This window comes from Falco punctatus (genome assembly GCF_963210335.1).
Source record: "Falco punctatus genome assembly, chromosome: 2".
In the NCBI taxonomy this organism is placed as follows: Eukaryota; Metazoa; Chordata; class Aves; order Falconiformes; family Falconidae; genus Falco; species Falco punctatus.
In genome coordinates this window covers 117,127,082-117,271,260 of record NC_137581.1, presented here as the reverse complement: position 1 = coordinate 117,271,260, position 144,179 = coordinate 117,127,082, and the positions used below count along the sequence as shown (strand labels likewise).

At 40.6% G+C, this 144,179-nt stretch overlaps 1 long non-coding RNA gene across 1 annotated transcript; it reads left to right on the top strand.

Moving 5' to 3' along the window:
• The first annotated feature begins 77,364 nt into the window (after positions 1-77,364).
• LOC308059216 lies at positions 77,365-128,353 on the top strand. The gene is made up of 3 exons (XR_013926175.1): positions 77,365-104,797; positions 105,163-105,282; positions 106,380-128,353. It is a non-coding gene; the product is annotated as an uncharacterized lncRNA (long non-coding RNA).
• Positions 128,354-144,179: the final 15,826 nt, after the last annotated feature.

Below are 144,179 nucleotides of genomic sequence, written 5' to 3'. Positions count from 1 at the left end.
TGGGAAAGTGAATCCTTTCTCTGCTCTTAAGTGTTTTAACTGAGCGCTCCAGATTGTTTGTAGCTTGCAAAATGGGAAAGAATGTTGTGTTGAATGATTATGTGTTGTTAATCACACTTTTACACATGCATGATTGCCTTGTACTTTATTCATATAATTTACTCCAAATACCAGGACTTTTATATCTTTTGAATTAGTTTAAAAAAAGAAAAAAAAAGCAAAGAGAAAGTTTTTTAGATCTCAAAGCCTGCGTATCACCTGAATTCTCTGTGGCATAATTAATACTTGTTCAATGACTGTTTGCTTTATTGTACTTTCTGGGAATAATTTCAGTTCCATAACAAATATTTTCAGAAATAGTGGTAGTACTTTTTATTTTCTGGTTATGAATAACTTTATATAGCAGATGTATGTGTGCTTTCATTGTAGCTAGCAGGACTCCATACCTTACGCATTGCTCATATTAACAGAAGACCTGTAAGAGGAACATACCTGACATGGTTCCAACTTGGCCAATTTTTAATTTGGAGTAATGTCTGGAACAGCAGAAAAAAAAAAAAAAAAAAAAGGCAAAAACCCCCATAGCAGGCATCTGCCTGAGGACTTCTGTTTGCATTATTAACCTTTTTGGAGCTGTTATTTGCATTACTCTTAAGGAAACTGGGAGCCCGTTGTGACACAATGTGACAGAGTGCCACTGAATTCAAAAGCATGTGACAAGGTAAACAAGTGGAGGACTGTTCTGTTGTTTTTCGGTCCTGCTACAGCTAACGAGCAATCCTAGAGCTTTCCCTAGGGAAGCCTGTCCTTTATGTGAGAAGCAATTGTTTTACACCTTGAATGCACCTCTATCTTCTAACGAGCACCATAGGTTGCATATGTTTCCAGTGTAAATATACAGCTTTCTGGGCATTGCTTGTTTTTGGAAAAAGGATGGTGGCAAAGAACATTATAGTTCTGCTCTGATGCTCATCTCACGTTGAGAGATATGAAATGATTTAGCTCTGGAGGTTGAAAAATTCTAGACATGTATTGCATTTCAGTCCCAATTCTTAGAGTTGTTCCCCACCTCCCTTAAAATTAATACTTTGCATGAAAAGCTTCGTTCTCATTTAAAAAAAAAAAAAGTCTCAAACTCTCTTGTTCTAGGCAGCAGTCTCAAAAACCTGAATGAATGTGCACACTTGTACATAGGCACACATCAGATTTTGAAAATTAGAAAGGAAATCTGGATGTTTTTTAAGGCAATCTCATGGTCCCAAATTGCTCTTTCTAAATTTATTGTGTTAGGTAAGCAGCCTTCCTCTTCTGTATGGTTTGTAACTGAAGCAGTATTTGGTTGTACCAATTGTTGGGCAGAATGCTTTTGAGCTGCCCTTAATATGAATAATTTGTTAGTAGGTCAGTCACTTTGCTTTTGAAGCTCAGTTATGAAAAATATGTGTAAATATTGTTTTTCTGCTCTGCCTTTTCATTGTTCTGCTGCAAAAAACAAGGGTAGCATAGGAAAACTTCTTGTGTGTGACTGAATCAAGCTGATGCAGGGTGAGTCCATCCTAACACCCTGATGAGATCAGACTGATGTAACAGGGAAAGGAACAAAGAGTGTTCAGTTCTATTTAAAGGGAAAAAAAATCAAAGAGTAAATAAACTATCACAATAAATATGTTTTACAATATTCTGTAAAATAGTCTTTAATGTTCCTGAAGTTAAGGTTCTTCCATTTCACCAGTTCTTTCGCATTTTGCATGGTACTGGAGCTGAAAAACATTCTTTTGTTAATGTAACCTCAATGCTGAAGTAAACCATGCCACAAAGCCCCCAGTTTTACTGTAGCTCAGGCAACAAACCCAGAACACACTAGCGCACTGATTTACCATGGTTCTAATCAGCATTTCGCACATGGAAAACTCACCATGTGTTTCAGAACCCTTTGACACTCATCTCTTTCTAATACAAGTGCCTGTTTCTCCCTCTGCTGGTTTCAGAATAAACGCCTTGTCAAAAAAAGAATTAGATTTTGACAGCTTTTTTCCTATGGTTAATTGAGGTGATAGATACACTTGACATTTATCTCAGTGCAGAAAAGAAGATTAAGACATATTTTTCTACATGCATTCTCTGTATTAGAGGAGGTCACTTTCCAGGGTCTTTTTAATATGCCTGTGCAATTAATAGTGGTGATAATTCCGCTCCATATCACAGCGTCTTTAAAGTTCTCTTTCAAATTGACAGATAAAACTCTCTCTTCTGTACATAGGACTTGAATTAGACTAATCTTTTTCAAGTTTGCCCTCCAGGCCTTCCCCCTCACGGTCCTGAAAATTAATACTGTCTGAAAAATACAAAGGATATCGTGCTAACTCACTTAGTTCAAAGAAAATGGGGGGGAGGGGGGAGGAAAGTGTCATATTTCAGATTCCTTTAATTATTCCCACTACATTTTTGAGGGCGTCCCCTTAAATTGTTACTTTTACAGTAATGCGATTTGAACGTTCCACTTGTTAAGTGTCCGATCGTATTGTGCAGCGGTTTCTGTTCCTTGTAATGCAGAGCGGCTCCCTGGGTTTGCACAGAAGTTGCCCGATGAATGTGAAGTTTGGATGCCCTAGCTTATGTAATAGGGTTATATAATAATAAGTTCCCAAGTAGAATTAATTAATGCATTTCAGAAGGCCGCTGATTAATTCATACTGTTAAACCGTCTTAAGCAGAGTTATTAAAAGATCAAAGACCACATATCACCGTTTCGCATCCGCAGAAAGAGTGGAAGTATTCAAAGTCTGCAATTCATGTGTGCCTGGTTTCGGGTTGAGGGCTGCTAGACATGCTACTTGGGTGCCAGTATTATGATGATTATTTGAAAGCTCAGTATCTAGCAGAAACGTGCTGTAAGGTAATAGAATAATATTTTTCAAATATGTCTTTTTTTCTAGGTCTGTTGACATTTTATGTCTGCATTAATGATTTGGGTTGACATAAATAATTCTTTCACATATCAGTTTTCCTCTTTTAAAAATGATTTTCTGTATGCTAGTAAGTTCAGTGAACATGCTAGGTGGGCTCTTTTCTCCAAACATGTTTCCTTTGGCCAATGTTTGAAGCTACAGCTAAATCAAGCAAACTAAAATTTTGAATATTGGATTAGAAAGCGTATAAATATGGCAATACTTTTGTAGACAGAAATGCATAGACCTCGGGAGAGAGTTTCATAAATCACAGGTATTCCTACTATTTTACTCAGAAAACTCATGCTAGGTCTTCAGATTGTTGGTGGTACTAATGAAAATGTAAGAGAAGCGTTTGAAGGATGAAACATTAAGTATGGATGCTGTTGTTCAGTTTTATTTATTTTTTTAAGTTCAATTTTTGGAAAATATCTTCATTTCTCTTCACTGAATATTTATAATTGTTGGCTCAGACCGGGAATTTGACAAAGTGTTTAAGTGTGTGTTTGGTTGGTCCCTGCCGAGAGGGAACAGATGTGTGAAGGTCCTTATGATGTGGGAGGTATTTAATTATTTATCAAAGGATTTTTGTTTTACACTTTTGGTTGAGATCTGTTTTACTCAAAGTTCTGATTCTGCCAGTAGTTCTACAGGTATACTAAAGGCAACCTGCACAACAGTCCATGCTTGGAAGCTGGATTCCTTAGATTCTTCTTACCAAACATAGCTGTTCTCCTTTATAGGTCTGCACAAGAAACTTTTTCATAAGCAGTTCTTGACTGATTTGTTGCCTTCAGACCCTTGTTCCTCAGTAAGTATGCTTGCATGAATTTTAGTTTAACCCAGCAATTCAGTTGGATTTTTCTAGAGAGGTTTATTGAAAAAAGTAATATTAAAGCCTGGAGTTAAGGAAAACTATTTGCATCCTAGTTGTCACTCTTTTTTAATCTGTGTTCCCAGCAGATGCTCATCCATTTCGTACTTATGAAGAAATTATCAGGACTTTGACATATAGCTGCTTACTGCTGTTTCCATGGAAACAGAACTTTGAATTAAGGGTTAATAGATGAACATCATGTTTTTGTATAATATATACACACACAGGTATGTTGTGAGAAAAGTTGGGTATCTTCTGTGGAGTAAAATGGGTAAAACTACCATAGCTCTTTAGGCCCTTGATCAATGAGGGACAGTCAGCAGCAGCCTCCAGATCTCTCCATTCAAGGTTTGGTTTGCTACCTGCCTTCTGCAACCTGAAAATGAAAGCTTAATTATAAAACTTAAGGATTTACTGGTGTTTGCTAAATAGATTTGGCATTTCGTAGTCAAGGCAGAATGCATTTCTTTATCTGCAGAAAAATATATTTGTTTATAGAAATCTACCTTGTGTATTAGAGTTATGTTGTATATCTGAGCTTCTGCAGTGCTGAAAATATCTGAGAGTTTCTTTCCTAGTTTGTCAAATAAAGTGGCTTAACTGATTGAGACACATTGTTTGGGGATGTATAACATTAGTTGTACCAGGTCTGAGGTACAGCAGAACTTTCTCTAACGTGTTGACTTGCCAATGCACTAAAACCTAGGAATATCAGGGGTTTGGAGGGGATCAGCAGGAGTACAAAGGTATCGTGATGCCTTCACCATCTATTGATAACCCAGCAGAACTCTTTGCTGTGGTTTCTGAGTATCTGTGTGGCTTCCTTTTTCACCCTAGAAATTGTAGACAAAGTTCCACTCTTACTGACAACAAAAAGCTTTTCCTACTTGCTCTTCTTGCCCACGTAATATGTCAATTTATTTCTGAACAGTGTGTGTGTGTTTTGTTTTGTTTTTTTCCTTTGGTGTGGTGCAGGGCTTTATCTTTTTTTTTTTCCTCTTTTTTTCTTTTTATTTTTCCTGTGGTTGTGGCGGGGTTTTTTGTGTGTGTGTGTGGGTGTCGGGTGTTGATTTGCTTTCATTTTCTGTGTGGGTTCTTTTTTTTTTGTTTGTTTATTTGTTGGGGTTTTTTTGTGGGTTGTGGTTGGTTCTGTTTGTTTGGTTTTTTTAATTCAAGTCATCTCTCCTTAATATTTTAGCAAGCTAAACCACTTGGGAATGACACAATCGCATGTGCTATCTTTAGAACAAAAGCTAAGGAGCTAAGGACAAGAGCCCTGAGATACTTTGGGGTCAAGCTCAATTCCAAGTTGATACAACTAAGAAAGAGGTACATATATTAGGAAGCTCACCTTTACTCTATTTGACCACTATGACTTAGTAGCCTACCCCTCGCTTAGGCCTTTGATTATATTACAGACAACTTTCTCATTTGCAAATACCTTGGTGTCACAAGATTGGCAAATATTTTCCAGGAATTTTGTTTTTTGTTATCATGCCCTCCCACTAATAGTTAATTGTGTTCCAAAATAGCCATTTATTTTCTGCCCTAGTGCTCTCCAGATTTTACAAATGCTGCATTCTCTGTTGGGTTTTGAATGCAGGCACCTAATCACACAGTGCCCTGTGTGTATCTTTATTGCAGTTCTCCCATCTCAAGTGTAAGAAAATTAAAAATAGATGGTTTGTTTCTCAACGGTGTGTTTTAAGTGCAATATGTATCTGGAATTGGTACGTGCTCAGGTCTTTTGAACTCTCCTTTACCTCCTTGGTAGATCTTCCCTTCACTTCTGCTTTCCAGCTGTTAGGCAAACAGCTGTCCTCCTGCTTTGCCCTGCTCTGGCTCTGTAAGCGGCGCTGGAAGGGGCAGTCTTTGCTGCTGGTTTGCTGGGGGACCGGTATGTGGCATCAACATAAGGCTGGCACCCTGCGCTCAATGATTTAGTGTTACCTTTAAAGCTTTTGGTGATGGTTCGTGTCTTGCCTCCAACAAAGGCTGCTTCTGATGGATTTGAAGGCTACAAAGGGATGGGCCTTGTTTTACAAAGGGAAGGAAAATTTTGGACAACTCTGGAGAGATCAATACTGTCTCTTAAAACTCTGGAGAAGCTGAAATGCTGAATGTTTGTCACCAAGTGCCAGCTCCTTTTGTCACAGTTGTGAGGTAACAGTTTTTAATTAGGGAAGTCTTACGCCATAGAAGAGGAAAGTGTGCAAAACAGTAATGAAAAGATCTCTGTGTCCTTTCTCTTCCCTTTAAATAAATAAAAGGCGTGCATAAATTAACATGAAGAGTTATAATCGTGACTAGGAAATCTCCATCTCGGAGGCCTTTTTAGGCATCTGTAACTTCAAAATTATCTGGTAACCATGTGGTTGGTATCAAGGACCAAGTACTGTGGTGGGTTGGCCCTGGCCGGACCCCATGTGCCCACCCAGCTGCTCCATCACTGCCCTCCTCAGCTGGGCGGGCGGGGGAAGGGGTACGGAACAGCTCGTGGGTCGGGATGGGGGCAGGGAGGTCACTCGGTGGTTACTGGCACGGGCAAACAGACTCAACCTGGGGAGTTTAATTAATTACCAGTAAAACCCCTTCCCCCCACCCCTCCCGTCTCCCCAGGCCCACCCTCACCCCCGGTGTCTCTCCCCCTCCCCCCAGCAGCGCAGGGCCAGGGTCAGTCCCTCACAGCTGTCCCTGCCACCCCTACCCCCATGGGGGGCTCCTCGCCCCCTGCCCCAGCCCGCCTGGCCGGGGGCTCCCCAGGGCTGCCGGGGGGGCTCTGCTCCGCGCCTGGAGCCCCCCGGCCTCCCCCTGCCCCGCCTGGTGCCCGGGGGCTGGGGCTCTCGCACGGTCTCCCCCCGCGCTCCGGCCGGGGCAGGGGGATTTTATTTCCCCCCTCACACCCGCCACCCCCGAGGCGCTGCCACCGCGGCTGCTGGGCTCGGCCCTGGCCAGCGCTGGGCCCGGCTGGGCTGGCACCGGTGACATCGGGCACGGGGGAAGCTTCCGGCACCTTCTGGCAGAGCCGCCCCGTAGCCCCCTGCTGCCAACGCCTTGTTGCACAGACCCAATACAAGTACAAAACATTTTAGGTGTCGCTACTGCCAAAGAATAAGCTAAGTTTTTAAAGGCAGTCACTCTTTTTCTCTTTGTGGTCAAATCATGGAGCTTTTCAATAATGATTTTGTGCTTTTCATTACTTTACGTGCCTCAATAAATAAGAAATACAGTGTTACAGTGCAACTGATGCTGTGTTTAAGCAGCATGTACAAAATTTATTGGCCTCTGTTCCTCAATGAAAATGTGATACTGCTATCTGTTTTTCCTAAATAAAAAAATAAATTGGGTTTGTTAGAGGACTGTCATGGGACACCTGGTAACCATGCCTCCAAACCCTTCTACTGAATTACTATGCATGCCTTTGTCCAAGTAATTTTGGTGCTTTATTCTTCAATTTACATTTGCTGCTGAGGTAACATTGCTTGGCAGAGGTGTAACAAATTAAAGCGTTTTTACACCTTAAGATAGAAGGTACTGTGTAAGAATAAGGTATTGCATATTCTCTCTCAAAAACAGGTGCCTGTACCATCTCTGTGGCACATTGAGACATTAATCAATTCCTTGCAATACATGTAAAAGAAGCATCTTTAACTTGATAAACAGATGACAAATTAAATTAATTTTATTTCAACTCCTTTTGGAATTAAATGGCCCTGAGATTCAAGGTATCATATGTCCTTTTACTTAGGATTTAAAAAGTCTCTAACAGATGTCAAGAGATGCTGTTACTGTTTATTTTCTGTGTTATATTTAAAATCTGGTTGCATCTATTTTTGGCGAAACGAGTCCATCCACACAAATTAGTCCATATTCCACAGTGTCCCCAGGCATCCAACCATCTCTGCAGGGTGGCAAGGAGGGACCAGCTGCCTCAGTTGTACTTCATCAGAGGGATTTAAGATTTGGGGTAGAAGAGGGCAGTAAATTTTCCTGTACTGCAGAAGAGGGCAAGATTACATAGTGTTTTGTCCTTTTCCTTATGATGACCAGTTGCGTGGCTCAGGGTGCCCAGCCCAAAGCAGCGTTTCAGGGCAGGCAGAAGTGATGCTGTGGCTGCCTGGCCCCAGCCCTTGTGGTGCCCCCATGCCCAAAGCAGTACCACTGGCATGGAGCAGGGGCTCTTCTTACTTAAAACTTATGTGTAAAAACTTACGTGTACAAATGATCACATGGGGCTTAATTCTACTAAGCTGAAATAGTTAGGATGGGTTTTCTTATCTGCTGCTTTTCTGGAATGGGGCATCAAAGAAAGGGTGTGTGTGTGTGTGTGTGTGTAAGAAAGATGAAATGAGAAAACAAGAAAAAAGATGAAAGAAGCAGCTCCTCTAAGTGCCTCTCTCTCCAGTTTCTGCAGAAATCTGATGGGTGTATGTTTGTTTAAGATGAAAAATCCTGGTTTTTTGGCAAAATGTTGGCTGAGGTCTCCCTAGTAGTCTGCCTTCATGAAAAAACAGATGTTAAGATCTCAAACTGGCAGATGTTCATCTATCCATTAAAATTCCTTCTGCTGGAATAATAACAAGGAAAGAACACATAAGGTGAAGTTTTAACCATCCAGTGCTGGTTGAAGTGGTAAGCTGTAGATGAGCATAACATGTTTCAGCTTTAATGCAGACACAGATATTCCCAGTGATCTTGTCTGTTTACTTTTTACCATGTGGTTTATTTGCTGAAGGGAAAAATAGACCAAAAGTTTTATTTACTACCTAATTCAGGAAATAGTTTTAAAATGGAGCAGTTATTTCTGCAAACAAAGATTTACAGTGTTTTTTTGTTTTAGAATGTTTGCTTTTCAAGATGGGCTGAAGTTGAAGGCTCAAACTTTTTTTTTTTTTTAAAAAGTTGTTTCAGATCAAGTAAAATATTTAATTTTGAGTGGATTTATTGCTGTTCGGTTTGGCTTGTTTCTGGAAAAATCAATTATTTACATTGGTCTACTTGGGAATGTTTCAGGACGGCATAAATGCACAATGATCTTTACATAAGAAGTTTAGATCCCTTAAATGAAAGATGCCAAAGCTGTAGCCACACCTCCTTAAGGACTTTTTTTCTTTTTTATTTTAGTCAAGAATCTGTTCATCATAGTTAAAGCTGTTATAATTCTGGATACCCTGTTCACACCATCAAAATCTGCTTGAAAAGTTTGATGCTAGAATTTGTGCTTCCAAAATCAACTACTTAAATTCCTTTCTGGCATCTTGAGGAATTTTGTCGGTGTGCTCTGAGATGAAATCCTACGCTCATTTTGCCAATAGGGGCAATACTGACAATTCTCACATTTAGGCTCGATGTCAAACAGTCTTTGCAGCCAAAAATCTAGTTTATTCAGCTCCTTGCCTGTAAATGATCTCACATCTCAGCTTTTGTCCTTTGACTGATTTTAGTTTGCTTCTTTCATTTGTAAGAGCCACATATAATTTTTAGAGAGCTTCAAGTGTGCCAGGCTAACAATAGAAACGATATCATTTCTAGTATATCAATATCAGAGGTTGTGGAAACATTCTGCAGTCATTGCTTATCTTACAAGCAGATCATTACCATTGCTCCTGGTTTACCCATGTTTAAATGGATGCAGTAGTTTGGTTAAAAGTGTCAGACATATTTATATCTTATTTTAAGATTAGGTTTCATCTGGAGCCAAGTGTAGGAATCTTCATTTAGCTCCAGGCTTTTGATGAATTCATGGGTGGTGGTGAAGGTGTATCGCATACTGGGCATTGGGATGTCTGTTCCTGTGCTGGCCATGTCTGTCATCAAAGATGTGGCCAAGGATTTGGCCCAGGCCACTGAGAGAGGCTACTGTTGTGTGTAGCAAGGTGTTATGTTGGTTAATTGGCGTTCTTAGCCTCAGGATATTAACCTTGGGAGGACACTACATTTTAGGAACAGCCTTGTGCCATTTTGTACCTTCAGGGACGTGAGATGGAGAGTCCCAAATGCCTCCCTGATACCTAAAGTCAACGTTTTAATTATCTACTTACAGGCCAGTAACCTCAATTTATTTCTGTATTTAGAAAAGCATAAACACTGGTAGTGCACTTTTCATTCAGAAGTGGTAGCTGATAAATTTTGTACGTGGCACTCTAACACTTGGCACTGCAGTACCATTTTTCTTGTTGATAAAGGTACAGTGGCATTTAATGTAATGGAAGTCATAAAATCATTATTGAAAAGCTCCATAACTCGATCAGAGAGAGAATCAGTTCTGAATACTCACTGCTGAACCTGGGCTCATACCACACAATTATTTTAGGGCACTTAGTTTACTAGATGACAATATATTTTCTTCAGTCACAGACAGGCCTACCTTGCGTTTTATTTGAAGGTTCGTGTACTGTATCACATGATTATTGGTCTCAAAGTATGTCACACCTTTTAGCAAAGACAAGCAAGTCTTAAAGTCACTGCTAAGAATTAATGCTACTGATCAATAATAACTAAACATAGCTGGAGTTTTGTAGGGCATAAAGGCAATATTGTGGCTCAATCTGATTTCCTGATGTAACTTAAGTGATAAAACTTCACATAGGAATTCCTGCATTGATGATCTTCATTTGTGGCTAAACAAGATCATATGTTTCAGAAATTTCTACAGCTGTCTCACTGGTGGCTGTGGTCAGGCTTAGCAACTGACATGAGCTCATGGTTTGTAGAATAAATCCTGCCTTGCATAGCTTTCATTTTTCTTACTACTGAAAGCATGTACAGGTTGTCACCAGACAGAATTATACAGACTTTTACAGACTCTTCACCAGTTTCCTGATGAAAGCCTAGTTCATTTTGCAGCAGATGTCTGCCCCCCAAGTCTTTAATCCTGTAGGATCTTCATGGATGTTTCTGAAATTAAGGTGTGTCCAGGGTCCCAAGGGACTATAGACTGCATATGCTTCAAATCATTGGTACTGAGAGGAGAGAGTCATTTACTTTGTTCAAGCTTTGTTGACCAGCTTGATCAATTTTTTTGGTGGTCTCTGTACTGTCTAGAGCTTATCTGCTCTTCTATGGCTTTGACCACCTCTGAAGCCTCTCTGTGTTTTTTTTTGTATGCTCTGTGCTACTTTAGCAGACCTGACTGCAAGAGGAAGACGTGGCAGGTTTCTCTGAAAAAAACCCATTAGAACAGAGTCAGTGAATTATCCAGCCACAGGGGAAACTGATATTGCAACCTAGTGAAGGGCCTAGAGAACAAGTCCTGTGAGGAGAGCGGCTGAGGGAGCTGGGGGTGTTCAGTCTGGAGAGGAGAAGGCTGAGGGGAGACCTGGTCGCTCTCTACAGCTGCCTGAAAGGAGGCTGTAGTGAGGTGGGGTCGGCCTCTTCTCCTAAGTGACAAGCAATAAGACAAGAGGAAATGGCCTCAGGTTATACCAAGGGAGGTTTAGATTGGATATTAGGAAAAATGTCTTCATTGAAAAGGTTGTCAAGCACTGGAACAGGCTGCCCAGGGATGCGGTTGAGTCACCATCCTTGCAGGTCTTGAAAAGATGTGTAGACATGGCGCTTGGGGACAGTTCAGTGGGCTTAGCTCTGCTGGATTAACAGTTGGACTTGATGATCTTAAAGGTCTTTTCCAACCTAAAAGATTCTGTGATTCTAAGTGTGGCCAAATTATTGTGACTAACCAGTTTCTATACCAGCAACAGTTTGAAACGAAAACAAGAGGCTAGAAGGGAAAAATCAGGATTACCTCTATCAACTGTGAATTGTAACCTGTAACAGTGATACTGGAAAAGCAGCTGGGAGCCCTGAGGGCACTAAGGGCCCAACTGCCCCTGCCTGGCCAGGCCAAAGCTTCCTCTGACCCTACCCATGGCCCAGGAGCCGCGGGGCTGGGCCCGCTGGCAGGTTGACCTCTGAGCCTGTCCCCATCCCCAGGGAGGTGCCAAGTGCCCGGGGCTGGGGCAGCCCCTTCCATCCTCCCCTGTCACCCACCTGGTGGGGTGGTGGCACAGGCCCTGGTTGAACCACCATCGCACCTGGGCCCTGGGGAGGCCTCAGCCCCTGCAGCGCCCTGGCAGAAATCAACAGCCCAATCTCTTGCTGTCTAAGTGTGTTATAATGGAAACAATAAACCCAATAATTCACCTGTCTGGAGGAAAATATCGTTTGAGAGGTTTGTGCTAGTGTCAGCTAGAGATGAAGGAAGCAAATTAAAAGCTGCCAGTTTGGTGCTGAAACAGACTGCTCAGAAAGTTGTAATGTGGCCTAAAAAGGGACTTTTGCCGCTTTTACCCTGATTTTCTAGTCGGTAATACTGTCTTCTAGCATTAATCATTCATTCTCCCTAGCCTGTGTAGCTATAATCTTTGTAAATATTTCAGAATTATGGTTTATGCATGCTGCCTGCATACCCTGGGAGCATGACAATGGCAACACAGGAAAGGAAGCAGACTTCTTCAGAGCAGATGTATTCCTGGTCTTCTACCAGCCAAACAGCTGACTTCCAAAATTGTTCTAAAGCCTTTTTTTTAAAGCATTGAATGTTGTTATTTGATGGGTTGTCCTTGCATGTATTATGACTGATATTAATCCTTATTTAGAAAGTAGGAATTCATCTAAATTCTGTGCAGTTAAGGATGTGTAAAATACAGCTACGATTGTGTGGAGCCGAGCTCTTCACAGCGGTATATGGTGGGAGAGTGAGAGAAGTAGTTGAGATGAAGCAGACGATGAAATAAAGCAGTTCAAACTAAAGATAAGGAGAAACTTTTTCTCCTTGGGGACAGTGAGGCAGTGGGAGCAGTTGCTCTGAGCAGTCTCCAACCTTGGAGGGTTTCAAGACTGACTGAATCAAGCCCTGAGCAACCTGGTCTGACCCTGGTCTGAGTAGGAGGTTGGACTTCAAGACTTCTGCACTCCCTTCCAACACCAGTTATGCTATGATTCTAACCAAGATAGCTACCACAACACGGATTCCCCCCTACCCCCTCAACTGTATGTAACAAGCTAAGATGGAAATTCATTGTTAGAAAATTAATAAATTGCTACTCTACAGAAGATTGGTTTCCTACCTCAAATATACCATTGTATTGCTTGTCTTCTGGTAATTATGCAAGAGCCTGCTATGGACGAATTACTATAAGATACCCTGTTAGCTAACTTCCGACTTCTTCATATGCTGTCTTGCATAGAAAAAATACTCAACTGATTTCCTTAGAATTGGGGCAGGGGTGAGAAATTCAGAGAAACCTTTTGGGAATGATACACCTCCCCCCTGCCCCCCCCCCCCCCTTTTTTTTTTTTTTTTCTTATAAACTTAAAGCAAGTTAAAAGAAATTGTACACTATGCCTTTAAAAAAAATAAAAATCTGGGTTGCAAGGGATGACACCTCCAGAAGTGCTTTCTTCCTCTTTAGCTTACTCTCTTCACAGCAATTTCCAAAATGGAAAGGAACTGTGCATAAGTTTGGCTTCGTACTTGCAGTGAGTTTCTTGTGTTAGGATAACTGTCATATCCCTTGATACATGTCAAAGGCATGACACAGCCAAGCACAGGTCTGTTTCCTAGGAATGCTTAGAATCACAGAATCATAGAATCGTTTAGTTTGGAAAACACCCTTAAGATCATCAAGTCCAATCATTAAACTAACACTGCCAAGCCCAGCGTTAAACCATGTCCCTAAGTGCCATGTCTACATGGCTTTTCAAGACCTGCAGGGATGGTGACTTAACCACATCCCTGGACACCCTATTCCAGTGCTTGACAACCCTTTTGGTGAAGAGATTTTTCCTAACATCCAATCTAAACCTCCCCTGGCACAACTTGAGGCTGTTTCCTCTTGTCCTATTGCTTGTTGGAAGAAGAGACTGACCCCCACCTTGCTACCACCTGTTTTCAGGCTGCTGTAGAGAGCGATCAGGTCTCTCCCATCAGCTGCCTCCTCTCCAGACTGATCAAGCCCAGTTCCACCAGCCACTCCTCATGAGATTTGTTCTCTGAGCCCTTCCCCAGCTCCGTTGCCCTTCTGTGGATGAGCTCCAGCACTTCAATGTCTGTCTTGCAGTAAGGGACCCAAAACTAAACATAGCACCAGCACCAAGTGCAGGGAGACCATCCCTTCCCTAGTCCTGCTGGCCACATGATTTCTGATACGCTTACTGGAGTTTGTGTTATTTCCATAGCCTGGGGAAGGAGTGACAGTCCTGGCTCCTTCGGTAGCTTTGTCAGCTTTGCTAGGAAAAGACACTAAAAATTCTTATTCTGAGAAAACACTTTTGAACAGACTGTTTCTATTGCTCCTTAGGATGCTGGTATCTCTTTCCAAGAAGACCAAGGATCAAAATAAAGAATGATATTTTTAACTGAAAGCTTGGAAGATGCATCAAAATTATGTTAGAACTTAACATTTGTGACTCTTTACTCGGGACTTGTAGAGGAAACACAGTAGTGTCAATCTCTGTAGTAAAGATGGACTGACAACTGGAAAGGCTCTCTGAGAACTTAACCTGAGTTTTAATGAATATTGAGTTTGTATTTGGAATACCTTGGATAACTTACACTTCTCTGAAAATTCATGTTAATCTTTTCTTCTTGGAAAGTATTTCATAAAGCAAAACATAGATTTAAGTACTTCTGGACCTTATGCTTTCTGCTCTTTTGAAATCATTGTGCAAAATCCATGAAGCAGTTTGAGCCGATTAACAAGCAGGAAATGTCTTTCCAGGGTGTGCTGCTTGGGCTTAGCAAACCCTGTGACTTAAAACCTCTTCCAGAAGAACACTTCAGCATTTCATGTTGAGCTGATATCCTACGGGCGTATCTACTCCATTTTATTGAAACTATCTTCCTGGGTTGGTAATCTGTCCTTTTATGAAGTATCTCTCCTCCCAAGGTTATGTCCCCAAAAGACCTAGCATGATAGTCACAGGTAATGATGTTGAAACTCAAAGCTTGGTTATGTTACCAGAAAGCAAGACAATCCTGGCAAAATATTTTCATTTATATAGGGTCTGGAAGGCTATTGACTTGAGCGATGCCTTCCCTGTGACATTTTTCTTTTTAGAAATGAATCCATGTTTACTTATACTTTCTCTTAATTGGATGGTTGTATTTAACTTCTGTGGTGCATTAAGTTATGTAATTAAGGGTTGATTAAAGCTTTGGTTTCACTGTAGAACTCAGCCTGAAGAAAACTAGTCTTTTCATAAAACTCATTGCATTGTTCTATTTGTTTCCACACTTGAATTTTCCTAAGGCTGCCTTGACTTATTTCACTTTTGTATTTTCCTAAGACTGTATTGAATTAAGAATCCTGGGTGTAACGTTGTACATGTTTGGGACTGAGATGTTTGAGACTTCCTGTTAAAGCGTATTATATCCCTGACCCCTATTTCTGCAGTTGTAGAAACAGATGAGCAAATGGGTCATATGGAAAATGGATCAAGTGTCTAGTTCATTAATGACTATGCAAAGAGAAAAAAAAAAACCTGCCATAAAGGGACCAGAATATTTTATTACAAAGCCTGAGTAAGAAATTAGTGCAGCATAAATTTTTCAGACATGGAGGTAGGTCAGTTTCTGGCAGACTCTGAAGTCATTTGACAGAGAAACTTTACCCGATCATACTAGTAATTTTCACCAAAGGCCAACAGCCTTTAAAAGCAGAAAATCCCAACCTCTGTGGTCTTATGCTGTTCCCTGTTGTTGCTAAGTCCTGAGCTGAGGGAAGAGACCATTCAAAGAACGGTAAACTTGGAGAAAAAAATGTAGGAACGTTTCTTGGAATTTTTGTAAGTGGACCAAGATGAAGTCTTAAATAATAACAAAAAGCAAATGAAAACCTGACAGAGATGGAGACTCTCTTAGATCTTTTACTAAAACTACTCAAGGTTGAAGAATCAGGCCAGAATAAAGCAAAAACCAGGAAAAATGGGAAAAATATTGAGTACTCTCTTTCTCAGGGGATTTCTGAGTGATGGGTCTGGACTTTTCTCTGCTAAAGGCTGTTTTACTTCCTTGAGCAATAACAGTAGTTTCCATAGACACAGTGCTTCTAAAACCCAAAGATTCCTGAATTTCTTCACAAGCAACTTCCATGGCCAGCGAAACATGAAATAACATGAAGATGTATGCACACAATAGTTTAGTGTATCTAAAAGAATTGCTTAAAAAAAATAATAAATCACCCTCTGCCCTGAAGTTTTGCTGTTTAAAGGTGATGTTTTCTGTGTATACTTCTGGGTTAAATATGATTTTCATGTGTTTATGTTCTGCTGACTCAACAGAGGGGACGTGCAGACTACACATACCCTAAGGTTTTTCTAGTTATTGCTGATGAATTTTAAGTGGGTTGAACTGTATCCTAACGTTAACTATGGCAGTGACTGTTATGGAAATCTTCCATCAGAGTACGGAGTCTGACAAAAGGGCCACTGTAGAAGTAACAGAATGCACCATATTTACAGCCATTCATAAATATTGCTTGGCTTTGACAAGAAATTATATAATTTTTACCCATGTTCCACCCATAACACCTCGTCCTACTGAAATTTCTCACTGTAGCTATCTGAATCCTAGAACTTAAGTTTTTCTTTGAAAGGGCTTTTTTTTATATATATTCTGCAACCACTGATACCTTGCACTGTCAAAAATACTCTCTTTGTTGGGTAATAATACCTGAAAATGTATCTTGTATTTATATGCTTTGAAGTTTAGCTGTTTACTACTTAAAGATGTTGATGTCAATAATATTTTTTTTCTTGTCTGCAGAAACAATTTCCATATAAATTGTTTCTGCAGAAAACATTCTGCAGAATGCAGAATGACAGAAAACATTCATTTTGTCAACTTTCAATATGTGAAAATGCTGAGGTATGTCCACACAAGGTAGTTAGTTATTCGTGTACCTGCATTCCAGAAGATCTTGAAATGTTTTCCAGGTCTTAGGAACTACCCAGTTTGACTTCTAAATTCTTTAGGATGTCAGCGATTAAAATGTTGGAGAGATGTTTTCATTGATAAAATACTACTTTTTTATTTCTTTGACAACATCTAAAATTTTTTTGTGACATTCTTCAGATTTGGGTAGTATGACGTAATTCTTCCTGGATGCCTGTATCTTTATTGAGATAAGTTAAAAGAAAGAATTTATTAGAAATACCCTTTGGTCATAAGTTGAATTTGCGGTTAAAGGCAGAACAAAAAATCATAAAGAAATTACACTGTAATTATTACTAATAAAGGGAAACTTTGAAGTTTGGGTATGGACTGCTAGAATTAGGAACATCTTGTGCTGATATGGACCGTGCAACTCCTTCAAAGCCTTAGGAAAGGAAATACTCTAATGTTCTGGCCTCAAGTATTGTCCTTCCAGTTTCTTAAAACTCTTGGGAAATATTCTTTGCTGGAGGAAAATCTATTTGTAAGTTGTATTTAAATGAACCACAAAATGAAATACCGTGCTTCACCTTTGTGAAGGTCCATATTCCTTTTTCATGAAGCTAATGGGTTTAGAATTTGGCCAAACTGGAAGTGAACTGATCCCTAGTTATTGTATCTAAAATTACATCAGTCTGTTTGTCTTCCCATTGTCAAACTTTGCTTGAATAAAATGGTAAATGCTTTTAGAGTTATCACTTTCTCCTTAGTCCTAGTCATTGGGTGCTGAAACTTCTAGAAACTTTAGGTCAGGTTTTGGCACAGATACATTTCAGTTGAAGTTGAAGGACAATTAAAAAAAAATCAAATAAACCTGATAAAATTAAAGGATTATTTTATTAAAAACCAAAGACATGCAGGCCCTTTGTTTTATGTATTAATTTTTGCTATTAAAAATATTTTGTTGTTATGGGTATAATTTTTTTCTCCACAATTTTAGTCTCTTAATTCTGTTGTTACTACAAATAGAAGTAGAAAGAGATAAGAATTGCTTTTCTGTAAGAACAAAAATGACTGATTGCTGAAATTTTTTTTGTAGCATGACACTGATTTTCTTTCTAATTTAGAAATAAACCTCTCTATTTCATACTGTTCCTATACATACATATGTATCTCAACAAAGTCTTAATCATAAAAATACAAAGAAATAAAGATGCTTCATTCCTTCAGTGAAAAATCTCTTCAGAATAGTTGCACTCCTGAAAACTGTTTCATCTGTATGAAAACCTTGTGTTTTTAAAACGGAAAACTGTTTTGTCAAAAGGTATTCAACTAGCTCCACTGATAAACAGAAATTCAGTGTTTTGAGAAAATGGATATTCTTCTTGAAGATGGGTTGCAACTGTGAGCTGTTGAAGTAATTTGAGGCATGTGGGTATTTTTGAAATAGGCACCCAATACATAAAAACCAAACCACGCTTTTACATGTACTGCTTGGGGATACGCCAAAGATCCTACATAGCTGTAACTTCATTGTATTACTATGAAAATTATCATACAGTGGTTTAATTTATGACAATGTTTATAGTGCATGCACTTGCATATCCTGCAGAAAATCAATATAATCATGTAATGAGACTGCATCATAATAGATTTCCTAGCTTACTAGCTTTTAATATCACAGCATTTGGTTGTTGGTTTTTTTTAAGTGCTGTAGGATTTTTTCCCCCCTATGCTACAGAAAGGGAGAACTAAGGAAGGAAAGAGTTACTAACCAGAAGACTTATGAATTCAAGTCAACTGCAGGAAAGAAGCAAAGTATTTTGATTTATAAAAGATAGGTAAATTTCAATCATTTGAATTTAGCTGACAGGTTGTTGAAATTAATGCTTATATAAAACATTTCAGGCTGTTGAAATTAATGCTTATATTAAAGTGTGAATGTGATTTTTTTATAGAAAAGGTGTTATTTAAAAAGACAAGAAGTCAAATTCAGTCTCTGATTTCAGAAGGAAATTCACTTACATCTGAATTTGAACTTGTATTTGAATCTGTGGGTAGACTGAAATCCAGGTTTTCTTCTGTTACTGGCATAAATGGGAATAGTTTGCTGTATAGCCACTTCATGCTTTTTGGATGTACTTCTCAATGTAATCACTTTAGCTATAGCCCATATAAACTCCACTGCGGACAGCTGCTTTTTATGTGCCATTACGGTACGGACAGAGACAAAAAGGCAACGAACCAGATAAATACTCTGCGTCCAAAGAACTGCTCTTTGCTGGAGCACTGGAGTACACCCTTCTTTTTCTAGTGCCGCCTAGAGGAGGCACTTCCTCCCCCCCCCCCCCCCGCCCCCCCCCCCCCCCCCAGTCTCTTAGAAGCCAGGGAAGTCCCAGGAGAAGATGGAGTGGTGTTCTCCCAACCCCCTGGCAGGCTCACTGCCCTGCTGCCAGCCCAGCGGGGCCGCTCCCTTCTGTTTTGATGTTTTGGTGGTTTCGTGATTGCTACCAATTTCCTGCAGCCAAAACATAAATTTGTCATAACTCTAAGCCTATGAAAACTAATTGAAAGAAATCAGCCGTGACCACTTAGGGACAATTGTGACTGTTAGAAAAGAGGTAATGGAACATCATAATTAGTTGCTGTTTCACGGTGCTCACCTGAAATTTTCGCACAGATTGGGGCACGCTGGATTGCTTAAGTAAGTATTTGCACGCTAACTAGCGATATTTGATCCACCTCAGTGTCAAGTGCTTCCATAACTTTAAAAATTAAAGAAGCGGAGAGTCTCAATTGGATTCCAGTCGGCAGTTTGATTCAGATTTTATTATCAGCAATGGGTCTATAATAAGCATGAACTGTCCTCTCAGATTAGCCATGCCTCAGCAACTGCCCGAGCTGTATCTCCCTCCTCCCCTGCCTTTTGCTGAAAATGGAAGAGGCCATCTGCAGGCTTTAACTTGCTATTCAAGCTGGCTGCTAGGATTCTGGAGGAAACAAGGCAATATATGTGCTTGTCTTCTCACAAAATGATCTTTCTTTCAGGCCTGAAAAAATCCTTCGCTGCCCTCCTGCCCTTCACTCTCTCCTTTGCGCACACTCCGTGCTCTCAAACATACAGATTGCAGAATGGCAAATGTGGCACTAGGTAGACAAACATGAAATGTAGCCGAATGGTCGGCCTTTCGGTTGAAAACCGGTGGGATTTCTCTCCTCTGCAAATAGCAGAATGAATTGTAACGATAAAGCTTTTTTAGATACAAACAAAACCCTTAAGCAGCTGCACGTTCTTGTTTATTTTACAGAAATTGAACTTGGTACACTATTTCAGCTGCCTTACAATTTAGCAGCTTATAACTACGTGGATGAATGTGAACCGTATAAAATTATTAAGCACAATGACTGGAAAAGCATTTCTTTTGTTTTGATGCTTTTTACAATACTGATAAATTAATTACCACAATGATTAATTGCTGGTGATCTCCCTTCGGTAAAGTCTGGAGCTTATTATTAATGGCCTCTTCTTCTGGGCATTATGAACTTGTTACATTGCTCAGTGAGTGCGCAAAAATTCTCGAAGAGCTTAAGTGGAGGCTGACAAAAGCACCAACAATAGCTGCCTCCTAACAGAAGTGAGATTTTTAAGTTCCCTGAAGCCAACATCCTTGAGTCATTGTGTGTCAAAAGAGGACACTTAAGTTACTGAAGCAATGAAGTCCTTCCAAATTGATTAAAACAATAAATATGTCAGGGAAAAGAAAATTTTGAAACGACTTAATCCATTACACAGCAAATGGGAAAATCTGGTTTGGAGCGATATCTAGGCACACAATGCATGTTATCATTTGCAATTAAACATAACTTGCATTAGGAGTTCTTATGGCAAACAAGTGTGTTGCCAAGTAAAGGGGCATGATTTAGCTCAGGTGAGGCATCATAAAGATTTAATTTAATTTTCTTTTTTTCCCCACAGGGGTGCCGTACAAGTGAAAACTTTCTCCTTTGGATCCTGATGTTGGTGGTGAAAGCAAGTTGTAAACTTTTTTTTTTTTTTTTGTAGCTCTAGATTCAGTGTTTATAAAAACAAAGATGGAGTATAAACTTGTATATTCTTTGATGATGATTTTCTGTAGGAAATATGTATAATTTTGTCTTTTATACAGTACAAAAAATAACACAATTTAAACATTCTATAGTCCATTTTTTCTATGAATGGTTTATTTGTAGTAAAAAAGTTGTTAAGGAAAAAGGGCAAACTATTTATAATGAATTTATAAAACCTACAAGATCATGTTTAGTTTCTGTAAATCACATTTTATTCTTGAACAATGAAGTGCACAGTCCCAAAAGACAACCTCTAACCATGCGCTGTGTAGAGTTAATTCCATAGACTAAGCATTGAGTTCTAATTTGGAGCAGACAAAACCGCTCAAAATGTAGACTTACACATTTTGCTCTTTCACATCCAGAGATCTTAAACCCTATGTAGCTCTCTACTGTCTGCAAGTCAGGCCTTGGTATATGGCTCACTAGAAATATTTAATGAATGTAAAAATAGGAGAAAAAAAAGGTGATCTTCTTTATAATGTTATGCAGTATTCTAAACATTTGTCTATAAATATGGATTCTTCCAGCTTTTCTCACTCAGAAAAATAACATCTCTTGAAAGCGGGGTTCATGTCTGTTTTTCTTGGAGGTGCCAAAGCAGAAAAAAACTTGGAATTAAGGACCGAGTAAAAGGTATATTAAATGCTTTTAAAAAAGCCAGAAAACAAAGTAAAATGCCCTGGAAGTTGATGTATTTCTTATGTATATTATGGCTGTTTAAAGAATGAAAAGTCAGGAGACCCGCAATATGTTGTGAAAGCTTTGTACTTGGCTTGATGCAATTATTGGTATTCTAAAATGTATTTGCTTTCAGGATACCCTGTGCAGCATGCTGAAGAGCCATTAGTCATTTATCACACTAATACTTGACTGCGACTTAGTTCATATGGCTTCTGGACTCAGTTGGAATGGACTGGATGCTGATATAAATTCTGTTCCATTCATTTTGATTTTGTTCTTGAAGCCCTTATTTTATTTTTATTAAAAATACGTGACTAGGAAAGTTGATGTTTTTATCCTATGAACTAGAACCAGATGCTTTGTTTAATTTCCAGATTAGACAGTTTTGTTTTGTTTTGGGTTTGTTTTTTTTTTTTTTTTGTTTGTTTGGTTTTTTTTGTTGTTATATTGAGTGTGCTAATGGTCTTAAACTGTGGGGGTTTATTTGGAAAAGCGAGGCGGGCAAGGCAAATAATGTAGAGTGCCATGCCTGTCTTGCTGAACTCTCCCTGGTTTACTGCATTATTAAATATTGCATAAATTATTCAATGTCCTTTATATCAAACAAACATTTTTTTGCAAGTGGTACTGTGTGAACAAATGGGTATTAAGTAAAACCCCCAGACAGAAATGGAATGGTGTTTCTTTTCCATTCCTTGTAAAGAGCCACCGCCTTTTTTTTCTTTTTTTTTTTTTTTTTAATATCACTCAGACAGTTGAAGGAAAAAATAGTGACAATTATGAGAACTGCTCACTTTTTGTGTGATATTAAAATACTCCTTTCTGAGGCAGCCAGCATCTGATACAGCACGTTACGCTCAGGGGAAAGGCAAACGCAGAGCGTTAGGTGTGGGCTGGCCTTGGTCGCTGGCTGTGGCAGGTGAGCTGCTCTTGCACACGGTGGGTTTTGGTGTATTGGCAGCAGCAACCCCCTTAGTATGAACGTAGCTTGAGTAGCTGCCCAAAGCATGGCCATAAAATCTGCTGCAGAGGAGAGAAGGCTTGCTTGGAGGAGGAGATAGTGCCACGCAGAGCACACCCCTACCTACGCGTTCAACCCAAAGTATCTAAGGGCCCGTGACTACATCTTTTTATTTTGCTTTCTAAGCTCTTTGTGTAGGGCTCTATCATCCTGAGGCATCTCAGGAGCTTTCCTCGTGTGAGCAGTCCCATTATATATATGTATGGGAATGACACTCCTGAGTGGTTATTTATATTTGCAAAAATACTGGCTGCTTCAGGACCCCAGCAAGAGACTGTTACTGTTGGAGGGTCTTGAAATGGGGAAGGCATATGGGGGGGTGGGGGGGTGTTGGAAAAAGGCACCATATGGAATAAAAATGCTTTTAATGTGCAGGCAAAGTGGCTGGGGGGAAGGCTTTTTTGGTTTTGTTTTGAACAAAGGGGAAGGTTCCCTGTATGAGCACTTGTTCTGAATATTGCGTGGTCAGATTAGCCATGCTGCTTTGAGCAGTTTAAGGAGGTCTGGGAACTTAGTAATACCTTCCTCTGCCTCCCCCCCCCCCCCTTCCCCCCCTCCCCAGCCATAGCAACAGCAAGGCGATGAACTAAATAGCAGAGAAATAAGGACCCAGAGATGAATAATGACCCCTAATTCTAGAATGAGGAGTTGTGAATACATTGCTGAGGTTTGTGCATCTTTCCATTTCAAATAACTGGAAACGCAGGGGGAATGGGGTTGGGGAGCGAGAGGTCAGGCAGTAGGGGGACTTCAGGCTTCTTTGCTGGATTTTGTTCTTCAGCTTTTCACAAATGAAGGGGTCAGTAGAGGGAATTCCCGTGCCTGATGTGTGGAGAGCTGGAAAGGAAGCAAAGGTTTATTAAGCTGCTCTTATTGTCACTTACACTTTCTTTGCAAAGATGTTGGGTTTACAAAGGGCAAACCTATGACTTTTGTGTAAAGCAGTTTATAGATTTACAGCTTAATACGGAGACAATCTGACTTTTATTCTGCTGTATTTTGGCAGGTGGGGGGGAGGGGCTATTGGCTTAAGCACATCCATGTTTCTCTATGCATGTGTTCATTTTGCTGTGGTTTTCCTTGGAAAAGATGACTGTCTTCAGTTTGTTCTTAGACGCTGAAAACACGTGGGGTAGATTTTGTCGCTTGGCCTCAGCCTGCCCTACATTGCACGCGATATTATGAAAATCTTTTCTAGCAGCATCTATGTTAGTTGTACTCAAAGGTGAAAATGAAGTGGTATTGACACATGAGAGGCTGCGCCAACATCCACAGTTTTTCCAATTGCATCTTATTAAAATAAATACTCAATTGCTACATACTATTTGATTTCTGAGCAAGAGCCTCGCTGTAGTTGCCGTTATCAACAAAGCCATACTGTACAAAGGGAAGTGTTTATAATTATTTACTGTGCTGCAGCAACATCCACAGGGTGTGAGCAGGAAGGGGCACCATCTCCGGTTCATGTTGTGTAAACAGAGGAAATCATAGTCCTGGCTCCTGGAAAGTTTATAACCTTAAATCTTGGGTTTTCTTTCATTTCACGCTTTCTCTTTAATCTGAAATCATAATTAATAATCAGCCATTTCTCTTGAGGAGGATTTTTCTTTTCATGAAAACATTAATATTTGTATTGCATCAGCCAGGAAAGTTTAAAATAACTTCCTGAATTCATCTGTTGTGTGAGATGAGATATTGCATGGGACAATATGAAAGGGAGCATAACGGAGGCAGGACTTTAAAATAACAAATGAAATTCTGCAACTTAGTAACTCAATGAAATTTAATTTTCATGGACATTGTTCAACACAGGAAAATCAAATCGGTTGGGTAAGACTGCTAACTAGACACTGTTGGACCTCCACTGTGTGAAACGTACTCGGAGAACTATTTTGTTTGTGGTTTTCACTGGTCTGAAATCACTCTTGGTCCGGTTCTAAACTTCCAGCTGTTCCTCATGATCCAGTAGACCTTATTTGGTTTCTAAGAGGAACAGTATCATATTAAAGGCTACGTATAGGAGCAGGATATTTAGTATTTTTTTTAAATTTAAATTCAGAAATCTAAATTTTCTGGACAACTGGTATTGCAAGTCATTGTAATTAAATTCCTTTTCAAGTTATAGGAAATCTGAATTCAATGAGTTCTTTCCTTTGGAGATTAACTACCACAGTCACTTTTATCATTTTCTCATAGATAAATTTTATTCCAAAGAATAGGCTGGTTTAGAGCATATATTTTAGAATATATAGTTAGGACATGTTATAAAACTCTTGGTGTCTAATATTTATTGTTACTGAGACATGCTGCAGAATCGGTTTTTTTATCTCAAATGTCACTGGGTGCACTTTTCATATGGAAAGTCCTACTTACAGGTTTCCTTTTTAAATGCATTATATTAAACTTCCATAACAACAACTAACATCTTGAAATCCTTTTTGGATTTTTTTTTCTTTCATTTGTATTTTAAACCTCTGCACTCGCTAGGGTTTTTTTGTTATTTGAGGGTGTGAAAGCTCTGTGTCTGATTTTTGCCTGTGTTTTAAAAGGGATATAGACTAAATGAGATTATATTGTAAATCTGTTTTTTTGTGTGTTACACTAAAAAAGGAAAAGGCAGACTCTTCAAATTATAATCTACTAATAAAGAATCTCGTCCTCTAAGTATTGTGTAGTTTGACCTTATCGATGTTTTGTAGCTTGTGCATATGCAGAATCTTATTCAGCAATTTTATATGTGAAGGCCAGTAATTGCACTCCTGGCAGATGAATTCAATTGATATTCAACTTTTTACAGGTTACAAACAACCAAACAAAAACAAAACCCCCAAACCCAGCACCTAACGGCATTTTTAAAAGCACATGTAGCAAATTAAAAAAAATCCTCTGTCAACATTTTATTAGGATGTAAATATTGTTGGATTCCAGGTTGCAAGTTGTGTTTTGGAAATACTTTCATGTGCACGTACAGAATATCTGGCAGATTTATATGCTTTTTAAAAGAAATTTAAATAGGGGGATAAACTGCAGTTGTAGTCTGAGAGAGTACTCTGAAGGCTTTTATTGCTTTGGGCAATGGGACCAAACCACGGAAAAATACATTAGAAATGAATTGGTTTTGATTATATATCACTTCTAGTTTAATAATTTTTGCTCTTTGTTATGAGTATTTATTATTTACTTTATAAGTTTTATTTTACCAAGAGAAGTTTTACATCATGTTTTCATTTATAGAAATCAAGTGCATTTTAGATTTGCCCGAGACCAATGGGAATAAGAAATGATCTTCAGGAATTTGTTATAATTACATTATATCCACATGAGCACCAAAAGAATTTAGCATGATTAATGCTATTATAAGGCATATGAGGGTCAGGAACAATAGTTTGCTCCTGTTCTAAAGAGAATTAAGTATTTGCACAAGAAGAAACTCAAGAATTTAAACTAACTTTTTTAAAAAGTATATATCTAGTTGAGAAAAGAGAGATGGTTGTTTTATTAAGTACTTAGGCAGTTGCACAAGGAGAAGCTTAATAGTAAATACTGACAACTTTGATTTAGTTCTGTTGTGGATGAAAGCTGACAAGTGGAATAAACTTGCAGAGAATTATAGAGTGCATTTTCTTCTCTGTTTTTACTAGTGCATGTTAATTGAAGTGACTCAAAATTTATTCCACTTTATATCAGAACTTATCTGTCACCCCTGCAATAAAATAATGCTCCTTATGTTTCAAATAGTATCTTTTTGGTAATGTATATGTATGTTAAAGCAGGGTCTGTGAATCTCCTGTTTTCCTGAGCTCTAAAAAAAAGAGAAAAATAGATTGCAGCACTGCCTCCACCATAAACCACCATCGGTCAGCCCTGCAGACTGCTTCATCCTCCGCCCTTGGATATAGCGATGCATCCTCTGACTTTATCCCATTGCCGTCAAAGGTAGCATGGAGCCCACTACAACCTCTTCTCGAGGCTTTTGTGTTCAAAATGAGGGATGATGAGTATGAAAACAAAATCTGAATATTTTGTTCATTTTCATGAAATATGAAAAAATCCCAAGCACCTAGAAATCTCATGGAAATGGTGTAGAGCACAGCCAACCTTTAAGGTAGTGTGAACAAAGGGGCAGTTTTGCTTGTAAACTTTAAGCATCTTGATGTGTTACTGCTGATCACTTGCTAACTTTTATGCAAAGTGTATTGTTTTAGTACAGGTTGGAGTTTGTCCCCCAGTGCATTTCATCTGCAGCTTTGAAGCAGAACATAGTTTATTCCGTGCCAGTATTAGTTAACTATCTTGTACAGTGTTATTTGGTGTGACGTTGCTTTCTTTGTTTATAATCCATGGACTCTTTGTAATTATCATTAGTTCTTTTCAGTCCGTGTTTTTTTGTTGTTGTTTTTTTGGTTCATTTGGTTTTTGTTGTTTTGGGTTTTTTTAATAGATAAGATGTTTAAATAGGATTTTCTTTTTCTGGAGTTAGCACATAGAGTTTTGTTTTTCTGAGGGGGACACACATAGAAAAGGAATGGATTTAGTTATATTTAACTATTCGTTTAAGAGTGATTTCATCTATTTGCTGGGGTGATTGGCATACCTGTCTTTTATAATACCATAAAATGAGATATTGTGACTGAGACTATTTATTTGCTTCACTAAAGCTAGAAGTTGAGTTCTTCCTTGTACCTCTTGTAGCTCTGCTGCTAGCTAAGGAGGTGAAGGGAATTTGCTTTGCAGTAACTATGAAACACGGCTTAGATAATTTCCTTAGATAACGGGCAATCTCTTTACAACACTATTTTTTACTTAATGGCAGCCAAACAACAGTGATAAGCATGAATGGAATTTCACTGTCAATGTGATTAACCATAAACTTTTCTATACTTTATGCTGGTGTTTCTTTCTTTTTTTTTTTTTTTTTTTTACTTTGTATACTCTTGATGCTGTTTACTGATTATTCCCTTCCCCACTGTTGTCTAATAGCTGTTCAGACTCTTGTATTTACACTTTCAGTTTTCTCTGTCACAATATAGCATTAAACCCACCCACCTGCACACATTCCCCTTTCTTAAAAAGTTTAAGTGACGTTTAAGTGCCTGGCATAACGCCCTGGTTCAAAGACTAAACCCAGCAAATATTTGAAAGGGACATGGGAGGAGCGTTTGACCTGGGGGACTGGCAGGGGATGGAGAGAATAGATGGGCATCTGGGGCGCTGCGCTTTGGAGCTCAGCGAGCATGCAGCCATGTTTTTGACTTGCTCCCTTGAGAGATCCATGGGGAGGACGATGGCTTTAGAGTATCATCGCTTAGCACACCACCTGCACGCACAAGTACGCTGCTGCTGCTGGTGGAAGTCGGGCTGAATATGTTGTATTTGTTAGTAGATGCCCCAAGAAAGTATGTAGTCAGAGTGCTCTGGAAATTGTGTGGAAAAGTGCTGGTTTCTGTACATTTAAAGCTGCTTTTTTAGACCAGTGTACTGAACAGAGTGATCACATGAGTTTGGTAATAATGTTTTCCAGTCCATGTGTGTTGTATGATACATTGCCTTGTAACAACATGCTTGGGGCAGTGCTGAGTTTTATATTTAAGTGTAGAATTTATTTCTTTAGAAGATTTATTACCTGGACATAACAATAATTTAGTAGCTACGATATGTGCATTAAATTAGTTTTGCCTGACAGTTTGAAAAAACATTGGGTTAATATAGAAGAGCAAAACAGTGATTATTTTCTCTTTTCTGGCTCTAAAAAGCTGTCATAAAGATCGTAGGTGCAAATAGATGAGATGTGCATGTACCTTTATGGCCTTTGCAAGTCAACTGCTCGTTAGACAAATATGAAAAGCGACAGCTTCCTTACATCACCTCTTTCGAATGACCACAATTTATACGTTGTTTGCTGGGTTATTTCCTACCCAATAGCTGGGAAAAGTCTCCCTTTAAATTGTTACATTTCTGCTTATAGGAAAGGAGCTTGAAGCTGGTTGAGTTTGGGGGTAAGTTTGCTGTCTGTTGCTTCCACACCTCCAATTTGGGTAACGCATGCATTTACCTAACTTGCTTCTGCGTGCGTAAGGCTCCTGCATATTTAAAGGCTGGGTATTCAGGGATTATCTGTCGTGCTTTTTCTTTTTGTTTTGATCACGCAAGGAGAGGATCCTAGCCCACATAACCAGAACAGAAGGGTGGGGGTTTCTTCCTGTTATGTTTGTTCTTTTTTTTTTCTTTTTCCCGAAAGCTTTACTATTGCCATGTTTTCCGCCAGACACTGTGTTTGAGTGGAGGAAAAGTTACGGGTCTGAGTGTGCAAATTTATAAATCATGTGTCTGTAGAATACTTGGCTGTTAACACACACAAGGCATTTAGCTTACAGGCACAATATTCATTTTCAATCGGTCCTCAGCAGTGGGGCAGGAAATCTAGACGGCAGCCATGTGAAAGTCAGAACAGTGCTATGACAGTAGCAGGGAAAGAAAAAATGAAAACTATTAACAATTAATATTCAAGGCATCAGTTAAATAAAATTTCATGTTTATACATGACAAAATTGAAAATTACAGTTATTTTTCTAGGAAAGCTAGGAAAAAATGACAGTAACATGGAGGGGTACATAGCATCACTTCATTAGCTTTTCATTTTACGTTTGCTCTGCTCCTTAAATTATATTCCAAATGAGATTCAAACTGTTATATAGTTAATTAAAAATGTACAGTACATATTTTGCTTCATAATCACGGAAGCTCCTCTCCTCCCCCTCAGAGAATAGTAGCAGGTATACTGGTAGAATAAGTGAATAAGAGATCAGCCTGATGCATCAAAGGAATATTTTGCTACATAGCTTAATTAAACCCCGGGTTGGATAAAAAGAGGTTCCATGTCCTGATGACTCTGACCTTTGTTTTTAATCTAGATAACTTTAATTTTCTTTTTCAATTGAATGTAACTGAATTAGAAAAAGAAAGCGTCTTTGGTTTTTTTTTTTTTTTTTCTCTCTAGTGTTAAATCCTTAATCCCATTTTAAGTACCAGCAACATTAATGACAGTTAATAGCAATTACTGCATGTGTACTTTGATTCAGAAAATAACAGAGGTTTAGGGATTGGTATCATGCTACTAGTATTCTGTGTTGCAAATTATTTGTGGATGAGGTTAATTGAGCCATCTCACTCCATGGCTTTTATTCTGGCATGTAAGTCACAAATTGAATCATAAACCCGTACAGTAATAATCAGCACATACCCTTTTAAAGACCATCCCTGATGAAACTCAGTATGAAATTACCAGTTACATTTCTCAAAGCCTGCACTGAATTAGCATCTACAGCACAGTGTAGTTTATAGTATTTCTTTTTAAAAATTGCTGCTTTAGTAAAATATGCACATATTTTCATATATTAATGGATATGCTAATTTACAGTAATTGTGCAAAGATGATTAACTGTTTTTATTCAGTGTTTCTTTTTAGCAAATTTCTTGACTAGATTATTATAGAATTTTCTTAGATGTAATTGCTAATTTAAAAACCATAGAGAACTTAAGTGTAGAGACTTAAAAGTGGATGTTGTGCTTTGCAGTGACGCATAATTAGTTTCCCTTGATTCTCTAAAAAAATGTGTGCATCCAAAAGTCATGATAATTGCAACAAGCAATGGAAAACAATGTAAAGGAAGACAATTTTGATAGTTTCCCATATGAAACCAGTTTTAAAGCGGCTCTTCCAGCATTGTACCCACTATGACAATTTGAATGATATACTTGTGGCTTTGAAAGCATGAGAAATGTATGTCTTACAATTTAAAATAGGAAACAAAAGAAGAAAAGAGAAATGGAAGCAATTCATTCCTTTTTCCAAATATGTTTCACTTTAAGAATACTCTGGGAGCGCTCACAATATTCCAGCTATGTGGCAGGATCTAATTTGAGCTATAAAATATTTAGAATTTCTGGGATTTGTGGAGGAAAAATATATTGCCTAACTCAAATTATCTCATTTTGTTGAAATGTTTTGAATACAAAATATAAAGTAGTGGTTGAATCTCATTTCACCCGAACGCAGAGAGGACCCGATGCAGAATACAGAGTCTGTGGTCGTCTTGTAATATCTGTATTACTTAAAAACATGAGTGCTGTGCAATCCATACATGCAGCACATGTTAATAAGCCTCATAATTTAAAGAAATAAGGTTTATAGACATTTCTGAACATCTGCAGACAGGTCTTCTCCTGTGCAGACAGATTTTCATCACAAGGCATTTAGAAACTTTGTCAGTTGTTATACTTGCACACTTAGGCATCATGTCAGTTCAAATAATATGGTTTACTATATAGTCCAACAAACATCTTTGGAGAAAAGTACCTTTTTTTAATTCTGCTTTACTTTGGGGGGGGGGGGGGGGGGGAAGTCCTTGATTTTGCAGTAAAAAGGCACAGTGTATTATCACATTGTGCTTTTTTTCAGTGCAAGGTCAGAGAAATAAAAAACAATGGATGACACTTTTCAGGATAAAAGCATGAAACATGTGTGGTTGTGTAGCACAAAGGATGTTGGCTAATCAGTTATTCTGCATTTAAATATGGGTTTAAACAAGACTAGGAATCCAGACTGTGCAAGAGATTTTCAAGTCCAGAGGTCAGAAAACATGCTAATGAGATAATAGGAAGTATTCACAAAAGCTTATCTGCGTTAGAAATTAATTTCTCCTTAAAGAAATCCTTCCACCAGAATACTTTTAGACATGTGGTTTTGACCTGTTAATGCCTAAATTCTATCAGACTGCCTGTTAGTTTAGAAATAATCTAAGACTTCTGAGGAAAAACCTGAACAAATTATAAATCTTTCTGTGGAGGGCTTTAAATACAAAAGTATTTGAGATTTTTGGTGGGACTTTAGTATGTTGGAATTCTTAAGTCTCATTGCATTCTCTAGTACACTAGGATAAAGCAGAATAAGTCTTATCCCTGTAGGGATACAGAAATACTTGGAGGCAGCCTTATTCTCAGCTTGTTTGGTTGGGTCATGTGCAGGATTTTTTATTAAAAAAAAATAATAAAAAAATATCTTATTATCCAGATTATCAATACGGGCTATAAGGAAAAGATGATTTGAGATTGATCTTGTGATCTTTACTCAGAGTTGCTTTGGATATTTCTGTCCTCAGGAAGAATTGCAGGGCTGACCTGTAGAGCAGATAATTGCGGGTAGCTCTGCGGAGGCTGAGGGATGCGCAGCCATTCCTACAGGGGAAAACTGACTTCTCGTTTTATCAAACCAAAAGCTAGTTAACTTCATCATTCTTACAGATGAAACTTTTTTTAACATTTCTGATGAAAATTGGGATGAAAAATGTGGGTTTATGGAAGCATGAATAGTTTGTAAACAAATAGGAATGTTTTTGGCCTACTCAATGACATACTGAAAATTATTTTTCTATTTTAACTTTATGCCATTTCATTTGAAATCTGAAAATCATGTTTTTAAATTGAGAATTATTTCATTTTGAGGTGGGAACATAGAAACTTCAGGTAGCCGTTTAAAAAAAGATAATTGTACTTGCATTTTAAATGAGCCTAACTGTAGGGGGTTTTGTTTGCTTGATTTATTTTTTTGTTTGCTTGGGTTTTTTTGGTTTTTTTTTTTTTTTTTTTTTTGTCAAAAGCTTGTTAACAAGCCCTGTTAATTGTGAATATTTTTATAAGATGTCCTACAACGTGTCACAAAAGCAGATCTGTTAACCATAGTGAAATGAATTGCGGAGTGCTGCAAACGTGTGGCGATAGCTATAGTACAGATAGCTGGGCACTGTCGGCTTGCTCAAGAGGGAGGGAGTCGTCCCTGTCATGGATATCATAGAAGAGAAAAATGTCAGCCTTTTACTTCCTCTTTCATTTTTTTCTGAATATGAACTGTTTATTTTATAAATACATTGCCAGACACCATTTAAAAAGAAATAATTTTCCCAAGAATTTCTTCTGTGAAAAATTCTGTTTCAGTTAAGGACAAAAATACTTGTGAAAAAGAGTTTCCACCAACATGGAATATTATTCTTGATCAATAAAGAGGTGCTGTGGTTAAGAATGAGAACAAACAAAAGGTCTCACGGAACAGTATATCTCATTCTGGATAAACACATTCCGAATGGTAAATCTGTGGGGAAAAGTAATTACCCTAGGAAATGTGTGATTGTTGCTGATCAGACATTATTACACATAACATAAAAGCATGTTGTTGATGGTTTGGGGTTTTCCCATGACAAGGAGGAAGAAAAAAAAATAAATTCGCAGAGGAAAGAACATTTTGGTGCTTTTCCTTTGGACTTTTCCCCCCAGGAAAGGCTGTGTGAGCCGTGTTGGTGGCACGGGACACAGCACACAGCCAGCGGGGCGGGTGTGCTCGGCTTGCATGCGGGTGTGTGCCAGGGACTGCCATGCCTTGGGCCCTTCCCCTGGCGAGCTGGGGGAATCCATGGGCTCTCCCTGGGAAAAGGGTCTCCCCGCTGGGAGGCTGGGACAGCCACCTGCAGCAGGCTGGTGCCAGGGCTACAGGGGCAATACAAACCGTATTTTCCAAAGCAAACCTCCCTCCCCCTGGCTTTGTCTCGGGAATGAGATGTCATTCATAGCTGAGTCTGCACCAATTGTGCTTTTCTAAGCAATTAAATAATTAACAATGTTGACATCTAAATTATATTTGCTTGGTGTCTGAGTTAACCCCTTACTGAGACCTCCAGGAAAATGACACTTGTTGGGGCCAGTGCTTTAGGCTTGGGCAGACATTCCTGCCTCAGTTCTGTGGTTTCACAGTCATGTTTTCTTTCCTACCACTACACCTGGAGATTTAGGAGTTGATTCTGCAACACATTTACCACTTTGATGCAATCCAGGGAGCTACTTTGATATTAAAGTCAATGAGACCATTTGTGCACTTGAAGGGAAACGTATCCTTAAGGAAAATACTGATTGGATCGGCTTTCTTATGGGCTTTTTGTTTGTTTGTTCCTAAGTGAAATCAAGTTAGATTTTTCAGAAGTGTCAGTGCCTATTAAAGAAATAGACTTACGCTATTTGTTTGACTGGTATTTATACCAGAAAGTTTAGGTTTTGGGGGGTTTATGGTTTTGGTTGTGGTTTTTTTTTGTTGTTTGTTTGTTTTTATTTTGTTTTGTTTTGGTTTTTTTTCCCACTGAAAAAAATGGAAGTGCAGTTCTGTTCAGCTCCAGCGAGGACACCATCTCTTTCTGTGTATTTCAATGCGTCCTGTCTCATTCTGCCCTTGGATTACCCCAAACCTTAGGGCTTGGGAATCAAATGATGGGCATGTATCCGCTCACTTGTTTCTTGCATCTTCTTAACTGATGGAAATAATGTAGTCTCTATTGTTCCAGTACATCTTAAACATTAAAAATAGTGTTGGGATCAAGTCACAGCTTGTCCCTCAATAGGAGCTTAAAGAAGAGAAATCCTTCCCTCGGCTTTTCCTAGCCATTTATCTCAGCAGTGCAAGCTATTATCAGGAAATAAACTCAGATCCAATTAGCTTTATCACTTAATTAGAGACATATTCTTGAATTTATGCTTTACTGACCTCACTGCCATTGAAATGAAATTATTTAACTTTTGAAAACCCCCCTCTGCAAGTTCACACCTCTCCATTCATTAAATTGTGCTGTTTAATGCCAGTCAACTAGCTGTTCATTTGGCTGCAGAAATGATAATATGGTAAACATGTTTGGGTAGATGCTACTTTACTCAGCTCTAGGGATTCATTCGTTCTCTGCCTGTCCTTCTGTCTCACAAACACATGCATACAGAGATTTCTTCACCCTCTGCTCCCTTTTAAAAAAATAAAAAACCATTCAGAAAGATCAAAGTAGGTTATTTGGAGAAGGAACAGGTGAAACCATCAGGACCTTTGGAAAGTCTTGCTTCTATTTAGAGACAGTGAATAACTGCTACAGTGTTTTGGTTTTGTTGGGTTTTTTTGTTGTTTTTTTCCCCCTTGTAAATTTTTTTTTTTAGCAACTGAATTTTTAGTTGTGAGGTTTAGAAGGGATTGTGAGCTTTTTGGTTTATTTCTTAAGCTACTGCTGGCTGCTACAGAGCCCAAACTCTACCCTTGTGTTCTGCAGCCAGCTTCCCAGGCAGTGCTTTTTCAGGCTTGTGTCCTAAGGAAATAAAACTTGTGTAGTTGCTTTCTCAGCCCCATCCTGTTTCTTCTCCCCTCCCAAAGTATTTTGAAATTCATTCCCCAGCTTTAACTCAACTTGAAAATGAAGCTGAACTCTTAAAGATTATTAAAAACACAGTAAATTTCTTAACAGATATCCAGGAGAAAATGCCTCAAATAATGCTTCAGTTGAAGTGCAACAGACTTAAACTCAGCAATCCTGCCTAACAGCTGCTTAACATGTGCAGAATTGCTCTGGTTGTTACATTTTTGGGAGGATTTATAATTGTTATGGTCGGTGAGGGGAAGTTGCCATCAAGAAAGTTCAAAAAAAACCTTAGAAAAGCAACTTTGTGACTTCTGTTCAGGGAATTAACCAGCCATGCTACAGCCTTGACTGCTTTGTTCTCAGAACCACTGCAATCAGTGCAGAAAAGCCTAGCATGCTGTGATGTGCTCGCTCCAGGAGGTTTCAGTTTTTTGGAGTTTGTTCATTTACTTTCATGTGTTAGGCTTTATGTGAAACCCCTACTGTCTACTGGTGGGTGGGGAAAAGCGACTTGAACGCAGTGTGAGGGTTTTCCCCCCAGAACAGGCAACAAAGCGTTTGCATTTTAGGAAACAAAACTGATGGGTCTTTCCACTTAGAAAGGTGTTTCACTCCCATTAGTCCACCAGCAGGAGATAAGAGCTGATGACCCTATGCCCCCCTTCTCATTCAATTCCATAATTTAATTACTGCCTTTCTCTTCCAGAACTTCTCACTCTTGCTGAGTTCTCTACCCATTTCTTCTTTCATGGATCTTTTAGACTGGAGCTATGTGTTTATGAGCACCAGGGTTTTGACTGTTTGCTCACTTTGAAGTAAGTATTTCGTTCTCCAGAAACTGGTAGATGCCTGGTAGGGACTGTGTTATTTTCATGTTGTTTGGGTTTACGGTATGTGGAGTTTGTTCTGTTTTGTTTTTTCCCTCTGACAGGCAAAGAGTTAGTTCAAAATGGGTAGAGCTCAAAGTAGCTATGGAGTAGCTGGATACTGGAAAGTACAGTGGAATTTTCTAGGAAAACACCTTGCAATGGACACTTGTTAAAAGTGTAGGTCAGAAGGGACTGAGAATAAGCAGACTTTAGCTGGTGGGACCCTGATTCCCCTTCAGGTATTTTCTGCTGGGGTACAGGGTGAAAGGAACTAGAATAATCAGGCTTTTGTAGGGAAGTGAGGTTGTGAAAAGGGGAGTGCTTTGGGAGTTGTGGCTTATTTCATGGGAGCCCTCTGCTCCCTCACACTGTGGACTCACTTAGTCTCATTAAGTTATTACAGTTTGGCTGGGTTATTTAAATCCATCTGTATATTCACCACCTTTCCTTGATGTGATGTGGTTAAATGTTTTAGTTTTTAGTGAGAGTGTTTGCTAAAGGTTTTATGTGTGTGTGTCGCAGTTTATTGGGAGACAGAGAAAAGGAATAATAATAAAAAAAGCTATGCACAATTCTTCACTTAGAAACTGCTTTTTGAGATTTGCATTCATAATTATCCTCGAATCATGGATGTACTCCAGGGCAGATAAGCATCTGCTAGTGAGAGTTTAGAAGAATTAACCCTGTCATGATTGATTATAGAACGGTCTTTCAAATTCAATCAAATTTGACCGGCAATGTTTTTGTTTGTTGTTGGAGCAGTGATTTTTAAGCATGGATTGAGAGCCAGCAATGCCTGGCTTCTAATCCAGGCTGTCATGTTGTCCAGGCTTGACCTATTGCTCCTTCCTGTTGTACTCCTGTTCTCCTCCTTGGCGTAGGAATGACGCTACTTACCTTTCCTGACATGTGGTGCTATGGTCAATTAAGATTTGTAACCTCTCTGAAGTATTTTGCTGAAAGGATTTGGGGAATCAAAACCGCTGTTTTTTTCAGCTCTGCATACACAAACTCTGTTTTTGTCCTGTTTAAAACCCAGTACTTTATCATCAGCATTTCATTGAGTATTTCTTTCATCTTTTAGACTGATTCAAAAAGCACAGATCCTTAGTTTCAATGTTCTGACTGGATATTAGGTTAGGCTTTGAGGTCTACTAAGAAGGTAACTTCAAATGTAATGTGTTTTGCTGAACGCAATGGGAGAAAAGCTATGGTACTGTGTGCTCTGCATATTTTAAAAGAATACATTGCACAGCAAAAAAAAAGGAGTATTTTTTCCAGTAAAGTTAAATTAGGAGTTAATGAGAGCAGTGCTGCATCAGTTACCTTGCAATATACTACTGCTACATCCCCCTCTTGTATTTTGTCACAAACACTTTAATACTTGAACAGTTTCAGCTTTTCTCCAGCTTTAAAATGTGTCCATTCTTCCACTGGGGGATATTTCATTATTTGCAGTTGTACCCTGATTATTGCAGGGTGATCCTTCATGAGTCAGGACTCCAAAATGTTTCCCTGTTCTGCCATCCATGCGCTGTAGCCCACGCCCAGAAGGATCAGTCCTGGACTGAATTTGTTGTTGCTGGTACTTGAGGGGAAGGGTGACACATAGGTGTTGTATGCAAATGCACGAGCAAAGTAGGCGTTAGAGGATTCGAGGGAGGGAATGGCAAGCTGGGGTGAGTAATTCCCTGAGCAATTAGGAGAATCCATGAGGGCTGAAAGGAAAGATGAGACAACACTGTGCGCTGTTTTGCCCAGCCTTTGAAAGGAGCACCTGTGAGTCCTGGCGCCATTCCTGACCAGGTCATGTTTGTCCGGCTGCTGCACCATCCATCTTGCAGTTATTTAATCCAGTTTAGAAAAAGGAAGTGAAATGTTTTAGCTGGTTTCCTAAGGAAATGAGGCTTAAGCTGTCATTCCACATGCCAAACTTGACAGAATTTTGTGGAAGTCAGCATCTGGGATCAGAAGAGAGACTAAAATAATGTCGATGCTAGGAAAATGCGAGGCAGCAGTCATTGGGATGGTTAGTATGTGGAAGGCTGGAGTGGTCACAACACGTTCTGTTCCTTGCCAAGCAAGCTAGTCAACAAGCGCAAAATTTTATGCAGAAGTCATGGAAGGAAAGATGAATATTGAAGGGAAAAACAGGAGGGAGGGAGCTGGAATTATGACAGTCACAGGAAGGCTAGGATGAGGCAGAGAAACATGAGGTTAAGCTAGGAGATATAGAAAAAGTCTAAAGGTATTGTGGTGGGGATGACATAGAAGACTGAGATAGAAATCCATATAAACCACATTTTCCACGGGTCAATAATTCTGAAACAACACAGTTTTCTGTCCTGAGACCACATGAAAGAACAGGTGAATCAATAGTAGGCAATAATGTTCCTGCATTTATGGTGGAACTGAAAGGAAGAATTTCTTCTTGGTGATGCTAAGGCCAGTGGCTAGTAGGAGCCTGGGGTCAAGGTGCTTGAGGTCAGTTTCCAGGTTAGTGACATCTGATGCAAACATCCTCTCCATGCCTGGAAAACCTGATCTCAATCTGCAGTTTCAGCTCTGTTCATCTTAATTGTGGACTTGATCCCTTTCCTCCAAAGCACCATCTGCGGCAGTACCAACATGATGTTCAACATCACAGTATTTCAGGAAGAAGAGGAATTTGGCATGAGGCAGCGAGAGATCAGAAAAGAATGCAGGAATGCATAGGGGACCGCGTGCAAGTGCTGCACGATGAAATAGACTGCCCTGGTAATAGAAGTGGTTTAAAGGAGAAGTGAGAAGTCAGGGCTTCAAGTAGCAGAAATAGTCAGTGTGAGATAGGTGAAGGAAAGATGAGTGTTTCTTGGATGGAGAGGGAGCAGGAGAGAGAATGGTGGCATCCAGGAAGGGGCTGAATGGGTAACTGAGGAGGGCTGCTGAGCACAGAGCACCAGCCAGGAGCTAGCCTTGTTCTGTTTTCTTGTGGGGTGACAGAAACAAATCTATTGAAGTCAGAGAACACGTTTAAGTGCCGTTTGAATATTTTCTGTTAATGACTTTCCTGGCAGTCCTTCAAAATCCATAAGCTTGTTGGTTTAAAGAGCTTTTTTTTTTTTTTATTAACACAATCTCCTTAATCACTTTCTGTTGTTCTCCTTCATCAAGGGGCAGGGGGCGGGCAGTGCTTAAGGAAAAAAAGGCATGAATAAAAAAACCTTGGGTCTTTCTAAGGGGAAGAGGATTTGCCATCTATGCAGGTGATACATTAATCTGAAATATAAACTCTCAGCTATATGGCAGTCCTGAACACCTTGATTGGACCAGACCACTATGCACATTCCTACTGTTACAGAAAAATGAACATTCTTTCTTTCAGCTTTCTGTTTGCAACAGCCCTTTGAGCATTTCACCATGAAAGCAAGACAGCCTTTTAAAAAGGGATATATTGTTGAATAAAAAAGAATTAATAAACTGGAGGTGAAGTCCATGTGCAACCTATTAAATTATCCACGATTTAGACTGTGTTCTCAAGTTTTACACACCAAAATGTCTAACCTTAGACACGCAATGTAATCAGCAGGTCCCCAAACGAGTAATAACGTTCTTCATAGGGCTCTTCTTCTTGTTTGCACAGCTGCCAGATGGTGTATGCCATATCCCATTTCACTATATTATTATTATTTCTGTCTAAAGGTTGCTGAGTGCTACAAGCCGGATGGGATATTTCACACTCGAAGCTCGTCTGTGAGTTTGATCCGTATATTAACAAAGGCTGAATCTTTGCAAAGTCCCAGGCTTTGCAAGAAGTTCATTTATGAAAAGTGTAAGTTCTTTGGGGCAGATAGTCTTAATGCCCGTCTGTGAAACTCCTAATAAGCTTAGCCTAGTGCCTACCTTTCTAATCCTACCAAACTCCTTCAAATCAAGTTTCTTCTTTTCCCAGTAAAAATACACTGTGGTCATAGAATAATTTGGGTTGGAAGAGACCTTTAAAGGTCATCTAGTCCAAACCCCCTGCAATGAGGAGGGACATCTTTGAGTAGATCAGGTTGCTCAGAGCCCCATCCAACCATAGGCATTTTAAACTTGATTTTGACCTTTCCATATCTTAATACTATCCGCTTTCTCCCTCACCTCTGAATTCCTTAGATGACCTCTCCATGATTGCTGTCTGCAGCTCTTGCCCTTCAGGTTCACCTCATATTCTCTCCAAACTGAATTCTTTCCTCTGTACTTCACTGAAACTGCCCTGACTGCTGCTCCTGCACATTTCTTCAGTGCATATTTTAGGATGATCCCTTCATCTTGTCTCCTATTCCCCCGGCTCCTGCTAGAGATCACCTTTCAGTAACTAAGACCCGTTGCTTGCGTGCCATCTTTGACATAACCCTAATTCTTGACAACACAAGGCTAAACCTTCATTCTAGGAACCCATGGCCCAGAAGCCATATCTTGCCATCTTTGCTTTGGTCTTGATTGCTGCTGCTGTGCTTGGCTCATTTGAAATGCTGTTGCTAAAGTAATCCTGCTAGTGCGTCAGACTGCTTACATTAACTCCCTTTCTTCTTCATATCAGCGGTTCTCCTTTCATCTCAAATGATTTCAGCCTCTGGCATGAGCATGTTTTCTAAAATAAGTCCTTTTTCATGGCCTCTGTGTGTGTGGAGACATATGCAGCAGTAAGCGTGCACTGGATCAGAAGCTTAATCCATGAGTAGCTAAAAGTACAGCCCAGTTTTCCCAGGAAGAGATTGAGAAGGAACGAGTTCTGCTGTGGAAATCAGCATATGGGTGTTTCTACCTTCTATTCCTGCCTACACTGTAGTTGCTTTTTATGATCTTAGGGAATTAATTTTGCATCTCTGTGCTTGGCTGTTCCCTTGCATAACTGAGAGAATTGTAAGTGGCAATGCGGTTGAGCTAAGCTCAGCTGTGCCCTATGAGTTTCTTCCACAGTACAGTCATAAGCATGACAGAAGATCCTAAAAGAAGGAATGAGCAATGTTTACAGCTTTTCATAGATGATTTTCACAGTCTTTTCCTGGTGTGTGTGTCTGTGGGTGTGTTTGCTTTCACAGTCAAAAGCATTCTTGGCAAAGGTAATCTCTGAGAGAAGAGAATGCCCCAGCTGTTTGTCTATTATGGCTTTGGTCACCAGGGAGTCAAAAGTTGGACTTCACAATAAAGCAATCGGTTGTACAGAATTTGGCCAGCTCTAATGGGAAAAGAAGACAGCAGTTATTTAAAGTATCTATTCAGTAGATTTAAAAACAAAAAGGTTTTATAAAGTACATATCTTAGTTTTTGCATGATTGATGTTATTGTTTGTCTAACAGCTGAAGAATGAAACTCTGACGAGTTAGAAAATAGAAAAGAGCAAGATATCTTAGTCTAAGCAACCATTTTCCCAGTAAGCAATGAAAAAAGAGGCAAAAAGTGGGTTTGGTATTGGAATGGGCTGAGGCTCATCTGTCAACATGTAAGGCTGATATCACCCATCTTCAATTTCTTGTACAGATGCATGTCACAGCCACTATTAATCTAGGAGCATCTTACTTCATCTGCTTGTTGTCATCAGATTTCAATAATTCTCCAAAGATGGGTATCTCCTCTGCATCCTGTAGGATGAAAGAGCACATGATGCCTTGTAATGTAAGTGGTAATTCTTTTTAGCGGCTTGTATACTAACAATGAAATGGGACCGGTGTTCAGCATACCTTATATGTAGTTTTAAAGTTTAGGGTCGTTTTTCATCTGGTGTCAATTCTGTGCACTTCAAAGTCATTCCAGTAATTCTCATGGGATTAGTCTTTAACTTCACATGTTGCATCCTCTTTTGTGTTTATACAAGTGACAGGATTGTACAGTCTGAGCCTCATGATATGAGGTAGAATTTAATAATCTGAACTGTTGACTTTCCCACCTTCCCAGTACTTTCAATAATTTTTTATCCTCAAATTTCTTGATAATTGGGCCAAATTATTGAAACATAGTGCCTTAATCTGATCTATAATTCAACCCCCAAAAATCTTAATTCAGATTTTCAGGACAGTAAGTGGCTCTGCATCAATGCAGACCCTTCTGTTGGCAGTGTGGTTGTTTTATGAACTATTTATCTGCAGTTTTATGAACTATTTATCTGCAGGTGTGTGTGTTCAGTTTTGGGCACTTTGATAGCTGTAGCCATCCTGGGCAAGGCTGGGGGACAATTTAATGTGTACAGCAGAAGACGGCATTACATATTGCAGAAAATCCTGAAAGAAGCAGGGATGAAAAAACTTCTCAATTTAATTTTATTTATTTCTCAGTCATGGGTTAATGCCAATTCTTCTCATGAAATTACCACTGCAGTGGTTCAAATCACCAAGTGTTAATGAGAGTTCAAGACCAGGTGGGACTCGAGGAGACAGTTCTGCACTTAGGGTTAAGGTGGAGGTGTAGCTGCACGATAAGTTGAACGACTGTTTTCTTCCCACTGTTTCCCTCCTGGTTTTCTTAATTTTAAATAATACAGTCATAGAACCAAAGAGACGTTTAGGCTGGTACACTGGGTGTAGGTGCCAAGGTGCTGGCAGCTGGGGTGCCCACAGTGGTGGCCTCTGTGAAGGGAGGCCAGCAGCTGCCCTGTACCAGGCACAGCTGGCTTTGATGGACCCGCTACAGGAGATGGCTGAGCCCATCAACCACGTGTGTACCACCTCTGTGAAAACGTCTGTAAGAAAGTAAAAATGCTGCCAAGGGCTGTGGGGAACAGGAGGGAGTATAAGAAACAGTCTTGTAAACATCAAAGTTGAAGAAGGAGGTGAGGAGGTGCTCCAAGTGCTAGAGCAGAGATTCTCCTGCAGCCCGTGGAGAGGACCACACGGGAGCAGGAGGCTGCAGCCCGTGGAGGACTCCATGCTGGAGGAGATCACTATGTCCTGAGGGAACTGTGGCTCGTGGAGACCCCACATCAGAAGAAATTTTATTCCTGAAGGACTGCAGCTCATGGAGAGGAACCACATCGTGCTGTTGAGGAGGGCGAGTGAGAAAGCGACGGGGTGAGACCATGGTCAGCCCACCACAGCTGGAAAAGACAGGTTGGTTCTGCTTTGCCCCTTGTCCGTCAGTATTGTCAAATTGTTGTGTTGTGTAAGTAGGTGAAACCAAATAGGTGAACATGAATAATGATCAAGCTACTCGGATCTGCTGTGCTGTGAATTTAAACTAAAACAAATCTTGACCCCTGGATTATGCCAAAAAAAAGCTCACAAATTAAAAGCACAAATTATCCCCAAGTACCATTTAAGCTTATCTTGTAAAGCATTGGCACTGAAACACGCAGTCAGAACAGGCACAAATTGATTCATATTGTGTTTTATTTTCCCCCAGTCAGTATGACTTATATTCATTAAAGAAATATTACGTTAGCTTTCAGCTATTTTACAGCAAGCCTATTTCTTCTGGGTCAGGATCCAAGCTTTAATTCAAGATCAGGGGAAGTAAAGAAGTTATATGTTGATGGATCTTTAAAAGGAATATCCACCTGAGCCCCATTCAGGACAGAATGCATAAACGTAAAAGTGTTATCCATCATCTTTACATCATGGAAAGACCCTTGAGCCAGATCTGGATGGACCCTTGTAAGGACAGTATGCAGGGCATGGGCATGAGGTGGCATGCCATCTCTTCGGCTGTTTTTCCTTACTTGCAGTTGAATTCTAACTCCTAGTTTGAATGTTTGTAGTTATAGCTCTCTACAAATAATAACCAAATTTGCAATTACTTCTTTGTGCTTGTATATTTTCCAGTTGATGTTTGTTTCTGTTAGAAAAATGCATGAAAAATGTCAATGAATCCAGGTGCTCTGTTGGAATGTGGAGCTCCCGCGAATGTGTGCCAATAGCTGCTCTGGAGGAGGGAACCTCAAAGCAAAATTTCATGGATGTTTTAGGAGGAGCATCAGAAATAGTATCCCCAGGCAGTGTGAAACAGCAAGGGATTATGGACCCATCTTGTCTCATAATTTTCGCGACAATATGAAATGCTGCAGGAATAGGGTGTAGACCCACAGAACAGTAATTCGGAGAGAGACAGGCTTCTGCTTTCACTCTGTAGTGCCTTACTTTTTAATTAATTGCCTTTTTTTCTTAGCAGATTTGGCAATACAACAACACTTAGCAGTATTGTAATAGTTTCTTTTTTAACATTGTGAAAGATTTAAATGACTTCTCATCATTAAAATGAAAAGAACTATTCTTTACCGTTGAAGTTTTCCTGGAAGTTATGGGAAAGATGGCAGATGACCTTAATGTGTACGTGTTTGTGTTGCTATCACATCCTGTAAGGATGGAGCACTGAAGATTTTTTTTTTTTTTGTAACTGAAACCATTATTTATCTCAATTTTGCCTGCATAAAATTTGATAACATAACATTGGCTATTCACTTACACACTAAGGTTGGGTGAAAGCATTCATCTGCTTTTTTTCTTCTGTAAAGAGGAGACATTTCTTCAGAAATGCAGGTTTCTGAAAGAGTTGTGGTCTGTGATTGTCACAGTTCTCTGCTTGGACTTCATGAATTTGTAGTCAGAAGGAAGTGTGCCAGAATCACTTTTCCAGCTATTACCATCAGACAGCACTACAGCTTGATGGAGAGATGCAGAACGTAGCACTGACATGAGAATATTTTTCGTACAAGACAAGACAACTCTGGTTCATTGTAATATGAACATTTCCTCAAATTATTGCAATATACCATATAGTATACTGAAGGGTTCAGAAAGTTCCCCCTGAGGCTTGCTGTGAAGGCAGCATATGCCTTCAAGGTACTAAATGAAGGTGACTTAATGGAGAGAAGAAGAAAAAAACCCAACAACAAACCCACGATAAAGACTGTTTCATCAAGTGCTTCACCAATGAAGATTATACATTCTTCATTGTAATGATACAGGATATTCGCCTGGAGGCTTCCTACCATATATTCACACAATCAACGCCTTTACATTTGAGAAACAAGAAAAGAACTGCTTTAGAGGTTTTTCTAATAACTTATTTTTATTGTAAAATGTGCTGTTCCTGATCAGTCTCTTTCACGTGCAGGGTCAAGTGTAACGTGCATGAATTGGGTTCACAGGCACATCAACCCAAAAGCTCTCTCTGTCGTTAATGGGTTGGCTTTGTGATTCTGAACTAGGCTGCCCTGCTTGAAACGGAGCTTGGAACTGTTCTTTCACTTTCTGAGAGCACTCAAAATGTCAATAAATCTCAACAGTGTGAACTGAAGTAAAAAATTAATGCATTTTAATGATGAAGTGACATAAATACAATTTATAACTCTTTCAATGGAATCTAACATTTTTGACTGCAAATGAACCTCAGACAGAGAACTTGCTTTACTTAAAACCAACGCCATTCACATAACCAGTGAGTATCTTTTCAAGAGGAAAAAAATGAGAAAATCTTACTATTCAGAGGAAAATGTGTTTATTTTGAAACAGTGTTTAACAGTTGAAAAATCTGCTCAATTTCTTAGAAATATGATTTTATCATCAGAAATATTTCTAACTGGTACAGTAAGTATGAATAGTTCGGTCTGTGGCATAAGCAGGGCTTTGCAACATATAGTCATTGAGAATTATTATAGTAGAATACATACCAAGCCTTGAGGATAAGCACTATAGAAAATGGGAAAAAGCAAAGAAGACAAAAAGCATGAAAAGTCCTTAATTTTTCTGTTTGGTGTTTAGATACCAAAGACGTGGTGTTTTTGCTGCACCTTGAGCGGTACAGAGAAAAAGAGCCAAGCTCTAGCTTACTTTGCTTGGACAGCAAGGCAATATTCACTGACCAGAAATAATGTGTGTTGTTCCTGTCACAAGGTCTATAATATTTCAGAGAACCATTGCCAATGGGTGTCTGAAAAGAATTAGTTCCTGAAGACAAAGTACTTGGTACAATCTCAGCTGTGCACAGCAACGGCAACGCTGTACTTCAGTTCTCTGCTTCTGGGCATGGTTAGTTTTGGGATCCTTTTTTCCCCACATTCTAAAGGACTGCTTATGAAAACAAAGAATATTTAGGTATATTTTCTTTTTCTTCTTTTGTTCTCTTTCTTTTATCCTTTCTCTCTTTCTTCTTTCTTTTTTCTAAAACGTGTAAAGCTGTCTACAGACTCTGTAATTCAAACAGCCATTTTCCAGCCTGGCTGAAGAATGTCTGAAACAGTTTGAAGTTCAGGAGAATGCAAGTATGTGTTTCTGTGCAAGTTAATACGATTTTGAGAATATGAGAGTCCTGGCATCTTACTAGATGGAGCTTCTATCTCCCAACTGTGAAATTCTGAGAGCTTGTTTGATGCTTTACGTGCTCTGCCTTTTCTGGCAATGACACATTTCCCTTTTCAGAGATTTTGTTTTGAGCACTGCTACTGTGAGCATTATTTTCACTTTTTCCTTTTTTTCCTCTTCCTCCCCCTTTTCTTTTTTTCCTCTTCCTCCCCCTTTTCTTTTTTTCCTCTTCCTCCCCCTTTTCTTTTTTCCCCTTCCTCCCCCTTTTCTTTTTTCCCCTTCCTCCCCCTTTTCTTTTTTCCCCTTCCTCCCCCTTTTCTTTTTTCCCCTTCCTCCCCCTTTTCTTTTTTCCCCTTCCTCCCCCTTTTCTTTTTTTTCCTCTTCCTCCCCCTTTTCTTTTTTCCCCTTCCTCCCCCTTTTCCATTTCTCCTCTTCCTCCCCCTTTTCCATTTTTCCTCTTCCTCCCCCTTTTCCTTTTTTTCTCCCCTTTCCCCTACCATAATTAAATCCCAAACTCTAAAAAACCTGACTACACACAACACAGTTAACATTTCGTGGGTAAAAAAATAAAAAAAAGGAAAAAAAGAAAAGCAAAGAAAAAAATATCAAATAGATAGCCTGCCAAAAGAGAGAAGAGGAAGTGCGCTGCAGTTCCCTTGCCAGCGGTCCATGCACGGCGGCAGTCCGTGACCAGTTTCTGGGTTGTCCTTTATAACTTCTTTTCTCCAGCTGTGTTATGCAGTCTTAGTAGCAAAAAGGAGGAAAATTCAGGTTAGGCTGAAGATGAGCTGCCTGAAACAAATCGCCGTTCCCTTTTCAAAGTATACAAAGTCTGTAAATTTACTGCCTTTCCAAAACTTGAAAAGCAATGATTTGATGAGGATACACGGTGTAAGTGCCTGATTCACCTACTGATTCTTCCCTGACCTTTTGACTTTCTTACTGCTGGGGGACACAAATTCTGCGATCCTGTCTTCGTGCTGTTTCTCTTTGTCATTATCCATGATTCATCTTCTCTGCTACTTGTCAAACTTGAATTATTTTTAATCCTTTGCTGTGCCTCCCTAAAGGCATTATATCATATCTCTTGACGCTGCACATGATCTCTCAGCCTCTATCGTCCTACCCTCTTCAGATTCCTTCTGTTTATTTCCTATCCCTGACGTGGTTCCAACTCTTCTTCTTCTTTTTTAAATAAATCTGCAAATTTAGGCAACCTACAGCCACTTCCTTTTTACCAAACAATTTGTACGAACCTGTTAAACTGAATTAGTCACAGTAACAAATTCTTTAGGGCCTCTGTTGTTATCTTTTCATTTGCAGTAGATTGTTCTGGGACACAATTTTATGACAAAGTATAGTTTAGCTGGTTTACTTTAACCTCTCACTTCATTGCACGGGGTAATAGCTGGAAAAGTTTGTAACTCTTCTCGCTATTTGGATTAACCATTTCTGCACTTTTGAAGTGCAGACTGTGCTTAAGGAAAAAAGACAGCTGTTGTGCTGCATTGGGTTTTTAGAATTATTTACTGTGTTAAAATAGGGCATCTTGTGGAGAGGCTGCTTAGCCCTTATAATGCTTCTGTATGTTTGCACAAGAAATGCAGCATTTACAAGGCTTTTCTCAGAATACCTCTTGCACACTGCTGTCACTATTGATTTTAACTTGCAATATTTAAGTGAAAGGAGACTTAAGCTGTTTGCGTTTGTCACAGAAATGAGGCTGGAATTAAGCTTAAGGATTTTTCTTTTTTCTTTTCTTTGATAATGTAATAGTTAAACTCTTGCTGCTAAAAATTACAAGAATTTTGGCAATTCTACTAAAAGTAATCTTCATAAACCTCAGGAATTTAGACTATAATCTCATCTTTAAAAGAACCAAAGTACTTTCAAAAACAGGAAAAGCACAGTTTAAACATCCAAGCAGCTGTAATTCTGCTGTGTCATAACTTTTCAGTCCTACTTCCATGTAAATTACTGTTTTCAGGATGTAGAAAACTATATACAAGCAGTAGAGATGCTGACGTTCTTGCATGGGTTTCAAAAGTCACTTTTGGTGACGCTTAGGATCTGCTTAACTCACTTGAAAAACAGAAAATGGAACTAAAAAGGTAAAAGCTACTTTGGTGCTTCGGGAGTCTCAGAAATTATGTCTTTATTAATATTGTATTTGATTTATGAAATCCAAGTGTATAACAGTAAATAACACTGATTTCAATAGCTATCAGTGTTCAGACAACTGTGAAAAGTATATGTGGCCCAGTGGCAGCTGTATGGCTGTGAAGAAAGTCATATTTTCCAAGTAACCATATAGAATTACATTGAATATATTTGCATGTGGGGTTGAACCAGAGAGTGTTGAACTCCCAAGCTAATATTTTTGCTGTTCTTCATATTTCCTTGCAATCTCTACGAGACTAAATAAGGATTAAATGTATGTAATGAAGTTGCGTGGTTTTATTTTTCCTTTTCAATTTCAAGAATGTGAATTAAAACTCTTCATTGTGAGATAACCGTGAAATGTAAACTTGGGAAAAATCATGTTAAGGATGAGACAAGAATACCAGTTTTCAAATGCCGTGGGCTATTCAGAATTATAAAAGTCCTTTATGCACATCTTAAAGATGTGCATAAACTGGGTCTTTGATTTCTCATTTCATCTAACACGGACAACACTGGGCATTATCCATGCCTGATACTCTATGGTGCTTGACAGTTCTTTTTTGGTTACAAACTGTTCCTCAAAGGCTAAATGAGCCTGAGAGTAAACTACTCTCGCTGAGGACTAGATGGATGCTAGCCACTGAGAGGGGCAGTTTAGGAGCCTGGGGGGCTGCATGACCTGATATTCAAGCCAAGGACTCGGTCTCAGCCCCAGTAGCTTCTTTTCAGGTCTTCTCAACTGGAGATGGTCAGCTGGTTATCAAACTGCCAGAACCTCCAGGACCTTTGTACTTCTGTCAGAGGGTAAATGTTCAACCCTAAAATGTAGGGCTAATACCACTTTTTTCTAGGTTCTTTTAAAATGGCAACCACTTGACACTCAAAACTTCGGCAAACATGCTGGATTCAATGCAGATCTGACTGCTTTTGTATGAGGAGGGTCTTGTCCAAGGCAAGCTCGTGTCACCGTTGTGGGTGGCAATGCTTTGTGTCATTGAACTCCAGACTCAAGTCCTTGAGTATCATATCTATTCACTCAACACCCTGTCCGCTCCTCTAGTCCATCCAGTTAGTGGCTTATTTGAATAGCCAGTCAGTTACATACACTGAAACAAATTACTTCACTTTGTAAAACTAATCATATGTCCTGAAAAGATGAAGAATTATGTTTTGAAAACACACACAGATTTTAAAAAAAAAAATATCAAAAAAATCAGCAGTGATATTTGTGAGGGTCATGAGCAGCAGGGACAGGTAGGTTGGGGATGTTGCTGCTGCTGTTGCTAGCCTGCTGTGTGGACTGTTTCAGCAGTCCGTGGCCATTACAAGAACGGGATGTGATGCAGGAGAGGAAGTACTGGATGTTTACATGCGTGGATGCATTTGCCTCTTTCCAAATTAATTGAGTTAGAAGAGAAGGAATGTGAAAAATTGATGATTAAATAATTCCCGAACTAGTGGAAGGTGCTCACATAAACTCATCAGTAGTAGCTGAATGAATTAATGAAAGGATTTCCATGCACCAGCCAAGCAATAGGCAGTAGTAAGTTTCTTTCCTATTAGTAAGAGGCTTCAGGGCAGAACACGGTCTTAATTTTTTGGAGTGTTTCTCAATCATATGAATTTATGGATGAGTACATCTCACTGTTTCTGGTTCACATGCCTTGCCAGTAGTGGATTATGAGTCTTAGAGCTTGATAGATAGTCAGCTGGCCTTATCTGCTCCTTTCTTGCACTCTTTTGGAAAGCTTGTTTAATTTTATTCTGCACCTTTCCTAGTTTAGAGCTGATAAATACTCAACGTTGAAATCATATAAACAATGTCAATGTTTTTAAAGTTTTTCAGAACTAAAGTGCCTGATCTGATCTTGTTTCACTTTTTCAGAAAATAAACAGGATGCAATAGATTTTTATTATCTTCTCTTCCAAAACTTTGTCAGATTAGCTGCAAAATAACTTTTGTTTGACAATGTTGTATAAATAAGTTTTTCTTGAATGGTGGTGATACCAAAAGATTTTAAACCAAAGGCTTTGAAGTATTGTCCAATTGTTTCAGTATATACTGCATTAAGAAATGTTTTAACTTTTGTAGCTTTGAAGGGTGTCTTAATATTAAGCAAAAGCTGGTGTGCTTCTGCACCACATGGAAATGAGGAAATATTCAAAAACACTTTTCCTTTTTCATAGGCTTTTATTGGGTGATGCTGAGTGACCACTTCAAAGACAAAACCCCTGCATTTGTGTGTTTGCATAGATCTTAGCTCCAGCCTCACTGGGGCCTAAGGAACTGATGTAGTACAAAATGACTACTGAAGTTTTTGGGAATAGGAGCAATGTTTTAAATGATACTTCTGTGAAATTGGAATCTCAGTCCTTTATTGTGAGAAATGATGTTCATATGGATTGCTTTTTACAACACAGAAGGGGAGATTATTTCAGAAAACAGTATGAGAAGAAAGCAGACAAAATTCAGAAAAAGGAAAAACAAAATGTATCTTGATATCATTCCTTTTATTGAATTTGGTAGCAGAAAGGGAAAAAGAGAAAGAAAACTAGATATGAAATGTAAAAAAAAGAAAGACATCAATAAGTCTTTGAGAAGAACAGAAAGCTGCGTGAGTTTTCAGCTTAAAAAGAAAATCTTTAAAACATCCTGTGAGTAAAAAAACCACTGGCTTCTCCTACTAGCATCAGTAGTTTTAATAAGACTATCCATTTCCAAATCCACTAGTAGTTCATTAGGTTACCTACTGATGTAGCGCAGCGGCTCTGTTGCACTGCACTGAAATACTTGGAATGTTCTGTTTCAGCAGGTTGCATTTATTTCTGCATTTGCAAGGGTAAGTACAGTTTCAGGACAGGAACTGACTGGGTCTTTAGCCTATATAAAGAACTTTGGTCAAAAGTTACTGAGTAGGAACTATCCTTTTAATTTCATCACTTTTTGCAACTAGGCAACTCTGGAAGAGGAGCCTAAGGATAAAAGTAGGAAGCAAGACTCTGACAAAAGCCTTTGTATATTCATCTGCCTTTCAGTCAGTATGTGCTCTGTAGTCCTCGTCTTCTTACCGTAAGGTACCTTTCATCTTTGGGAATTTTTATTTCAAACTTTATGAACATAGAACAAAAGGTTGAAGTTTTTAAGTAATATTTTGAAGTATTGTTTTAAGTGAATACTGAATTTGATGAAAAGGGAAAAGGGTTGGGTTTTTTTGAGTAAGCAATTGAAATACGATGAAATTTTGCATAACTGGTCAATAATAAGTGAAAAGTTTACCTTTTAAAACTTTATTATGTTTTGTAGTAGTCTCCCTACTCAAAAGTAAAACTACTAGTCACTTTTCATAATGTGAGATAATAGGTATTCTCATGATAGGAAAAAATATTGTGTGATAAACAGAACAAGAGCAGGAACAAAAGTACAATTGTGCTTAAAACTGTTGGATGAAGTTTGTAAGGAGACTTATTATTATGACTTCTTATGACCTAGTTTATAAGTATTCAATAATGGCAAAGAATACACATTCTGCATATGGATCCAAATGATTTATGTAAACGATTTATTCCCTTCCCCTACCCCCCCTCCCCCCCGGTTATTTTTTTTTTAATTGTGCAACTTTTATTTAATTAACTGAACTGGTTGACAGTATTTTCTGGTTTTGTGTCCTTTATTTTTTTTCCAGAAGTGTTTGTGAAAATTAGCTCAAATAGAGGTTTTCTTGTCATTTCAGAATAATTTCAATATAAAAATAACTGTTCAGCATGGTACACAGTGCCATATGATCCAGAAGTACTCCAACTCATTAATCTCAGATGAAAGCCAGAGATCTTTTCATACACAGATAACGATGGCTGGCAATACAAACTGCTAGAGTAGTCTTACCAGAAATAGACTTTTGCACATTATTTGGTTCCTCAATGCCCATTTTCTCATCCTTTTCCAAATATCCACAGGAGACTCATACAGCAGCTGACCACTGGACTTGTGAATTTCAGTGGAATCAGATTTTTTGGAAGTACATAGAAACCTGTGGAAAAATAAGCCAAAGAGAAACTTTTGTCTGATTTTTCTGGATATTTGTTGTGTACAAGATTTATTTTTCCCAGGAGCTTTCCATTGGAAAGGAAGCTGGCCAACCTGGTTGAAGGGCCCAGATTTCCTTTTCCTTGTCTGTGCAGATGAGATATCACAACAGCCCTGGGTGCTTTCAAAGAGAGGGAAAGGGGGTATTGCCAAGAGGGGTCCAGCACATACATCCCCAAAGTGCTCTTGACTGGCTTGTTGGGGAAAATAAGATGCAAAAAATCGAGCGAAGAGAGTTCCGTAGAAGAGAGGAATGGAGTACAGCATTAGGGGAATATCTTCAGAAATATGGAGCTCCTCCTACTCCAGCCCATGGGTGCTATCAGTGATGATGGGTACCATCACGGTAGTGTGGAAATACAACATGAGATCTTAACCCTCTGCCTGGGGCCATGAGAGATGTCTGACGAAATCTTTCCCCAGGCACTGCTGAGCTTTATCTACGTGTCATCTGTTTCCTGGCTTCTAGGCTGGCATCTATCCTGGCTGGGATGTCCTTCCTTTCCACCGTTAATATTTTGATGAGACCCAAAGCAAATGGTGTGTTAGGTAATCACACAGAAGAGGAGGAGGAGTGCCTTTGCCAGTACTGCCCTCTTTGGCTGCTCTTCTCTCACATGCGCACTCTGCTTAGAGAACTATTTTGGCTTCTAGATCTTTTCCAGTTTTTAACTCTTCTCATTGCAAATGCTCGATTTCCTGTGTGACAGTCCTATTGCTCCATCCTGGGTTCCTCACTCAACTCATCTGAAACACAAACTGTCTCCCCCGTCACCATCCTTTGAAGTCTACCCTTTCAGTGTGTGAATGGGCTGCTTCTAGGGGGAGGCTTAAATTGCCTTTCTGTTTTTGCTCCTTTTTTTTTCTGAAAAAGGGATACCTTTCCCTTTGATTTTGCTACCTTTGGATGCTTCAAGCAGTTCTGAGTAAGAACATTTGAAATGATGTATTGACATTTGAGATGTACCACTGACGGCCTTTCGTGGCTACCAACACCCAGCTGTGGTTTTATGTAGTGGCCTTCATCATCAAGTTGCTTTGTAAAAACTGCATTTGTCACGTGAGGTATTCTCCTGATGTTTTGTAATTTAAGCAGAAATAAGTACACAGGGAGAAGTAAAGGAAGAGGATTTGAGTGCACTGAGGTAATGAAAGGTGGGACTGAAGGCAGAGCAGCATGACTTGTCTGTGAAGAGCATCCTGGTGGCACACAGCTAGGTTAGAAGAGCCACAGCTGGCTCCTTCCAGCTGTACGCCCAGAGACACACAGGTGTCCTCAGGCTGTGTGGTCCCACTGCTATGGGCAAGAGGGAAGGTGACTTTCAGTGTTCAGGAAGTACTGTATGTAATTGGCCAAACTGGTGGACTCATTTCCATCTGCTTCCAAGCTGACTTGATTCTGACTTGATTTTGGCCAGGATAAGGCATCGCCTAATATTTCCTTCTTCCTTATTATACAGGCAACCCAACGTGCCACTCCCCCAGACCTCATTATTTGGTGCAATCTGTGGTGGAGGGCTTTCCAGTCCTTTGGCACAGGCAAACTGCTGATGGGAAAAGTTACTTTTGCTGTTCCTGTGGAAAGTGGTGTCTGGAGATAGCAGCAGCCTTTAAGCAGCAGAAGTAGGAAAACATCTAAACTGTAAAGCACTGGGGTGGCTTTACACTGCCGCTTATTTTGCCACTGACAGTCTGTTGCATTTCTTCTCTTTTGTCTGCTGGAGTAAATATGTTGGTAGAGATCCACATATGCGTATTATTTGAAGACAAACTGACACATACTGTTGTCTGGTTCGCAGTGGCATGTGTTAATGTTGGGTATATTTTTTATAGATGTGTGTTAATTTTTTTTTTAAATTTTTTATGAGAAGCTTGCAAAACAGCAGTAAAACTGTGGCATCCGTATAGTTTTGTAGAAAAACTGAAATATCAGTTGCAGTGCTCAACTCAAACTAAGCCTATTCTGACTCCCTGGGGGCAGAAGAGGGGACAGGATTGACCACCGACCGCGTGGTGATTGGTTTGACCGGGTATTGTCAGCAAGTCTCCCTCTATAACACATTATTGTCCAGATAAAATGGGTTGAGATTAAATGCTTTCTTTGCAGGAATGGGCAAAAATGAATCTTAAGGTCTGGAAGGGATCAGAAAACTCTACCTGGTCAAAACCTGCCTTTTTCTGGGGAGTGGCTTTTGTTATTCCAAGGGGGGCAGGTGTGAGGGACAGTCTCGGCAGTTTCAAGCCCCTCTGCAGCTTGATTGCCATCCTGAGGGCTTCAGTCATCGCCCTGATGGCGGACACTGCTCTTGGATGTGATTCCTGCAGGCTGGGATCTGCTACCCGGCTGCCCTGCCCATTGCAGTGGCTTTACTTAGCACTGGAGTGGTGAGGGGCTGTTGAGGGTCACAGCCCTCTTCTGGAGGTGGTTTCACCTTCCTGTGTTGAACTGTGATTTCATCTGCTTTCCAATGGACAACTTGTTTGTCCTTTCTAAGTGTAATGATGGAAGTAAACCCAGTAGACTAAGGGGAGTCCATCTTCTTCTTGCCTTATGTTACAAACCCACTGAATGCAATTTCTGCAGTGCTAGCCCTACAGCAAAGTGGTCACTTATTAGAATGTCAATTTAAATAGATATTCCTATGTAGATAATGAAGTAAAAGATACTGAGGTGGCGAGTTCTTTCACCTCCCGTTAATCCAGGTGTGACTTCTGTAGCTGAAGCCTGAGCATCTCATTTTGAACACGCTGTTCTGTGCCCAGAGTCCGATCCTCGCTGCTTGCAGTATGTTACCCATCTTGGAGAGCTTCGTCTAACTCAAGTATGAAGTAATATAATACTTGTAATATTTGTGCCAACCGTAATGGCTGTAGTCATTTTAAGCAAAAATGACAGATCGCTATGTTAAAATATTATGATTTTATATAGATATTTATATGTGACTAAGTATAAGCTCATACTTTATAGAAGCTCTAAAGATTAGAATGAGGGTGCCTTAAAACTACATGATTTCCGTAAGTGTATGTTTGTGTGGTAAATGCTGTGCTCTTAAGTTTTTAGAAGCTGACAATATATTTTCCCTTTGTTTGCAATATTTACTGTTCATGTGCTAGGAGGAGCTCAAAAGACTGAAAATCATCTTTCACTATTGTGTATTCAGTGATTTGGGTTCTATATTTTTAAATACTTTTTTTTTTTTTTCCTGGAAAGTGGTCACAATAATTTGCTGATTACTTTCTTAGTTTTTCACTGGCTTTGAATATATAGCTATGTTCCATTTTGAATATATTTACTTTTTATAGGGGGAGAGGTGATTTTTTTTCTTTGTAGGTTGGTGTTTTTTTTTTTTTAAAAAAAAAAGAGAAAGGATATGGTTCTATAATGACATTTTTTGTCTTTTATTGTAGAGTTCCTTTTCAGTTTTTATACATGCATGTGCCAGGGAGGATTAGCTGTTGCCTTTTCAGTCTTTGTTGTATTCACTGAGGAGTTCATTTTATACCCTGAAAGTAGGATGTGAAGACATTTTCCAGAAGGGCTCAACCTCCACTTCCATATTTTTTGTACACAAACTTATGAATCTTCAAAATCCAAACAGCTTTCTTGAGAAGAGCAAAGGTAGTCAATCCAGAAGACTGGACTGAGCTCTCCTGACCTTTGTGATATTAAATCAGTGATTTGGATTTTTTTGTTCCATTCCACTTTTTCTTAGAGTGGCTCTCTGGGATAGTCTAAATTGGATTGGTTGAAGTCATCTTTCTGAAGCTCTATCTGTAAGAGATTGTTATGCCCTTGTCTTGAATTTACATACCTAAAATGCTCTTTGGAAAGCCCATATGTGTGGTGTTGGTTTTTTTGTTTTTTCTTTTAATTTTTCCCATTAACAAAGTTGACAGCAACTTCCTCAGGCTTTTGTACAAAAGGTTATCTGGAGGACCCAGTCATATCGAAGTGGATGCAGTGACAGCATTACTTTTTCAGGAGTATTAGGTGTGTTTGTACTCAACAAATGCTGGACCCTTTTAATAGGGGAAACAAAAATACTTCACAAAACAGAGAGATTCACTGAGGAAATGGTGAGCAAATCTAAGTGGACCTTCAGGTGCATGCCTGATCGTGAAAAAAATGCATGCTAAAATTCAGAATCAGTCTTCACCTTAGCTGTTCCTTCCCTAAAACTGTAAATGAGATGTTGAGGATCAGGTGTTGCCCTGCACGTGTGCCTTGTGCCCATGAACTCATGTTGCATCTCCCTGGTTCCCCATGGGCCCCTCCTTCGCTGCTGGTGTTGGTAGCAGCTCCCTGCTGCTGCACAGAACTTGCATGTATTTATCTTCAGAACTTCAGAGTGTGGGAGGGTACCCAGTGAAAGGACCCACACTTGCTTTAAAAAGTTCTTTTTCCTTCTCCATGCTTCTTGTTCGCTTCCCTCCCTCTTCCGCTTCCCTCCCTTCTACTAAAATCCCACCCCACCATAAATTTAAGCTATTATACGGCACTGCCCTGTGTACATGGCACACATCTGACTGATAAGTAGATGATAAGTAATGAACAACGGAAGAGTGGGTTCTGGTTCTTGATGGTGGTGTCTTGTTTTATGTGATGACCTTGTCGGCTGCCACCCTTTTTCCTGCTCCTGGAAGCTGATGAATGTGCTGGCTAACACCATCAAAATATCTTGGGAGCAGCGAGTCCCAAAGGGATGCCGCTGTTCCTGGAAATGGGTGCCGCTCCATGGAGTGTAGCACCAGCTGGTGGCACCTCTGCCTCTTGCCAGGGGATCTTCATCCTTGAGGAGGATGAGGAGAAGGGAGGATGGGAGCAGGGGACTGGTGGGAAGGGGGTTGTGGTGAGCCCGGGCAACAGGAGGGGACCACTTCAATGGCAGGTCATAGGGAGGGGGAGTCACAGGGCATTTTTTTGTTTGATTGTTTATACTTACATTTCTTATGGAATAACTGTTTTGGTTTTTAATGTGTGAGGAATGCTGCCAAAAGTGGAAAACATTCATTTGAATTTTTAATGAAGCTGATTGTACCTCCCTTCATTTAATTTCCATGAATATTCTACAGAATATAAAAGGGATATTCACTGGAGCAATAAATGTTATGCTAATTCTGTGGGACAAAACCGGGAAGTGAGTTTTGAATTCATAATTGTGAGTATTCACAATGCTAACCTATTTTATAGAGTGCCCATCCAAAAGCATGCTTCATTGCATGGAAGTCTGAGACTTGAGCGTGTTTCTAGACTTCAGGGTATGTGTACAGCTTCTGCAGAATTCATGCATGAGCAATGAATCTAAAACACATCCAGCAAAACTGTGCCTAACCAAACTGTTACGAATTTTAGGGAAAAAAAAGAAAAAAAAGAGGTATTTAATTGTTTAAGATCAGACAAGCAGTGAGCTGCCCTGATTGTATGAAAGTTTTCATTATTCTTGAACTAAACCCAAACAGTATTTTAAAAAAAAAAAAAGGAACTGCAATTTGTTGATAGGTTTTTGGGTTTTCAACAAGATCTTTCTTCTTCATAAGGATAGTTCTTCCAGACACTACAGCTGTGGAATAATAGTTTCTTTCACACCAGCAAGTCCAGCATGAGACCCACCAGACAGGGCAAAACAAGGGGAAAAAGTGCAATAACGCAGTGGAACAGGATGAAAGGAATGTAAAGGCATCATGTGCTTAATCCCCAGTCAATTTTAGGCCAATGCTCCTGACCAAGCTCTTACAAATTAGATTTGAGCCATTCTGAAAATGTGTTAGGTACTGGGAATATTTTTTACATAATATGTAATATTATCACGTTATTTTCTCCATATACTTTAGATAATCTTACCTAATGGAATCAGATTGTAATAATGATGTTTTTCTTGGTTTTGTCAATCAGTTTCCAGTTCTACTTTCTAGGTAGTCATGTATCTCTGATAGCTATCAGAGATAGATCACTGCATCTCTTGCATATTTGAGTTATCTCACATAAATTTGTTGAAAAGGGTAAGGAATAACGTTCCCAAGGCTTACTCTTTGTAAACCCATCCTGATTTTTGTTACTGCCTTGGATATTGTGTTGGTACTTTGGGGGTTATTTTTAGGGTTAGGTGGTTTTTTGTGTGTGTGTGTTTGTTTGTGTTTAACTCCTTTGGACAAAGGGAGGTTTTCCCATAAAATCTTGTTGTCATCTCTAAATGTGACGTGGAGTGTGACTTGAAAAGTTTTGTGAGTTTCATGCTGAGAGTTTACTTCCCTCTGGCATTTTCCAGCTACTGCTAAATTTTCAATAAATCAGCAAGACCTATTTGTATAATGCTATTAATAAAATATTATTTTTATAGTAGAGAACAGGCTATTATGTTACAAATTATTATTTCGTAATACGTTCCTTTTGCTTTTTTTTCCTGAGCTTTTCTTTTTATAATTAAACATAATTTTATAATGCTAAATTTTTGTGTGTCTTCAGCGATTGTTTTAAAGCTGTTTTAACTCTTAAAAAGTCAGCAAGATTTTGCCTCTGAAGTTTTTTCTGCTTGAGAGGCCTCTTTCAGTGCAGGCATGTATTTTGACAGTGCATGTGTTAACATGGGTGCTTTTAATTTTAAATGGATATAGTCTTTTATTTCAGTTTAGTTTAAGTCTCTTACAAGTGCCATAATTTGAAATGAATAGGCACTCTGAAATCTGGAATAAGTGTCCAGAGAGGATCATTTCAGAATCTATTGCATATATCCATCTAAATGCATACTTTGTTATACTCAAAAATGTTTCTTTTGCAGGAAGGAGAAAGCCTAATTATTTACAGGATGCAAGGTTTTATTTTAGTGTCAATAAAATCTCAAGCTATCGCCTATATGAGACCAGCTTATTGAAACTTCCACACCAAAACAGCTCGATTGTCTTTTTTTCCTCCCTTTCAATGAAAATGCAAATCAATAAATAGTATTTAATTGGTTTTTGTGTATAGCTAAGTTAATTTAGCACTTAATTTTATTCGATATGTGTTCTGTGGCTGACGGGGTAGTTATAAGGCGCAGCTGATTGATAGACTCTCCTTTCACCTTTGGAGACCTCAGTTTAATCCTGGCATAGGTCACACTGGAAATTAGTTTCGATAGGCATGTTTTATCCTTTGATGCGTGTTTGTCCACATCATAAAGCCATCAAGCAACATGATGTAGTTAACAGTCAATGCCGCAGACAAGCTGGTGACCAGACGAGCAGGCAGGATTTTGAAGACTAATTCGTGTCCCTCAACAGAATTTTGATTGGGAGTAGGCAAGCTTGGTTTCTCCTGAATTTCTGGTCCCAACTAGCCCCTCATTACCTAGTTTTCACAGACAACAAATGCACGCACTTGGAAAGCATGGCTTTCCCAGTTGCCTTCCTGAAACTGCTTATTGCAAGTTTGAAGGACCTAAGGACAACTCTAGAATGGGCATTTTGGAATAATTGAGAAGCGTCCATTTGAATATATGTCTTGTTGGCTATTCAATCTTTAAAGTTACGGTGGCAAAATAAATTGAACCATAACATTAGCAGGTATTCTCAGAGGTGATGCTGATGTGTATTCCAGCCTTATCAGTGTTCCCTGGGCAGCCCAGTGACCCCATCCAGGGCTAAGCAAGAATCGCTGAGGTAGAGCTCGTCACCGAACCCCGAGCTCCGCGGCAGGTGCGATGCCTCTCTGTGACTCAAGTGCAGGTAAGAGCTTTATTATTTCACACGCTCTGCGTATGACTTCATCATGCACACCTCCTGTTTCTCATAAACTAACTGCATGCTGAGCAGCAAAAAGGAAAAGCAAAGTGGAAGCTGGTAGGGATCTGTCTGCAAGAGGCACTTGTGCCACTTACACGTGCAGGCGCGATAGCCTCATCAGCAGCACTGCCGCTGGTTCACACCGAGCCCGCTTGCGTGAATGCAGTTTCCAGGATTAGTTGCTAGGCCTTATATTTAGCTTTTCAAGGTATGGCTGTATTTCTGACATGACCGTAGTGTAATCACAGGGGATAATTTTGATGGATCGCAGAGGAGGAAAAAGAGAGATGCTCACTGAGCCCAGCTGATGCATATAGGGTCATTTATATCTTGCCCATAAACTTATGAAGTTGAAGAAGAGACCCCTGGGAGGCCAGTGACACTAATGGAAAAGTTAAATGTGAGACTGTACAGCTGGACTAGATGCCTCTTATTCAGAGTTGTTATTAATTTAGACAAAGCAATCTAGAGATGTCAGGAGTGTAACCTCTGCGTTCACCTCCGTGAATTATCACAGTCTCCGTCATCTTAATAACAGGAATTCAGATCCGGGTGTTTGTCTTAGAGGTGAGTCTCAACCTGCCAGGTTAACTTGTGGTTGAAAAGGAAACAAGTAATTGTTGCTCTCTAAGAAGTTTCTTTTTCACTTTGTTAGCAACTGATCTTCTTGAAAGTGATAGAAGGTGAAGCCGTGAGCCGACACCAAATGTAAGCTGTTGAGTACTAGACATTACCCCTCTGTCTAACTAGACTGTATGGCCATCAGGAGAAACACAGGCTAAGTTCCAAATATTCACACCCATTTTTGATGTTTTAAGGAAAGGTTAGTGCTAGCAGTGGTGAATTTTTGTTCTGATTTCTAGTTACACTTGCCAGCTGTACCAAGTAATGGTTGCAACGTTTTTTCCTTAAAAGAGAGCATCCTTCACCCTGATGAGAATTGCAACCTGAAAAGACCATTCTGATTCAGTGGTCCCAACTGTCACCTCCCTGACCTTGCAAAATAGACTTTTCAGCTTTTGTATATCACCTCTTGCCTTCTCTGAACCCTCTGCGCTCTCATCACATTCTTCTCCACACTGACATTTGATTCATTGAGCTGGATTCTGACAGAGAAATCTCATGTTAGCCTCTCTTCTTGCGAGACGGACAAAACCTTTGTGACAGATAAGCTTTCTTCTGAACTATGAAATCGCCTAGCGTACACGTGCCTTTTTTTGGAATTCTGCACCTCTTGGGTAGGGCAGAATGCAGCTTCAGAACCAGGGCATCTGTTTCATGGTATTTTTAAACTCCACCATGGAGAAGCAGAAGTGATTTCATGTAATGTTAAACAACAGCCAGGTCTCCTGCCTTTTCCTTATCTAAGGAAACATAACTCATTCTGTGCCTGTGTCCCTAATTAGTAACACTTACAAGCCTTGACCTTTCCACAGAGAGCTTGGCTCAGCTTCGTCTATACAGAATTGCCCCTATAATGTAGCTGTGCATAATAATAAAAACAATTTAAACCACATTAAAACATTAAAAAAACCCCACCACTTAAAAGCTTAGATCCAGACTTTTCCACATTTATTCATGTTGAGCAGTAATTCTCTCTGGTAATAGTCCCGGTGAGACTATAGTGAGACACTATACACGGCAAGTAACGGAGGCAGAGCATTACTTAATAAATAAGCAGTTGTATCCTTCTGCTTTGTTCATTTATGGCTCAATGGTCTTTGTGTCCAGGGCATGATTTCTTCCCAGGACCAGCCTAGTTCCAGCAACCTTCTTCGGGCACTTTATATGTACATATGCTCCCTTTTGCTTATTGTTTCTGATTATCTCTCATCAACTGAAAAAAAAAAAATATTATAGAAGTTAAAGCGCTAGCTGGAGTCTAAGGCTTTTATCCAGACTGGTGTTGCTGCCAGTGAGGACTGGAAATGTTTACTTTCCAAGTGACAGTCTAGGCATGCTCGCTCCTTTGGCAGATTTCTGGCACAGGAGGACTGAGTCCTGGCGAGCCACGTGAAATCAAGTCACTGATACCACGATCCCTCATGTTTTTGGGAAACTTTCAGCTTGTGGAAAAACTGGTCAGGCTTTGATATAGTCCTTTACTCTGCCTCCTTGGCTTCTCCAGCTTATCTTACCTTTATTACCAGGACAAAAAGCAATGAGAAATGAGTTCTGTGTAAGAGTAAACCTTTTTTTCATTTAGAAGAGCAATGCCGTCTTGTGCCCAGAGAGCGGTGGAGCTGCCACGACCATATATTTCAAGGCTCCAGTTCCTTACTTCAGACGATGAAAGATTCCTCTGCCTGGAATATTTTTTAAAATTTAACAGACTCTTATTCAGAAATTGTATTTGATTATGCTTACGTATCTAGTTCAGAAGAGAAAAAAGGCAGCTGGTCTCCAAACCAGCACGTTTCTCAGAGGGTTCTGTGGTCTGAAGACAGCCAGCCAACGTGACAGGCAGCTCCTGTCCTACTGCACTGGTCAGAGTGCTCATCCAGGGATCCCATGGGCCATGTCTCTTCTTCTTCTAAACTGACCTGTTCCCTTTGCGTCAATCAACGATTGACCAAATGATCAGTGCTTACAGCTTATGCTGAGAAAGCTGCTGTTGGTAGTACCTTAAATCTAACTTGTGCAGGTTCTCACACTGCCTTGTTTTCACTTAGTCTCATGGAGAAAATAATGGTTTTCAGTTTTACTCAGAGAAGAAATGATGGGTAAGCCCTTGTGCCAGCTGAAATATATTTGGTACCTTTTTTCAGTAGGTTAAAGTTATATTGAAATAGTTTTATCCCCTTGAAGGTTTTAGACATTAGAGAAGAAAATTTCTGCTTTTAAAGAAAGAGGTTTTACTATTACATCGGCAAAATTTGAAACACAATCTGAGCATGCTTTCTCTCTTTTTGTGAAGCCAATAACACCGGTCGCTCGTTCTCATAAAAGATAATATCACAATATGCTTGTTATTATGCATTTTACTACTACCTGCTATGAGGCTCTTTGCAGTGGAGATGCCAAATCTATCCCCAGGCAGAAGGTAATATTTCAGTGCCCAACAACCTGTCACAATCCCTACAGTAACCATGGTGCACGTTCTGTATCTACCTAATCAAATTCTTGCTGTGTATCAGAGTGATGCTGTGTGAGAGTTACCACAGGTCTTGGATTTAGAGGAATGTGTCTTCTTGGGATTAGAAGAGGGAGTATGAGCTTGACTGAAAGAGTTCACCCTCTCCAAGATTACACAGTCTCTATTAAGATTGATCCTATAGTGAATGAAAGTTGTGATCTACTGTGATCCAGCCTGGAGTAGCAGTCAGTTTGGTATGCAGATATGAACGTGCTGTCTTGAGTTTACTTGTGTCTGAGCTGCTTTCTACTACTCCCTCCCTTAACTCCTCAAAGCCAGTTTGTCAGGGTGAATAAACGATAGGCATCATTTTGACTGAGTTGCAATTTAGCAGTAATAACACCATATTCAATTGATTTTTATTTCTATGAAAAACATACAAACGCACTGTGATCTGCATAAAGAAGAGTGAATATTAATAAAGCCTTTTCCCCCAAAACATACTTTCCAAAAGCCTGAGATCATAGAGAAATCTGGTATACAATTCCAGAAATGAGCACTGAAACAAAAATGTCCTTCCTCCTCAGGAGTGCCGTCTTCTGCATTTATATCCTATACATGCAGATTATCCTTTCACAGGCTTTTTACCCCCCCTCAATAGTTTTTTTTTGGTAATATTTACAAAGATGAACATTGCTGTCTTTGATCTACTAAATATGGATGTTTCTCTTCAGCTTCCCCCATTGTATTTCTAAAGAAATAACACTTTTTTTCAGTAACTTCTTTTCTTTCAACTGTTTAAGTAATGATGTTAACCTCTAATTAAGAACGTTTGTTTCTTTTTTAATTAAACACAATTTTTTTCAGATTTAAAACATCTGAAGAGAATAATGTGTCTACACATACATCCCAGATTTCTGGAGTTGTGATAAAAATAAGATTAAAGAAGATTTCATGGGCAATGGAGTGCTTCAGCAATTGAAGTGCTGACTTGTTTTGGTGGGTATTGAAGTATCTTTGTACAGCTTCCATTTGAGCAAAACTGGCTAAATTCCCTTCTATATTTTATTCTAAACTTCCATAGGTATAGATGGGGGGAAATGAAGCCCTGCTGTTTAACACTGTTTTCTGCATTTATCTATTAAGGTTTGATCTTTTGCTTTTACATGTGTACCTTATACTTTTCCAAGTGCTTTTCCCTCTGCTATCATGCAAAACACTATATTTTAGATGGCTGAGATCATACCAAACTCATTCTTATTAAAAGGTACCGATTCAACCCCTCCCCAGCTACTTGACCCTGGCTCCTTCTGAGCCATTCAGCTGTGGAAACAACTCAAAAGGAAACAGATAATGATGGTAAACTGGAGTGTCGGGGTTCTCTTTATGTATGGCCATTGTAATATGGGTACAGCGGGCCAGCAATGACTCATCAGTCGCACCAAGCCTGCAATTTTGCTGCGTTTGCAATTTCAAAGAAGAAAAGCGGCTCACAATTACATGTATTAAACTTTCAGATGATGCAGAAATTATGATGTACATCATTTATATTATCAGTCAAACTATAGGGAGAGAACGTCAGGTCTTTATGTGGCCCAGGTGCACATTTCTTATAATTTAATCAGTACAAAGCACCCCCATTTCACCAGAGAACTCTAATTCATGCTGTGAAAACCACACCATGCCCTCTGTCTTCGCCTTGCCGCAGTCAGTAAATTACAACTAACGATTCATAACTGTTACCTGCATTTAATCTAGCGCCCTTTGCAGTGAGTTCAGGCAGCTCTGCTCTACAACCTGGTAACGTTATACAGAATGCCATGAATTACCTTCATGGAGATTATGGATCTCAAAAGGGACTGTTTTCAAAAAAAGAAAAAGAACCCCAAACCAGAAAACAAAACAGCTATTAATTTGGTTTAGGCAAATGTGTGTGAGTCATGTCTTTGTGCTGGTCTCTGAGAACGATGCCCTTCAGCTCAGTAAGGATGGGGTGGTGGGAGAGAACCTCTCTGCTCTCCTCTTAGTTTCTTATTGCCTGCCTTGCTTTTCTGCCTCCTTCCTTTCCCCTGTGGCTCTGTCACAAACCAGGGAATAGGGTAACAGGCTGAGGAAAGACCTATCCTGATGGGGGAAACTCACCTCTTGATCAGATCCTGCCAGAAAAGTCAAATTTGGAAACTCAGGAGAAGAGAGTTGGGGACAAAGGGGTGACCTGAGTTACTGCCCAGGGGAGGAAGCATTTGCTGGGTGTAGAAATGTGATGCGGGGCTGGGAGGAGGGTTTTGGGGGTCGTGTTTGTTTTTCCTACCTGCAAGGTGGCTGTCAAGAGCTTGCTGTCAGCGGGGCACGTGCTGATTCCTGCAGCTGGTGGGGGCTCCTTCTGAGGAGTGCTAGGAGGGCTGCGAGGTGCCACCCACCGGAGCGGGGGGCTTGGGGAGAGCCCCGGCTTGTGCCTCTTCCCCTGCAAACATCGTGTGGGCTATGCCACCCGGGAAAGGTCCTCATGGCTGTACCCCCTGAGAGATGGAGAGGCCACCTTTGTATTACCCAAAAAACATAAAGAAGAAGTTAGGGATGCTGTTTTGAAAGCTGCCTAAAAAGGATTTGGATGCTCTGTTCTCATTAAAAACCGGTGGGAAAACAGGTGCTAAAATCCTGGCTTTGACACCATAAATCTGCCTGCTGTGAACAAAAGCAAGAGAGAGAGCTGAGAAAGACAAACGCCTTTTCAGTTGACTGAAACTAGTTGATGTCCTGTCAGGTTCAAAGAATTTGGTTTTCTCCCTATGTCTTCTTATCTGTGCCTACTCCCCAGTCCCACTACCCCACTCCAAGGGTGGGGCTGGGGAGAAAAAAAACCCCACCTATAAAGTGTTACAGTTGTTTTGATGTTTTTCATTTTGGAATTATATTCTTCTATTTAATTAAATTTAATTTTTAAAGGCAATTTTACAAAAAAACCAACAAAACAGAAGTCAACCAAAAAATTAATTTCTTGCATTGTTCTACTGAAAACTATTTCTGGGTCAGGACCTGCCAGTCTTTGTGTGGATTAACATTAACAAGGAGAAAATATTGAAAATCAAGGAATGTACTTTTTTTCATCACCAAAAGAGTGTTTTGATATTCAAAGGGTGTGTAAAGAAAAGTTAGTCAAAGCTTAATCTCCATTTAGCAGAAATATTTCTATTCATTTTAGTCATATGCATAATTCACGAGAAATGAATTACAACCGAGGAGTTAAAAAAACACGTCAGAAATGAAGGAAAACATTAACAATGGTTCCTCCTGTTGCTATTTTTTTGTCTCGCTTTAAAGGGGCGCTTTTAAAGATGAAAATGCTGTGGAGGTTAGAGAGGACCAACATCCTTTATTTCTCAACTAAGGGCTGAGCCCTGTCACTTGGTAATCTCGGTAACTAAAGTAGGTTTTATGAAAGGAAAATCATTTCTCTTAAAGAGTCATGAATCCTGTTTGGCATATCATCTGAAATGTGAATTTAAAGAATACAGAATTTCTGCAGAAGTCATAGGAGAACGTCTATATTGGCTCGGACGAGCAGTGTTCTTGTGCTAGGCGTGAGACCGTCCAGCAGGCATCATAAATCTGAACTAAATCCCACTGTAAAATTTCATCCATGTGATTGTAGGGAAATGTCTGATACTCTGATGCTTTTGTTCTGGTGATTAATACATTGTGCACGATGTCCTGAGACACGGGTATTTTTCAGTTTCAGTTTTACAGATTTGTGTCATCCCAGTGAAAGGTTAGCAGGGCTCCCCACACCTGGATGGGGCCGCCGGTTCTTTTGAGCATCACAGTTAACGCTAGAACAGACTAGCCCAGGTTCTCTTTCCAGAAAGGATCCAAAGTGTGCTTGAAAAATAACTTTATTATATAGCTTTCCATTGCCTGTAGCATACCTCGCTGCAATCCAGGCCTCCCAACCCTGCTTTGTATGCATTGCAGGTACGGCACATCTGCAGGTTGCTGCGCATTGGCACCGGGTATCCCAGTTAACGGTAACTCTGCTGGTTTTTCTTTGATTTCTTGGTGGTGTTGAGGTTAACCAAGCTTAATACAGAATAACTGAACTGTGCTTTTTTCATGCATACGTTTATTTTTTAGCCATTGTTAACCTCTCCATAGTGGGAAGCCTGTGGCTGTAGTGGCAGTGGTGCCCACCAGGACTGTCCAGTATAGTCTGTTACCTTGCGAGCGGAGGTGGGTGCATTGGAGCGATAGACTGAGGAGGCAGGATCACAAATATCAATTAGAACACAGAGTAAATCGCTGGAACCCCCACCATGTTTTAAAAAAATAAAAATAAAAATGCTGTTTGCAGATCTGTAGATAAGTCTGTGTGCCCCTCTCTGTGCTGGTGAGACACAGGTCGCCACAGATTTGCCTGGCTGTGTCAGACCAGCTGAAGGTTGTGCCTTGTTGCTGAGGTGACATGTTCAGGGTGTATTGTTGGGTACAGGTTACAGATTTTGCTCAATATTTACGGGATGCATGATTTCTGTTGTCTGATATTTTGTATGAGTGGTGAACATTTAAAATTTCAAGTGCGTTCAAGTCCTCGAGACTTGCCAGTGCCATAGAAAGATGAAAAGTTGCTGCAAAGCGTTTTCCCTTAGCTTCTTTACTGATACACTTCCACTTACTTAGTTTAGAAGGACTGCACGTTCCCCCAGACAATTTCTTGGCTTTCCTGTTCTTGTCCATGCCAGATACCGGTGCCAGTGATTTTTCTCCCGCCTATTGTGGTTACAGTATCTCTTCTATAGAAATTGTCTGGAGGCCATGGACTAATTTTACTAAAGTCGGTAGATGGGAATTACATGGCATTGACTCCTGGGCTCTCTCCGTCTGTTTCAGATTATAACTATTGACCTAGAGGTGAAAGGCTCTATATCCCATTACTAATTCCCTGAGTCATATGGTTCCTTATAACAGTGCTTTAAACAGATGATGCAGGATACTCCTATTCAATAGTATCTGTACTAATAGCACTTACTCAAATTTATTGGCAAAAAGACCTGCCAGGTTTTGTTTTTTGAGCAACGATATCTGTATGTAGCTGCACTCATGAACTCCTCGCAAAATCCTCAAGTCCTTCCACGTCTCGGATTTTTGCTGAAGATAAATATCTCAAACAAGAGTTAAAGATGAGAAGATCTGGATTTGTTTTAGAATTCTGGTATACTATTGTTCGCAGTAATGTACTGGATATAATAAAAGTCTTGAATTCAGAAAATCCCCTAGTATCATATTTTCCTGTTTTGAATGCCAGCATAGTCCTTTTCATTTATGATTGGAACTTAGCATGCTTGCTCATTACTGCTATCTTAAAAGCTACGCATCTTTGCGTTTCAGTCCTATTGTTTAGTGTGCTCATCTGAATAGAGAAGAAGTGAGATAAGGAAAGGCGAGTGTTAGGGAGGGTAACCCTTCTTCCTATTGAATGGACATGGAAATCTGCACCATCACCACCCATTACGTGTATCATTTGGTTTGTTTTTTCCATTTTTATTTTCAATTACACCATTACTTTAAGCAACAGATGTTGTGTCCCACCCTGTATGTATTATCCTCTGAGCAGTTTTGGGTTACGTGATATAACACAAGTGAAGCTGGTAGATATCTCAAAAAAGATACTAATTTCTTTTACTTAGGAAGTGTGTGATCAGATCCATCAAAAACTTTCAAAGCACCAGAATTTGGTGTGGAAGAACTTGGGGGTTTTTTCTTCAATATAATTTAATGTCTATGGTCTGATCTCTCCCTCCCATTCCCCTTATTCTGGAACACCTCCACTTAAATCAAAAGTGCTGCATCATCAAAAAACTAGTGTCAAATAAGTTGTTTTGTCCCATGTAACCAGTATTTACTTGCATAAATCCCAGATAATATTTTGTAGAGATATTCTGATAAGTGTATAGAAAACACAGTTTTGCACAGTAAACACTATAACTTAGAGTGGGTCAGCATCTGATTCATGTTTAATTTCTTTTATAAGAAGTAACCTCTGAAAAACAAACTGTCTTCAAACACAAACTGTTAAATTGTTTTCATGTACTTCAAAGTAGTGTAGGTATTTTAGATATAAAATTTATAAGTTACTACCTTTCCTCAGGCATCTATGAACTTGTTATTTCCCATCCTGTCATGTGGCTATACTGTTATTTTTTGTTGTTCTTATTTGTGCAGTAGTAAAATTTTCATAGACTGACAGTGCGGCAAAGGAACAGCTTTTGGGACCCGATTCTCAATACATTTGGCTAACAATTAATTGTGCATTTTAAAAAGTGATTCTGAAACGTTGGAGAAAATAGGTGAAGATACAGAAGACCTGTAAACAGCAAATTCCTGTTGAGCTATGCATTTAGCATGCCTACACCTAATACTAAGGAACAAGACACTGATAACAACTGAAAAATAAATCACACGCAGTGAACTATGAAGGATGCTATCAGTATAAAACTACAAACAGGAGAGTGCAATGTAGTTTTGCCAGCACTTTGAATACGTGAGCCTGCAAAATATGTCTGACTATTTTCTTTCTTCTCTGGTACTATGCGTGTGGAAATGAAAAGACAATCTGCTTTTTGGTATCTCTGTATCTCTTGTTACAAAACAGATGTGTATCAGGTGCGCAGATGTTGACTGAAGTGGGTTAGGGTTTATTTGCTATGTGAACAAGAAAATTGCTTAAGTGAGAAAAAGTCCAGTTTTGGAGAAGGGATGAATTGCAGATATTGTATCAATAATGGTGAAGTAATAAATAAATAGTGAAATAGAAAAGCAGACAGTAAAAGAAGAGTTAAAAAGAAGCTTGAATAATAGAAGACTACAGGACAGTGAAACAGCTGATTCAGGGTGGCATTTCTGGTAATAGGAAAAATCTTGGATATAGGAAAAGGAGAGTTATATGTCTGCTTGTATATTGAAATACAGCAAACAAGAGTCTAAGAGCAAAAGGAGTCTTTTTAGACATCTTTTCTTTGAAAATGATCACCAAAGAATATTTATACCATTCATTGGCCACCAAAATCAGAAAGAGAATTCTTATTTTTGAGTATACTTTCTCTTCCTGCCCTTCCAGGCACTTTGAAGTTTGTGAGCAGAAGTCACAAAATGTTTAGGAAAAAATTTTGAAAACTCTCAGTTAAGAATTGGCCAGGGTTTCAAATGAGACGTCCATTGCCAAATGAAAAATGGCAATAAAATGAAATAAAAAAATATCTGAAGCTTTCATAGGTTTCGTTGTCATTAGCAGTGTTAACTGGGAAGTGGAGCAGTCTGGAAGGAAGTGGACAGATTAAATACAGTGAAGTCTGCCACATTTCCATCTGCTTTTATGTATCCAACACACAAAAGAGCCACCTGCTCATCAGAAGCGACACATCTCATTTACGAATGCAATTAGTCTTTTTTTAGTTAATCATCTTAATTAGTTTTGAAATCTTTAAAAGTACAGGAAAACAGCAGATCAAAAGATAATAGTTCTACAAATGAAAGTTGTAAAAATATGATGAGTAATCAAGTGAGTTCAGGGTGGAATCACGAAAGTTGCAGCATAAGCAAGATTGCGGTAAAAATAATAATCAAAAAACCCAACCAATCTAAACAAAACGTATGATAAAAGTGGAAGAGGGAAAAAATAGTAAAAATTATGGCCCCGGTGCCTTAGTACCTTCCTCGCCTCCAAAAATCCCATGGTATAAACGCAAATGGGAGGAAAGGCAAACAAAACAAGCTCAGCTCACCGTATTTAAGTGTGTTACTTAATTGCACGGACCTTCTTCATGTCAGCTTCAGCTGGTTCTTTTTAGACTACATGTTCTGCTGCTTCAGTTACTTTTACGCAAAAAAACCCTATGCAAGGAGCTTATTTACATACCAAATGTTGCTGTTGGAGGCAACAATAGATAAGTTTCTAGATTTTCTCAAGACTTTTGCTCACTCTTTTTCTTTGCCTTTGTTGATACTGCTGTGAGCATGGCAGAAGGCATCCATGGGATCCGTACAAGAAAAGCTGTTGCAGTTCTGGTGGGCTTTTGCTGAGGAGCAGAGCACCCCGATGCTTTGGAGGCTGCCTTGGGAAGCGCAGCTTTGCCACTGGTCCAGGGCTGGATTCCTTTGTCAGCACCAGTTTCCATGTGCTGCTTCTGGCCGGTTGTTAGTTGGAAGCAGTTTTTGGTTTAGTTTTGATCAATGAGGCTCCTCACCTTTTTGGGGACTGGGATTTGTGCCTTGAGGAACATCAGTGAACTCGCTGGACAAGACCTGGTTCTTTAGGTGTTTTACATCGCTATGATGTATCCACCTCGGAGTTAATTTCCACTCTTTAGTTTCACTGGCATCTTTTCTTTCTACAAACCTGCGATTCCAGGGTAAAATCTCCTAGGGCCAAGAACCAGAAGACATGTGCTTGATGCTTTGGGCTGTGCTGGAAGTGAGAGGCTGTATTTGTGAGCAGGCTAAGGAGTACAGCTGCACTGGCAGGCAGGGGATATAATGCCAAGCCCCACGGCCACATCAGCATCAACAGCCCTCACGCATGGGGGTACCGCAGCACTGAAATGTGGGCTCACCCACCCCGTGCTGGAGATTCACCCCAGCTGCCCATCACTCAGACAGCTGTCACAAACTGGCCACATCGATAACTAGTGTATCTGGGAGGTCTGCAGTATGTCCTTGCCCCCCTCCGCCCCTGCAGTGACACCCCCATGAAGGAGCTCCATCAGCATCCTCACTGTGGACATCAGGGCAGGCAGCTGTGACGCCAGCCCTAGGAAGGCCAGCTCACTGCTGGAAGATTTTTTGGCTGCATCAACGGGAAGCGTGCTGCATGCGTTTCTAAGAAAACACCGCTTCACGCGGCAGGGCAGTACTGCCGTTCCGCAGGTTGGTTTGCTACAAACGTGTTCCTGCAGTTGAATTCAGGATATATCTGGTCATGTACAGGTCTTGTTTTACAATATGTAGGTGCAATCTAGTTTCCTTACAAAAGAGAGCAAACAGGTAGTCTGCAAGACATATCTGGAGTGTCAGGGAATGATAGAAAGATTGGCTTTTAACATGAAACAGACTTTTGGGATAAAGATGAGCAAGAGTGAGTTTTAATTAAAAATCCTCCCGGCTTATCTTCTCACTCAAGGGAACATGATTTTTCAGCCATTAAAACAACTGGAGCATTGCAGTATTTTTTTTTTTTTTTCTTCTCTTTTCCCCTGGAAGGAGAAATAGGTCCTAATAGAGCGAGGCTTACTTACACTGTGCAATTCAGAAAAAATCTGATGTGCCTCATGTAGTCCACATGTACTGCAGTACTGTGGACAGGATGCAGTTTCTCCACCCTGACATGCTTTCAGCAGTGGGATGCGGGAGATGGCTAGACCGGGAGGGTGCACACATAGCCCACCTTTTCCAAAATAGCCTGGATAAGAGCTGGTAAGATAGGGAGCTGTAAGCTCCGTGTGTGTGTGTCACATTGAACACCCGTCATGCTAAAGAGGGAGACAGCCATCAGCTGGGTGAAGTACTAACCAGAGAATTGCAGGGAAACTTGAGAAAAAGGACTCAGTTTGAAAATGAGCAGCAAAGCAACGTGAAGCCTAGACATTTGTGAGAGCAAATGAACATTTTGCAAGTGCCCAGCATAGCAATTCACCTGCTCATCGTCGCTATTGATCGTGAATGTATAGGTCACAGGCTGGCAGTTATTTGCAAGTTGTTAATAAATCAATAAACTGATGTAAACTATGTGAATTGAGTTATTTTTTGATTGGTTTTTTTTTTCCCTGTGTTGCTAGTGAACAGCAAGATCAGATTGTTGTGAGTGAACGGAAAAAGGAAAAAAATTATAGAGAATGTTTTGTTCTTCTATGATATTTGTGATGTTGCTCTGAGATGTTACAGCTCCTCCGTGTGTTTTTGCCTTAAATATTATGTGGGTTGCACTGATGATGTTTTTTTCTTTGCTTCGCAGTTACAAGAAAAAAAACCCCACCTATTTTAGGGCCTATGTCAGATAGCAAATTAATTCTTTTCCTTTGTCTTCATTTATTATGTAATGGATCAAAGGGGGGAAATAGACTTTTTTTTGTGTGTGGGGGGGTAAATAACCCCACAACACTTTTCTTTAGTTCAATTACTAAAGAAAAAAAGAAAAAGAGCAGGTGTCTGAAAAACGCTGTCATATGAGATTTCTACTTTCTTTGGAAAGCAAGAATACTGAGGCAAATCTACAATTGCTGGTTTCCTCTAGAAACAGTAACACTGACCTTCCTCTAATCCTTTTGACCTGCTGTTGTAAGGCTGCTTATAAACAGAAATAGAAACCACATGCTGTCAGTCAGGGCATCCTTAATTTCTCATCCCAAGTAAAATAAAGCTATATCCTTCATGAAAGAGTTCATGAAAGAGCTCATAATTTTTCTCCTTTCTTGCAGCTGAGAAGGATCATAATGGAAAACGAGACTGAAAAATCACAGGTAGGTAAAAGTTGTGGCAATACCTTTTAGAGCTGAACAATACCCCTCTGGCAGATAAAAGGATGTGCGTTTTGGTTTTGGGGGTTTCTGTGTGTGTGTGAGGGCTCCTACAAGCAGCCTCTGACTTTGCTGCAAGTGACTTCCCCGAGTAAGTAATCCCTGGCGGAGGCTACCACAAAATACTGAGCAACCGCTGATCACGTTTATGGCGACACTTGGCACTGCCAGCATTTTTCCGCTTGCTCCCTGGTGTGCCAGAGGGACTACTGGTGGCAAAGGCAGGGGAAGGAGGGTGGAGGAGCGGTGTGGTTGTTTGAACAGGGGGACCCAGTTCAGCCCCTGATCATCCCCATGTTCCTCACGGTGGGTCACTGCGCCGTTCTAGTGCCTGTGAACTAGATTCCTTTGGAGGGCAAATAACTGCTCCAGGTGTTGGAGAGCAGAACGTCTCTGAAGCAACAACTCTTTCTGAGCCATCTCTGCGCCATGGGCGCAGTGGGGATCTTCAGGCAGGCAATCAGACTGACTGTAGGCAAAAGCAAAAACCCTCCAAAATGCTTGTAGCATAGATGTGAGGACCTCAGAAACACTTGTTGCCACAAGAAAATGTTTCTCTTTCATGCTGATTTACTTGCTAATGTCAATAGAGCCAGAAGTAAATTCCAGTCTGTAGAACTGGGTATCCCCATAAATTACTTTGTTACATACATAAATGTTAACAACAAAAAAAGGGAATTATTAAATAGAAAAACAATTTTTAGAGATGTTCTGATTGCTTTAGGTGTCTTGAAAGATACTGTCCAAGTAGGAACAAAATCAGAATTCAAGTTGCACGTATTCATAAATGCTCCATTAGACCGCCTCAAGAAGATAAACTGATTCCAGAAAATAAAAAAGTTGTTTATATTGCTCCTTAAGAGCTAATTGTTGCCAGTTTCTTAACCTTTTAGTCCTTTAGCTAGTCATAATTGCCACCGTGCCTTGGGTCTTCATCATGGCATTTATGCAAAGGCAGTTTTGATTATGCAAAAGAACAGGCGGCACAAACATCTCTCAGGACTGGGTCAGGTATTAATGATCCCACTGGTGGGCTGGGGGCTGCACTAAATTGCCTGTATTGATCATTTCAAGTGCTTCTTTTTTTTTTTTTTTTTTTTTTTTTTTTTAGTATCATTCCATATCTTCTTGTTAGTGATTTGTGGTAAGACATTGTCTGGTATGCTATGTATCAAGTAGCTTGGATGATATATTGCCATCCCAAATATCAAGCAATTTGAGTGATGGATTTTCATTCCATGACAGGTCAGGACCAATTGCTCCAGAGGTCAGAAGAGAACCGCTGGTGCAGCCATAGGTCAGAACAGCACAGAGATTATATGAAACCTTCTGTTTCCACAGTGTTCCTCATTTTCCCCAAAGTTCCTCGTTTTTAGTAAATACAGTGTGCCTGGATACTTAATTGTTTCTACCATCACAATATTTGAGCATTTAAAAAATGGCAATGAAAATTAGATACGACTGATATTTTTTCCAAGTTGATTGAGGCCTGTGGATATTTAAGTGACCAGTTTTTACTTTTTCAGGGATATGGAGTGACAGAAAACAGCGACTGATCAGAAATCCCATTGCTTGTGGGAACGGTTTTCGTTATAGGGCTGAGTTGTATGAGGATCTCAACTCTGAGATCAGGTTTCTCATGAAAGAAAAGTTAAACCAGTTAGCTGTACATAGCAAGACCTCTGCCACAGGTGCTCGGTGGTTCAGATGTTCAGGCCACAGAGAGCAGATTCAGGTGCAAACTTGTGTCTACACGTGCTGGTCCTGCTGCAGGTTCAGGTTTGGGTCTCCCACACCTCAAGTTTCGTAGCTGTCACTCAGGGCTTCCACCTGCTCACACGTGGGTCCTTCCCACTCCTGCTGCTGCTGCTCCACCTTGTACCACTATGTCATCGGATGGGAGACTGACTCTGTAACCCATCCACATCATACGGAAAAGCCTTGCTCCAAACAGTGTGTGCACGTGTGTTTAGATAAAGTGCAAGGCTGTCACTAAGAGAGACTAAAACTACTAAGAAATGGACTAGAAGAAAATATTTTGAGAGATCCTGGTTCCTGCATTTCCCACAAAACACCTTTTGTATAGACAGATTCCATATTAAAACCAAATTGCCAAGCATTGTGAATTTTTGAACTGCAAATGTATGTGCAACATCTGTACTATTTTCTTCTTTGGGTTGTGCTTTAAGGTTGTGAGATGCCACCAGTTTGGGGAAAAGACCTCTACCAAGGTCATTCTATTTGCTTCCTAACTTGCATTTGTTCACTTACATCAGGAGGACCCTGCAGTGCACAGCGGTACCTTGAGATGACAATTATTCTGATTTGGAATTTTGTGTACAATAATTAAACAGTCAGGTACCAGCAGACATGTGTTACCCTGAGATAACATGCTCCTTGGAAGTATCGTGAGGCAGGAGGTGAAATTAGTGCCTCCAATGACCTGGGAAACACATTATCTCACCGCCGCACACCCTTGAAGGTGTATTGTTACTGTATACCAACTATTAGCGTTATTAGTTGCATGGTGATAGATTGTACCATGTAAAACATATGTTTAAAACATGTTTACCGTTGTGCATCATGCGATAATTATGTCTGACTCTGAAGGACCGATACATCAGGTGTGAATTGATAGAAGCATGAAGTTGTTGTTTTGTTTTGTTTTGTTTTTCACTGGGATACGCAAGACTGGCAAAAGTTATCTGGAAAGGGACTTTGGCATCAGAGTCTCACAGCTTCGACAAAAATAAGATCCGTAATGCAGTAGAGTGGTTGCGTGCAATCGGATCAAGTGGAGCATTCACAATTGGTGTGCATTATTTTATTTTTAACCTGTGATTATTTTTGCTCCCCCCTCCTTGCTGTGCCCAGTGTGGTCATTGGCTGCATTTTCCAGGTGGCTGGCGGGAGTGTCCGTGCCCCCCCGGCCAGCCTGGCACCATCCCTGTACCCGGGGCGGCTGGGTGGCACAGCCTGGGCAGACAAAGGGCTTTGTGCTGCCGTCTCCTTCTCCCAGCTCCGCTGCGAGGTACCACATCAGATGGAAGAGAAGGTCTATCTTTAATCTGAGCTACTTGGGAAATCAAAGGGGGTGGATTAAAACAAGAGCAGCGACTGATTCCTGTAGGAGATCACTTTCCTGTTCCATTTGATATAATGAACAGGTTAATCAAAGCAAGGTTAGAAACCCCCTGTACCTTTTCTCAGAGGATTTTTGTGATGCCAGTTCCAAGGTATTATAATAATTGAACGCAGGTGTGATAATGATTTTAAAAAATAATTTTCTTTTACCTTAGAATAATTTACATATAGCTATTCCGGCAAGGTGCGTGTCTCATGAGCCATCAGGCGTGTAGTTAAACATGTTAAACCTTACTATACCTGCAGCTGTTCCTTTCTTTGCATCTGAGTGTCTTTTGGTCTTTGCTAAAAATAGTCACAGTGCCCACATAAGGACTACCTTTCAAAGGTACAGTGGGATGTTGCTTTAATGTTGCATTTGAACATCCAATAATGAAGCAAAAATCCAGTTTCTGCTCAGAGAAAAGAGCATTAAGAGGAAGACGGATGCTGTGGATTTGGCTGGGGCTGTAAGGTAACAACCTACTGACTCATAGTAATTCCTCTTTCCTTTCAAAATCGGTGTGCTGCCAGGACTGTGCTGGGTTTTTTCCAACAAGGATCCCTGGAAGGACAAGGAGGAGTTGCTACCCACATCCCGCACACATGCCGCAGCCCAGCACCTGCAGTCAGTGCACGCCAGGTGGGCTGTCCCTCAGGCTTTCCCAGCGGCTCCACGTCAAGGTGTCCCTTTGCACGTTCCTGCTCGGTGCCGAGGCACGCAGTCCTACGGGGGGTGGGGGTGGGGGTGGGTGGGTGGGTGGCTCACCAGCTGCACTTACTGCCAGGTCTGAGGAGAATCCAACAGGAACGTTGCCTGGGCTGGCACTAATGCAGTGACCCTGGGTCCCCCCCGCACCGTAGTTGGTACCACGTGAAAGCTGAAGTAGCGCTTTGACACGAAGGGGAGCGTTATGTCCTTTACTGGCAATACCTCCCATATAAGTGAAATGCGTTTTAGGCAAGTTGGTGGACTTTTTTTCTTTTTCCTCCTTTTTTTACAATGAGGTTACGGTGGCGGCACAGTACCTCAGCTAATTCTGTGCTGGCTTTCTTTGCACTTCAGTTGAATCCACATGGGATGGTGATAGTCAGCTCTGCATTACTGCTATTTCTCACTTTAATGACCCTGGTAAATCTTTAATGATTGCCATCACTGTCAGAAGGGCACAAAGGGCCCTCGTCTGTCTTGATGCAACCTAAGAAAATATGCTCACAGATGTCAATTAAAATAATGGCATCGGTGGTAGGTCACTTGTATTTTTATGGGTACCCACATCTTGCAAAAAGCAGCATAAAAATTCCACTCATAATCATTATATCAGCTAAAAAAAAAAAAAAAAAAAAAAAAAAGGAAATGTAAATGTCTTAGGTTTTGTTTTGATTTAAGCAGGGCAGCACATTCCAGGCAAAATGAATTGGGGCAGGCTTTTCGCAGCAATGGGCCTGATGGTTTCAGTAAGCCCAAAGCACCTAAGACAGAAGCTGTTATTCTAAATTGGGTATTCTGGAGTGTGAGATTTTCCTCCTGTAATACTTGCTTGAAAGTCTGCATTAGAGAAATTTATTTAACGTTAGAGCCAAGATTTTTCCGCCACTTAACCATTGTTTCATCATGAGTGATTTCTTTATCGCGGTATAGCCTTTAAGACGTAATTCTCTCAAATTATGGGGTATGTTCGCAGCCCTGGGAGCTAGGAACTGGGTATACAGATCTCCTTTTTTCATTAATAGCACTTGCTTGCCTAATTCAGTGAGCAGCACGGGGAAAATGTAGCCCCGTGGGTCAACATCAATGGATTCAATGAAGTCCTCACCCTCTAAAAATGTCATTAGTGGGAGAAATAGCTGGCGGTGGGCCCCAGCGCTCGCAGCTGGAGCACGCTGGCTCTCCGGAGAACAGGAGGCTGGCGCGGAGGTGCTTAAGCTTTTTGGGGAAACTCCCATCCATCATCCGCTGCTGGCCAGCCAGTTGGGGTCTTAAGAAGTCTGGAAACCTTTTGGAGAACTAGACTTTCAGCCGAAAATTAGGCTCATGTCGGTGAACCCTGGGCTGTATTTGACAGGGTGGGAGCAGTACCTGCCACTCTTCTCCATTGTCTCTCTTGTCCTGTACTACCAGCTCACCTGAACCTAAGGATAGACCCTGACTCATTGCCTCTACCCCTCTCAAAATTAAATCTTAATGCTAAGCCAACCTAGTTCTGAAGGGGGGTTTGCTGCCCATCATGAAGTGCCCTCAGATAAGTTTTCACGCCTAGTTCAGTTGCAAGGCTGAGCTGGCAGGTTGATCTATGGGCTTTCATCAAAGACAGTGAGAAGGTTTGCATGGTCACCTCTAAGGCAAGTACCTGGTGGTACTTCTGCTCACAGGTGATGGACTGCAGGATCAGGTTAGTCTGTTTCCCAAGTCAAAAAGTTAGAGTTGGGTAGTATTTTTGTTATCATAATGTATTCAACTGCACATTAAGCTCTATTTTTTTCTAGAAGATGCTTTCCGCAGAAATCTAGAGATACTGTGGCTCTAAACCTGATCAGTAAAATGGGATTTTATGTAAGAACGCAACTTCTTGTGCTGCACTTCAAAACGGAGACAACTTGAGGACATTGGTGCTGTATGTGGCAGTTAGTATTTTAATCTGTACACCATTCTGATCATGAGAGTAGGGAAGGGTGGATGACTTAGAAAAGCACTGTGTAATCTTAACCTTATTTACAAAAAAATATTCAAGCATTAATATTGCATACTCTAGGTCATTATTTTATCCATAAAGCATATATTCATAGCAGATTTTTATTACACTTCTGTGTTCACCTAACTTTGTAGTCTCTTTTGATTTTGTTTTTTTTTTTCTGCAGTTATTTTCCACTTCTAAGTCATTTGATCTATGTTTTCCTTTAGACCTCTGCCTCTTTGTATAGATTACTAGAAAGGAGTTCAATTACAATTTTGTCTCTGATGTGGATATTTCTTTAGTGAAGGTTGTACAAAGACATGTCCTTCCTCAGGCTCCATTTCTAACAAGGCTTCAAATGTAAACTAAAAAAAACCCCACAAAACCAAACCCCTAAAACCTAATCTGAGTAGTCTAAGACGTTTCATTTCAGTTTTCATCAGTATGTGCTTGATACAATGTCAACAGCAAATGGTTCACAATCTTGATTTGAGTAGTCCCAGCTCTGCTAATTTTCTAGTTGTGGATTTTATGTACAGCTCATTAAAAAAATAGTAGGCTTCCAAAGAATATATGCTAGAACTGGACTCAGTTGTAATTTTAGGATGCTAAACTCCTCTGTTAAATATGAATTTTTTGCTTGGATGTGGGATTTCCAGTCTGCATTTTCTGTTTTCCTCCTGCAGATAAACATATTGCAGAATTTTACAGTCTGATCACGAGAGTATTCTTGTGGGAATACATATTTTACGTGTTTTAATGTAAACTAAGCTATAGTCCCTTAGTTAAAATTTTCACTTAAAATATTTCAACGTACTTTGTCAGATATTAATTATAGAAGGCTGTTCACCCTGCATTTACAGCACTTACTTTGATTGCTGAGTGAGTTCTGTGAGAATTTATGAGGAACGGTATTAATTAGTTGGGTTATACATTTTATTAGATATAATTTTCCAGCAATATAATTCTTGAGATTTGAAAGATGAAAATTAACCGACTTGGAGTTTATTCCAAAGTCCAGGCTATAGATTTTTAGTCTTTGTAGGCATATTTTTATGCAGGGATATCATTATTTGTATCCATTTCCATTTTATGTTGTAATATTTTCTTCATTTTATTTTCTCTTCAAACATCTGTCAGACCAGCACCCAAGTGACACAGAGCTGCTTGTCTGGAGAGAGGGGGACGCACAGCTGGCCTTTCCCCAGATGACTTGTATATGAAGACTAGATAAGAATGTCTGTTTCTTGAAGTAGGCTTGGACTTCGAGATGCTAAATATATAAATTCCTCAAGGTATTTAGACGTTGCTGAATTTGACCTTAAGCAATGATTTCAGGGACAGCTAGTGTTTGTGTTCAAAGTTAGGTCTTGACCGCTGTGTGGGATCCAGGGCCGTTCTGCACAGTTTCCAGGCCTACAAGGAGCAATCTTGGTGCTAACCCGCTTTCGTGTGACACAGCTTTATAAGCCAAGTGGAAAGGAAAGCAAAACACTGGCTCTTTCCAGCCTTTGAGTGGCTAGTGGTGGTGGAAGCTAAGCTACGCTTGCACTTCGTGGGGACAGGAATTGCCACGCTTCACAGGAATGTCACCTTCTCTTGAATAACGAATCCAAATCTGACTGAAAAACTGAACGTACCAAATGGTTGGTGGGGGCGGGGGAGAGGATGCTTTCATGCGACATGGATTAAGGAGGAACTAAATGGCATTGGCAAGCTGAGGGCTAAGGCTTGGCCTCCCAGGTGCCTGGTTAGCCTGAAATCCCTCCGACCCAGGAGCCCTGTGAGCCTCAGGGAAGGACCGGGATGCCCCAGCCGCTGCCAGGCAGCCACCTCCCCAGCTCCCATCTCATGTCCATGCTTCTACTGTAAGTCATATTTGCTTATCTACATACTGTTTGTGTGTAATTGAGAAACCAAAGCTTTTCTAGAAACTTTTGGGTTTATATAATTGAATTTCCAACTCGCTAACAAGATATGATTCTCTCTTTGTAGCTTTTGTGTTATGGTGAAGGTGCACCTGAACAGTAATAGCAATTGTGTATAAGGAATTAAAGAGGAAAAAAGAATTTCTGTCAGAGGTGTTTGCAAATGATCCTTAAGGGATAATTTACTAAAAAAACCAAAGAAGTCGAAACAACTTGACAGTTTTGTGTGTGAATGTTAGCAAATATTGGCACCTATCCTGATCATTTTATTATTTCTTCTTTGGCAGCCATCAAAAGTTATTGATTTCAGAAGTTTCTTCAAGATGTGCAAGTTTCATAATGTAAGGGAAAGCTGCTCCAATTTTTATTTTTCTTTCAGAAAACACATCATATTGCATTTTGTAGTAGATCTTGGAATATGTATTTCGTAATTTTCGTCTGGGTCCCTGTATTTACTATTCATGCCATAGTACTGGAGGATAAGAAATTAATGAGAACATTTCGTCATCATTTGGTCTTGTCTTTCTAAAACTGATTTTGAGTTGAAGGTGTGAAAGACATCAGATTATTGGTACTTGATGTTGTAATTCAGCCACACTTTAAAACAAAACTACCCCCAGAAGAAGCAATCTTCTATTGCTTCCTCTCCTCTTCCAACAGAACTGCTGACGACACGGAGTGGTGATTTTTCTTCACTCTTGCTAGGTTTGGGTGCTTTGGAGACGGGCTGCAGAGGTTTTTCAAACAAAAGTTTGTTAATATATAGGTTATTTATTTTTTTCTTTCAATTGCAGTTTACCATGAACTTCAGCCAGAGTAGCTCTGCTGTTGCAGTTTGCCATGTGGAGTTTATGAGCATGGTCTATGACTGAAAGCTTTTTGCGGATGCGTGTGTTTGGAAAGGCAATGCTAAAAATTCCACTAGTCTTTGGGCATCTATTGCAAGTGTCTAATGAAGGTTAATTTTCATGTGTACTTCCCAGAAATAAATGGGAATACTTAACTACTTGTACAAACAGGTTTAAAAGGTTTTTCAAGCTGATAGCTAAAAAAAAATAAAATAAAAAAATAATAAAAAATAATGGATTTGATGTCTGCTGGAGTTGTAACTTGTGCAGCTCTGGCTTTTCCAGACATCAGCTCTAAGGGACCTTCCCCAGGGCACATTCTGCTTCCTGAAGTGATCTGCAGATTTTTACCTGCTAACTCAGCCTTGCTGTCAAAGGTGGCTAGCAGACCAGTGAAACCCTTGATCTCCTCCAGTGTTTCTCCATTTCCCTTAGGTGGTGATAGATGCCTTACACTGACAGAGGGCAGCGAAGTCTGGTTTGTGCACGAGGGTGCATGGAGCAGATGCTTTGTCTGTTCTTCTGGACTAAAGCTCCCCTAAATACTTGTGTTTATGGGAGACCGGACTGATCCGATAGATCCTTTCTAGCCTTGTGTGCTGATCTTAGGGGGATGACCATTTGTTAGAGCTGCCATATTTTTAATTACAAGTGCATTGATTCGTCTCGTAATCCTAGTAATTTTCCCTCACAAGATTATTATCTGATGTACGATTACGGTTTTGTTTCCCGCCCCCCCTTCCATATGTTCTTGCTGGGCCTGGAATTGGAGATTTGGTAATTGTTTGGTCCTTATAAATATGCAGGAATCCTTTTTTTTTTTTCCTTATCATCACCTCACCAGCATCCCATAACAAATGAGCGTAGATCTCATGCGTGTGTTTTGCATGAAAGTGGTAGAAATATTATGTAGGTTCTCTTGGACAATGGAGTCCTGCAGGATAATGGCATTTTGGAAAGAAGATGCTCCATGCACAGCATTCTGGAGTCATTATAAAATTTATTCAGATGTTTTCATCTTCAGCACTAGGAGTTCAGAAAATGCGAATAGTTATGCTTAGGACAGTGAATGTGAAAGAAGATACTGATTTTTTTATGTGCAAACTGCTCTCTATGTCTAGCTGTATTTTACTATTTACAAGTCCTCTTCATTCCTACATTAGTTTTCTGGGGCTGATGAAGTGATGACAAACATCTATTCTGTGTCCATTAGCTTGGGTTTTTTTTGTTGTTTTTGTTTTGTTTCCCGCCTCTCCTCATGTCATAAAAATCAAATACCAAACCCTCCTCACTTTATTTCTGTGTCTATAGGAAAAATGAGCTCCCCTGACAGGATGTGTAGAAATACATTAAAATATGTGTTAATGCTGATGTAGCATATTCAGGTTTGAGAGATAAAGTAAATTGTATTGGCCTAAGGTGTCTACATTACTGCAAGACCATGGTCAGATTTCCCCTTGCAGAGTCCGCTGTGTCAAAATAAAAGATTACTGCCCCTAGACTGCTCTTATTCCTCCTTTCAGGACACCTCTCTTGGCTTAAAATCTTGTGAGGGGTCTTGAGTCCAAATGAATCCAGTCTAGAAGCATTTGCATGAACCGTTTGTATCTCATGCTTTCTGCCATTTCTTTAATTACCACAACTATTCTCTACTAAAATTTCTTCTCATTTTTCTGCACCAACAGCTGAAGACCCTAAATCCCTCATGTTCTTTTAAAGGTCTATTGAAATTATTTTAACTGATTTAAATCTTAGAATCATAGAATCAGTTGGAAGGGACCTTTAGGGGTCATCTAGTCAGCTCCCCCTGCAATGAGCAGGGACATGTTCGACTATATCAGGTAGCTCAGAGCCCTGTCCAACCTGACCATAAATGTTTCCAGGGATGGGGCATCTACCACCTCTCTAGGCGACCTGTGCCACTGTCTCACCACCCTCACAGTAAAAAAATTATTCCTTATATCTAGTCTGATTCTACCCTCTTTTAGTTTTAAACCATTACCTCTCGTCCTATCTTGTCTGTCCCCATCTTTCTAATAAGCCCCCTTTAAGTACCAAAGGGCTGCTAGAAGGTGTCCTTGGAGTCTTCTCTTCTCCAGGCTGAACAACCCCAACTGTCTCAGCCTTTTCTCACAGGAGGAGTGTTTCATCCCTCTGATCATCTTTATGACCCTCTTCTGGACCCACTCCAACTTGTCCATGTCTTTCCTGTACTGAGGACCCCAGAACTGGATGCAGCACTGCAGGGGGGAGTCTCACCAGAGAGGAGTGGAGGGGCAGAATCACTTCCCTCAGCCTTCTGGCCACACTTCTTTTTAACCAGCCCAGGGTACGGTCAGCTTAATTGCTATTATAGGTGCCACCAAATTATTATTATTCTACTGGTAGACTGGCACCTTAACCTTTTTTGTAGCACTGCAGGTCTCCACGAGTTTGGATGTGTCTTTATGCATCACTACTATAAACGCTCCAAAACTCTGTCTTGTATCATTGCCATTTTATCATTTTCATCATGCACCAGTAGTATTTGATAAGTCTTTGTTTCTGTGTAATATCAAAAGTATTAAATTGATGATGTGTGCTTATTTCAAAGATAAAATTTTCAGTGCTTTCTACTCTTTTAACATTATTTACATAGTGCAGCTTTGGAAGAATGTATTGATATGGACCATTTAACAACAAAAATCTGAAACTAAATTTGTATTGCAGACTTTATATCAGTGCTGGTGAAATGTGAGCCAAAAATAATTCACCTTGATATCCTGATCACAGGTGATGATCACAGAGTTTGCTGGTAAGAAAAATCTAAAAGCAAAAATTTGAATTTGTGTTTGAGGATACGGGACACTACTGAGAAAAAATGAATGATGTGTTTGAAGAGTAAATTAGAGCTTGCAGTAAAATGTTAACCTTAAAGTGTATGTGTTTGAACAGATTTTAATAGGAGCAAACTTGCTTTCTGAGTTTTTTAATCCCTCTTTTACCTAACTGTTGTTAAGAAGCTTGTACGTATGACAGATAGCAGTTTCAGGATCAAAGTAATTAATGACATAAGTCAGTGTAATTTGAACTGGAGATAAATAAGGGTTATGCCCACTTATGCTAGAGATGTATTTGGCCCAGTGTCTTTGTAATCATTATATAGGCAAGTCTGAAAAGAAGAGTGAAATTATACTAATTGCTTGCTTTATTTTTGATTTACTAGGTTCTATAATCAGGGAATATGTTAAGTCTCCCCCCTTTTCCCCCAGACCTTCTTAATGGCTGTTTTTGTACTTCCTAGAGTAAAATTGTTGTTGTTGTTGTCATTATTATTATTATTATTAAAACAACAAATATTTTTCAGCACCTCAGCTTTAAGGCAGCTTGGGGAAATTTTCCTTTTGATCTATCTTCCCTCTTTTTTTTTTACTCTTATGTAAACTTGGATTTGCACTCCATTTCGTATTGGCAATCTGCCATGTCCTTCTGCATCCTCATTTACTTGTCTCTTTGTTTCGCTGCTATCTTTCTGATGCCTTTTTCAGTAAAATTAAAAAGCTCTTGCCTACACCACAGCTGAATTTGGTCCACTGACTGATCCAAACATGCAGTTTGTTTATGCATGTTCTTTGTGTCTGGAATGACTTCTGCTTTAACGTTGCAATTACCATTAAAGCTGGTTGGAAAATCAAATTTTTTCATTAAGAATATTTCACAAAAACCTTGTTTCTTGAAAATGTTTCCATTGAACATTGTAGAAACGTTCCCATTTTCTCCGTGAAAGACTACAAACAAATGCTTGTAGTCTTTTTTAGTATTTTGTGAAGACTTTAGTTGGATTTTTTGAACTGTAGAAGGCATAGAAGTGTAAAAAATATTTTTATATACTAAAATACCTTATCTATGTATGTATTTATGTGGTGCTGAAAGATACTATTGAAGTACAGAAGTCACTATTATATTATATACTATGAAAATGTGTAACAGTAGTGTGTCTTGCCTACCACAGGCTGATTTTGGTTTTTCTATAGAATCACATCATAAAACTATCCCTGATGAAAACCTGTATGGATTAACTTTATTTTTCAAGTTTTGGCAAGCAATTTTATCTAAATGCTTAAAATAGTTTTGCTTTAATACTGATTAAAATGTTCCTACACACAGTGGTCTATGAATGGTAAAGCACACTGCAAATTAAATTGCAAATATAGGAGTTCTGCATGATTGTAGTCACTTCATGCTATAGCTTCTGTTGCTACAGATTTGGGAACTACAATCAAAATTTTATAAAAACCAGGTAATTAGTATGGGAGGGATACAGCACCTATATATACAGTGCTCTGAATTTGTAAATGATGCCGTGCTCCTGTATCTTGCCTTTTCACAGCAAGAAGAGAGCCCTTTCAAACCTTACATTGCATACCCCCAATCAAGAGCAATTTTGGAAAACATTGGCTTTAGAAACTGCCTGTGAAGTTTGAAATGGAAATGGGGTTTGGTGGTCTCGATCTGCGCAGTCCAGCTGAAATGATGGAAATCACCTGGCAGTGGACCAGCAGCGGGAGGGTCCTGGCTGACGAGGAATGTGGTGTCAAACTGGAGCACAGCTGGGTATGGAGGGTCTCGTAGCTCCTGGAGCAGTCGGGTGGGGAGGGTCTTGTAGCTCCTGCCCACACCACACACAGGCACATTGCTCCAGTGCACAACAGAAAAAATAGCTGTACTGCTATTCCTGAATCATTCCAACATTCTCACTGTCTGCAGAAGATAATGTAGGGTATTATTTCTTCAGCTGAAAAAAAAAAGAAAATGTGCCTACGGACTGTGTTTGCTGAGTGATCTGGCTGCAAGGGCGTCATGGCAAGCTGTGTGCGCCTTCTGTAGAGAGAAATCTAAGCTGGAAAACATCGCACCTTGGCTTTATCTAAGCCTGGGGGATAAAACTACTCATCTTGATCATGAACCCAGCCCTGGTAGAGAGGCACGCTCTGACAAAAAAACCAAAACCAACTGCCTTGTACACTCTTCCCTTCCATCTCCAATTCAAGCACATAAACTGCATCAAGCACATTTACGTACGTATTATGCAAACTGTTACAGACGAGCTGACAATACAGCCTTGCTGGTGCTATTACTGAAGATAGTGTTTGTTGTTCGCCTGTTTATTTTCCATAAAATTTAATACACATGGGAGTCATCATAGCACAAACCCTGGCATTGTCAGTCTTCAGATAATGTTTTGTCTCTTCCTAGCCTTTGTTATGTTCAGAAAGCTGTGCAAACATCCGTCGGCTCTTACAGCATCACTGTCGGAAAGCGTAGGAGCGTAGGGAGGGATTTCTGGCTGGTTTCACAGATGGGACAGTGGGGTGGTGCAAGAAAGGACCTGCTGAAGGTCATGTGCCCAGCTGGTGACAAAAACTGCATCAGAACTCGTGACTTGGCTCTGAAGTTTATTTCCAGTTGGGTTTCTGGTTTTGGTTTTGTTTTGCTCCTTCAAAATCAGTGTGGTTTTGAAATGATGAGCTGGGTTGAAGTGACTGAGTTATCTTCAAAACGAATAACTGGGGAACCTGATACTCACCTTTCAGCTGACTCACACTGGATCGTCCCACTTTTTAGACCTCTCCAGAAATATAATAATACATGTTTAGCATTTATACTATGATAGATAGTCACCAAACAGGTGGGAAAGCCATTGCATTGGACTCTGTCCCATGCTTCAATAAGTGGACCATGCTCTAAAACAATACCGCTTCAGTCCTAGTGACTGTTCCAAAAAGATCCCACGATCATTTCCAACATTCTGGTCTGGAGCTGGAGAGCCCTGTGTGCAGTCCTCAGCTTTCCCTCATATGTCCTGTGTGACCTCCAGGAACTAATTTATTGCTTCTCTGTCTCATTCCCTCATGTGTAAGAAAGGGTGATAATGATCCTCTTCCTTTGAAGGGTGAGGTCTCAGATGCTATGAGCAGGAGCCATATAACTTGATAAATTAATTTAAAGTTCTTCCAGAAAAATAAACCAGAAAAGGAGGGACAAACAGCACAGGAACTAATGCCAGCCCCTATTTGAATCTGCTATTTCTCCCTTACTTTTCTGTTATCCCACAGAGAATTGTAAAGACCTACCTCTACTTTATCTCCCTGCCCTGGATGTTCCAGACCTCTGATCACATGCTGCTGGTACGTGACCCTTTAATGCTGTTGCAGTTTTGAACTAACTACCAACACTTTTTTTTTTCCTTTTTTTTTTTTTTTAATGTGTTTTGGACCGATGAAGTCTGCTTCTGTAGTTCAGCAACAAAAGCAAGACCTGCCAAATTACTCAAAAATAATTAGCACAGATGGCAAAAGATGGCATCTCAAACGTTCCAGAAAGAAACACCTAACATCCTGATTACATTTCAGGGAATAAATGTTGACTGGGATAAGTGCAGTAAGGCATTTTTTATAAATGTATTGACAGTTTTTTTCCCCCCACTGACAGAATTATGGTTTAGTTGCATTAGTCCACACATTGTAATGTAACTTTAAAGAACATTTAAGCAAAAAAGAAAAACCCACAGAAAAACCCCTCCAAAACCCACAAACCAACAAAAAAAAAAGATGGTAGCACCTGTATTCTTTAATTTGTAATTGTTTGCTTGACCACCAAGACAGAAATAATTTATCACACATGATTTTGCTCCTATTATGTGTTTTTTCTTTTTCACTGATATAATTTTTAGTTCTCTCAGCCCAAAACCTTGTGGAAATGTCCAGCCAAGTGAGTTGACTTGTAATGAGAAGACTTATGTGGAGGTGAATCACGTCCTGCGGTCTGAAGTAGCTCTTCGGTCCCTTTTAGCTTGTCAAATCTGTCCAACCTCCTGCTGAGTGGTAAAAGTCGATCAGCACCTGTGAAGAGGCTCTCCATCACTGCATGGCCAGAAATGGCCTCTTAAATCATGACTTGGAGAGCATTTCAGTTCTATAAGAGCCAAGAGTTTAAAGCTATAAAATAGTAGGAGGAATGGAAGAAAAAGACTTTTTCCCTGTCATTTTAATGGCTTTACAGCTCACTTCAGTAACATTTTCAGGCTTAGAGCATGAGACAGTGGTAGGAATTCCCAAGATGAGTTGTAAATATAAATGAGAAAGAGGAAGATGAGGTTTTTACTTCATTGCTAACTTTTAGGAACTGCAAGTCTAAGTAAAGTAGCAAACACAAGATCTACCACCAAAAATGCTGGCGGTGTCAGAAATAGACAGATTCCATTGGTTCCAGCACACTTTCAATCAGGTAGTGTAGAAGTAACCCCATTTTATTTGTAGGATAGATGTAGGTGAAAAGATAAATTCTGCTTACTGCTGAATTCTGTTTGTAGAGATGAGAAAATCAGGCCATCACCAGCATTTAAACCCTAGGGACAGATTTTAGTTGCTAAGTCCCAGAGCACACTTTCAAGATAAAGAAGGAAAAAAAAAAAAAGGGTTAGAAATTGGTAGTTCAGAAAGTAATGGGGAAGCGCTCATGTTTTGAAGAACTGTATTGTAGGAAACTGTGACACCGTGGACGGAGCCAACAGCTACTTTATGTGCTCCTTCTCATGCTGGGAACACTGGAAGTGGAGACTACAGCAAATTTTATTTATTTATTTTTAAGTAGGGGCTTTCAGGAGCCTTAAAGGTAGCGTTGCAGTCCACCCAGTGGACTTGTGATGGTTTGTTTACTATGATCTTGAAGCGCAAAAAATCAAGGCAACCAACCAAGGGGTTATGCTTTGATCAAACAGTGCAATTGTATTGTTTGCCCGTAAAGCGGCGTGTGATAGATAGAGTGACAGGTAGGGAAGAAAAGGTAAAGTAAAAAGGAAAGAGGATTATAGCTACCACTATGGGTCCAAGGCGTCCCTATGGTCCCAGGTCCAGGCAGTGCCTGCTGGTCCTTCTGATCATTGTGATCCTTGGTGGGGAACATCTCCAAGGTTCAGTTGCTAAGGAGCCATCTTTTATGCCAAGCAACACACCTTGCTCCTCCTCTGGCCCATGGACTGTTGCCAGTCTCCACCTTCTTGAGCAAGGTTATCACACATGTCCAAGGAGGGGTGCCGGAGGCGTGGTTTGCCTTAGAGGTGGGTAGCTTCAGACCAGGAGGTGTGTTTGTGTATTATAATGATATTATAATGAAGAAAGTTCACCTGAAGTTCAAGTTTTCTGGTTCATTGCTACGACAGTGGTTGTGATCCATCTTCTGGACAGCGGTTATGCAGCCTTATCCCAGTTGTTCCTTCCAGTCCCAGGTTGCAGGGAGTGGCATAGTACTCCTCATACCATGCAGTTCTCTTTCCCAGGGTCTTTGTGTCTGGGTGTCCATGAGGACCACATTCCATCTCCAGGTCTCTGTTGGCAATGTTGAGACAATATCGTTCTCTTTGGACCGACTCTTACAGGTAGTTGACAAATTAAATTTTTAAGCTTGGTAAATAGTTTAATTTATCTTTCTTTCTGCAAATAGATAGCATGCCAGAATGGGCCAAAGGGCTTAGGTGAATATTATCAACCTGCAGTGATGAAAGAGGAGGAGGTGAGCAACTCAGTGCAGAAACTATGGAGGGGAGGAGAACCAAATGTTAAGGAGTTTCTAGTTCTTCTCTAATTCTGGTGGTACTTTGGCTAATTTTGGCTGGTTAATGAGGCAGAGTGCTGCTATCTGTGCTGTTCTCGAGCTACTCTCCTCTGGAGTAAGGACATATGAAAATTCCAAGTTGTCAAAGTAAATGTTGTTGCAGGAACATGTTAATCTGGGTGATATCTTCAGCAAGAAAATTTAGGTCTGGAAATGAACATGCAGTGAAATGGGAACAAGGGGGAGTTAAACCTGTGGTGGTGGGAGAGCAGTTTCAAGGTGCTGCTTTGCACTTCATGCAGTGAACGAGGAACCGCACAGCATGTGCACAGTGCGTGTGGAACGATACACAGAAACCTGGCGGGGGGAAGCGTTGTGACAGAAAATGGAGCGGCGAAGCTGACTGGTTGGCAGGGCAGTGAGAGCACGTTCCCCAGGTGTGTCAAAGGCCCCTGTGTTCCCAGTTTGCTTTGAATCACGCACAGCTGGAGGCATAACCCAGATCCTCCACATTGCAGGCAGGTGCTTTATCACCAGAAAGTCAAAAGCTGCTGCGTTGGTATGAAATGCCCTCTCACTCAAATGTCAAAACTTTGAATTATTTTCTTAAAATGGCATCTTTGTTTGCTGATCCTCTGCAAGACACGGGGACAAAAATGAGTCACTTCAGGCTGGCGGTGTCACCTGTTGACAGATGCGAAGGCGTGGAAGGCACCTCTGGGTACAGCCATGCGCCTGGGAGGCAGCACAGGAGCTTTCAGAGTCACCTGCTCCCCTGGCAGGTCTCTTGCTTGGTCTGGGGTCAGAGAACTGGTGTAAAGGTGGGTGGGGACTTGGGCTCAAGCTGGGAGACACTGAGCACCTCGGGTAATGAACTGCTTTCAGAAGAAAATGCTGAAATGGAGAGTATGTAATAACACACGAGCCTAATTTCTCTTCTAAGCGCACCCAGATGTTTTCACATCTTGGAAGTCATTGTGTCCTGGGGGTGAGGTGTATTTGGGGTGCTCTGGTTCAAGCTCAGGGAGGTTGAGAGCTCAGGAGGGAGAGGACCCCATGGCAAGGCTCAGCATCAATAGGGCTACTTGTGTTGTATTTACTTCAGTTGGTAAAGGCTACTTGGCTAACTCTAAGTGAGGTCCAGGGCTAGGTGTAGCAGCTGGGCTAGGAGGTAACTGGTGCTGTAGATAGGTTCAGAAGAGCCAGAGGATTTGGTAGGCATGAATCCTGCATTTGTTTTGGGAGCTGGCTGACGCGCGCACGTGTGTGAAATGCCATCATACTATCCTTAGGGCTACTGCTTTAATATGAGGCTGGTGTGTTATGGTATTAGAACAATTACAACCTGGTGTTATTTCTGTGGCTTAGGCTGGGAGAAGCTCAGGTGGAAGAGGGTTCAAGCGACACTATTAGGAAGGAGGGTGGAAACTTGTCTCAGGGGACTGCTATTAGGCATCATGATGGGCTATGGACAGAGCTAGGCTCACGGGTCAGAGCTGAGCAGATGATGCTCAGGCTGAGAGAAACTGCTCATCTCTGGCAGCGCAGGGGCGAAGCAGGGGCTACAGGTCAGTCCGAAATTTCTGGTTGTGCAAGGGCCTGAGAAACAGAAAGTGAGAAATTGCAAACCCTTGTAGCTGGAGCAAGGTGAATCTGACTGCATTTCATTCCTGTATTGTTTAACTGCAGGTGAATAAACTGCTGTTGAGGCAATGCTGGATGTGGAGTAGGAGAGCTGATGCCACTAACTGCACTTTTGCTTTTCAGTGTAACAGCTTTATCTGAGCTTGGTCCCAGGGGTAATTTTCAGGCTCTGGAGACACCATGTGAAATGCCGTGCTGTGTTCACAAAGCATGCTGTTAGGTTGGGGGTTTATTTTTTATGGTGTCATGGTTTAATCCCAGCCAGCCACTAAGCACCACGCAGTCGCTTGCAGCCCCTGTGGGACGGGGAGGAGAATCAGGAAAAAGGTAAAACTTGTGGGTTGAGACAGCGAAAATTTAACAATTGCAAAAAAATGAAATAACGGTAATAATAATAATAAATTGTAATGAAAAGGAGAGAGCAATAAAGTCCAAAAGAAAAACCCCAAGTGATGCGCAACACATTTACTCACAACCTGCTGACCAGTGCCCAGCCAGCCCCTGAGCAGCACTCAGCAGCCCTCAGCCAACCCCCCCAGTTTACACGCTGAGCATGACGTTCCATGGTATGGAACATCCCTTTGGCTGGTGTGGGGCAGCTGTCCTGGCTGTGTCCCCTCCCAGCTCCTTGTGCCCCTGCTCGCTGGCAAAGCTGGGAAACTTAAAAGTCTTTGGTTTAGAGTAAGCCCCACTTAGCAACAACTAAAACACACCGTGTTATCAACATTATTCTCATGCTAAATCCAAACCACAGCGCTGCACCAGCTAGTAAGGAGAAAATTAACTCTCCCAACCAAACCCAGGACATACGGTGGTTAATTTTTGTATTACCATAACTGAAAAGTACCTGCATTTTTCCCTGAAACCTAAAGTGAAGCAAGACAGTTGCCAAAGTAACATCACCTTTACATTTCACCAAGTCACCATAATGCAATTGCCTCGCCCTTAACATCTTAAAAGAGTAGCGAAATGGAATTTTACTTCAGAGGAGAAAATAAGAAGTGCAGGTTGCAAATAGGCTGGGATTTTATGCTGTTGAGTGGATTATGCTCCTGTCAGGGTACTCCAGATTTTACAGGCGCAAATCTGAATTTAACATATGGCCTCAGCCCTAGGCCAGGGTCCTATTTGAATTATTCCAGGCTTGTACGTAGAAAGCTGTGCTCCAAACATAAATCCAATTACCAGCTGCAGTCAGGCAATTGAATGGCTACAGAAGAACTACTCGAAGAGACTGGGGGGAGGGAAGCAGGGGGAGGAGTGGGGAGAGGGTTATGATTTGTGTGGTAATCAAGAAGAGAAGGTCAATTGTAATAGAACAGGCTGGTTTAGGAGACAAAGCTAATGCAGGATGCCTTCCACTCTGTTGAGGGATGCTATCAATAGATGTACTGCTTTCATTACAAAAAATGTCACTAACTGACAAGATGAATATAGGCAGGGAAAGAAGGGCTTTTGATGGATCAGGTGATTAAAACCTAGGCTGCAGACGAGCAATTAACAAACGCCAAGCTGACGACCTGTACAGGAACTTCAGTACATGCAGGGAGGAACAGAAAAAGATGCGGCAGCGCAAACACATGTGCAGCCGAGTTTGATTGACGACAGAACAGGCTTTTATAAGCAGGTTTTCTACTACTGTGGGCTACTGAATAGAAACACCCAAAGTGCTTATTGCCCCCAGGAAGCACATGGTTTTGTCAACAGTTTTCTTGCGCTTTAAGCAGCCAGCATTCCGCTTTTCTAGAGGCAGCGGGACCAGAAATGTGTTACCTACGGGTCCCCCTTCACATGGCGACTGCGCACAATAGCTGCTCAGAGCCTGGGTTGAAGCCTCTGCTGTGTCAGTGCACAAACGCACCCGTTAGACATTTCGGCTGCTCGTGTACTGACGGCAGCCTGGGCAACTGACACCTACATTCCTAGAAAATTGCTGACTTTCTTTCCCTTTCTCCGTCTCACAGGATGAGGACTCTTGAAACATGCGAGGGTATGGTTTTCTGCTAGGCTCGAGAAGTGTCAGTTAAATGTTCAGTGCATTCCCTTAGCCTACAGATCAGCCTATAAATCAGAAAGAAAAAGGTTTTGGGGTACTTAGGTTTGTTTTACTGCTGTTTACATAATATGTGTTTCCTGAGATATGGCAAATGAGCTAAGAATTTCATCAGTTTTCAAATACTGGCATTTATCAATTACAAGAATTGATTGTCACAGAGCTTCTAGAGATGCACGTGTCCAGCTTATGGTTGAAAGAAACACTGGATTTCCTCAACTATTTCTAGGACTTTAATTGTGTATTTTGTAATATTGAGTGCCGAGCTGCAACTTTTAAGGAGAACATAGGAAAACGTACGGGCTTTGTTAGAAACATCTGCATTTTCCTTTCAAAAGTCCCAGCTTTTAAAAAACTGGGCCATCGGAAGTTATAATGAAATGTCAAAAGCTATTTATTCTATAAAAGCATATGGTGTTAATGTATCCATCAGTGCTGATAAATCCATCATGGCTTAATCTGTTGTGCTCAGTGTGGTAACAGGACAAGAAACAGCCATCTGCTTACCATATTTGATTGCTGTTTCTTTGCACAAATAGAGTCCTGCTTCCAGCACTTAAGAGTGATTAGCTGTAACTTATGGAGCTTGCTGTGGCGTACCCACTGAGTAATTACTGGAGAAAGCAATCGCAAGAGCATCTGAACACGGGGGCAAATTGTTAGCAGCTACATTTGTGACAAGTTTAAGGTCTAACAAATCTCCTTACATGTGTGCCATAAGGGAAAGAAAAAAGGGCAGAGCACAGTCTGCAAAGGACGGGGATGTCTGTTACAGATACTTTCCAAAGCCTACTCTACAAAAGCTTGATTTCCTATCCCTTCAAGCCCCCAAGGCAACACAGTCCTTGATTAAAAAAGGGCAAAAATTTAATTGCTCTTTCTCTCGCATTCTTAGCACAGTAATTTGTTTTTCCAGTAGCTGCACAGGGTCAGGGATGGGGGCTTTATGCTGTGCCTCCCCCCCATCAGGCAGACGTGGGGCTGAGGCACAGGCGTGACGAAAGCTGCTGTCCCACCGCTTTAATGGGTTATTTTATGTAGTATGTTAAAAGGGGCTAGTACTCCAAAGTCTTTCTCGAAATGAATACTTTGGAGAGACCTACTCCCCAAGCTAAACCTCCCTGCACCCTGCCCTGCCTTGGGATTTTATGCAGCCGCATGTCTGCCCTCGGTTTTTATTCAGCCAAATTTTTGTTTACAGAGGGGCAGATTAAATGTACGATGAAAGAGAACTGATGTAGCAGAACAGCCTAAGATATTCAGAACAAGTCCAGTCTGCCTCTTCAGGCACCAATTTTGTCCTATTTTAAGTTCTTAAGTGGGATTTGAGGTTTTCTTGGAACTACTTAAGGGTACTTTGAGCAATTTTCTTTTTGATTACCTATAACTATTACCCCTCTCTTTTTGCAGTGTTATGCTACCTTCCCTCCCTCTGGCCGAAGACCCCAGCCCTCCTCCTTTCCCCCCACTTCTTACTCTAAGGGAAAATTAAAATGAAATTTCATCTTGCCTGTCACTGGGCTTTCCTCCAAAAAAAGGCTTAACTGTGACTTTAGAGAGGCCTGATGCAAAACAGTAGTTTCTCTTAAATGCACAATGTAGCTTTTTGAAGTGCTCTGGGATACGTGAGAGCTTCTAGATGTCACACAACTGACGTACGGGTGTTTCACCTGCTCTGATGATGGCCAGTGGTACCTCAAAGGTGGTGTGCTCGGTGGTCTCTTACACGGGGACTTCTCCTGAAGCAGGAGTAGTGTACATGAGCAAACAGCAGGGCTCTTAGAGCTGCAACCGTTTCTAAGGGGGTGTTTTTTTGAGAAATAAGACCTGCCATCGTGTGGTTCTGCTCACGTAAAGTGACTTTGAAGGTGGCGGTGAAGGTTTTCCCGGGTGCTCCTGGGCTGTGTGCCAGTGCAGCCCTTTCCAAACCTGGGTGAGTGGCCAAGAGAAAACAAACAAACAAACAAACAACATTTTTTTAATCCAGCAGTTGACTAAGATGTTTTGTTTGGAAACAGCTGGGAATGCAAATCTTTCCTTTGCTAATTCCACAGCTCGCCTTCTGTAAGGGTCCTCCTTAGCAACATGAACCACTGCCACAAGCAGTCGACCATATATTGAGCCCCAAGCAGCACTAATCCGTACTGCTCCAGAGGTTTTCACATGCCTAGGGCAGGACCAAGGGGGTAGGGGTTGGGGCAGCAGATCACAGAATGGCAGAGGCAAGGCAGCAAACAGATTGGGGGGAAAAAAGAAAGCAAGAAGCATCGCAGTGAAGTTTGCCATCAGCAAGTAGATGGAACTTTTCATAATAGAAGAAACACTTGTGATTTCCAGTTCAGAGGAATTTCCTCTGGTTGCCTGTTTGTGGCCAGATAGAGCCTGGTATGTGCGGGACAGTCTACATGGGGATGTGGCTTGGTCAGCACCCCAAAGCTGACCTGCCCAGGCGTCCTCTCTCTTAGTTCAAAAAGGCAAGAACCTGTGAGTTTTTGTCATGGGGGTAATTCAAGGTGGCTAAGTAAAACCAAGCAGGAAGAAAATCGGAAAGAAAAAGGACAGATGTTAAACAAACCTTCCCGTGCTTACTTCATCTTTCCCGGGAGGCTTCATGATGCCAATTTTCAGCCCATCCAGTTACAGTGATCTCTGCAGGGCCCTCAGTGGTTCTTAGGGGTTCGGCTTGACTCCTCCCAACGGTGCTGCCAGCTCCAGAACCCCCTTGCAGAGGGGTCTTGCCATGCCCTCCACCATGGCACTACTTCTTCCCTCTCCATGCTCAGCTGCTCCTCAAGGAAAGGCACAATCCACCTTTTGCCTCCTGAAGGGAGAATGTAATGTGTGGGCACATGTGACCAATACATCCGATAACTGAGGTTTCATGGATAGGTTTACTTGATCATCTCTCTTGTTCCTTTTCCTCAAGAGAAGGAGTCCATCCAGGCTCAAACGTTGGCTTCCTTTTGGGGCTAAAAGCAAGCAGTCATCATGTGTGAACATTGCCAGAGACACAACTGTGCAGCGTCAATGCAATTCCAAACGTTCAAGGCTGGTGCAAATATGTTCCTCATAACCCTTTGAAAATATCTCAGGAGGAAGGTGTTTGGTCCTAGCTTAGGATCTGCTGTATTAAAAATTAAAAAAGATAGGGATAGGTGCTAGCCAGTTTCCTGCACCAGTAACGTCCAGTTACTCACTGTTCTGGAGTAACTGGATACCTTTAAATGCACTTATGCTGCAGCATTATCCTTTTTATCAGTATCCAGCTATATTTTTTTTTACTTTACACATTTTTTTACTAAAGGATTAATTCATTTTACATATCTGGTGACAGAATTCATGTGCAATCTAGAAGAAATGGGAAGATGGTTTCCCCAGGCTAGTCCTCATTCTGCCTCATGGTGTCGTTCAAAGTAGCTGCGTTTTCTTTCCATGCCATAACTTGTTGCAGCACTAATTACATTTTTGCTGTAAGAGCTGGGGTCGCCAATACAGAGTGATTGTGGTGTTGCTCTACCTTGACTGAGAAGTGGTGACTTTTGTTTGCTGCCACGGTGGTCTGGATTTATGCCAGAGCCATAGAGCAAATTAAATATTATATATTTCCCATATAACACTGGCTAATTTGGATCCAAAGTAATTGCTTTTAGAGTAATTGATTTATATCTATAGACAATACTTCTGTGTGTCTTTTGTTGTTTTAATTATCTAATGATCTCATTGTGCAAGCCATACAGGATAAAGGCTTCATGTTTATTTCATTTTGCATGACAGAAAGTCAACAATTTGAAAAGCAGAGATTTGCAGACCAAATTAAGTGGGACCTTTAACCTGGCCATCAATTTGACCTCCACAACTCAACACTCTCGTGACGTTTTCAGGTAGAAGCGTTATACATAAGAAACATCTTCTACTGTGCTGCAAGTAAGTACTTAATTCCCCCATTTTATATGTGATCATAGGATTTGCTTTTTGTCAAGGAATGACTTTGTATGTTATTTTATTAAGGAAAAACCAAGACTGAAAAAAGACTGCCTGGGGTTTTTTGGTTGCATTTTTCTTTCTTTCTCTCCCTGCCACCGCCCCCCAAGTAATACTATGATTTGATGTTGTTTGACTGTGCCTGTTTTTGAAGTTGATTATAGCATTTGAGGACATAGGACGTAATCAGTTCTTAGCTAATTACTTTAGCTAGTTCATTACTAACTCACAATGCAACCTCTTCCAACATAGCAAGTCAGTATCTGTGCCATGCTGGTAACAGTGACGAATGAAGCAGAATGAGGAGCTATGGAAGGATGGGAGGTGATGGTACAGTTTTTTTCCATCATTGCTGGCTACAGGATCTGGCTGTGATGACAAATGGGAAAGCTGGAGGTGGGAATCCGGCAGCAGATCAGTGACTGACCAGCAGTTACATCAGTTGGAAGACGAGAGGGAAAAGTGTTGATAATGCCTATGTGGAGACCAGAGTCAGAATGGAGACCGTAGGCATGTAGGAACAGAAGATGAGAGACAGGACAGCTGGGGTGGGAGAAGGGGTGAAGCTAATACCAAAACCTTCTATGAAATACATGAGCAGAAAGCAAATTGTGGTGGCAGTCTGCGCTATTAAGGATCGAAGAGGGTACGTACCCTCCAGCACCTTGTCAATAATCTTATCTGAAATAGCGAGAGTTTATCTCGCTGTCTTGGAGTTCATCGGAATCACTATTTAACAAACATTTCAGGAGGGGATTGGCAAGGCATTTGCTGCCAGCAATATCCTAAGTAATCTTTCTTTTGCTGCTGTGAGAGGGGAATGAGAATAAAATGTTGAGAATTCTGTACCATTAGAGGATGTTTGTGGGTAAAATGAAGTATGGGGTTGTCAAAGGTACCGAATTTCATCACATTCCTGCAGATTATGTTTCTGTTAAGGAAGAATTCCGATACTACTTCCTCCTTTCATGCCCCCCTCCCCAATATTTTTAGCTCTTTGCACAGAAAGAAAGATCCAAGCGTAGTTTACACCAGCATCGGACCTTCCACAGTGGCCCCGTGCAGGTTCCCAGAGATGCTGTATAGCCTTGCTGCTAGTTATTTTCTTTGGCCTTTTAAGTAGCAGCTTGTAAATAACTTTATGACACCTGAACTTCCTTCGCTATCCTATATAGTGTCCCTGCCTGATAATTGCAACCATATTGCCACCTATTTTATTGATGTGGAATTAGCTATAGCTTTTAGTTAGCATTATTATTAATTTGGTAAATGCTAAATTGTTCTGCTGTTTCCTATTGCTGTATATTGTGCGTATTGTTTTACAAGCTTTACAAACTGCTTCCATAACTGTAAAATCCATGAACCTTAGAGTCTGAAATAGAGTCACATAGTGCTTTAAAAAAAAGTTATGCTCGTTTTATAGTCATTTGTCAGGTAATCAATTTAAAGGTCTTCTATACTGCCCTTTCAATGTGTAGGTGTAATTCCTATAAGCATTAATAGGATTTACATTTCCTATTCACCGGAGACCATATTCTTTAATTTGCTTCTCACTCTTTCAATACAGAGGTAAAGGGAATCTGTTGTAGGGTAAAATACTATGGGATATGATATATTTACAAGTATTTTCAGTGGTTCATTTCATCAGCTTAGTCTTCAAATTTATTCTAGTCTGAGAAGCAAAACATAAAAGCATTGTTTTTATCACATATCTTTCCTGATAACATGGCACCCTCTCTAGGTTTTATTTCATAACTAATATATTTAGAGGACATAAATCTGACTCTCAGCATTGATTATCCACCCTGGGGAAAAAGACTTGGTGGATTAAAATTCTGACATGGGAAGCCAGGATCGTTCCTGAGGGAGCTTCTGTCAGAGTAGCCACCCAGGCCAATTAGAAGATGGCAAATTAGAAGGAGGGATGGGGTGGGTGGCATCTGGAGGACGGTGAGCAAGCAAAGAGCCGCAAGGCAAACTCAGAAGCCCGTGGGCATACCGAAAACAAACCCCCAGCAGCTTTAAGAAGAAAAATTTCTGGAACACATTCTTGAAAATCCTGGATTAAAGAGATTGAATTTCCCCTTACAGCAAGTGGGTATGTTGTTCATGTCTCTGCTGTCTCGTGTTGGTGCTGAAATTGGTCCTGACATCTGGAGGCTACTGCATTATCCAGACTTTAATATTGAAAAAAAAAAAAAAAAAGAAAAAAAAAAAAGGCAAAGTAGTGTTCTTTTGTAGTGAGGAAGATCTTTTGTGTTTCAGCTGCACCTTTGCATAGGCAGGGCTTTCTTGCAGAAGATTGAGCTTTGGCAGATATGTGGGTATGGGTGTGTAGGAGAAAACAACAGTGAGCCTAGGTGCTACTAGAGCTAGACAATGTTAAGGCTTCAGCAACTCCATCACGTACACAGTGCTAATAACTGCAGAGCTTTCGACAGACTCCATTTAGTAAAATAAGCTTGCAAGGTTCATCAAAACCTACTGATAGAAAATCACCGAAAGTCAGAATATTTTTGTAATAAAACAATTCCACAGGCATTTTCAGGCACTTTTACTTGATATCATACATGGTTATTTAAGAGTAGCTTTCTTTTCTTTTGCTTCACAGAGAACAAAAAATGCGCATTTGCTAGCTAACTTTCCATCCTTGCCTCGGAGCTTGACTGATCATTTCTTTCATCAGAGGTCATCTGTGCTTCTAAAAATGAAACCTGTGTGGCCATTGTTTGTTCAGTTGTTGCATATTAGCTCCTCCGTGGTTAAAAAGATCTGAACAAATAAGAGGGCTTACCCTACATTATATTACCCTTTATTAGTAGGAAATTGAAGTCTAGAGATTATTATTAAGCCTCAGCCACTGAAGGCTACCCATACTCCGATGCAGACCCCTCAGACTGACCCTTGATCGAGCTGCTTTAGGGGGATTTTACCCTTGTTACTAATTAAATAAACAGTTCTGATGGTGTTATTCTGCCTCATAGCCATTTCATGACATCAGCTCTCTGTGGCACCCACGGACAAAGAGAATCGGGTTCCTGCCGGAGCCACGCCGCTGGATGAAGGAGCTGATGCGGGGCATCGGTGGCGCGCCTGCCCCGGCACGGTTCACACCGGGCTGTATCGAGTGTCAAAGGGCTTCTCATTGAAGTGTGGGGGGAATGAGGACAAGGTTTCCATTAACACAGAAACTCCGCGGATTTCGTTCTCCAAATGGAAGAAAGGAGATATAGTTTCTGCCTCAGTGTGCCAGAAAATACAGAAGGAAACGGCCTGATGAGTCTGAGAGGCGCAGGCATCAAAAAAGAGGGTGTTTGGGTAACTTCGGTGCCTCTCTGCTGCTTAACTTGGCTTTTTATTAAGAATGTATCTTTACAAACACATTTCATCACTTCAAGGTAGGCACAAGGTCAAGGTAAAGGACCCTTAAATTTTTGCAGTGCTTCAAATGGAAATTTCATTTTGAAGGAGTAATCTCTGTGCCAGTCTGACCTAAAAGTAAATAAATTCCAAGCAGAGTATTTATTTTTTTCTGGGGGGAAAAAAAAGTAATCTCTGCTTTAAACAGACATCGTTCACTCGAAAAAAAATAGAGGTGGATCTGGGGTTTATTTTGTTTTTCTGATTTTGTCTGTGTGGAGGAAGCCCTGAGGTTTACACAGAGCTACGGTCAGATCAGAAGGTCCAGCCTGGATAACAGAAATTCTTGTCACTCAGGATGACATCAAGGATCACCCTATCACTCTGCTGTGGACCCCACTGCTTTCCAGTCCTGATTATGAGGAACATATGAGCAGGAGCCAGAAAAATAGATGTGTGTTTAATAAAAATAAATAATCAGTTCTTTTACCCAACATTATTGGTTTTGGATTTCTATCTTTGGTACAATGTGCTCTTGGGGAAACCATATGGACAAGGGTCTTGGTTCTCCAGCCAGTGAAGACCTGACTTCAGCTTCAACATTCAAAAGAATAAATCCACTAATTAAGAAGGAGCCATTATGTATTTTTGTTTGGTCATTTCACACATCAAAGCTTACAACTGAAGTGAAATGAATCTTGTTTGAATTAGAATATTTTCAAATTTTAAAAAATATCTGATCCCAGTGGTAAAATTTCTAGCAAAGAAAAAAATCCACTTACAGTTGCTGACAAATTGTTCCCATTGCTAATTGTCCTCACCATGGAAAGAGTTGGTTGCACCTTAATTTTCCTTTCCTATACTTTTTTCTTGTATTAGGCACCATTAATATTTTTTCTCACCTTTTTTTTTTTTTTTTTTTTTTTTTGTGTTGCAGAGTGTAAATTCCCTCTACAACCAAATTTTGGATCTTTATGTATGTATATGTAGCCTGTGGTAATCACTCCTTAGTAATTTCTAAATAGACCAAGCTGCCTGGGTCTAACCAGTCCATTACCCATTCTCTTCTCTAAACCCTGTTTGCTGACGCCTTCATCTGCAGGGCACCCACCTGCCACATCATGCCGTGGCTCACGGGAAGGTACCACCGTGGCCCTGCAGGTTGTCACCCAGGGATTTTGACCCGGCGCTGGCACAGCTGGTTGTCTGTCCGTCTTGTCTTTCCCATTTCTGTGTGAGTATCCATGTGGTCTCCCTGCCTGGATGTCGGCAGGGTCCAGCACCAGTGGTGCCCACCCCAGGGTACCCACTTCTGTAGTAACCCCCGGTACAAGAGGGAGCAGAGCCTCTCTGCCTGCTCTCCCGCTTACAGAATCCATATTTTCATAACCTTTAAAATTACGGGATCACAAACTGTATTTTTCAAAGCAGCTGGCACCGCTTAGAAGTCGTTTCGTTTTAAACTTCTCTGTGAAAGATGGATTTGTTGAAAAATTACTAACAATCTATAAATCTATATAAAACCAGGATCAATTCTGAAGGAACTCTGTTTATTTTATTGCTCATCTGTGTCACGGTAGTTCTTGATGACACAGAAACCTGAAGTGCAAGACAAACATTGTTTGTCAAACCCTATAAATTGTCATTAGCAGTGCTTGGAAATTTTTCTTTGAAGTGCCTTCTACTAGAAAATGAAATCTTGTGGAAAGCCAAACATTTTGTAGAAAAGTTAGCTAAGATCAACAATTTATTTTTTTTCAGGAGAATGGCTAAAACAAGTAAACTTGAAGATTTTTATTTTGATAATTCTGTAATAATTCTTTTCTTTGACTTTTTGTTACCATTTATATAGCTTTATTAAAACTGTAAAATGTAGAAAGGAAATTTTAATTTCATAAGAGCTTTATATATATATATCTACACACACATATATAAAGCTTTATATATATATACATATAAAATATCTGCTCTAAATGCATTTTTATTTTTTTGTGTATGAGCTTCAGGTGTGAGGAAGGAAAAAAAAAGCCTCTTTCCTCCACATAATATATGGGGAAATTAAGGTTATACTTAAGGTCACAGGAAACCTACAGGTAAATTCATGATTAGCCCAGTTTTTACTCTGTTCTAGTTCCATTCTTAACTCAATTTACAACCTTCCCCTGGGAGACGTTATACCTACACATCCTTTGAGGCAAAATTCCTTGTTTTCAATTTTTGTTTGGTTGTTCATCTGGGTTTTTTTCTCCCATGTTCTTCTAGGATAATGGTTTCTACAGAAGAACCAGCACTCATTCATTCATAATTACCAAACCATGGTATCTGAGATACTGCTGCAATGATTTTTCTGAGTATAAGTTGCCCTTTGAACAGCAACTGTCATAATTAGGTAGTGATAAAGGTGATAAAAGGCATAAAAATACCTTCTCTAGAGGCATCACATTCTAACAAGGTTTATCAGTATATATTTTTCCTAGCTTAAAGTCGAGCACATAGATTATGTCAGAAGGGGACATAAATTCTTGCTGTGTGCTATACTGTGTCATAGTATAATGTCACACAGTTTATACTTGCATCACATAAATGTCAGACTCTGTCACAATGAAGAAAAAAAGTGGCCTCGTCCCAGGGCAGCCGGAACCGTTCTATTTTCTCTTTTAATTTTCTCTCTTTTTTTTTTATTTTCTCTTTTTTATTTTCTTTTTTCTTTTCTTTTTTATTCTTTCTTTTTTCTTTTTTTTTCTTTTTTTATTATTTTTTATTCTTTTTTCTTCCTTTTTCCTTTCTGCTTTTTCCTCTTTCCTTCTTTCCTTTTTTCCTTTTCTTCCTTTTTCTTCCTTTTTTCTTCCTTTTTTTCTTTCTTTTTTTCCTTTTTTTCTTTTTTTATTTCTTTCTTTTTATTACTTTTTTCTTTAGTGGAGAAGAACCCCACCTGCGCCGGGTGACCTTGCAGCCTCAGTGGAATGTGCATATCAGACACATCCTGCATTCTGGTACTGTGAAAATCGGTGCCCTCTATGTAAATCCCTGCTTGAAGTACAGCTGTGCCGTGAGTTGATATAACTGATGAAATGTTGTGAAGCCAGGATGAATCATAACAAGGTACTTATAAGGGATGGGAAAGCGTAAATAAATCAAAGTAGAAATATTGAAACAATCTTTTAACCATAACATTTCAGAGAAAGCTAAAGAGGTGGGAAACACTGTTGGAATATATTTTCTGGGCATTCTATGTGTCAGTTGTTAAGCTGTCCTCCAAGAAATCCCCAGGTGGAAGCGTGCGCTCTTGGGGAGTGCTCGGCAGTGCTCTTGTGTCTCACATCAATGCTACATTAAAAAATTCAGTATAAAGTAAAATTTGCTGTACATCTCTTAAGAGAGGGAGAAGTCACTCTCCTTTTCCACAGACTTGCCTTAGGAATGGTAGCCACTTGAAAGCAGACTGAAACCTTTGTGTGTAATTACAGAGATTTTATTTAGTGCGGAGGAACAGATTGTTTGGCTTTGGAACTGGATTCCTCGATTTGGCCCAGTCTCTGATTCAGGAGGAAGCTCACTGCAGCTCTTCAAAAGTCTTCAATTCACAGGTTTGTCTTTAGATTAAGTCTTGCTCAACCGCTGCACTTCAGGAAGCGCAGGTTCTGGAACAAAATGGCTAGGCACAGAACTGCACATTTATAGCAGTTACTTGAATACGCTGTTCCATTTGCTAGCATATCTCAAAAACAATGGTTCTAAGAATACGAGCTCCTATCTCCTCATGCTATGGTAGATCACCAAATGTCTTAAATTTCTCTTTTTAGCTTGTTTGAGAACTTATATTTAAATGTAGCAGAGAGACAGCATACCATAGAACTTTGCCATAAAAACAGGTGTTTGTTGGTTTATATACATGTAAAAATACATATGCATATATGTCACTAGGCTGCATGCAGTACACAGTTAGAAGAGACATTTCAAGACTTTAACCTGTGTTTTCTCCTTATCCTTCTTTGGATAGTGGACTTTTGCTTTTATCTGTTTTATTGTGCAATATAATTGGCTTTTGCCATCTGTTAATTTGAGTCTGTTCCCAGCTAAATCATTTGGGGAAAGAATTTGGATCTTCTCCTTTTAGGTGGTAGGAGAAGTTCAAAGAGAGCAATTGCACTGGTCGCATTGGTGTTTGCTTCCCTGCAGGGCCGTCTCTACCATTTCTTCTTTATGGGAAGTTTTCAGTGAGGCCATTACACCTTTTAAGCTCTTCAGAACAATGACAAAATGAAATTTTGTATTTTGTAGAGATGAAGAATAGGCTTTCCAGAGAAGCTGATTTAGGTTTCCTTTCCGAGATCAAATGCTGACTTTAATGCAAGAGGCTTAAAAATGCCGATGGATTTTATACCACATTTTCATTTGCTGAGGTGGGATGATTAACAAGAGACTTGAATAATGGGAGAGAGGAAAGATCTTATGTATATATGCTGTGCAAAACCTAAGAGTTAGTTTGTGATCCTGAAGAAACCCATATGTTTTGAATTACTTTAGTTGCCCGTAACAGTTTGTACATTACTGGTTTCATTTATTTATTGTATTGGCCTTGGTGCATTAGTACCTCACAGACCCGTAGAGTAAGTGATGACTGACAGATGTTTTAAGGCCCTGATTCAAGAACGTAATTTGGCTTGTGTTGATTCCTATTCAGGTGAAAGTCAAGGAAGTTAAAGCACTGCCGTGGATGGAGTGAGGCATGTACTTAAATGCCTTCATGAATCATGGTCTAAATAATACTCCCTCAAGGTAAACCAAATACATTCCTCATTCTTTTAGCAGTGAAAAAGGTAGATCCTTAGGCTTTGTCATCCTGTTTCTGAGTGACTTTGATTCGTACCAAAAAACCTTCCTGAAAATTATCACCACTGGAAAGAGGACGAAGCCAGAATTGGTAGCAGGCCTTTGAGCAGTCCTAAACAAAACACAAGCGGGAGCATTAAAATGGAATGGCTTTCCTAATGAAGTTGCTATGGAAATGTCAATAAGCAGAGATGCAAATTAAATGATCTCGTTGGCACTTTTTCTTTCTGTTGTTCTTCCCTAGCTGCCTATGGGAAGGAATATATTCAGGACGTCTTAATGTTGCGCCAGTGTCTGTCACTCGGCTGTCTTATAAAATGGCAATTAGATCAGTAGGTCTGCCACGGAAGGGGCAATTTGCTCCTATTCTTAAAGCGAGAGATGGAAAAACAGCGGTGGCATTGGGAAGATACGCAGCAGCAGAAACCTCCCTGCCTGAGAACAAGCAGTGCTATGGGATGCTCGATAGCAATTCTCAGGTCTGGTCACACCACGGTGGCAGCCAGCCTTTATTTTGGCTTGCCAGCCATGCCCAGCCTGGAGTGTTTTAATTGCTGGCACTGGCTGCCCTTTTGTTTTTATGTATTCCCCCTCACAGTGTGCCTTCCATTATGGTTTGTTGGCAGCTCTGAAATACTGGGGGTTCCGACAGTGATTGCTTTCATAAGAGTCATGAGAGAGTGCACCTTTAATATTATCTGCACCGTAGGTAGAAAGCAGGAGTTATCCTTGGCGGCATGCCAGTGAATGGAAAGTGACATTTTAAATGGACACTACTGGTGCCTCAAGCAGATGAAATTAAAGGCAGGCTGTGGCAGCTAATGAAAGGCTGGTATGGGAAATGTCTGGGGCAAATGTGTTGTTTACAGGCAGGTATACCTAACTGGACGGGGATACGGCTGATTGCAAGTCACAGCGGGGACAGGGAGCTGCCGCGTGATGCCTGCAGCTCTCCCGGGATGGTGTTAGTTAGTCCTTGTGTGGAGGTTCGTGGGCTGAGCAACAGCATCTGAAGTGCCATCAGTGGTGGCTGGGGAATATTTGGCCGAGAAAGAAAATTTTGCTGCTAAATGTGGGGAAAACAGCCTCTCGCGGCCCATTTCCAGATGTTAATGAAAGAAAAAGAAAAAAAATAAAAGGTACAAACATACAGAGACCAAAGTTTAAAACCAGATAAAATTGACCTGACATGTTACCTTCATTGAAAAGGTTTAAAAAAAAATAAATTCAAACACAAATCAGTCTTAAAACCATATAATAAGCTAAGGCTACTTAGCCACATTTACACGACTCATTATCACTTGTTAGTGACTGCTGAAAGTAATTTCTGGAAAAAAAATGTGTGTAAAAGCATTAAGGAATCTGCATGGGCATTTTATCAAGGACCGTGTGCTGAGCTCCGCTTCCTGGGCAGTGAGTGGGGCTTGAAGTGCTGGCCTCGTGTGACCATGAATTGGATGAAATCGAGTCCACAGGAATGCAGCACCTCATTCAGCAATGTCCTGGCTAGCACAGTCAGTTTTTAACACAGCTATTTTTACGGACATTCAATAAAAATTGATTTTGAGAACGGTAATAAAATTTCAATGTCAAAATTGGATATCAAACTTCTTTTTTGCTATGGGCCTTCTGCATTTATTTCTCAAAATTCTCAAGGATGTAAATAATTTTGGTTTTTTGAGCATGTTTTCTTTTATACACAATCATGGGTCAGTGTAGGCAAGAATTAAGGGCAGGATTTTCAAAAATTTCAAGACCAAGCTTTCAACACACAGGTCCAAGCTGGACCTGCAAAGGTATTTACAAAATGTTAGGAATGAAGACTAGGTGTGTTCTGGCATTTTTTAAATGCTAAAATAAATGTCATCACACTGTTCTCAAGTTTTCCAAAACTTAGGATGTTGCAAGTTAAAATCTGACCTGCCCATGAATATTTGGGGGGTGTATGTGTACGCATTTGCTTATGCATATATTTACCTAAAATGTATTAATGAACTTTTTGTTCTCAGTAGGAAAATCGAAAATAGTTTTAGGTGCACAGCTTTGCTATTTCTTGATGAAGTGGATTAAGCCAGGTAGTTGATTCAGCAGTGATGTTTTTGTTGGCATGGGGCTGATTCTTCCTTTGTGGAGCTGCAGGATCAGCAGATGTTAAACTGCTGGGATTCTGTGAGCTCCTAAAAAAAATATTGCTTAGAGAAAACCCATACCCATGGCATCCTAAGAATCCTGCATGGCTATATTTACCATCGGTTCACGTTTTGAATTTTAACACACTAATGACAACTTTAGGAAGCCACAAAAAAAGAGGCAGCAGTGTTAAAAGCCTGTGAAATACAGCTCTCACTGACAGAGATGATTGTTCCAAGGCATGATGTGAAAGGAATTGCAGGTATGTTCTCATTTTCAAGTGGCTTCATTCTTCTCAACAGAGGCATTTTGCTACTGAATAATTTAAGATCACGTTGTTTGTTGTGATTGAACAGAGTTCAAATTTAGAAACCAGGAGGCCAACAAAAAAATGAGAAACTGGGACTTCAGAACGCATAAGGATTTGAGACTGCGATGAGTTCTTCATCCTGCCCTTTTCCTTGGCTTGTGAGCCTCACGAGCACGGCTGGCACTCGGGGAAGGCGCTGCTAAGGCTGATTGAGATATGTTGGCCTTACAGCTGGCTGCCTCTGCAAAGGCAAGACACTGAGACTGGTAGTCTCTGCGTGCTGTTTATCTGGGGCACTGAGAAGAAAATCCCTTCTTGATTTCCTGCAACCTCATCCTTCCTCCTCCAGAAGTACGGGAACGCAGCTCAGTCCCGGAGGGAAACGCCAAACGCCAGGCTGATTTCTGAGCTGGCTGCCTGCCAGAGGCAAAGAGACAGATGGGGAAGCGGCAGAGAGCAGAGGGTGCTGCCCTGCCGCTGCTGCAAAGGGGAGAGAATCCCCACTCTTTGGGAAGGGAAGGCTGTAGGAGAAGGTTTAGGGGTGCGTTTGTGGGGGAAGCAGAGATGAGGTGGAGGGCCGAGTTTGCTCTGGTGCGTGGTGGCCCCAGGGTGTAGGGCAAGATAAACCAGTAGATGCAAGAACTCACAGCTGGATTATCACCATATCTTAAAAACTGTGGATGCAGCAAGGCAGTAAAGGCATCCTAGACAAGGACTAGCATCCTTTGCAGGGGGCTAGATTGAGACTCACACAAATGAGCTCTGTATTTGGGGCTCAGGGTGCAGTCATGGTGCAGAGCGATGCTCTGTGGTATGAGGTTTTGCCTCTGCCATACACAAACTGCTGAATTATTTTCAAATACGGATTTATTTCTGGGACTACTTTCTAATTAGTTGACATTTGTAACAGCGAACAGAAAGATTTAGCTCTAGCTTAAGGCAAACAGCATTCTTCCTGATGCGTGGCTTGGGATTTGGGAGCCATGTAGGGTGATGAGGTACCACCAATCTACAGTATTTCAGAAAATACAGAGGCTGATGCAAAAATCTGAATGCAGACATTTCCACTGGTACAAAAATGGACTTGCATTTACTGAAAAATTGCAACTTACACTGGAAATTGCCAAAGGTATGTACGAGTACAAACGGTTTTGCGGTAGCATAGCTATCCAAACTGAAATTTGTAATGGATTAGCTACATTTCTTAAGGATGTAGAGGACCAAAGGCAACAGAATAGTGTGGAAAGTTGGCAGATTGAAAAGTTACTCTTAGCAGAAAAATTGTTAGAATTGAGCTCTGTGTAACTAGAGGACAAGAAACACATACGACGAACAGAAGACATAAATTTGTTTTCAGGCAAACCAAGTAAAAGCCGCTTTCCTTTGCTTTCTTTGTACAGAAACCAGAGATGCTTTCTTAGCATAAATAGCAAATTGAAAGTATGCATGTGTATTTACAGACTGAAAAGACTTATGTTTCTATTCTAAGTGTATAAAGTGCTTGAGGTTGGAAGTTGCAGTTAGCAAACGTCTGTGAGTAGAAGGGGAGCAGGAGAGTAATTACCTGGGAAAAGTAACTTGAACCATCTACTCGGAGCACTTGAATTGCATTTCCTGTATTTTCCAGATGTCTGTCTTGCCTTGTACATGTTCACTTCTTCCTAAATCAGAAATAATTTAATTCAGCGAGGCTGTGTGTTTTTTGATGACCAAATCCATATTTAAAAGAAGAAAAAGAAAAAAAAACCCACACCAATCCACAAACCACCTCTCTGAAAACAAAACCTTAAGTAATTCCAACTCATAAGCAAGTAGAAATGTTATCTGGATTAAATCAGGGCAGCACAATAAGCCTGCACTCCTGGCTTCCAACAATGTCTATCAGCTGTAGGAACATGGTCAAATAGGAACATCCACTCAATGGCTCTAGAAAGAGCAGATCATAATTTCAGAAGCTCCAAAGGACCCTGAAGTAGCTGTACCTACTTGTACTTGTAGGACAGGGAAGATCTGAGGACACTTTGTGCCTCGTGCATTACAGACTCCGCATCCAGCCGATGTCAGTCTGCGGGATAAGGGTAGGGGTGGGAAAGAGGAGCAAGGATCTTCCCATTTAAGAAATGACAAAACAAGAGAGCTAATAGCTCCCAGAGAGACGTGCATCTTTGTGAGCTCCCGCAGCGTGCCTGCCTGTCTGCAAACACGGCGGTGTGTGTAGGCAGGCCTGTGGCAAGGAGGTGACCTGTTAGCCTACAATGGTAAGTGCAAAATTAGCTATTATAGAATAGATGCCAGTAAACATCTCCCAAGCCCCAAATAGGTCGGTTTAAATTTCTCCTTATTTGTGATTCCACAGTGGTGTCTTAGATTCATGTGGAGTTTCTCTACTTACGTGACTGGAGGAGACCCAAGGAGAATGTCAGTCATAGCCTGATTAGCATGAATTCCTTAAACTAAGGCTTCATCGTTGACAACTGTGAAATAAACTTATTCTTCCAAGAGTAACCAGAGGACAGGTACCTATAGATGTCATCCATCACCTTCAGATCTACTGACTTACTCACAACCTGCCTTCATAGACTCACTTTGTATTCCTTGACCTTGCTTAGGTTTTGTGGGGGTTTGGGGCGTTTTTTTGTTGGTTTTTATTTATTTTTTTTTTAAGGGTTTGAACTCTGCTGCACAAATTCTGGCCTGAATAAGAATTTTCTTCTCTTTACAGGAAGCTGTGGAGACCTAAGAGTCGAGATGAAAACTTCAGCCAGATGTGTAGTTTGTGGTTTTTTTTTTTATAAAAAAGGCAATGACAATAAGGAGTGCTGATGAATTTACAAGACTTCCTTAAACCCTTGGCTGTGGCATCAACTTTTTTGCTTGCTCTGACTAGGCAGCAGCTCTCCTTGAAAGCTGAAAAGGGCCAAACTAAGAATGCAAGAAGGAAAAGAACGCTGAAAACAAGGAGGTTTGTGAAACAGGAAGCAGGGTATCTCACAATATTACTCCCTTTCTCCTTGGGACCACTGATTTCATGAAATTTTGAAGCAAGGGCAGCCACCTTCATCCTCAGTCTGAGTAAACATCTGCTAATCATCTAATCTCAAGGTAGGACCTTGCTGCCATTTTTGCAGATGGGAAACATTTAGACAGCATTGTACAAGACTAACTAGTTTGTAGGGTTTGCTTACCTGGTATTCAGTGACTCGAGTTGCATTTTGGACTGTCTTTCATTAATTTAAAGAGCACTAGGAACTGCCGAAGTTCTGGTGATCCCCCTATCATCTGAAACATTGAAATTTAAGGCACCCCAGAACAGCGAGGCTGTGGAAATTTGAGCTCGAGTGGTTAATTTAAACCTCCACATCGAGTAGGAGCCAGGAATGGAATCACAGTTCTGGGATTTTCAGATTTTGGCTGGTTCCTGCCCAAACCCATCGAGCTGTTGCTGATGCTCTGTCCGGCCATGTGTGCTCATCTGAATTTCAGAAATTCTTTATTACCTTGATATAATAAATGCACGTTCAATAGTAAAATTATTTATTAACAGTAAGGTTGGGACCTGAAGGGCCTTGCACCAGCACGCAGGGAAACCCAAGCTCTGTCAGCTCTCCGGAGGGCTGGCTCATATGTTGGTTACCGACACAGCATCTCCCCAGGTATGTAAATGGGACTTGTAAAGTTTGTAAAAATTGTAAAAAGCAATTTTAACTATTTTTGAACAGTAAACTGCTGCCTTTGCAAATGTTCATTTTGCCTACATGCCATGTAATTCTTGCCGAAACCCCATGCTTTTTAGTTTATTTCACCTCTCAACCCCTCTCCTACTTTACACACCACCAGGAGAAGCCTGGATAGGAACGGACGCATCCATCGGAAAATGGAAATAAGCATCTGTACACAATCATATCCCCCAGCAATGTGAATACAAGACACTTGAGTCTTATACAAAGCCGTGAATGTTACGTGCCAAATTTGTTGCAGGTGTAAGCAGAAGCTAGAAAATATTGAAAGACAGAGAAAAGAGGGTTAAAACAGGCATACAAACATTTATGAAGAAAAGAGTAATTCTGGGCAAGTTCCTTAATATTAAATGTGTTACGGCTCTTTTTTTTGTGTGTGTGTGTGTCTGCTTACGAAATATTTTGCAGCCAATAATTATTTAATAGAAAAGTAACACAACAACAGATGGATCAGATGCCTCCAATAATATAGGTTTTATCCAGATGTAATTTTTAAAAATGCTTATTTGCAGGCATGAAAACTTCAGTGGACCCATTTTTAGAGATGTTAGTTTCTTAGCATAGTCCAGATTGCTATGAGTTGTGAGACGGGGTAACTTGACCCCTCTCCCTGTAGATTTTGTTTTGGTTTATCATACAATGTATGCTATATATAATTTTCTATACCTTAAAAATCATTCCATAGAAGATACACTGGCTTTAATGGAAAGAAAATTTAATATTTGTATCTGCAGCCTTCCTAAATGACTTGTCTTCTTTTTATTTTTTTTTAATTTAATTTCATTTTAAAATTACCTTTACATGGACCTTAAGCCAATGAAATCAAAACTGAGAAAAACAAGAGGTTTCCCTCCACCTTTTTTTTTTAATTAGACATTTCTGATTTTGATGAAGGCAATATTAAGGAGAGCTGAGCATCAACCAAAAGTAAATTAGTTTGACTGTCGTATCAGGTCCTTATCCTCTAGTTAGCTTTTTGTTACAGACTTGGACATGTAAACTGGATGATGAAAGCTCTCGAAAAGCTTAGAATGAAACACCATTTGTATGTAGAAATGGTAAAAAGTAGTTTCAGTCATTTTTATCTTTAATAGAGATATTGGCTAGCACTTTCTTAAAAAAAACCAAACCAAAAGAAAACAAGCACCCTATTTTGGAGGAGAGATCTACTTTTCCCATGGGAAAAGTTAAATATTTTGCCTAACAGTTGAACATGGTATGGCTTGTGTCCAAAAACCTGTTAATTTTTTAATGCCTGGTGGGATTTGTATTTTGGTACTTCATGAATTCCTCTTCCTCTCTGGATCAGGCTTCCCATGTCACTTCACAGCTCAGCAAGGCGGGAGGTGACTTGGGCGCAGCCTGGGAAATACTGTCTGACCTTGAAGTCAAACATTGAAAGGAAAAGGGAAACTCTTCCAACTCTGATTTCTATAAATTGCCATGCTGGTGTTCACTAAACAGAGTTTGAGATATTGTTGTTTCCATCAAAATGCCAGCACTGGGGCATGAGATCTTAATATTAGACATTTAGGTGTTATTGGGTTTTTTTGGTGGTTGGTTTTTTTTTTCCATATATGTGGCTATAAGATGGAAGCAGTTAGGGGAAAACAAGAATGGGCTGTCCTGGCACATTGACTTTGCCCTTCAGTTTGGAGCTTGTAAAAGTGACCAGAACAAGTTAAAAGATTATTCATATATTTGGGGGTGTAGCCTGTGTCACCTGAGTCAAGTCTGATCTTGGGAAACTTGTACCTTTATTATTGAAAAAATTTCAGTGTTCTGAAACCACAGTTAAATCTGCATCTGGAATGTCTACATACTTCTGGAATCCCTGGAATCCTTAGTCTGATCTAAAAGATGAAAGTGGGAAAGGGTGGGGATGGCTGGTTTATCCTCATTAGTCCTTTGTGCAAGGTCCGCCTAAGAGGATGGAGCATATTGTTGTCTCAGCAAAATATTTAATGTTATTGTGGCTTTGGAAGAGCAGATATTTCATGCTTTTGCCTGTATATCAAACTCACAAAAAATGTACATTTTCTGGCACTTGAAACTAATTTGCATCTATAATATTAGGCACAGTTGCCTCCATCCAAGGCTCCTTTCAGAAAATTTGTGTCTAAACTAAAAAAGGCTAATGCTTCTTTTTACCTGTCCCCTCTCTTAACAGCCCCAAGAGGACTGGCCTGTGTGGTGGGTAAGCCTGAACAGCTTGATGGAGTTGTACAAGTGTAGGCTTCACTGCTTTGATCTTGGGTGTAACCTTCTTCATTTTTCTTTCGGAAGCACACTTTGTAGCTGCCTGCGGGTGTGTGGGCACACAAATACACGTATCTGCTTTCAAGCAGTTCATCTTAAAGATGTAAGTTTGAATCAGGGTGTGTACACAAGTGACACAGCAAATTCACTGTGTCATCGAGATATTTAGTGGCATTATAGAATTATGCTTTCTTAAGGACATTATCTTTCCACGGGATGCTCTCGGTGAGATAGTTTCCCTTATTCACAGCAGAGTCAATTAACACCAAGCGTCCGTGTAACAGACCATTACATCTAATGCCACAGTAATCACCCACATGCTTGTATTTCCACTTACTCACATACATATTATTGTAGAAGAATATTATTAAATAACAATATTGGGGACTGAATAAATTAAAAATGTTAGTATTTGACTGTTGTGTAGCCTATCATAACCCAACACAGCATATATTTTCTTACAGCCTTCAATTTTATAAGTACATACTGTTTTAGCTTCCTCTTACCTTACTTTGGGCTACAGATGCCTGATGTGCAGCAGTATTTGCCCTCTCCTCGGTGTTCTGTGTGTAGGTAATATCACACCTCCTTTACAAGGTAATCTTCAGACCTTGCTGTGCCAACAGAATGACTAATTTCCTCACCAGCTTTTCGGCTTGGCATTTTTTTAGGCAGTCACTCCAGGTTCTAGAATCTCCAAACAGTAATTCAATTAAGCATGGGAAAATATTCATTAATGCTGGGGTTTTGTTACTTAGGACTTTCTACAGGATGCAGAGTAATTTACACATCACATTATGGAAAAGCATCTCCCACTCTGTGCAGCTGAAGCTTAAAGACTCAGAAACTTTTCATACTAGATCACAGGAATTTGGCACATGAAGACTACAGAACCAAATCATCACTTGTGCAAGGTGAAGCAAGACTTCCAGGAGGGGCAGCAAACTTTTTCTTCTTTCACTCGCTTTCACCTTCCTGTTTCAATTCCTTTAACATTCATGCCACCGACCCCTTTAGAAATTGCAAGAAGAGTTACTAAAAAGTTTTATTTTTCTTCATTTTCAATATGTCTGAATGTGCACCTGTAATGACATTCTTTTGGCATATCATAGTTTCAAGGCTTTTAATACTTCAGACTAACTCCCTGGAGATCTCCTTGCAGCACGTGTTGACTTCTTTGGGCACGAGAGTGGTTGCTGCCTTCTGAGTGAACCAGCACTAGAGGGGAGAAGGGGGTGAGCTCTTTGTAGGCATTTCACTTGAGTTCCTTGACAGCAGAAGTGTAACACCACTCCGTCTACAGTTTAGACCCAGCACAAAGCTCAGGAGTTTAGAGCTACAGCTGATAGGAGAAGCCATGCTCAGCATCCCTGAGCTCCAGGAGACTGACCCGTAAAAGTCTAGCAGTACTAAGCACAAATGTTCTTTGGCTCTTGGTTGCTTTTGGTGTTTTTCCCCTCAAAGTCTTATCTCTCTCTTGATCTACTGGTGTTTTGCAGAAATGAGGAAAGGAACATCCCTGACACAAGGGTTGTCTGTGCCCGCTTAGAGGTGCCTGGTCTGACTGGCCACCAGAGGCTCCCAGCTGGAGCGCTGCATGGGACAAGGTACTTCCCAAAAGGTGCTTCCCTGGGTTCGCTTGGCTAGAAACAACCCAGAGCAGGTGAGGGAGGGGTGCAGGGGAAGCGAATATAAGTAGATAATTTACATGAGAGTTTTAGTCAAAGTAGCTGAAGTTTTTGCAAACACGCAATTGACCGAAACCAGTAGATTATAATTCAATATTGAATTGGATAACCTACCAGTTAGTAGGATAGAACACCTGTCCTGAAACTGTCGAATTGTTGTCTAGGTTTTTAAAACCTCCCTTTCTATCAGCAGACAGAGCAATTTTTCATGAACAAAACCCACTGGCGAGTTTTGGAAGCTCCCGGATCTATTTTCGCTTGTTTTCTGATGGGGCTTGTGTGCTGATCAGTGCTATTGTCATGTGTGCTGCATGTGAATATAATGCAATGAGAATATTTTTCTATGTACATGATACATGTGTGTTTATATATGAATGCACATATACACACAAATATATTTGTATTTATGCTCATAAATAATTTCTTTCAAGAATAGATGCTCTTCTGCTGTTCTGTATCTCAGCGTTTCCACACTCAAGAGTACCATAATTTGAAAAAAATTGCAACTGTCACAACTCTGCTGCAGTAATGGTTTTTAAGAACCAGCTTAATAAAAACATCAGGCCTCTCTGTTCCAAACAATTTTATTACAGTTAACAACTCAGCCAGTTATCAAGTATGTTGTCACCAATACGCTTGCTCTCTCTGTGAATGATGACACGAGTGAGTTTTGGATTTCTGTAGCATCTTACAGTCACACAGCTGTGCAGCAGCCTTTCTCGAAGGAACAAAACCACATGGGAAGGAACTGTAGCTAAAATAAAAAGTTATTTTTTGCAAAAGCTATTTTGTAATGATAGGGTTCCACAGGCATCAAATTAGTTAACCTGCATTAATTTACATGAAAAATATGCAAAGTCCACTTTCTGGGCTTTGGTTGTATGGCTCTTTATTTTTCTAAACTAAATATGGAATTGTTAATAACTCTGTGAGTTCCTTCCAGGAATCAGCTCTGGCCTTCACCTCTCCAATGCTTACTCCATTCCTCGTGTTTGCATGGGTAGCTTACCGTGAATGACTTCCTTCATGTAAATACTTCCATATCTGGAATTCATAGAAACCTTTGTTTGCCTTGTGTCTAATTCTTAAATATACCAAAGTGTGTTCACGTGTGATTTGTAGTCTTTCAATTAATTCTTTTTTCTTTTAAAAGTATGAAAGTGTTGGCTACACTTTGACCACTAGTAAATCTCTGCTTAAACTGTACTGCATTTTTATTGATATTTTTTTCAAGAAGATGCCAGAGCAGTGTTCTCTGCGCTGCAGCTGAGTGTGGTGCTGGCTGTTATGTTAGTCAGCTTTCAATGACATGCTTCAGTTTTCCTCCGCTTTTCTTAATGCCCGATATTTCAGGAATGAGTTGGTTTAGAAACTGAAGCCAAGAAATCTTGAACTAGGAGTCATGACTTTTCAGTAATAGGGAGAATTTTGTGACAGGATAATCTTCAGATCTTATGCTGGTTTTTTTGATGCTAAACAAATTATCAGTTCTGTGGAATTTTACCTTTAGAAAACACAACTGGGTGTGATTCATTGTGGCTTCTGGGCACCAGTGAATAGAAAGATTGAGGATTTGAAAATATATTTTCACTGACAAAATTTTTTCCTCCTTTTTTTTTTTTCTTCTCCCTGTCTCCAGAGACATGTTCAGTGTATAGCAGAGTAAGGCCATTATATTTTGCCAGAGAACAGATGTGATAATTAAGAACAGGAATAAGTTTCAAAATTCAATGAAAAAAATAGTTGTCAAGTGTATTTCTGAAATGAAGTGCAAACAAAATGCATGCTGATGTGTGGATGATTAATGGGGGAATGTCAGTGTCTTTCCATTAGTTCCTTTATATTGCTGTACACAATCATGCATACTCTATATGACCATCAAAATTTTACTCTACTAGATATACTTGATATAATGCCAATCAATAGGTTCTCCTGGCAAATAAACCCTGTTAATAGCTGCAATATATATATGTATTTATATAAACTTTCTCTACTTCAGCTAGAATAGTACAGTACAACTGTTCGTTGTTATTCCTCCCTCCTCAAGCAGAAGAGTGTGCATCTAAATTAATTCCTTTCACTTAGATGCTCTCTTGATAAACACATTATCTATATTTAATGTCTCTTTATTCACATTTTTATTATGTGTGCGTGCAGTAGCAAAAGAAGATAACGGACAAGGCAGTGTATCACATTAAGAGAATTTGCTATTGCTTCTTGGCAGTTCTTAGTAGGGCAGCTACAGTTAGAACACATACGGTCAGCCAGGAATCATCTACTAATATGCTTATCTTTTTCAATTCATGATATATAATTGTTTCTTTATACTGCATCTACAAATATCCCCAAGTTTCTTATATATATATATATATACTTATGTATATATTTCATATATTTCATATATTTCATATTTTTCATATTATATATGTTTATACTATAATATAAAATAAAATATGTCTTTGATATTATTTCTTATATATAGCCCATACAGTCTATAGTATTTGTTTCTACAGTGACCGATCAAATGTTATGAGCAGGAAGATTATTTTGAAGTGGAGAAGAGGTATAAATCCAGTATAATAGGTGTTTGTGTGGGTGCTATAAGGCTTTTGTTGCCTACGCCATAGGTAGTGCTTTAGTTAAGGAAAATGAGAGGCTGAAACTCAATTTCTTAGGTGAGGAGTGATTTATGATTGCAAACATACAGGAGTGTAGGATGCAAAATAATAAACATTTGGTAAATTTGCACATTCCTCCATTTGCTATATATAATTATTTCCTGTGCGTAGCATTAATGTCTCACGAGTAAAAATGCTTCTCTTAATATGTCCTCCTGCAGTGTTGCTAAGCTCAACCATTGAATACAATTGTTTGTGTAGCATTAGTTTAAAAAAAAAAAAAAGTACTTTATCTAATAGGCTATATAGTCTTTCTATTACAGGCAGGGGAATTTACAAGTTCCCATTGTTTTTCAGTGCAGTAAAAATATATTGAGAACTACCAGAATACATATATTACACTTAATATAAACGGGATTCACAAAAAGCAATTCCTCAATTTGCTTTTTGTGAATAAAAAATTGCTTGAATGCACAGTTATACTGTTTTTTGTTGTTTCTTTTCACAACTGGGAAGATGTTGCTGAGGCTGTAGGTACTGAGCTCTCTCCAAAAGTGTCTGCTAAGCTCTTTGTGGTGATCAAGCTCTCTGCAGTTGGTGTAATGTAGCTGTACTAACTCACAGCACAGTACACCATGTATTGTATAATAGTCTGACTAAATTTACAAGCATGATACTCCGACTAAGTTTAGCTGGTGGGAAATGTGGCCTTTGTCCCCTCCTCATTTAAAAGGTTTTGAGTCTCCCTCTGTACATTAATACTGTGCTGTTTCTAAATCTGAAAAAAAAAAAAAAAAAAAAAAAAAAGTCGTGAATGTTACTTTTATTTCTGGAAAAAACTAGTGAGAGGGATGCAACTCTTTCACCATGCTGTGAAACACACAACTAATGCGGGCTCCAAAACCTGTCCTTGCAGGTTGTGCTGCCCCTGCTCCTGTCCCCAGGGCTTGTGTCAGGATGGGGCCCTTGACCCAACTGAAGGTGCTGCAGCAGAGCTGTGCAGTGCAGCTAACCTTCTGTGACTCCGCTCCTGCGGAGCTCGGACTGAGCACTATGGAAAAACTCTAGAGGAGAATGGTAGATTTGCTTTGGTGCTCTAGGAGGATTCCCCAAATCCTTATTTCTGATGTGGGTACCTTGTGAAGATCAAAAGGCAGCTAGATCTCTGAGAAAAACCTGCAAGCGTTAGGGGTCTTGGTTTCTGGTGGTTTAATATTCATAGTCCATCATGAAAGCAGTCACCAAGCGAGAGAAGAGATATCCAAGGAACATAAAAAGAATACAAATAAATCATTGTTTTGCAAGATGGCTAAGTTTAATAGGGCATGCCACCGTGTTCTGTACTAAGAAATTGTTCCTTATTTTAATGTGTGGTTTGGAAAACAGGATAAAGATTGAAGTATCAAAACCTTCAACTGACAAGAACAATTACTTTCATACATTGGGATTAAGCAAAATTCTCTACTGGAAAGTCCTAAATAAATTATTTGGAAAAAACATCATCTGAATTAGGTGGCCTATGACTATTCAGAGAATCACCGGGGGTTGCTTTAGTGTATGAAATCTTCACTTCTCAAAATGCTCAAAAAGAAAAAAAAAAAGGACATGGGATATCAGAATGGCCAAGTTTGAAGCAAGTACATAAAGACGTAGATGTAAATCTGAAGTTTCTGATTCAGGCTGTTGATAAAGGCCAGGTCAGTAAGTTACACAAAACCTTTGTCTACAGTAATAAGTTAGTTCCAGCTTCTTTTTATACGGTGTGGGCATATGGACTAAAGCCGATAATGGCTCTCTAATAAATCTGTCACTTTTCCCAATTCAAGACTAATAGAAAGAATGTTGAAAGGAACAGTTAGCATCTATACCAGCCCCATACATACTAAGAAGTCCTCAAAAACATATCAACAGTTCAAAATCCAAAGCCTTTCAAACACCTCTTCCAGAAATGGATGTGTAGTTGAAGCTGACTGACCTCGCAGGCAACTACAGTAGGTGCTGCAGTTGTTTCCCTCCTTGACAATAGCCAAAACAAGCAAAATCCTTTTAGATTTCGGATTATTTTCCTGATAATGGGGAGGATTGTGTCTTTAAGTGAGAGATCCCAAACTTACATGGCACTGGTATTCCAACTGCTCGCCTTCTAATCCTGCGGGCTGGGAATTGCTCGGGGTTTCCCAGGCTCCAGCTATCCTCACCCATGCACCAAACGTGCCGTGTCTCTCCATTTTGATACGAGGCCACTTTTTGCTCTCGGGAGTGAACCTGGTCTCCTGCTGCATCTCCCAGCAGACCACCTGCAACCCCTTTAGGTGGCTGTAATTCCACAGCACGTCATGTTATTTTGCTAGCAAAAATATTGAGTTCAGCTGCAGCTGCATCAATTAGCTCTTCAAGTCTGCAAACAATGACACCAGTGACACTTTTTTGGATGAATGAGGGACCTACTGGCAAGTATGTAAATGAAATGATCAACCCTCCGTTTCATGTGTCTGTGTTTAAACATTCTTTTACCACCATGTACTTTGACAGTGACAGTCCTCTGCCCTTAACTTGTAAAACACATACAAATATTTCGCATCTGTCACAACCAAGCTTTACCGATACGCAGATGTGCAGCAGCACAGATGTTGGTTGAAAAAAATGATAAAATATATACATATGTTCCTGTTGGTCAGAGATAACTGGCATTACATGTATTACATGTATTGGCATTACAGTGTTATAGGAATATGAGCTCCCAGTGTGCTCAGGTGGCCCAGAAGGTCAAAAGTTTCCTGGCTTGGATCAGAAATTGTGCAGCCAGCAGGACTAGGGGATGGTCCCCCTGTGCTCGGCGCTGGTGCTATATTCAGTTTGGGGCCCTCATTACAAGAAAGAAATAGGGATGCTGGAGCGCATCCACAGAAGGGCAGCGGAGCTGGGGAAGGCCTTGAAGCACAAGCCTTGTGAGGAGCAGCTGGGGGAACTGGGCTTGTTCAGGCTGGAGGGAAGGAGGCTGGTGGGAGAGACCTGATTGCTCTCTGCAGCTGCCTGAAAGGAGGCGGAAGCGAGGTGGGGGTTGGTCTCTTCTTCCAAGCAAAAAGCAATAGGACAAGAGGAAGCAGCCTCAAGTTGCATCAGGGGAGGTTTATATGGGATAGTAGGAGAATTTTCTCCACCCAAAATGTTGTCAAGCACTGCAACAGGCTGTCCAGGGATGTGGTTGAGTCACCATCCCTGCAGGTCTTGAAAAGCCATGTAGACATGGCACTCAGGGACATGGTTTAGTGGTGGGCTTGGCAGTGTTCAATTAATGGTTGGACTTGATGATCTTAATAGTCTTTTCCAACCTAAGAGATTCTATGGTTCTGTGACCTTATACTCCAACCCTTGTTTCAAGGCATCCTCAGGGGAATGTTTCCATCAACCCTTTTGACACAGCATGTTGTAGCACACACTGGGACTACGATGGTGATGTGCATGGGTCCTTTCCTTTCGGTTGTTTTGGACAAACAGTAGCATGTTCAGGAACGAAAACAATGGCAGATATTTGGATCCAGCGGAAGATGATGGTGTCACCATGAATTATGTGTGGGGTCAATCAGATGCTGCAATAAGCAGTATCAGTTGTGGGTACTTCACTGTGCTGAAAGATACACTAGAACTGTAGGGGATGGTTAGGATGATGGGGAGTGTGCCCATCAGCAAGATGAGGAAAAACAGACCTTGAGAACCTGGAGAAATGGAAGTCATCTTGGAGGACTGGGCAGGTGGATTAGAGTTGCAGTAGTAGGAAAGACTGGAGGTTCATTGCTGACCTCATGGGCCAGTCACTGAGGCTGACAAGTGGAAAGCAGCACTTGTTTTCAGTGGTTTCCAGGGTTTTGATGTGTTTTTTCAGGTTGACAATGAGAAGAAGCAAAACTTCTGAATGTTTGCCTCCAGCTCTGGGAGAGGGGAGAATGTATGCGCCTCAGGAGGCCAGCTGGCTGATTTCAGGCAATAATTTGGGATAGAGGAAATGCAGATGTAAGTCCTGCTCAGCTTGACTCAGAAAAGAAGTTTTCAGTTCACTGTTGGACCGAACTAGTACTTGACATTTTCATTAAAAATAGCCACATAGAGCACACTACTTGCTGCAGTAGTTGCAACTCCTTTGTTTACCTTGCCTCTATTTTATTTTAAGGAGGAAGGACATCCCTCTGGTCCTTAGAGTGCCTAAATGCAGAGGAACGGTGCGTGTCAGTGTGCGCACGTGTATTCGCTTGCTACATTTAGAAATCCAATGGGAAATATATCCTGAAGTGGAAACACTAGAGGACTCGATGGTGACCCTGCGCTGATATAACTCTATTAAAGTCACAGAGTTGGCGCTGATTTATATCAGCGTGGGGTCAAAGATCGCAGCCTCGCCGCACCCGGAGCAGCCGGGGTGCCCTTGCCAGGGATGGTAAATAGGCTTTTCTCCCTTGCCACTTTGCTGTTTCAGGGCTCAGTCAGGGATTCCTTCTCACTCCTTCCTCTGCTTCCAGCAGTGTGTGGATGTGCCGTGTCAAGGGTGCTTGCAGGCTTTGCACTGGTGGAAATGGTGAGCAGTCCTGCGGAATGCACTGTGCCGATGGAAAAACCCACCTAATGAAAGGGCAGTCAGGATGGATAACTTCCCATAACATCTTCCTTCACATGAAACTTGGCAGAAAAGCACAACAGAACCAGCTGGTTTTGCTTCTGTTCTTTAGCCTTTCGCCTGGGTTTGTGTTTCTTTCGCTGTGTCCATCCTTCCTTATCCCTAAGCCTCCTCCGGCAGGCAGAGGAGAGGGGGTCTGATCTAGGGGATAGTTAGCAGCAGCCGATAAATTTGGCAGCATGTTATGAGCATGCTTCAGTATGCTATGTAATTTATAAGGCAACAAATCAATTTTTAAAACCAGCCTGGAATCTCTGTATATCAAAAAGCAGGAGACTGAAGAATAGGCCGCTGCTGCCACTTACAATAACCCCTCCAGAAACACATTGTGTGAAGAATCTTGTATCTGTCATTAAAGTTGTTTTCTTTCTCCATTTAGCTGTTATGTGCCGTGTATTTATTAGAAGTTATTGCTAGTATGACTTCATTGATAAAGCTCCATTGTATCTAGCACGAAAAGAGAACAAAAGATGTAATATTCCCTGGCATATCACACGGATTCTCATTGTATGGCATTGACTTCAAAGGACAGAAATGTCTCTCATTAGGTTTTCTTCTCTGCTACTGAATTCCTGGCAAAATCAGAGTTCAAAAACTGAGCTTAAAACCCAAAGGGAGTTGAACATGTCAAAATGCTTTATAAATTGAAGGGATAGAGAAGTTCTGGAGACAGCTTTAAAATATGTACATGGCTTTAATTGATGTTTTACAGGGGGGGGTCTGTCCCTCTGGACAGAGGAACATGGCCCTATGGACCTGTCCTGCTCCTGCATATCAACCCAGATCCCACCCGGGTGAGCTTTGCCATCTCCTCGGCCAGGGAGGCGGACAGGGACAGTCCTTCTGGCCATGGGAGGGCAAGGCAGGCAACCTGTGCCTTTCCCTTCCTCCTGCCTCTGCTCTAGTCTGGTGGCGAGTACTGAAGTGCAGGGCATGAGATGAACTTGATTGCTACAAGACCTCAGGGAGCGGAGTGCTTTTGGTATTATTTATCTATTTTTTGTTTATCTATTTGTTTTTCCAGGAAATCCAGGCTCTCCAGAGGATGTTCTGAATGGAGGAACTATCCAGAATTGAGTTACCTGATGAGCCTGATCTTGAAGCTGTGTGATAACTTGGTCTGGCTGTTCACAGCCTGAGTGGAAAACAGACAAGGCAAAGCATGCACGACAGAGACACATAAACTACCTAAAAATACCAGATTCAGGCCAGAATAGTCAAAATCTTAAGTAAGGGAAGAAGACGACTCCTCTCCCTGTGCCCCACCATCAGCAGAGGAATGTTGGATAAGTGCAGCAGCCAACAAAAGTCAACATAGACATGAGGAGTACCATAACGCAGCCCAGATTAAACACCAGAGCCATGATGAGGTGCATCTGAGCCACCCATGGAAGCAGAAACTCTCGTTTGCTGCAAAGCAGGTAGCAGGAAACAGCCATTTCCAGAAGCTGGAGGACGTGTTTTCAGGGCAAGAACTAAATGCGCCTTGGTAGCAGAACTGTGACCTGCATGCCAGGCTAGAGGACCAGCATCAAGGTCAGGTCAATGCTACTGGACTGATGTGTTAGTATTAGAGTTTGGGCTTTGGTATACCAGTAAACTGTGTGGAAAATAGAGAAATATCCAGGAATGCTGAAAGTTATTGGCTCTGAGCTGTACCCTGCATCAGTCCTGCTCACTCAGGCACTGTCAGCAGAGGTCTTCCATAAGGAAGGACTTAATGAATACTGGGGCTCTTTAAGATGATGCAATCCCTGATTTACAGCTCCAAGGAAAGATGACTTGTGGCACGTTCACCTTCTTTTCCAGCAGCTCTTGGACTTCTGGGAAGTAAGGGGTCTGTTTCCAGGGGGAGAAGAAGTTAGATAAAAAGTCTGTGGATATCGACTACCTTGGTTTCAGCCGGACGTTGCTGCAGGACATTTGCTGTGTTTTCCATATGACATTGCTGCAGAGGCAGGCAGTTCAGGGCCAGTGAGGGATGGAGGAGTATCTGGTAGACAATGATTCCTTCGGGATTGTACTGTCTAGAAGATGGAAGAGGGCCAGGAGAGATCAAAGGCACAGTGTCTGCTAAAAAATAGTGATTACAGCTGTGTGCATGTATGGTTGTGGGGGGTATTCTGGTTTCTGTTTTGATTTAATCATTAGACTGTTAGGAAATATCATTTCAGTTCAATTTCAAAGCAGGGTGTTTATTGGGGGTTGGTGGGTTTTTTTGTGAATTAAAAAAAAATAATGTTACAGATTCTTTTTTACCCAAACATAAATGTGTGTGTGTGTGTATGTAGTTGCAGCTACATAGGCTCTCATCATGGCATTTTAAGGGTACGCTTAGTTCTTATGCAGTTACATTATAAAATTGTTTGTAAAACTGAAATGGTTCACTGAAAGGGAAACTATAAAACTGTATAAAGATTCATGATCCCTTACTGGTCTTATTTTAACAAGAAACTATAAAAGGAAACATTTATTTTCCATGCTAAAAGTAAAGGTCACTCAGTAGCTTCCAGTTTTCCTTCCTTTTTTTCCCCCTTCGTGGTACTCATGTTGGTTTCTGAAAATATTTTATTCTTTTTTCTTTCATTTCTTCCCTTTCAAGCTCACCATCTTTCACTCTAACAGCTTCTTTCTTCTCTATCGTTATTTCCCAGCAAACTAATATCCTTAGGGGTTCTCCTGCCTTTTATTACAAGGACTTCATATCATCTGGCCCTGTGAACTGGAGGGCAGAGAAGGAACTATTTTCAGCACTGTAATGTTCTGGAGGTAGCCTGCAAGCTGATTCAAATGAGACTTGTTCTTTAGTTATTGCTAAACTTTCTTTTCCATAGAGCTTCTCAGACAGATGGTAGAGAGCCAGTGGTCATTTGTATAAAATGAGTAGGAAGCATTAAAAATTGTGTACTAGCCTCCAAAGCACAGAACCTACCGACACTTCACTGTTTTATTGGGATGTAGGGTCGGTCACTTATTTTTCAGAGGTCAGTTGCTCTGACTATTGAATAGCCAGAGAATATATAGGCTAGAACTGTCATTTCTCTCACCTCTGAGGTCTCTCCTGGGTTGTAACGTTCCAGGAGTACGAAACACGTGAAGTGTCTATGCACATCAGGTCCTGGGCAACCCCAAACCCTCCTGCTTTTAATGTACCGTATTCCTGATAAATGGAAGTCACGGCGCCTGCAGGGCCCTTTCAAGGGTGGCAATCCAGAACCCTGTACATTTTTAACATGCTCTGTGCCATTCAGGACCATAGAGGTTCTTGCAGGGTTTTCAGCACTAAGATTTTTACTTTTCAAGCAGTCCATGGGCTTAAGAAGTTAATGAACTACTGGTTAATTAGGCATTACAAAACCTTGAAATTCTAACATTAGCATGCAATTTTTGTCCCTTTCCTCTCTGACGATATGCTTCCTTTTGGCTGGCTTTCTATTTTTTGTATTTATTGTGCCTAAATAGCCTCTATAAATAAAAATATCTGTCTTATGTTTCCCAGGCCAGCGATGGTTTTGTTGTTTATTTTTTTGGGAGGAATTCTTTATTTTAAGGCAATACCGTTCTGACTTTTCTAATTTTCCTTCCCTGCTCTAGTGACTCCAGTGGAGTTGTGTGGCCGCTACTTCAGAAACCAGAGTCTCGTGTCAGCTTCATGGATATTACGCAGTAATTTATGTTGTGCCTTTGTAAAGCTGCAGATCACTAGAGCTACTGCAGGTGCATGTGGTAATATAGCTCTTTTCTTCCTCCTCTACTTGGAATTGAAAAGCTCTTCCTTATTTTTAGTTTATTTTGGTTAATTTTATTCACGCTCCATCTAGTTAGTATTCTCATCACCTCTTTCTGATGAGTAAGTACCCAAGAATAAAAAAATCTCCTAGTTATTCCACAGTTTACTTTTCTTTAATCATTCTTTCTATAAGAGAAGTGCTTGGCTGGTAATATCATGAAAGGGAAGGCTTTTTTTCCCTTGAAAGGCCACCATAAAATTGAGGGTTATTTTACAATTAGGATTTTCAACCATGTCTGGAAAACCTTAACATAGAGTACTTTTTTTCCTTTGTCAGTTAGCTTAGATGTTACATTTTAAAATGTGACATGACAGAAATTAAATTCTAGCAGAATTGTCTCTAAAGCAAACTAGCAGCTGAGAATTCTGGATTTCTAAGCAGGTTTTCTTCAGAATGCTTGCAAATCATTTGTTGGATGCTCTTCAACGATAGGTCTCTGCCACCACTGTAAGACTGATACATTTGTAGACCTGCTCCGCCTGGTGAGAGGTGATCTGGTGGGCTGGCTGTGACAGGGTTCTGGCAGTGCATGCAACACCAACCTAGCACTGCCCTCCCCTCTTCTCCAGCCTCTTTCACCCCTGTGCCATCAGCACTGGCTCACCTGACACCCCCCCCCCCCACTCCCCACCCCACCCCACCCCTTGTTTGCCTCCGTTTCAGGCCACAGAGCCAGCTGCTGTCCCAGAGGCACTTGGGGAATGCTGGAGGGATGCTTTGGGAAGGAGTAACCTCGGCCCTGATTCTGCTGAGACACTGGTGTGATGGGGGGGATTGCCCTTTTGATTACAAAAGAGGGATGTAATCGCCCGTGCATGCTGTTGCTGGCGGTGGTTGCTGGTGCTGTGATGGATGTCAATACATTGGACCTGGCTTCTGTTTTGAGTAGAAAATCAGATCTGCTCCCAGAGCTCATTATAGTCTGTGTTTACGTACACATTGCATATTGGGATATATGTACAATATGTACAAATTGCATATTGGGAAGCTCTACTATATTAGTAGAATTTATTAATAGAACTACTATAAGAGAAAAATGAATTTATTTCATTATTTGTTTGCTAGGAGAGCCTGTTCCGTGCTCACATCTCTAAATAACCTAGGTGCTAGGTCTGAATCTCATCGGCTAGCCTTAGGGGATGTTTCAGCACCCACATGCCAGTGGGTGAGGGTTCTCCAGGTGAGAAGCCTGGGGTGGTACAAGGGGAAGGGACTGCACGCAGTGGCCAGGCTCACGTGCTTTTCCCACGTAGCATCTTCTGCTGCCTCTGGGTTGGACAGGGCATTGATCTGATGTGATGCAGCAGCTGTTAACATGTAAGCCACTCCTGTCGAAGGCTCTGTTCCTAGATTCAAGACTTGTTAAATGCATGTAAATGTTTTGAAGGACTGGGCTTAATATGACAGAATTTAGTGCAGAGGACAAAATACAGCACTTTTTATTTATCACACCTTTATAATTCTTCTGAAGATGCACCACAGAAATCTGAGGTATCAACAATTGTAATGCACAGAGTATGCTCTTAAGCACTTGAAGGAGTAAATCTGTCCAGTTGAAATGCAACTCCAAACATTTGAGGAAATTGGGTAGGTGTATTGAAGCAGAAAGCACCGACAATTTTGGCAACTTCTAAAATGCCAGTGAGTGCAGCAGAAGAGAGCAGACCAGATTTCTTTTCAGGCAGCGTGTCTTCTTTCTCTCTCTTTCTCACAGCTGTCTTTGTCTACTGCCTATGCAAATACCTATACTATATGCCTCACGAGTTTTCTGTCCTTTTGTGTATTTTCTAGATACTTCATTATTCCAGGGAGGTTGTGGAAGTGTTTGTGTGTGTTTGTATGCACAGTAAACGATGCCATGGACTATTCATTGAAGTGATAAATTGTGTTCAGTCTGCTGTCAGGTACCTCTCATTGACTTTAGTTTCTTTCCTATTGGATATGTTTAAGATTAACCAGGCATTAGTCATTAATCAAGGAGGTATCTGGAAATAAATTTTTCATCATAATGAGCTGTGTAGTTGAATTAATAGTATTTGCACTTTCATTATTTGTCATGATGTATGGGTACGGTACCAATGCAGTGCACCCAGCTTGGCTGTTGGTGTTGCTGTGTTCTCAACCGATAGCTCAGAAACAAAGAAAATGCTCATGTAAGAATATGTCAGGGCGTCTTTTAATTGCATGTAGGATTTACTTCTAATGTTTAGGCACAGCACTTGCATCATAAGTATGTACTTTTAGTTAATTTGTTATCTTGTACTGATAATGCAGCATATAGCCAAGTGGTAGGTCAAAGCTGAGACAGGACAAAAATAAGGGTTTGGAGTTTGTTGTGATATAGACCTTGCAAAATAACTTTTAAACATAGATGTAAGTGTTGTATTACACACATGCGTATTTAAATTTCACTCTGTTCTGATTCTGCAAATTGTACTTGTAATGAGGAATAAACAAAATCTTTCTGGTAGGAGCTTAGTTTTTAAACTAACTTTTAAGTGGGATTTCGTGAGTAACTGATTCCCCAAATTTTTAATCTGTATTGTTTCTGCGTAAGAAACAGATAAGATAGAACTGACACTCTTCATGAGATGACAACTAAAGTCTTTTGCAAGAAAATATAATTGCTCTTACAACTGAACTCTGGAAAAGAAGGATGAGTGTAAACAACTAGTGAATACAACCCATTAAATAATTTTGTTGTGGATAGTAGCATTTTGTATTAATTTATATTAATTTTAATAATGTATAAACTGTCATTGAAAACAAAGTTATTGCAAAAATTAAGCTGGGTATTTGCTTACTCTCAGAGTGCCCTCATGGATGTTTTAGAAACTTTTCTTATTTTCTCATACTATTTTCATTGAAGTGTTGTAGGTGGTAAAAGGTAACTTCTGAAAAGGAATGCTTCCAAGGACGTTGCGGGTTGGACTAGATGACCTTTAAAGGCCCCTTCAAACCCAAACTATTCTATGATTCCATGATCTTGTGTCAGTGACCCATGGGGACTGACAAGCCCTACTTTCCCCAACTGTCCCCACCCCGAACCTGCATCTAGGACCCCTCCCCCTGAGCCCAGGGCCACCATTTTGCCTCGACCAGGGTCCCATGCCTGGCCCCGTGCGCTGGCTGGGCTCGCTGAGCATCACCTTGGCTCCCTGGAGGGACCCCTTTGCTGCCCCTGGCCCAGACGGGGGCCCGTGCCCTGGTCAGGAGTCTGTGCTCCACGCTGGGGTTCTCCTGGCTCCTGCTCCTTCTGCCCCCTGCCATCTTCACAGGGTGAAACCCCCCTGTGAATAACAGCTACCCAGCTGCTGAGCTGAATAGTGAGGGATTCATGGGCTGAAATGTGCCTGGGGAAGCTTATTTCCCACAGCGGAGCCATTTGGAAAAGTGAATCCTAATTTCAGCGACCTAACACGTTCCAGTTACTCCTTAAAATAATGAATACTGACAGCGTACAACAAAACTGTCCTACCTGTAAAAATACAGGACAACAACAAAACTACCATCAAAGCCCGAGCAGCCAGTGGAGAGCTCTCCAACGGGGAAAGGTTGAGGAAGAGGTACCGCTTACAGAGGAGATTAGTTGGGAATATTTTGCCAGTCTTTGTATTATAGATGCATGGTAAAAAATCTGTAGTTTTGTGTTCATATGGAGTTATGTGGCCTCATGACCCATTTCAGAATTTAAACATTTGCAGGAGCTTGACAACACTGACAGTCTTCATCCTCTGCAAAAACTGCCTTTGCTCTAGCACAGTCAGTGTTGATGTCCTTGTGGACGTAGAAAAGGGTAATATGATTGAGGAGAGCTTGTCCCATGGCACGTTTATGCCAGGATTTCAGTGTTTGTGGCACTGAAAGATCACTCAGCTGTTGCAGATGAGGCAGGAACACCTAGCGTGAAGCACGGCCATTTGAGGTGTTCTTTGAAAAATATCCGGGTCTTGGATGCATTCAGCAGCAACTGCTGCTGACCTATAGCGCAGGATAAGATTAGTCTGCATTTCTAATGCATGTGCTGAAGCAGCTGGCCTCCCCAGAGCTGTACATGGACTTCTCAGGGTAGCACCGATTTGTCTTTGAAAGGGAAGTTCTCTATGGATATGCGAAGATTAAATCCGTTGAAAAGTGCTGTGTGATCAAGTCAGCTCAGCAAACACAGCCGGCTACTTCGGGATGTAAATTAAACTTTCCGATAGAATGATATGAGTCCTTGAAATTCAGTAAATCAATTATCTGACAAATTTTTAACAAACACAAAGAATTTACTATGCAGATCAGAGACCCCTCTTTCTTCTGCTGCCTCTTGTCCTTGATGATGGCTTCAGGTGGGAATGCCCTGTCTGTAACGTCTGCGACTCTCCTGCAGCCGCTGCCTGGGACTCATACTTGGTATTTTTGTTTTGCAGTGATGGGTGATGGGTGGCACTGGCGTTGTTGCAGCCTCACTGTTCATTGCATGTTTTTTCATTCTGTATTGCTGGTGCTCACCATGCTTGGGGCTGATTCCCTGACCCACCGCAGCCCCCCGTGTTGCCCTGCAGCCATGCGGTAGGGCGGGCAGAGGTCCCAACCTGGCCCTCCGTGACCTGCCTGGCAGGAGCTGGGGGACAGCAGGTATGTTCCTGGAAATCTCTGCTTACAGTAGTAAAAGCTACAGTCTAGCAAGGGGAGTAATAGTGACAATTATCGCTGAAGTGTTTTGACACATGTTCGTAAAACTCCTTAAGAACATACCCAGAATGTATTATTTATTTTAATGAAATTCTGTCTAACCTAGACTATTACTCTCCCGTCTCTGTTTTCTGTGAAGCGCCAACTTAGAATCTGCTTTTCATGACAAGCCTGAAGAGCTTCTTGGGATTTGCAGATGTGAGCTTCTCCCAGCAGGTTTGGGTTTTCAGAGAGAGATAGCACTGAAGTGGCAGAAAACTTGGAGTGCAGAGGTTTGACGGCTGGGTGGAGCTCTCCCAAGGATTATAATCCTTGTAATTTTTTGCATGGAAAAATTAAAAAAAAAAAAAAAAAAAGAAAGAAGTTTATCTGATACATGCTTCAAGTAAGGGGCATGGTGCGGGTAGAAGAAAGAGAACTGAGAAGTCCTTCTGAATCCTTCAAATCTCCTTGACTTCAGGACAGAGCAGTGCCCGCATTTCCATGTTATAAAGCTCATTGAGTGCTCTGAACCATGGTGTGTGAGCACATTTTAAGTATGATAAATACCTCTAGAGCTTGGTCACCACAGTGGTCTGCAGGCTATTATCTACAAAAGGACTCCTGCCGTAACAAAAGCAGTGTGCTATGATCGTGCACGCCGAGCGATCCCTCTGGCCAGCACCGCGGGTGATGGATAGTTGGCTGTGCTGGAGAAATCCGGAGCGTGAAAAGCATGTGCTCCCTCTTTTGCCAGGGGAGTGATGCAAATAGATAGAGCCAGGGCATCTGGTCCCTGAAAAAAAAAAAAAAAGTCACCTTGTGGAACAGGGCTTAAATCGACGTGAAGTTTAAATTCCAGCTCTGATTTGGATATTTATAAACCTGATATCTGTGTTTCTGTAGAAAGAATAGTTAATGGGTTGACTAATAACCACGTTGCTGCAGGAAATGCAGAGGAAGAACATTTGGAGGTCAGATAATATTTAATCAGGAAACTTTTCAGCGCATCTTTGATGTTCCTATTAATTTTATCTTTTCCCCAACTCATAAATAATATCCATCTGGAGAAACTTAGATGCATTTAGTTATGTTTTATTAAGCAGGAAATAATCCACTGGTCACACATTTTTAGGAAACCACACTTGGCTTTATCTTCTCTTCCCATGGAGAGTAGAATACATGCATAGTAAAATCTCCTGGTTATGTCTCAGCTACAACCACGTTTTTATCTTGTATTGCTCTCTTGTCGGATCACCCGAGAATAAACGCAAGCACCAATAAAATTTTCTGTTTACCCTGGATGTCTTGAAATACCATGGCTCTCAGGAATTACTTTGTTGTTTTATTTAAAGGGTATGTACTACAATTGATTCCAGTGCATCATGACATTTACAAAAGTGCTTTTTGCAGGAGGGCTACTAATACAGGTGAGAAAAGAAAGCATCTGTAATTTAAGGTAATTCTTGCTGTTCTATGGTAAATTCGTGTGTGGTGAAGAAGTAAGCATTCTGGGAGGCACGGGGGAGAGGCGAGTTAGGGGCAGAGGACCCGTGATGGGTGCAGGGTCCATCTCATGACTTCCTCCATGGGACGGGTTGGCACATGCTGACCTACACAGGTCCCAGGGTCACAGCACCCACTGCCACCCATCCTTGAGGGGGACTCAGCTTAACACCGCCTCTGACCCCATTTCCCCCGTGAGGCCATCTCTGCCACATGCACAGCAGGAGGACTCTGAAAGTCCTCCAAGGAGAGCGTTGCTTTGTATGGGCAACCACTGCGATGGCGTGGGTTGACTTTGAGTTACTCTGCCAAGTGCTATGGGATGTCATGTCATGCTGAACCAACATTTTGCTTCCCTCACCGGAGTTACTGTGTGAAATGCTGGTGTGATGTACTATCAGAAGTGAATTCATAAGTTATTCCATCCTATGTAATTGTTCATTGAATACCTTGGTAACATATTCACACCCAAAGCGATAGGAAGTAAATGAAGGGAGGCTGTGATAGCTCTTAAAAGGAATCACAATAGGAGTTTTGTGTTTTGATATGACATTTTATACCAAGTATTTTCCTCTTTCTAGTTAGTAGCAGGAAGAGAGAAGAGAGTCAATATTTTTAGCCATCTATTCTATAGACGCCACTCAGATCCATAGCTAAGGCTGAACTGAGCTACTTTTAAAATAAGAACGGTCCACCTGATCAAGGAGTCTGGAGTTTTCTTCCTGCTTTTCTGACTTTGCAACTTAATTATTGTAAGTTAAAGACAAATTTCAGACAGGTTCCTAAAGTCTTTTGCCATCCACTGCCATATTTATTATTTTGTTCAATTATAAGGTCAGTTGCAAGTTCAAAATAATAGACCTTTTAAAAATTCCTGTCTTGTAAAAACTTTGTGCAGGTGATATACTGAGAAACTTTGAAAGATGATTGATGTTTAAAAATAACTTTCACAGTGCGTATACTTTATCAGGAGCTAAGCAATACTCCTCTGCTAAAGAACTGTAAAAAACCCTGCCCTTTGCTTCAGAGCAGGGAAAGCATGGTTAAAATTTTACAGAGATTTCTCTGCCCCTTCTTCTTCATGGCACCGCTTCTTCAGGTGCTTCAGCAGGCTTGGCTCCTCTCCTGCTGCCACAGCTTGGAGTCAGTTAATTGTGAGAGATAATTTTGTGCTCGAGTCACAGCGAACCGGGTACATTCTAGAGATGAGAAAAAATGCCTTAAATCCAACATCATCCTAAATCATTTCCAAATCCAGCTGTTGCAGAAAATACTTATTTGTGAACAGCAGGCTGGAAGAGAGGAATGTGAGTTTTCAAAATAGGAAAACAAAAATAAATACACCTATTACAAAAGGGATGAGAAAACTGTGTTACACCTGGGCTAAGTTCCAGCGGTGTTGTGGGTGTATTGAGCTATGGCAGAGCGGCTGCGGTAGCAAAGCAAGTGTCCCATCGCCATCCCAGGCTCGGCACGGGGGGCAGGTGGGGGGTGAGCCCTGCCGGAGGGGGGCCGCTGCCCTGGCCCTTCGCCCCGTGCCGGGACAGCCGCCAGCCAGCAGCCCCTGAGGTCAGGTAAAGGCTTTATAGACAGCACCCATTTCCAAACCATTGGAAATACTAGTGGAATATTTCAATTAAAAATAAACAGTCCTGCATGAGTGCTTTGTATAGATTAATATATTAGTAGGTTAGAATTCTTTTTAATATATATATATACATATACACACACAAAGATTATACATATACACACACACACAAAGTTTTATATATATATATATATATATATACTTACACCAGGTGCTTTAAATACAGAATACTGAGCTGGGTCCAAAGACAAATAGTTTCAGCTGTAGGAATGTACAGCTTGGGGTATCCAAACAAGTTTCCTTTTGCTCGTCAGAAACACTGCATGACAGCAAAACCCAACCCTAATATCCTTTTAAATCTCAAAATTGGTGTGGGACTACGTTAAAAAAAACACTATTGTTTTGGTCTGTCTTAGAAGAGCTGTTTGAGCGTAATTTTAATGCTCAGGACTGTGTTTTAGGAAGTTCTTTAGCCTTCTTTGTTAAGGCAGCGATATTTATCTACTTTTAATCTGTGATTTTCTTCTTCCCTGCACTTCCTCCTTCCCAGTAGCTTGTAACACCTTGGACCAGTTTATGCTCAGGTATTGTAGAGGTGTGTCCAGGACATTATGTTCCTGTTTCTGGGAGAAATGGGTAGCTGGACAAATAGAGAGATTCTATTAATGTCCCAGGTAACAGCATGAGCTCAACCTTCAGAGGCACCAGAAAATCCACAAAGGAGCTCGTGGTGAGAACTGTAGGTACCCATGCTTCATTTATTCTAGAGACCTGAACTACTTTTTATCGCTATATGCTACACCTACATTAATAAATAGTAACTTACAATAGCAGTGACTTTCGAGTGGAGTAGCTGGCGCAGATATCCATGCTGCGTGCCTTTTGGGGATTTTGCTTCAGGCTTGCTCCAGCCTGGTGCAGTAGGCTAGAGGTCCCTCGGTGGCTGGAACAGGGAGGGCAGGTTTGGGTTAGGGAAATAGTCCAGCCTGTACGCACACCCAAGCATGTTTTGGTATGAACCGAAGTAAATTGGGTCAGGCAGGAGGAATGGTCCTCAGGATGCCTGACACAGGGCGTGGGAGATGCACTGCGCTTGGATGGTGGGCACCGCTACGGGGGTACACGCTGTCCCTCGGCTGGAGGCACCAGGCAGATGCAAAAGGCTGAGTACTGGGATGATCTCATCTATGCCATAGCACTCGGGGTAGCTCGTAGAGGGAAACGAGTGTTACTGTTGCATGTCATAGATGGAAAAATAGAGATGTGATTTGGTGAAGATCACCTAGAAGGAAGCTAATTGGGAAAGTTGCTTACATAACTGTGCAAAGAAAAAAAATGCAGAAAAAATTAATAATTTAGACAAGTCTAATTTGCAATTATGTTCTTTGCATGGTGCATCTGTACAAACTTAAATAGATTTAAAAGTGATTTGTGGAGTCAGAGGCAGTGTGTACTGTAAGTGCATACAATACTTTACATCTACTGATGCATAACAAGCAGTTTGCTTTGGGAAAACTGCCTTGTAAAATTTAAAATTAAGTGATTTTTTTCCTGACCTCACCCACTGAGGCACATTTTAAATTTTATTTTTTTTTTCTAAATGGTAGGTGGTTTGCCTGTATTTCCTTTTAGCTTTCCCAAATGATAATTCCCTGCTTCCACCTGGCTGTGAGTCATTAGTGGGTGACAGCTATCTGAGCCATCCATACAGCTCCTCTGTCCTGTCTGTTTGAACTGCCATGTTTCAGATGTGTTATCAAGACATTGCTATTGTGTAGATACAGATTAGTTCTTGAGACTGATTTTTCTGCTTCACCAGTTCTTTTGTAGCTGCCAGAACTAATTGCTTACATTACATTACCAGTCTGTGCCTCTATCACTCCTTAGATTATGCCATCCGTTGGAATACAGCTGCATACTTAAGTGCACTTTTAAACTACTTCTTACTATTCCTGCCTATGTTTACAATTGATGGAATTGTCCCCGATTTTTCTCTGACCTCCACTACTTGCCAGAAAGTGTATAATGGTTGCACTGATTCATTCGCCTTTTCTACCTCTCAAATTTTCTCAATTTTCCACCACTTAATGGGTGTCTATAAATTCTGCATAAAGGATCTTTCCTTTCTGAGACTAGGTGAAGTTGCTCAGTAGTAACATTGTAGGGACCAGGGATATTTAGAAAACTTAAGAAAGGCAGAATGAAAAACTGGAAGTATTTCATATATATGTCAAAGCCTATACTGCCTGCATAATAAAAGGGTTTTTTTGTTATGGCCCAGCTGCATTGCATCTTCATTCCAAGACATAAAAATCCAATACCCACTAGCAGTGATATGCTTTGACACCAACAGTGGCTGTCAATATAAATTGCTGGATGATGCCTGCACAAGTTCAACTACTCATGTTAATGTTAGCTAAATGTTTTCTTATAACTCAAGAGAAATATTTTGTATGATGCTTACCATTCCTACCTAATATGTATTCATAAGGAAAATTATAGTCTTGCTGAGCAGAAGTAAATGAATGTATATACGTCTGTATATTTGCATTTGAGAAAAAACAATCCAGTATTTTTATATTTCTATTTAGATTCCCAGCGTTGTTCAGGACTATGAGGAACTTTGATTTTGTCTGTTCTTTATGTCACTGGTACCTCTGACTGTTGTTTTAATGTTGATTAGTTATTATTATTAATAATAATAATAATAGGGATGATAGACTTTCACACAATGTGAATAAAACACAGTTATGTAAATGGCATAAGAGTAAGATCATGCTGCATTTGGTGACTGGCAATTTGCTGCAAGTTTTAAGCTCTGCATATTAAAATATAAAGTACCGCAGTGTAACTGATGTCAAGATTCTTTCAACATTTGTAGCAGCTATTTCAATAACATTCATTTTTGGGTGGGTAACACTTCTGATGCCAAAGAGAACATTTTTTCCCCATAAAAAGTGATATAGAATAGCTTTTAAGTGTGAAATATGTAATTTTTTCATAATCCCAGGTTTTATCATTGCAGGTTGTGTGTATATCAGTTGACCTTTTATTTTGAAGAAAGAGTGTCACTGTTCTACCTACTATCCCATTCTTGTGAAATGACCTTAAATGTGGCACTCAGAGTAATTTGTTCTAGCATTGGCTTTTTTGAACATGACATAGACCAATTAGTGACTTGGGACTCACAGCTGAAGGCTTTTTGCTGGCTTGCTCGCTATCTAGCTGAATTATCAGACTTGCACGCACATATTTGCCGCAGGGAGCTGAGTTTGTTCTTGAGGAAGGATTGAGATTGAAGGGACAATTTTAGGTAACCCACGTACTTTTGTTCTTGTGATATTGAATTCCAAAGGCTTCCAACTTTCTTCATCGTTCCCACAGCTCCTACCTACCTACCCTTTTCCTTTTCTTGGTTTATCGGTTGCTAACGTATAGAACCTGGTGCTTTCCCCAATTCACATTTCACTTCTCCAACCTCAACGATTTTCTATCTTTTCCTTAGTGGTGAGGCAAGGCACATGCTGCATCTCGCAGGGAATCATCAACCCAATGCTTTGCTAACCAGTTCTACATCTCAGCTCATTTGAGGCGTGTTTCCAAACCTGCACACCAGGCAGCACATCTTTCCCATGTGGGATGCTGTAGGCAGCGTCTCACACAGGCGGTGGGATTCCCAACCTACCGCAGAAAATACAGGGCAAAGGCAGAAGAGGAGAGAGGCCAAGAAGAAGGAAAGCTGCTGAAGTCACAAACCAGAGTAAGCATACAACTAAGTGTACTGTGATTTCCTACAGACTCTATCTGCACTCAGATCATTGCAGCTATTTCCTTATGGGAGGTGGGGAGTAGAATTTATTCCAGTAGTTCCAGAATTAGATTTCTCAAAGGGAGAAAAGAGTGGGGAGGAACACAAACCACTGTGGTTATATTGGATGCTGATTTAATTTACATTTGTGGTGATTGGATTGCAGTAATTTCCCTGGGGAGCAGCTCCTGAGATAATAATTTCAAAAGAGAAGCTTAGCAATGGCTAGCTGAGAACTTCCTGAAACAGGACAGCCTACAGAAGAAAACGTCTATTTAAAGGCATGTGGGTTCAGCAAAATTTAATAGGAATTCAAGGAAAAAGAGAGCACAGAAAGACTGTCTTGCAGGCAAAGCTAGTTCACTTGTGGGAAAACTCTGTGATCATAAAATTGTTTGCTATAAAATGATCTTCTGGGGAATTGCATTCTGTATTCTTTAAAAAGATCTGTGGGAAATTTGGGGGAGAGATTAATGAAGATCCTGGTGTATTTTCTTTTCGGTAATCCATGCCAATTGTTAAAAAATCTGGGCATCTGTAAAGCCCTTAAAACACAAGAGCGGACAGGGTTTGGCCAGGAACCACGATAAGCCTAGGAAGAAAATATCAAATCCCAATTCTGGTTCTGATTTCGGTCCCATTTTTGTGCCAGTGTTGTTACCTTCCACCCTACAGAGAAGGGGTTTTGATCCTTCTCTATAGCTGGAGGGCTTCGATCCAGCCCTCCATGGCCCATCTCAGCAGTTATTAGACACTTTTATGAATAATAAAAGAGGGAAAGGCTGCATGTAATAAGAGTTCTGATTAACAAAGCCAAACAAAACAAGAAAATATTTTTATTCTCTGTCTCATAGCATGGTGTGCTAGGGCAGGTCTGGGCTGCCTTTTCTGGTCGGGCAACACAACCCTGCTGCAAAACCTGCCTGGTCTGAAGGCTCGGCGTAGTAGTGATTCTGGCCCCGTTACAAAATCACCTTTGGTGTCTGTATTAATTAGTCGGCAGGGCTGTCACGCTGCCTTAGCTACAATCCATTTGTTAAACTCACTTTCATGCTAAAAATAGCCTCCTCTTGTTAGCCCGGGCTTCGATAGGACAACTTTTACTTGCTTTGCCATGCTGTGTGAATAGACAGGAATGAGCTACCGTGACAGTGCTGGATGAGCTGGTATAAAGTCGAGCCAGACGTACTCGTAGCATGGAACGTAGGGGAAATGCTTTGAGTAGCACAAGAGAAAACCCTCAGGGAGGACTTATTTCAGCTCCTCCTAGCTGCTCACTTCTTTCACATCCATTGCCGCATGACTGCTACGCACCCATGTTAATGCTTGCGGTGCCCTTAAAATCAAAAGGTACCACTAATTCACTCCGTACAAAAAGGAAAACATTGCCATCGTGTTTTGTCAGCACTAGCTCATTCCCTGTTTCTCTGATCAATCCTGGTGATGGCTGATTACCTCACCACCCCAGCTGGCCAAGTGTCCAGTATTGGCAGCTGAGCAGGTCGATAAGAGACACAGCACATCAGGATGGATGAGGTGGCAGGTATCTGCTGTGCATACTGTTTGTACAGGCCATTGGGCCAGGTTTTGTGCTCTTCTTAGAACTACTCACTCTCAGTTGTTGACCCATCCCTTCACTCCCTTTAGTTAGTATTTTCACAAGTGTGAGATCAGAAAAGAGAAGAAAAACTGTTTTTTCCTCGTATATCTGTAGACCCAAACAGAGCGACCTCCTGATCCCAGCAACCTTTTGCAAAATGCTTCCACTAGTGCAGTCATCCCCACCTGCTCATGCAATCTCTCATTGCCTTCCCCTTTCAACCTCTTCTTTGGCCTCTGTCTTCACCTTGAAAATTTGATCTTCAGTTTCAAGAGCTTGCCTACTAGCCCTCAGCTGCTGGTGGCCTATGACAAAGACATGTGCTACCAAGGCTCCTGCTGCTTTCTTGCCTGTTCCACATATTACACTACTACACTATGCCAATTTTTTTCCAAGACTTGCACACCTAACAGAAGCCAAGAGAGTAGCAAAGCAAGTTTTACTTCCTTTGAGTAGGGACTGTATGTTGATTCCTGGACTTTTTTTTTTTTTTCATTTAATTAGGAATTAAAAAAAAAATTCTCATCAGTCACAACTATAAGTTACACAAATAAATTTTCATTTCAATGATGGCCATTTTAAAATGACTCATGATGCTTACTTAAAACTAAAAATGTCAGAAGAAATCCCTTTTATTTGCTTTCTTTGACATCATTTTTAAAACAGATTTTATCAAAACCAATATGAACCTATGAAATACTTCTGTGCTATTGAACCCGTTCTTTTCAAATTCATAGCCAAAAGCAAATAAAAATCTTCATGTATAAAATATCCCATAATACTGTGTGACTGTTGTGTGAGACCTCACATGTTCATAGGGTCATAGGTGGGCATCCAGGCAGGACCTTCATATTGGCCATCATCCAGAATTGGCCTTTCTTCTGGTCTTTGCTTCTTGTAAGCCCTACAAACCCAAGCTGATTTTCCCATTACCAAAACAAGGAAGAATTAGTGTAGAAAAGCTAGAAAGTTTGGAAGAGAGCTGTTGACTAGTGAAGACAATTTAAATGCTTCACAGGTTTCATTCATAAAACCCTCAACAAATTAAAAAAAAAAAACAACACAAAAACAAAACCACAAAAAACCCACAAAAATTTAAAAATTTGAGCCCTTTGAAAACTTGGTTCACACAAGGACAAATGCCATCCTCCTTTGACCCAGCCTGGATCATGGCAGGCTTCTCGGCAGAGGCGGCATTGCAAGCCAGCAGCCTTCCTAAAACTCGGAGTGGTTGTACTGGTTGGGGATCGGGCCACCACGGCTTTTTTGCTTCTGTGGTTCAGAGTCTGGATCATGCTGATTTTTAGGTCAACTGATTTTGAGCACAGCCTGCACTAGTACAGGGAGAAGAGGACTGGGCTTTACAGCATTATTCTCTGACCACTTCTCCCAGGATCTGGCCAAAGCACAGCATGCGGTCCACCGCTGCGTGCAGTTCCCAAACCTGTAAGAAAAACCACTGGTTTGTCAGATTCCCTGTTAAGTGCTGCTGTTTTACAGCTTTTTTTTCTACTACAAAAGCAAAGTCAAGGTGGTTCCTTCCAACCCAAACCGTTCTACCACACTGTGATTGACTGGGCAGTTTGGAAGCTTTCTGGAAGGAACACTGATACTGTAAAGCAAATCTGACTGCATCACCTTGTCCTGGGTAGCAGGGTGTCCAGCACAACCGAGATGTCCAAGAACACTAACTACAAGACCAGAGTTTGACTAGGTTCCTCCTCTAGACCAGCTTTCTGGAGGATCAGAAAAACGCAGAGGCAGCCACGAGCAGATTGAAGCATTGCAGCGGGCCCCCCTCAGGTAAGCCCAGAGATCCGGCTCGTCATTTTGGTTTTGCTTTACAGGATCCACGAGCAAATCGATTTGGAGGGAGCACAGCAATGACATTTTCTCGGTTACTTTTGTGATGGCTAGGGAAACTTCTGACACTTGGATGTGAGAAAAGGCAGGCAAAAAAGAGGGAAAGAGTTAGCATTAAAAGGTGGTCCAACACGCTGCTCTATTTCAGTGTAGATTTCTCAGCATTGCTTCCACCTGTCTCCATGCACATATGATGTCTTCAAAAGAGTGCTACTCGAGTGAATTAGAGTGCTGCTCTAATGAATTCTACCAGGTGTATCGCTAAATTGTCTTTACTAATCTCTGTTTTGAAAGATATTTGATGTTGGGAGTTTCCTGGTCACAGCATACATAGCATACATAAGAAGCATATACACCTTATATCTAATTTAAAGGAGTTATTTCATCAAAGCTTCATTTGTTCTATTTGTTAGGTGCACCTAGATGGTGTGATCCCTGTAGGTTGTTGGATGGCAGTGCTCAGCAATTTAAAAACCATGGTTATAGAGATGAAAAAAAAACCCCACATGCAATCAATCTCTCTTTGCCATCCTGCTGTCTTTTATGCTCTTGCTGTCACTTAAAAATCTGAAGATGGAGGTGTGACCCTTACTAATACATTCCCATACGTGTCTAACACTTCTGCATAACAGCCCCAGACTTCCTCACGCACAGCCGTCCCTGGAAGTGTGGATTTATTCTTTTATGAAATCTTAGAAAAAGGTGCAAACTGAAGTGTAAATAACATTCATCTCACCAAATCGATTGGAATGTGACTGCTGCTTTTAAGGTGGATCAGAGCTTAGGGGAAAGTTAAAAATGCCTAACGAACGCTAAGGCTGGGTAAAGGCACACTAACGCACACAGGGCTGTGTTAGCAGAAACAGATTTGTCTCGGCTTTTCTGGTGTGTGGTGGGTAGTATTTGAAGAAGATAAGACTTGGCTGCGTGCAAGAATATTTCATATTATAGATGCAAAGTGGTTTACTTTTATGACCCTGTTGCTTTTTATTACTAATCAATTGTCATACGTACAAAAGGAAAGCCATTTGGTGAGAGATGAGCCAGAAACATAAACACTAAAACGAGAAACCGACGCTGACAGCTCAGAGATAATTCCCTGACATGGAAGAGAATGAAGCAATGGTATCTCTTTTGCCACAGTGTCCTATCAGACCTTGAATATTTTTTTTTTCAGATAGTTTCAGAGCATCTCTCTAGCTGTCAACACATCAAGCCTGTTCCAGAGCCCATTGATGTCAATATGAGCCTTTCCATTCACTCCGCTCGGCTTTGATCATACCCTTGAAAAGTTCAAACCTCATAAGTGCATCTGGGAGCTTTTTATGTACGGGGCTGGATCATTTCTATTTCCATGTTTATTAGTGCTGTACCATGGCGATCTAGCTAGCTGTGAAACATACATCTTATCACAGGGGGGATAAA